This window comes from Erythrolamprus reginae, chromosome 2, assembly GCF_031021105.1.
Source record: "Erythrolamprus reginae isolate rEryReg1 chromosome 2, rEryReg1.hap1, whole genome shotgun sequence".
Lineage (NCBI taxonomy): Eukaryota > Metazoa > Chordata > Lepidosauria > Squamata > Dipsadidae > Erythrolamprus > Erythrolamprus reginae.
The window spans coordinates 210822335-210944230 of record NC_091951.1 but is presented as its reverse complement, the minus strand read 5'-3'; the positions used below and the strand labels follow the sequence as shown (position 1 = coordinate 210944230).

The window sequence follows — 121896 nt, the reverse complement described above, 5'->3', positions numbered from 1 at the left end:
CCAGGTCAGTTCTGGATTCCAGAGTTCAGCTGCAGCACAAGGAGCAGCCGATTTTTGTGCCCTGGACAGAAAGAGAGCAATGTCTTCTAAAGAGATTGTGCATGGAGACAGAAATCAGGGTCTGTGCATAAGCAGCATTTCCTGGTTTGGGAGTGTTCTTAACTTTGCCCAATAATTTTATTATACCTGTAGAAAATATTTTTGAAAAAGAAACCTATGGAAGTTGATGTGAGTAAAAGCAGTGGTTATATGATGAAGCATGCAGCTTTCCTTTTTGAAACTTTTGTCAGATTTCTGTCCTTTTGGTTTTTGGGATAGAGAGAGAATGTTGGTGCTGAAAGTCTACTAATACAATCAAGTTATTATAGCCCTCTACCCCATCCTCACCTCCCGCAAAAAAAAATAATGCAAAGGGGAAAAGGAAACAGAAAGAAAATGGGAATAAAGGAATTATCTCCATTTCCTGACTTTGATAGTTGGGACAAAATCACCTAAAATCTTTGGGACCTGAGACACAAAGTGTTGCTTCTGCACAAAAATCTGAAGGTCTTTCCAGGTAACTCCCCCCCAAAAAATACACAATGCCTAGTCTACACAGCTTCCCATTACTGTTGAGAAAATGTTGTGTAGGCAGACAGCTACTTTTTCTGGGCTTGTGTCCATGACACCCGGTTTGAAGAACCTGATTTTCCTCTGGTGTCCACCCCTCTACTGTTAATTATTTCCTTTTGTCATTTTTAAAAGTGTCTTATTTGTTGTGTGCTGCTCTATGAATCATGGGACACTGACCCACTCTATGTTGGTCTCAGATGTCCTACATATGAAAGACAAGTCAGCCCCACCTCTGAACTGCCCTATTTTTTACTAAGCTGGGTGGACCAAGAGAAAGATGCTGGTTTGGGGATGGGCCCTTTCAAAGTTGAACTAGAAAAGCCAACAGTCCTTGGCTATCCTGTCCCCACTCTGCAAACAACAGAGTATATAGCAATAAAAACACTCCTATCCTAATTCTGTGCATGGAGAGTGTGTCTCACACATCAGGTAATGCCTAAGATTTGCTAGCGATCTCTGTAGGTGTATAGTATCTTTGTTAATTGTTTGAAAAGGCCCACTGGAAGGAACAATTGGACCATGTGCAGCAATCACACTTAGTGGCTTCTTTGTTTTTCCCCTTTGGAAATTGTTATAGTGACTGTGTATGAAGTTCAAGAATCCCAGTAAAAATTTCCAGCAAGGTCTCTTTTCCTTTTTTATAAAAATAGATTTTTAAAATCTTTTTTTTTTAATTTTTGTTGGGTTTTCTTCTTTGTTTCAGTTTCACCTTTTAAAATTTATTATTTTCCCCTGGTTTGGTCACTTATTTGTTTTAAAAGAGAAAGGAAGACCTCAGCCATACTAACCATCTTCCATTTGCCCAAAATACCTTTCAATGTATTCAGTTATCAATGATCAAACTCTGGGGCCGATTTCATTCCCCTGTGCTTGGTTCTATAAATTCTTCATGAAATATCATTTTACAAGAAAAGAAAAACATTTCATCTTGGGGAAGAAAAAAAATAAAATGTTTAATTTACTGCCCCATAACGTCTCAAATAGCAAGTCCCTACTTCTGACCCGTAAGAAACTTATATAGTCCTTACAACCTGATTAGAAGCCATAAAGACTCTAGAAATCTTGATGCCAAATTCTTGGCTGCCCTTTTTTACATCACTCTGGCCAAACTTTCATTTCAATGTAAAGTAGTTAATAAATAAATAAGCAAATATTCAAAACCTGGTCAGCAAATTTTACAACATACGAGTGTAAAATGGTTCTTCTTTTCCCAGGGAATGAGTTTTCTCTGGAATCAAATAGGAAGTACCCTCTTTTCAGACATAAAAGGTTGGATTTATTTTCCCAAATATGGCATCATTCTAATTAGGGGCCAAGGGAAACAGCGGGATTAAGAACCTGTATCACTAACATAGACCAACAAATGAGATGAGTACAATCTCCTCCAACCACATTTGTTCTTTTCCTTTCTTTCTTTTTGCATCATAAGAGAACAAAGGTGGTGAGCTGAACCTTTTTAATTCCTCCCCCTCGGCTGGCTCAGAGTAACAGTCATGACCTTCTTGGATTTGTTAGTTCACAATGTTTTAACATGAAGGGGGCATTTCTATCACGCTTTACCAGGAATGTTTTTTCATCCTCCAGGGTCAGAAAAACTGTCCACCAAAGGAACCATATACAGGTGTGGAATTCATAGAGGGAAAGATATATGGACAACTGGAGAAAGCTTCAGACCTGGGCATGTATGTTAAGAAAGCCTTGAAAGAGAGAGGGGTCACCAAGCATAGAAACAAGAGAGGTATCCTATTCTGAGCAGATGTCACCCCTGCATGCTGTCAGAACAGGGTTTAATTTTCAAGAAGTGGCTGACAAGTTGCTGCATCCGTGCTTCCCACTGGACTGTCGGGCATGGGGAGAAGGAGGGGGAGGAGCCTCCTGCTTCCCAAAGATCACGGTGTCTGGCGGTTGAATATTCTGCAACATTGAGTCAATGAACATTTCCGTTCTTGTGGCGAGTTGGGGAAGAGAGCTGATTCCAGCACACTGTTGCTCCCCCCTCCCCCCATCTCTCTGGTGCATTTTCTCACTCATGCCTTGTGTTGCTTACTGGTCTTGAAGGAAACCTGGAGGATTCGGTCACCCAGTCGGTAACCATTGAGGCTGGCGATGGCCATGGCGGCTTCATCATAGTTGGTCATGGTGACAAAGCCAAAGCCTTTGCACTTGTTGGTGGTGAAGTCGCGGATTACTTTGACGTTGGTGACAGCTCCAAAGGGCCCAAAGAGCTGCCAGAGGACGCTCTCATCTGCCTCTGGAGAGAGGTTGTACACAAAGATGCACCAGCCAGCACTGGAGGCCCCGGTCAAATTGACTCCTGCCAGACTGGTCATGCTGTCGATCGTGATAGGAGAGAACCTGGAGATCAAGGAGAGAGGACTACTTTGGGTGTAAGGCTGGCATTCTGCCAGCATAAGTTCATTGCATCACAGAGAGGTTAGGGACAGTGGTGACAACCCCCAGCTGCTCCAAGTCTTTGGAGAGGGGCGGCATACAAATCTAATAAATTATTATTATTATTATTATTATTATTATTATTATTATTATTATTATTATTAAAAAGGGAGCAGTGCCCATTTTCATCTAGCATTCTTAGCTGAAAAGGGAACTCATCAGAGAGGCAATTTCTCTTAAGATTTTATCTATGCCAGGAAGCTGGCATAAATTGTATGATTCTATTTCCATAATTTTTATTTACCAAGGAAAATCTAGAAGCTAACATTTTTCAAATATATTTCTCCCTAACTTGGGTTAGTACTGCTTGCAAAATGGAAGAAATATTTATCTATTGGGTTTCCTCAGAGCTAAATAAACACACTAGCATATTATGAAAGGGTTTGTAATAAAGTGAATTGTAACCATCATTTTTGCAAGGATGGAAAGCTGATGTATTGTTTGCAAAATGAAGGTTTCCATAAATTATTTAAGATAAATTCAAGGTAACAGTATAGTTGCAATATAAGTTCCAAAACCAGATGGAGATATAGCAAACCTTATGACAGTGGCAGGGGACAGCCCACCACACATTTCTGTCCTGTCTTCCATCTACCACAATCCCCACTCCCCGCTAAAAAGTTCTTGAATAACTTGAATTAATTGATTAATTCAGATAAACCATCTCTATGAGGATTGTGCCAAGTCTATATACAGTTTCCTTGTCTGTGGCTTGTAGGGCTGGGTAAACATAACAACAGTGAGTTATTAAATAAACTATAGTTTTGGACAGTGTGCAAACCATTTCTATACCCAACTGAATCAACTTTGTTCTAGGTCCAGAATGTGGCTTGTAAGGATGGGCAAACATAGCCACTGTGGTTTATTAAATAAACCATAGTTTTACACATTGTGCAAACACCTTTCTGGATCACACTCAGCTGGATCAACTTTGTTCCAGATGCAGAATGTATCCCAATTGCATGCTTGCTAAGCCAAACATTTTAAACAGAAAGTGACTGATAGGGATAATGGCTCAGTGATGCTACTTCCTCAACCTAAACTAGCCAAGTAGGTGCCTGAGTCAGCATCAGTTTTCAGATTTAGCTGATTGCTGCTAAAGACCCAGGCACACTTACCAGAGGAAGCCCCATGCACCTCAGTGGGACTTATTTTTGAGTAAGCAGGCATCAGATACTGCTCTTATATCTTTGGGTTCAAAATTTGAACATGGATGCATGCTTTTATACCCTTGATAAAAATTATCCCTTATTATGGTCAGGTTGAGAGTCGATATGGATTGAATCAGGGCAGAGCTACACAATGGGCAGCTTTTCTTTGCCAAATCTGAGGATGCAGCTGAACATTGTCAGGAATCTCCATGGCAGATTGGAGCTCTCACGAAGGAAGCTAAGGCAGCAAATGTTTTAAATATCAGCTTAAAATGAAGAATATAGTCTGATACAATGAATATTTTTTAGTTTAAACACACAATGCTTTAGCACTGTTGAACATAATAACAGATGAACTGGATACGTGTCTGGACAGGAGACCCCTGACAGTTTCAGAAGCTATGCCAATTTTTCTATGGAAGAGACGGTTATCTGCGTAGATCTCATTGTTCAAACAAATAAAAAAACTTTTGGGTCTCAAAGGGTGCCCGTGAATTGAAAAACAAAATGGGTTATTGCTTTTCTGATATACTTTTAGAACAATCACTAGCTTCTGCCCCACAAGCAATGGAATTAAATGAAACCAAGAAGCACTCAACACAATGAAATCTAAGAAACACAGGACCAAAAATCATAAAGAACAGCCAGTCATCTGAGCAAACAGCCAGCCCTTCTCTCAAGCCAAACCCAAAACAGAACCAAAAGAACACATGAAAGACTATTGTGTGTCCTCAAGACACACACATTTGAATTCCACAGCCTAAGTCAGAAATTGGAGGGATTTTAGCTTTTCCTTTTCAATTCCCATCTTCACTGAAGAAAGTGTGGAAGGGTTATTGGGGTTTTTTGGTGATTAAAAAGAAAATATCAATATACAGGGAAAAAGCACTGGATCGAGCAACCAAATGTTGTCTATGTGATGATTTAAACATGGCTCAAACTGGGAAAGAAAATGGCCCTCCTCTATAGGAAAGTCTGCCCCCTCCAATTCTCAGTGTTGGGTCTGATCAATCACAACCCTCAGCTTCTTTTGGGTTTCTACAAAATGGAAGCATGGCTATGTTGGAGGGAGGCCTTGGCAAGGCAGAAAAGGAAGTTCTTGACTGGGGAGCAGGGTTTGCCCTGACCGATCACCTTTTAAAAATCCAGCCTTGTGCTGTAGGCCAAGGTGGGGAAGAGGAGGGGGCGAGGAGCGTAGGCTTTGGAAGGCTATTTACCTCTTGACGCCGTATGCCATGTTTAGCAAATTGTCGAGCCTGTGGGAGGAAGAGGAAGATGAGGAGAGGCCATTGTTAGTAGACAATCTCGTAACAAAAGGGTCCTGTGAGGTTATCTGCCCTGATTGTCAGTGCAGCAGAAAGGCAGCACATGGATTCTGTCACTAGCAGAAGTTGCCATTTAATGTGTGTGCACAACTGTATCCTGAAACCCTGGTGTCTTATAGTTTGGTTGGGAGAGGGGAATCCAAAAATAATAACAAGGATCAGGTGCTCTGCGTATTTTTACACATCTATTTTTTTCATGATGCTAGAAAGTGTAGGAAATGGGAGGCATTAAGTACTAATGGTCAGTGAAAGTTGTATTTCAAACATCACAATGAGGATGAGGATGCTTCTGACACTCATTCCTTTTAAAAACATGACACATAAAGAATAGAAGTGTACAATGCAAACATATTTATATTTTCATTTTGGCATCCCAGCCCCATTTTCACAGCGGACTTTCCTTTCCACATGGCGGCCCAGAGTTTATATAGTAACTCTCTTGACATGGGATGTACATACTGGCTCTGTAGTACAATAAGATTCCCATTATCCTGTAAGATCAAAAGGTTTTTCTTTCTTTGGCAATATATAACTGTGGGTGCTAGACAATATCTCAAAGTGTCTTGGTTGTTAGAGCTTTCACTGCCAAAATCAAAGAACTTAATCCTTCTCAGTTAATTTTCTTGAATTTCTAATTTCCCTGTGCCTATATTAACTCAAGCGTTCCTCACCTGTACTTGTATGTGTTTCTACAATTCTAGTTCTTCAAGGAACCTTGTGCAAAAAGGAAGATTTTAAAAGCTTCCTTTCACAAATTGTGCATTTAAAAAAAAATAGAAATATTTGCCTGCTTTGTACAATGTAGCATTTTTTTCTACTACAGATTTACAAGTATGTCTCAGAAATAAAGTCCTTTTAACTGGGGCATTTTGCTGCTTTCCAAGTGCAGCAGTTAATTATGTGATGGTAGAACTACAGTACATTGTCTAGACTCAAGTATTATTATGGCTTTATCCAAATACTGTAAAATTAATTAGCCAAGGCACGGGGAAAGGGAAAAGAAGCCCTTATGTTCAATGTTCTATGGGTTTGTATGGATTTTACACTATATGCCATGCAAAGACCATGCTTTTATATGTGACATTTATGTATGGGTAGAAATGCATGAGCAGCAAATTCAAATCAAGTGATCCTGAACTACCATTCAGTCCAGTCTTAATGCACAAACACAAGGCATACACAGCTCTTCATCAAACAGATTGGAAAAGTAACTAAATTCCTAGCAAATTCCTTTTTTCATGGATTTATATCTACTGAATATAGATTGTTTAGCAGATCTGGTAGAAAATAATTACTAGATCAAGTATTCTGATTTTGGGGGCAGATTTATATACAGGATTCCTGGATTCTATCTACCCATAACTATAATTTGAGACTACTGGAGATTATTTGATGGTCAGAGTATCATCTAAACAAAGAAAGAGGAAATACTAGGGCTGGTTTGCTATTTTTGTCTTCTGTCTCTACAAATCAGGCCAAATATAATGCAATGAAGCATTACATGCATTTTCAAAATAATTTGAACATGAATTGCAAGCTTTTTGACTCCCAGACAGACATGATGGTAATTTCATTGATAATATTAAACATAGACTATTTTACCTGAGAGCTAATCCCCAAATCCACTACACACAGGTTTAAAAGTACCCCATTGAAATAGGAGCAAGTGGCCTAGCATATTTTACAATTGTAAGCAGCTTCTTTTTTTGAGTCCTTCAATGAAGAATGTTAAATTAGCCATGTTATCACACAAAGCTAGTTGGCAAATAACTAGAAGACAAAGGATACAATTCAAAGAACACTTACTGACTTTGTCCAACATGACTAGTTTAAATGTTTTAAATGCTTTACAGTTTAGTCAGAAATAGCAGGACTGTAATAACTGCTTTGCCTTCATTTGACTTACAAGGAATTCCCTGAAATTTACATTTTTGGGACTGTTTTCTTCAGGAATTATCTCTCCCAGCTCCTGGATAGTAGACATTAGTGTCTGATCTCATTCACAGTGTGGGAAGTCAGTTGTCTGAGATGAATTCCTAACCCAGGATTTGGATCAATAAATTTCCACTGTGATATTTCTAACTAGATAGCTGTTTTACAAGTCAAGCGAAGATAATCAGGCAGGCAGCAAGCCCTAAAAGTATATTCATAACAATCAGCAGGATTTTAGAAATTTCAACTTTACCTCTGATGTAAAGATGATTATTATCAACAATAGATAAAAACAACAGACATCCTTTGGTTTTCTCTTCAACTAAGTCACAACTGATAACCAACTCTCAACTAGAATACCAAAGAATTAAATTATCTATGCTTTATAAAAGAATGGAAAAATGAGCTGCAACAAAAATGCATGGTGAGATAACATTGGGGGTTTTTTGTCTCTGTCTTGTGGTCTCTTAAGTCTGAAACACCAAAAACGCAATACAAAATCATTTACAGCTCCCAATAGATTGGGAGCAGAAAAGACTAAGCCCAAGCCAACCTCTTAGAAATAAATATCCTTGGATTTCATCTCACAATGCAATAATACGGTAATCTCTAGAAGCAGAAGGAAACACCTATAATGGCTCCCTGGGAAATACACACACACACACACACACACACACACACACACACACACATTTTTCTCAGTAAGAATAAGAAGCCTAAAAAACAAGTACTGTATAGTATTTTTTTTAAATTCAGAGGATAGAAATGCTCACTGTTTTAATTCTGTCCTCTTCTACAAGCCAGTATGCTACTTTTTACAGTCTTTTCTACCAAAATTGAGCATGCATAAATCATATCAAAATCTCTTATTCTTGGCAGTACTGCCTAGTATGGAATGCCTAATAAAATCCACCATCCATGCTGTCTTGACCTCCCTTCAATAGTTACATCAGCTAGCCACAGACAATACAATTTTATAAAGAGTCATCTGTAACATAAGAGCTCCCTGCTTCAGATCATTCCTGAGGAGGCCTCAAGTCTTGGCATTTAGTGCTGCAAACCTATACTGGTGGGCAGGAAATATGATAGACTCATACCTAAAAAGCTAATGTTATGCCACCAATATAGACTCAGTTGTTCAGCTGAGTCATAAAATGGGGCCATTAGCTGCTATAAATTGGAAGGATGAACAACTGCTGAGCCTTGGCGATACCATGGGTGATGAATAAAAATACCATATGAGTGCCACACAATGTTACATGAAAAGGGATAATCTCACATGATTATTTTTCCATAAAAGTATGGGAAAGGATATGTAAATCCATGTATCTTACACTACCAGAAATAAAAATTTAATATATCTACTTCTCCAGTTGTATTTTAAGTCATGATTACAAATGGAAAGGTAAACATCTGCATTATTTTTACATATAATGGGCAGCTTTTCTATACTTCTGTGTAAAGAAAACATATTATGTCTGAAAGAATCCTAGCACACATAATATGTGAGAAACACAGGAGAAAACATTGAATGTGAGCTATATACACAGATTTCAAGCTGCAAGCAAACATTCCAAAACAAAAGTTTACACCATTTTTGTTTTGATTATTCAAGTATCTTCCAAACTGATCATAGCATAGGCTAAAGAATTCTGCAGGGCAAAATCTATTTCTGTTTACCTATAGGGTGAAAAAGAATTCACAGGTAAATGTTTTCAGGAGCCTTGGATCTTTCTCCTTGATACATAGCATTGCCCAGGCCCCAGACTGTTTTTTTTTTAATGACACTCTAATTTTGGGAGAGGAATCTGGCAATATTCTAGGTTCAACATTAAAACTCAATCTCCAGTTACATTAGCAGAGTTAAAATACCAGAAATTCTTGGCTAGGACAATAGAGTCACTGCTACAAAAATTGCTAGGAGAAAGATATTACAGATATTAAAAAGCTGCTTGATCCAGAACTACCTGTTCTACTCTCTCCTTTATCAAAAGCAATTTTCAGATGTTTTTTCTACTTTTGGAATTTTTGTTCCAGCAAATTCCTCCTTGAAGCAGCTAAGGCAGCCAGAGGACTCCACAAAAAACAAATCTTTGCAGACTAATTAAAGCATAGAAAGAGTTTTGTCCTTTTTTTTACAAGAAAGAAAAAAATTCTCTCTTTTTGCACTGTTTTGTGGCCATCAGCTGTAAATATAAGGCTTTATAAAGAAAAGGAAGAAATCCAATGTATCTTAAGAAACAGTCTGCAGAACTGTTTTATCTGACCCAAGACCCATGGATTACTTTTTTCAAGAAACATTTTGTTAAGAAGCTACTGATATGATTTTGCCAAGAGACTGTAGAAGGAAACAGGTGTCTCCTGTTTTATTTGTTTGTTGACTAATGGTACCCAGATGTGACAGACTAAAGATAGACTAAAGATGAATGTCTCCAAGTATGGGATCTGAAAACTACATCTCCCTCAAGTAGAGAGACAATAGCTACAAGGCACTGCGTGAGGAGAAGACCTGACCACTCAGCCCTCCAACAGAGTAGAGGGCAACATGTCTCACCTGAATCGCTGAGTTTGGTGGTGCAAAGGCCCTGTGTACCGCCGGGCTGTGGTCTGATACAGGTGTGTGAGTAATGCTTGCCCTGTCTTCTGGCTGGGGTTATTGGCAAACTTGACTGTGATGGGCTCGCTAGCACCCAGCGGTTTCTGTCCATTCAGCCCCTTGATGGCTTCCTCAGCTTCTATCCTCTTGTCAAAGCGAATGAATCCCACGCCTCTAGACACACCTACAAATCGAGAAAAGGGGACATTAATGCTGATTACTGCATATTCTGATAGTTTACACCAGTGTTTCCCAACCTTTTTTGAGCCGCGGCACATTATTCATGTTTTCAAAATTCTGGGGAATACTGAAGGGGGGGGCGGGGGGGGGGGCTAAAGAAAAGTTTGGACAAAAAAAATATCTCTTCCTCCATTTCACTCTATTTCTCCCTCCCTCTTTCTCTCTCTTCCTTCCTTCCCTTCTTTCTCTCCATCCCTCTTTCTTTCTTTCTTCCTCTCTTTTTTGCTCTCTTTCTCTCTCCCTCCTTCCCTCCCCCTATGTCTTTCCCTCTCCCTCCTTCCCCCCTTTCTTTCTCTCTCTCTCTTGCTTTCTTTCCCTCTCTTTTTCTTGCTTTCTTTCTCTCATTCTCTCTCCCCTCCTTTTTCTCTCTCTCTCTTTCTCTCTCGTTCACCACGCCAGCAACAGAGAGAAAAAGAAAGAGCGAGAGAGAGCCGGAGAGAGAGTGGAGTGCGCAGCAGCCATCAGCCTCCTCGCCCTCCCAGACGTCCCCAGCGCCGGGCCTCGCGCCGCCTCCCGTTAACCCGGCCGAAAGCCACACAGTCCCGGACTCCCGGATCGCTCGCTTCTCCGGCCAGCGCGGCGCTTCCCTGGTCAGATGGCTTTGCTGACCGGAGAAGCGAGCGATCCGGGAGTCCGGGACTGTGTGGCTTTGCGCCATGAAGAGAAAACGGCAGCAGGGAAAAGTCGGCCGTTTTCTTTTCATGGCGCAAAGCCACACAGTCCCGGACTCCCGGATCGCTCGCTTCTCCAGCCAGCGCGGCGCTTTCCTGGGCAGATGGATTTGCTGACCGGAGAAGCGAGCGATCCGGGAGTCCGGGACTGTGTGGCTTTGCGCCATGAAGAGAAAACGGCAGCAGGGAAAAGTCGGCCGTTTTCTCTTCATGGCGCAAAGCCACACAGTCTCGGACTTCCAGATTGCTCTCCCCAAGGCAGGAGGCGGCGGCGGAGGAGAGTGGGCGGATCGGGCGGGCAATGGGGCAGGGCGGAGAAGCCAGGGGCACGTTTGGCCGGAGGCACCGTGGGGAGGCGGGGCAGGGAGGTGCGGCAGTAGGTGCCTCCGGCCAAACGCGCCCCTGGCTTCTCCGCCCTGACCCATTGCCCGCCCGAATTATAGAATGGCAGAGTTCTTTGCTTGTCACTGCAGAAGTAAGAGTGATCCATATATAACAGAAGGATACACATCAGCAGTAAAATATATACATTTGAGCACATGACAAACAGCATCATGCAAAGCAATTATACTTACAAATATATGCATAACTTTCAATGTGTAACATAGCTTGCTTTCTTATGGTGCCCCACTCCCTGCTTTAGTTCATCTCTCAACACTGGCACTAGTGTGGGGTAAAATCCCTGCTCTTATGTTACCTGTGACCTGATCCACAAGGATACGGGAGGTGATGATGCGTCCATACTGTGAGAAGAGCTGCTCCATCTCTTTCTGGCTCATGGTTTTGGGCAAGCCACTGACATAAAGATTGGCATCACGGATAGAAGCAGAGCTTGGACGTGCATAGGACACCTGGTGGGAAGAAGGTATAGTTACAAGAGCCATCAAGAAAGAAGCAAAGAACAATTTTCTGAATTCTATTCTTGCATCAAATGAAGTAACCTGCTATCACAAAACAAAACAAATACTTTCTTTGGAGGGGAGCCAAGATTCTTATTTATTGGTATATTTTTTTGACCTCTATTTCCCTTTTCTGCATCTCCTTTCTGTAAACTCTTAACTGTGGGCTCTATAGGGCAGACATCCTTTTTTCCATAAGCATTTGGGAAGAAAATGGCAATATCCCTGTGTATATTTAGAAGATAAGATGGTCTAATTACAAAATTAGAACCTGCCACACAGCAAAGGGCCAACCTGTAGCACCACCCCTCTTTCCATGGAACAAATTGGGCCCCAGGAAACTCTTTGAAAATAAAAGTGAGGAAAGGCTGCAACCGAGAGTTTGGTGTGCACACAGTGAGTAGGGATAGTAAAAAACCGGCACCCTTTTGGGCCAAAAAGCCAAGTGTTTACCATCAATCAATGTTATGTAATAAATGATGCCTATGCTGTATTCTCAAAACTCCAAATGAGCCTCAATTCCAGAAGATTAAAGATGTAGTTCTTTAAATCTTTAAAGGTGTAGTGGGGGGGGGGGAGTCAATTTGGTGGTGTAGTGAAAGTGTTGGCATAAAAGCCAGGAGACACTTAGTTCTAGTTCTGCCAATGGGGTGACTTTGGACCCATAATTTTCTCTCAGTCCAATCCATGTTGTCAGGTTCGCAGTGGGTTAGACATGATTGGGCATAGAGCTCTGCTCTGCCTTTAAGAGGAGTTTTTTCTCACACCCTGTGCTCCTCACCTTGATTGTTTTTGTCTGCAGTTTGAGTCCATTCAAGGTGTTGATTGCTTTGTCAGCATCATTGGAATCAACATAGTTGACAAAGCCGTAGCCTAAACTCTGCCCTGGGAGTGTAGAGAAAAAGAAAAAAATACAGTAAAGATGACGCTAAGCAAGAAATGGGAATAAATAATATTCTTTGACGAACCTACCCTGAACAAAAATAATCAGATAATAATATTTCAAAAAAGGCACAGAGACAGGATAAATTTCTCAGTTCAGGAGTTTGTGCATTGAATACAACATCCAATCTCTTAATGACAAAAGCAAACACTTATGCTGGACAATTCTCAAAATACAAAAATACATTAAAATAAAATTCTGATAAAACTTTTATCTCAAGAGAAAACTAATTTATTCTCTAAGAAATAACTGAAAGGGGACAAAAGGAATACTATAAATTGTGGGAGAATACAGTAAGCGGCTAGGTTCGTATAACATGTTTATTTATTCATTTATTTGATTTTTAATGCCGCCCTTCTCCTTAGACTCAGGGCAGCTTACAACTTGTTAGCAATAGCATTTTTAAACAGAGCCAGTATATTGCCCCCACAATCCGGGTCCTCATTTTACCCACCTCGGAAGGATGGAAGGCTGAGTCAACCTTGAGCCGGTGATGAGATTTGAACCGCTGATGTACAGTCAGCTTCAGTGGCCTGCGGTACAGCATTCTACCTGCTGCGCCATCCCGGCTCTTACCACTTCATTCAATATATTCAGTGTCTATTGTAATAATGTCACAATCACACAATGGGCCTCAATCAAGTTCAGATGTCTCTGATCTAAAATTTAATATTGCAGATGAGATAACAGGTTTGACGCAGTATCTGTGTGATGGCAGTGAATAGATTAGGTTTTTTCAGATGATTCAAAATTATTGTACTAGTATAGAAGAGATTGTATTGTACTTTGCTTCTTCCTCTCTATCACTTAGGTAAATTATATAACATTCCATTTTGCTTGGGAGCTAAGAATGGTGTCGGGAGTGGGAGGCACTGTTTTACGGTGGTTCTCCTCCTACCTCTCTAGTAAGTCGCAGTTGCAGTCGGTGTTGGTGGGGGGGTCAGAGGTCGACCTCTAGGTCTCTCCCTTGTGGGGTGCTTCAGGGGTTGGTCCTCTCCCCCCTGCTATTCAATATCTACATGAAACCGCTGGGTGAGATCATCCAAGGACATGGGGTGAGGTATCATCAGTATGCTGGTGATACCCAGTTATACATCTCCACCACATGTCCAGTCGGCGAAGCAATTGAAGTGATGTGCCAGTGCCTGGAGGCTGTTAGGTTCTGGATGGGTGTCAACAGGCTCAAACTCAACCCTGACAAGCCGGAGTGGTTGTGGGTTCTGCCTCCCAAGGACAATCCCATCTGTCCGTCCATTACCCTGGGGGGGGGGGGAATTGCTGACCCCCTCGGAGAGGGTTCGCAACTTGGACATCCTCCTTGATCCACAGCTAACTTTAGAACATCATCTTTCGGCTGTGGCGAGGAGGGCATTTGCACAGGTTCGCCTAGTGCACCAGTTGCGACTCTATTTGAACAGGAAGTCTTTTCTCTCAGTCACTCATGCCCTCATCACCTCGAGGTTCAACTACTGCAACGCTCTCTACATGGGACTACCTTTGAAGAGTGTTCGGAAACTTCAGATCATGCAGAACGCAGCCGTATGAGCAATCATGGGCTTGCCTAGATATGCCCATGTCTCATCAACACTCCGTGGCCTACATTGGTTGCCGATTAGTTTCCGGTCACAATTCAAAGTGTTTGTAATGATCTATAAAGCCCTACATGGCATCGGTCCAGAATATCTTTGGGACCATCTTCTGCCGCATGAATCCCCGCGGCCGAATAAATCCCACAGAGTCGGCCTTCTCCGGGTCCCATTGACTAAACAATGTTGCCTGGTGGGACCCAGGGGAAGAGCCTTCTCTGTGGCAGCACCGGCCCTCTGGAATCAACTCCCCCTGGAGATTAAAACTGCCCTCACCTTCCTCGCCTTTCGCAAGTCTCTGAAAACCCACCTATGTCGCCAGGTATGGGGTAACTGATGTATCCCCTTGCTAATAGGATTTATGTATGGTATGATTGGGTTGTGTCATTATTTTAATGATAAAGGTTTTAGACGAAGTTTTTAATTATTGGATTTGTTATATATTGTTTACTATTGTTGTGAGCCACCCTGAGTCCTTGGAGAGGGGCGGCATACAAATCTAATGTGCATATAAATCTTCAGTGGGGACTACCTGAATAAGTCATCTCCTATTTGTATATAACCATTCAGTCCCTCTCAAATAATGCTCTCTCCATGCTCTCTATAAAGAAACACAGAAGTATATATCAATGGTTAAGGGCCTACACTAGAGGCATCCTGCATTGACCTATATCAGTGATGGCGAACCTTTTTTGGTTCATGTGCGAAAAGGGTGTTTATGTGTGTGCTAGCAGGCACATCTATGCCCACACTCATTCCCTCCTCCCCATGTACAATCCCCACCAACAACACTGCCTCTGTGCATATGCATGATTCCTTGCTTTCCCCGCTCATGCACACAGGCCTCACGGAAACCTGGCATGGGGGAAAAAATAGGCAAACAGACAAACCAAACAGGTGTTTTGGAAAACAGATTGACTGCCTCCTCTCTGTGGCAGCCCCTCAAATATGATATCTAGATCTATCTATATAATATTTGAGGGGCTGCCACAGAGAGGAGGGGGTCTGTCTGTCTGTCTGTCTGTCTGTCTGTCTGTCTGTCTGTCTATCTATCTATCTATCTATCTATCTATCTATCTATCTATCTATCTATCTATCTATCTATCTATCTATCTATCTATCGTTGATAAAACAAGATTACTACTACAAGAAACATATTTCCAACAAAAATCTTCATTCAGAATGGGTGATTTCAGTACCACACAAAACCTGGTTGCTTTCAAATTCCATGGTACCTTTGGGGTTGATGAAGAAGATGCTGTTCTTTGTTTTGGGAAAAATTTTCATGGCACAAGCTGGCAATTTGGCATTTTTTTTAACTGACAGAAAATCATGGCAGTTGCCAACCACATAGCAAATATTGTGGAAGGAACCAATCTAGTGGTTCAATAAAAGCGACAGGTTGTGCAGGTTTTATAACAGAAGACTGCAATAATGAATGTCTTTTGATGAATCTAACAAAAACACAAATAGGCATCTCCAAATGTGAGACACAACGCTCTTATTGTGGAGCATACAAATATACACAGCATACAGTTGAATATACTAAGTGCTCACCAAGGAAAACACAGCCGTGTGAAGTTGCTCAATGAAGTTTCCCTAGGGGACAGAATGACTAGTAATCTTGTACTATTTTTTCCTGCAAAAAGTATTTTTGAGTTATGACATCAAGACACTGATGTCACAGCTCTGTCCCTCTGCTATTTCATATTGCCTATGTCCATTGACATGCAAATATTTAGGAGTGTAATATTCATTGTACCACACAAAGGGAATACAACATTTGAGGTAACTCTTATGGCACTTGAGTTCTGTTTTGTGTCAGAGAAAACACCCATTCTAGATGAAGATTTTTGTGACTGTTTCATGGAAATAATGGGAATATTATTTCAGGATTGCTCAGAAATACAACACATGCATTATTCAAACCTTTTAATTACATACAATATAGGCAAATCATTGGCAGTAAGTATATAAGTCACAAATATATTAGATGCAATGTGGGTCAATACATGTGGGTTGCCATATGCTATGAAAGAAGCTGAATTAAAAGAATATAATAAGTTAAACCCACAAACATTGATGCTATTAATATTTTCAAATAGGGTTTCCACAACTATTGTGGCATAAGTGAAGACTTGACATTCCTTGTCCTCCTGTAGTCTTGGGGATGCTGGACAAAATGGTAATCTGTAACACATAAATCTTTAAATCTTTCCTAACAGACAGGAAGCAATAGGAAAAATCACATCAGATACATGTATAATTAGCACACAGACACACACCCAAGGCTGTGTACTCTCACCACTTCTCTTCTCTCTATATACCAATGACTTCATCTCAAACGATCCATCTGTTAATCTACTGAAGTTTGCAGACGATACAACAGTATTTGGACTCATTCGAGACAATGGTGAATCTGCAGACAGGAGGTTGAACAACTAACCTTGCGGTGTGACCGAAACAATCTAGAACTGAATACACTCAAAACCATAGAAATCATGGTAGACTTTAGGAGAAACCCTTCCATCCATCCACCTCTCACAATACTAGACAACATACAGTAGTATCAACAGTAGAGACCTTTAAATTTCTAGGTTCTATCATATCTCAAGACCTAAAATGGTCACCTAACATCAAAAACATCATCAAAAAAGCACAACAAAGAATGTTCTTTCTGCGCCAACTTAGGAAGCTCAAATTGCCCAAGGAGCTGCTGATTCAATTCTACAGAGGAATCATTGAGTCTGTCATCTGCACCTCTATAACTGTCTGGTTTGGTTCTGCACCCAACAAGACCAGCACAGACTTCAGAGAATAATCAGAACTGCAGAAAAAACAATTGCTGCCAACTGTTTCTTCATTGCTTATTTGATCCCTATGACAATGATTAAGTGTTGTACCACATGATTCTTGACAAATGTATCTTTTTCTGTTATGTACACTGAGAGCATATGCACCAAGACAAATTCCTTGTGTGTCCAATCACACTGGGCCAATAAATAATTCTATTCTATTCTATTCTATTCTTTATTAAACTATGACTTATATTATTCACTTCAAACACTTTTCCTGATTACATGAGATAGCAGAAATGGCTGATTTTACTAACATGTCACATAATTTAACACTAGCTCCCAGTGTTTCTGATTCAAAAGTCACCGTGGAGCATCTAGGAATTCAGTATTCACTATTAGGATCTAGAGCAAGGCAATTTCCTGGTGGGTGGGAGCAATATAGCATCTTCTCTACCCACTGATACTAAATTATTTCAACATATACAAATAATAGTGTATATTAAAGCAACAGCTAAAATTCTAAAATTCTGTTTGCTAGTAAAATTTGTATTTTGGTTAAATATATTTTTAAAAATGCACACATTTGTTAAAATCTACAATAGGCAAATTGTACAATATTCTCAAAGCTTCTGCCTGAGTTTACTTACCTCTGATATTTCACTAGATATGAATATTGCAATTCAAGAGCTCAGCAGCATAGGCTTAGCTAAAAGGCCCAGTCTCTTTTCGACAATTAAATTGTTGTAGTTTAATTGTTCATATGAATGCCATCACCAGGAGTCAAGTGCAACTCAAAAGCATCTGTAATTCTGTATACAGAGACACTTTTTGTTGCTTGTTTATGCCAAATTAACCAAAATTGAAAAGTTCACATGCTGTATAGCCGTTTATTATTCAATAATTCCAAGCATTATATGACAGTTATTCTTTATTAATCCTAAGATTCACAACACTAAAAATACTAAAGTGAATAGTATTTGTCATATATATATATCACAGCAGAATCTTATACTAACTCTTAGTAATATTATCTCTTGAGCTAATAGCCAGTGGTTTATTTATTTATATTTATCACACTTGTTTGCCACCACCTCATCTAGAGATGACTCTGGGTGGTTTATAAACATTGCAAATGAAAAATTGAAGCAATAAATACTCAATAATAATAATAATGTATAATTTACAAAACAGGGAGGAAAGAATCAGGATGCACATAGGAAGAGTGGGCCTGATCTTAATCCATTAGCTACGTTCAGCATGATACACCCCCATTTGGACCCCAGGCCAACTGGCAGAGCCAAATCTTTGGACATTTGCAAAATGTCAGGAAGGTGGGTTCATATCTCTCCAGGTGAGGGCACTCTCTGCTGAAGTGGAAACTCACATTTTGACTTTAAGATAGTTAAAGTGAAAATGAGCTTGCCCTTTAAGAGCAATAGGATCTTGTACCAAAAATTTCAATTCCCCTCATGTATATATACAGCTTTCTTAGTCCATAGCCACACAGTGTACCAATGTAGGAGACAATCTTTAATTTAGACGTTTTCTGTATTCTTTATTGCAGGTAAAGTAAATATAAACATGTGTAGCAAATCAGAATGGAAGGGTCTCAAGCATAGCTGAGTATCCCACAACAATGATTCAGAGGTACTTGAGATCTGGCATTTCTTGGCTGTTCATCAAGATTCACACATCTTTTTTCTGGCTCATATATATTGATCTGGGAAATGAGATGGCTGCTTCAAGAGGCATTTAAAAGCAGACACATGTTTTCTTTTCATGCTCAGTATCTTGCAAACCCCCCCCCCCAACCCTCATATATTCTATCAACCACAAAAATCATAGTATTATAGCTGACTGTGTCTGATTCTGAAAGATGGTGTTGTATTGGATCTGATGTGTATTTAGACAGAAAATCATCAGGAAATCCCAGGATTAGGGGACAGCTAGCAGCTAAAAACTACCTGAAAGACAATGGCAACTACTTCCCCTATTATTAATGAGAAAATAACATGGATATATTCATGCACTCACCATCTAATAGTGCTTAGTATTATATTGCAGTCATATCTGTGACACAAATCATATTAATTTATTATGAGAAATAATTTAACAATTTCAACATGTTAGATATTGCTACAGTTCACTCCTTTCATATTATAGGGATCAGATGTCTAGTTTTCAGTATATGAAGAAATTTTAATTAAAATAGAAAATATTTTTATCTGATATGCATCAAGACCAAATAGGTATCATATCAGTAATGTGTAAATCCATTTCTTGAAACCTTTTGACTGAATGATTGCCTAAACCTAATCTCCTTTTCTCTGTAAATTGTAAATACAATTTGTATGCTTTGCAATAAAATTTTCTAGTCTTACAATGAAGCAGCTTATACATACTAAGCTTTTTTGTAATGACTAAGACCATTTTGAAATGATAAGTTATTTGGGTCTCTGATTTATGTTGACAAGCAATGAACTAATCCAGAATAATTAACTCAGTCTGGGCTGGTCCTGAGTCCAGGGAGTTGAATGGGGAACATTTTGGTCACATGCACCATCCATTTCTGTTCTGGCCTATGCATTCCATGACCAAAGCAACCTGGGAAAGATTCATAGATGGACAAAAAGGGCAATTAGGGCTAAGAAACTAAATTCTGAAAGTTTTCTGACAGAATAAGTATCAATAGAATGATTTGTCTCCAGAAATTGTGAATATTTCAACACTGGGAGTTTTTAAGAAGAGATTGCACAACTATTTGTCTGGAAAGTTATAGGGCAGGGGTATCAAACTCAAAACCTAGAGGCTGGATCTGGCCCATAGGGTGCTTAGGTCTGGCCCATGGGGCCGCCCTGGAAACAGTGAAAGCCTAAACCACAGTGTTTCTGCCAGTGAAGACAGAATTGCGAGGGCTAAAGGTGGCCCGTCTTTTGCTGGCAGAGGGTTGCAGGAGGCATAGCAGCCAAACACAAAGCTCGTGAGGGTTGCAGGTACTCCTGCAGAGCTCTGTTTTCTGTGGCAGAGGCCGTTGCAAGAGCTGTTTTCTGTGCAGGAGGCCGTTGCAGCTGAAAATGGAGCTCAGGGGCCTATTTTTACTGGACAAGTGCTCGGGCAGCCACAAGTCCCCTGATACAAGTGACATCAAGCTGGCCATGCCCACCTTGGCCCCCCAAAATCAAACACAAACCTGACGTAGCCCTCAATGAAATCGAGTTTGACATGATAAGTTATTTGGGTCTATAACCCAAATAACTTTATAGGGCAGTGCTCCTCAAATAATGGGGTGGACCTCCCTGGGGGGGGCACAGCATGATGTGGGTGGGGCATGACCCTGGGGAACATGCTTTTCTTTTGCCACAGGGAGTAGGGGTTTTTGCACTGAACAATAGCACACAGCACAATGCAGGAGATATGAAGTACGGATAACAAAGTGTTAAGAGACATCATGAAAAAATATTTAACAGGGATGAAAAGAAAGGAGGAAAGAGATAGAGATAATGAAACAAACGTAAGTCTTCTGAAAGCTAAGACCAGGATATATGATGAAGTGTATGTAGCGCTTGACTTCACTGTGACTACGGTGGAAGATAAGGAAAGACTGGTATGTTTACTGTGCCTAAAAATGTTGGCAGTAGACAGCATGAAGCTAAATAAATTAAGGCATCACTTAAACACATTACACCCCAATCACACTGATAGGTCGCTTGAGTTTTTTCAGTGAAAATGTGCCGAATATTGCAAACAATTGTCCCAGTGGAGAGTTGGGGTGAGGGAGAAATGTTTACTTCTTCCTAGGGGGTGTAACAGAAAACAATTGAGAAGGGTCTCCTGTTTGGCAGGCGCTTAGACTAGAAGACCACCAAGGTGGCTTTCAACCTTATTCTATATTCTATAAACTGATATTCAGCTGAATATTAGAAAAATTGTCTTGCCAGAAAGGACAATTTATTACAATCACTAAAAGACAAATGTAGTGTTTGGCAACTGAGCGTACATTCAAATTCGCACTCAGCTGCAACATTTGTGAGTAGATTTTGCTGTGAAACTGAATTTATAAAGACAAGATAGTATGAAAAAGTAGATAGGATTTTATTTGTTCTTAAATACAGTGGTACTTCGTGATACGAACCCCTCGCCATACGAACAATCTGAGATACGAACCCGGGGTTTGGAAATTTTTTGCCTCTTCTTATGAACTTTTTCCGTCTTATGAACCGGCCACAGCCGCCGAGAAGCCCCGCCACCCGGCTGTCGCTTTTTGAAACAGCCGGGTGCCTCTCGGCGTCCTCCCGAACCCGAACGCCAAACCCAAACTTTTGCCGAACTTCCGGGTTCGGAGTTCGAGAAGCCGCCGAGAAGCCCCGCCGCCCGGCTGTCGCCTTTTGGAACAGCCGGGGGGCTTCTCGGCGTTCTCCCGAATGCCGAACCCGGAAGTTCAGATTCAGGAGGATGCTGAGAAGCCCCGCCACCCGGCTGTTAGCTTTTCAAAAGAGCTGCGGAGCTGTCGGGCCGGTCAGGAGGCTGGAAAGGAGATGGGGAATCCCAATAGGGAATTCCATGGGCGGAGCTTTGACATCACAAAAACGTCCTAAGCAATACAAGGTGGATATTATGATTTTGACAGAAACACATAAAAGAAGGGGAGGAAGGGATAACTTGATTAATGATAGAAATTGGAAATGGGTGTTTGAGTCGAGAGGAACACAAAAAAGTCGAGGCACAGTGATTCTGATTCATCAGAGGGTTAATTTTGAAGAGGTGGGAATTCAGAAGGACAGAGAAGGAAGGTGGATATTTGTTAAAGGGAAAATAAATCAAAAGAAGCTGACATTAGCAGCAATTTATGCCCCAAATGTGAAAACAAAACAATTTATAATAAATACTAAGAAGAAGTTAGACAACTTTAAGGAGGGCTCAACCTTTTTGGCAGGAGATTTTAATATGCAATTAACAAATGGGACTGCAAATAGTAGGATGTTACATTTAAACAGACTTAATATGGTGGATCTACATGCAGATGTTTTAAACAGAGCTACATATTATTCAGCAAGATATCATACATTTAGCTGCATAGCTAAATGCATATTAATGAATTAATGAATAGGGGAGGCAATATACAAGTTAAAAAAGTAGACATTAAAAGTATATGGATATCAGATCATGCCCCACTATTGGCAGAATTGGAAATAGGTCAGGAACGAAATCAAAGAATTTGGAGATATAATGCAGTTGTAACTGCTAGGGAACAAGATAAAGAGAAATTGCAAACAGAGTTATCAGAATATTTTAGAATTAATGATGTGGGTGGTATTAAACAATCAATTGTATGGGATGCATGTAAGGCCTTCATGAGGGGACAATGTATATGTATGGAAGCAGATATTAGGAAGAGGTGGGGTAGATCAATGCAGCAAATGGCGAGATATCTGAAGAACAGGAAAGAAAAATCATGTATTTTAGCATTGAGGGACACTAGTGGAGTGGTTAGATATGGTAATGACCAGTTAGAGGAGATAATGAGGAAATATTATGAAGATTTGTATAAAGAGGAGCAAGTGAAGATAGGAGTCCTCAAGGTTGGGAAAATAGTAAGTGAAGAAGATAAACAAATTTTGAACGCAGAAATTACACAAGATGAAATTGCTAGAGTAATTAAAGGGTTAAAACAAGCCAAAGCACCGGGCCCAGATGGGTTTACAGGGGAATTCTATAAAACTTATGTGAATGTGTTGTTGCCGCATTTGGGGAAATTGTTTAATAATATATTGTTAAATCGTGATATCCCCCAGACATGGAAGCTTTCAGAAATTGTTACCATTCCGAAGATGGGTCGAGATTTAAGAGAGCCTGGGTCTTACCGTCCGATCAGTTTGGCAAATCAGGATTATAAAATATTTATGAAAATACTGGCAAATAGATTAGAAAATATTTTACCAAAAATAATTGAAGAGGATCAATATGGATTCGTGAAGGGAAGGAAAATAAGTGAACCAATTAGAAATGTAATGAATGTGATGCACCATGCTACCACTACTAAAAGGGAATTGGGAATTTTGAAATTAGATGTGTATAAAGTGTTCGATAAAGTTAACCATAGTTATTTATATAAATTATGTAATGAATTAAATATGGGGGGAAAATTTTGTGAAACTATAAAAGAGATTTATAAAGGAAGTGAAGCATATATAAGAGTGAATGGACAAAGAACGCAGAGTATTAAAATATTAAACGGCACCAAACAGGGATGCCCTTTGTCTCCAAAATTATTCGTAATAGCAATAGAGATCTTAGCTAATAAGATAAGACAAGATAACACTTGGGCAGGATATAGAATAGGGGAATTAGAAATGAAAATAAATTTATTTGCGGATGATGCAATTATATTTTATTATTATTTCTGTGCCGCCCAGTCCCAAAGGGACTGCCGCTCAGACACTATACTTTTCCGCCCACCCCAAAAAAAATTTAGAGAGAACACTGCCCGATAGTGCAGGAATTTTGGCAAAAAGTGAAAGAGGATATCAATAGAATGTTAAATATACAATGGACAATCGCTAAGAAAATGGCAGTACTAGTAAAAAGTAATGCGATGGGAGAATTTAGAGAAATAAAAAAAGCAGCAATAGAAAGCGCTCAGGCAGTAATAGTTTTGGGTTGGAAGGATGCGACAAAATGGACAATGCAAAATTGGTATAGGTACATGGTGGACCATATTCAATTTGAAATTATGGAAAAAAGGATAAATTTGGATAATGAAACTGAGTTGGGACAGCTGATGGGACGGTGGGACAAGGTAAGACGATATATGACGAGCAGAATCCGAGACCAAGCTACAAGAAATAAACTGGAATCACTCTATAAACAGATATATTGCTCTTGGGTTAAGTGGATTATACAAGAAATACCCCCAATTTGGTGGTGGGGAATGTGTGTATGTCGGGGTGGTGGGCACAATTCACAATTCACTACGCACTGTTTTATGTTGTGTGATTTTAAATTGTTAAAAATCAATTAAAATATTAATTAAAAAAAATAAAAATAAAAATAAAAACAAAAACGTCCTTCCTGGCCGGCCGAAACGTGGACTCCAGTAAAGTAAAAACGTACCAAATATACTGTTTACAAAGAATAATTTTATTCATACAAAGGCTATGATAGTTACTGCAAGTTAAATTGTGTTCTTACTTACTTACTTACTTACTTACTTACTTACTTACTTACTTACTTACTTACTTACTTACTTAGACTTCTATGGCACCCAATGTCGAAGGATTCAGGGTGGCTTACAAGAATATAAAATTTCGATATAAAATTACAAACAATAAAAAGAAGTCAAGAAAAAACAATCAAAAACAATTTGAAACCCCTCATAGTAGAATAACTCAACAACACACTTACATACCATTCATACAGAATCATATTCATACAGCTGGTCAAGCTAGTTGTTGATTTAGGACCCCCAAGCCTACTGGCATAGCCAGGTCTTCATGGCCTTATGAAAAGCCAGCAGGGTGGGAGCAGTACAGACATCAGGGGGAGGGGGAGTTGATTCCATAGAGCCAGGGCAGCAACAGAGAAGGCTCTCCCCCAAGGTCCCACCAATCTACATTGCTTGGCTGACGGGACCTGGAGGAGGCCAACTCTGTGTGCTCTAACTGGTGTCTGGGAGGTATGTGGCAACAGGCAGTCCCATAGATAATCTGGCCCTAAGCCATATAGGGCTTTATAGGTAATAACCAACACCGTGAATTGTACCCGGAGACTAATAGGCAGTCAGTGCAGCTAGTGGAGTATAGGTGTTATATAGGTGTACTGAAGTGCACCAATGATAAGTCGCATGGCTGCATTTTGGACAATTTGGAGTCTCTGAACACTCTTCAAGGGTAGCCCCATATAGAGTGCATCCTAATAATCAAGATGGGAGGTGGTGAGGGCCTGAGCGACTGTGTGTAGAGCCTCCTGGTCCAAATAGGGCCGCAGCTGGTACACCAGGTGAACCTGGGCAAAGGTCCCCCTGGCCACAACCGAGAGATGATGGTCAAGGTTCAGCTGTGGGTCCAGGAGGACACCCAGGTTGCGGACCCTATCTGAGCGGGTCAATGTTTCTCCCCCCAGCACAATGGACGGACAGGCAGATCAAATAGTCCTTAGGAGAAAATGCCCACAGCCACTCGGTTTTGTCTGGGTTGAGCTTGAGCCTGTTGGCCCCCATCCAGACCCTTACAGCTTCTAGCCACTGGCACATCACATCCACCGCTTTACTGAATTGGCATGGGGTAGAGATGTATAACTGGGTATCATCAGAGTACTGATGATACCTCATCCCATGATCTTGCCCAGCGGCTTCATATAGATGTTAAATAGTAGGCGGGAGAGGACAAACCCCTGTGGCATCCCACAAAGGAAAGGCTGAGGAGTGGACCTCTGCCCTCCCACTAACACTGACTGCAAATGATCAGGAGGAGAAGGAGAACCACTTTAAAATGGTGCCTCCCACTACCAATCCCTCCAACCGTCACAGAAGGATACCATGGTTGATGGTATCGAAGGCCGCTGAGAGGTCGAGGAGCACCAGGATAGTGGAATGTCCCCTATCCCGGGCCCGCCAGAGATCATCCACCAGCATGACCAAAGCGGTTTCTGTGCTGTGACTGGTCCTGAAACCAGACTGAAAGGAGTACAGATAATCAGTTTCATCCAATTATACATATTAAGGTAAAATTTTTCACATAGCTTTTTCTGAAGTGTTTAATCTGTGGACATTCTCGCTTGATGCTCCAACAATAGTCAGCCATCATATGTACATCCCATCTACCTTGATACTGTGCCTCCAGGACCTTCAAATCTTGGTGGAATCGCTCACCCTGCTCATCACTGACTGCACCAAGATTTTCCATGAAGTTAGCTAGATGGCTATGTAAAAATATAAGGTGTGGAGAAAAAACTTGATGTGGTAGAAGAAAACTAACTACAGTTTTGAAACCAGCATGCCCAATTAACTATTAAAAAGCTCAAAAATCAAACTCAACAGAAATTGTGTTGCAAATTGCTCCCCAGTGTAATATTTTATCTGGCTTTTTCTCCTGTTGACCTCATAGATATGTCAATATGGGTTTTGGACAATCACACAACTGGATTGCAAATGTATTCTTTCAGACTGTTATGGATTTCCTATTCTAGTCTACAACTTCAAGATTCCCTAGGAGTTTCCAACTCAAATACTAACCAAGCCTAGGGTAGTTTTCAAACCCAAAGTAGCTCAACTAAGTGCTGTCACCTGCTGTGACAAAATATTTAAAGATATTTCTTTATTTGTTTTACAAATAAGCAAATCATTAAAATGCTCTTTTGCTATGTAAATATAATGGTTTACTAAATTTGTATTTACTTCTTAAGGAATTCTAAGAGTAATATAAAATGTAGTCTGGATGCAAATACCTTGATATCTTCTATAATCCATAGTTTCATAGATGTATTCCATCTTACAATTTCTAAAATATTATATTAAATATATTTTCTAATACACACGTGCTTGTCTTTTCACCAGAAAACCACTGTATTTTCTCTACCACTGTTAATGTAGCTTGCCAGAAGGTAGAGGTAAATTTATGTATTTATTAAATTTATGTCATCTATTTTCAAAAGTGAATCTAATATTAGCAAAAAATCTCCCAAATCCTAAGAATTTACCAGCTGAGAGCCATTTATGTCCTCTATAACAATTCCAAAAATCTAGAGTAGCTCAATTCTAATCAAAATTATAGTTAGATCTTCTTCATCATAAATATGGGGGAAAGGAAAAGAAATCCTCAATCTGAGTACTTTATTGGCAGTTCTGTGTCAGAAGAGAAGGATTTGGGGTAATGATTTCTGACAGTCTCAAAATGGGTGAACAGTGCAGTCAGGTGGTAGGGAAAGCAAGTAAAATGCTTGGCTGCATAGCTAGAGGTATAACAAGCAGGGAGATTGTGATCCCGCTGTATAGAGCGCTGGTGAGACCACATTTGGGATACTGTGTTCAGTTCTGGAGACCTCACCTACAAAAAGATATTGATAAAATTGAACGGGTCCAAAGACAGGCTACAAGAATGGTGGAAGGTCTTAAGCATAAAATTTATCAGGAAAGACTTAATGAACTCAATCTGTATAGTCTGGAAGACAGAAGGAAAAGGGGGACATGATCGAAACATTTACATATGTTAAAGGGTTAAATTAGGTTCAGGAGAGGATTATTTTTAATAGGAAAGTGAACACAAGAACAAGGGGGCACAATCTGAGGTTAGTTGGGGGAAAGATCAGAAGCAACGTGAGAAAATATTATTTTACTGAAAGAGTAGTAGATGCTTGGAACAAACTTCCAGCAGACGTGGTTGGTAAATCCACAGTAACTGAATTTAAACATGCCTGGGATAAACATATATGCATCCTAAGATAAAATACAGGAAATAGTATAAAGGCAGACTAGATGGACCATCAAGTCTTTTTCCGCTGTCAATTTTCTATGTTTCTAATATAGTTTATATGCTAGTCTGCTCAATGAAAGTTTTTTCTTCTAACCCAGGGGTCCCCAAACTTGTAGACTTAATTTCCAGAATTCTCCAGCCAGCATAGCTGGCATAGCTGGCTGGAGAATTCTGGGAATTGAAGTCCACAAGTCTTAAAGTTAGAAGATCTCTATAAACCCATTCTTATACTTTCCAAAAGGAAGCAACATTTTCTACTACAGAATTAGTATTAGAAGTATTTTAATCTGGAGGTTTATGTACACCTTCGGCAACAGCCATTAATACTCTTCCTTGCATATTTTGTTAGTTTAAACCCATTAATTATCATATTTTAAAGAGTAACAATTCCATAAACATATTATAAGTTTACTATGTAACACAATACTTATTTTTCCTTATTTGTTGGTTTTTTATTTTCCTATGGAGAAAATGCTCATTAAATTAGGGGTTTCTTATCTCTTTCTAACTTTATGATGTTAGTTTGGAGGTAGAGTGATAGCAGCAGCATTTTTACAGTTGACAGTTAAGCTGTACCCAAGATATATTCCAACATAAAACACTACTGTACTGAGAAGTGTTCATGATCTTTAAAATAACCAATATGATGGAACTTGTTTTCCATAGCTACTGCACTGTGTGAATGCACTGTGACACAGAACACTTCTTCAGAACCCCACAGCTCTTTGAAATTTCCCAACACGTATGTATTTTCATTTTACTATTGGTTTTTTAGCCAGATTATCTTTCTATCTCATTTTTTTTCCTTTTTCATCCATACAGAAGACACGTACTGTCTTACCTGTAATTTTGTCTCGAACCAGTTTGCATGATTCAATCTCTCCAATGCTTCCAAACAGACTCTTGAATTCCTCTTGTGTCATGTTCTGGGGCAAATAGTTGACTATGAGGTTAGTTTTGGAATCATCGGTGGCGCCATTGGCACTGATCAGTGGCCCATTGGGGAGGGAACTGTTGCTTGTGGGGCCGTTGGACACCTGGGTCTCCATTGTGCTGATTATCTGCTGAAAACAAGAGGGAGGAGGGAAAAGTGTTACGGTTATGAAGGCTGGGAGGCAAACCCAGCAGCTTGTATGAAATTGTTTGTTTGCAATGTAAGGCTTATTGGAATGGATTAGGTTTATAATATATTTGTTTCAGTATTTTGGTTTCACAGAGGTTATATCACTGTAGTATATTTTTAAAAAAACTTATGTGAGTGACCATGATACAGACCTCTCAAGTAGATTTTATGCAATAATGTACAGAAACAAATGGAGAAGAAAGGGAGAAAAGAAATACTAGAAAAAAAGGAAGTGCAGGAAGGCGCACGATGGTCCCACTTCATTCACACTAGTCTACTATTTCTATGTGATACAGCTCCCAAACAATTAGTCCTACAGAAAAGCTGTGCTCAAGCAGAATAAATATTGCCTTCTGCTGAACAACTTTGCCTGAATTCCGAGACTAAGAAAAAGCATTGCTAATACCGACAGAGAAAATCAGTAGGATAGAGGAAGAAAAGTTGGGGAAACATCCTCAAACCATCTCTGCAGTTTCCCCAACATCTGCTATGTAGATATGTGCATGAAAATCACCAAGATTTGTATCTGACCTAAAGGAAATTTTAAACTATTCATTTAATGGTCACTATATTTTTCTATGGATAAACAAATTCCTTAAGCAAATATTACTTCAAGTGGTTGGTTATCATTTATTGATAGTGTATATGATGGAAGGGTGGTATAAATTCAGGACTTCACAATAATTACTGATCAATGCTTCTTTAGGCAATACCCCCACTCCTTTACAATGGTCCTATCCATTTCATTCCCTGGACATTTTTCTGATTGCTACAAAGCTTCTCTGCCAACCATCCACTTCTCTATGCTTTCCTGCAGGCTGCTCTTCTGTTAGCAAAATGCTGATTCACTCTTAAACTATTGATCATACCATTGATTCTGCCATTACACTCCAGCCTCAGGCCAAGAATGAATATCATCAAAGAAAAATGCATCACTAATTTCCTGGGCCTGCCAATAATCTCCTCACATAAATGGTTGAGGATAGGGCATTCTTTTCTGACTATATGGTATTTACTAGGCTTTGGAGATTTAATTTTGAACATAAAGATAATATTTATTTTGTTGAGTGTGGTTCCATATTTATTCTCTACTTCACAGAAATAAATAATGGTTCTAAAAACCATCATTCAAAAGCCATATTACACTCTAACATAAAAACTAACTAAGATTATGTTACAAAAAATACCAGAATGCTGCAATCAGACCAAATTGCAACTTTCTAAACAGTGGCATGTTTGGTAGAAAACCTTAGGAATTTATGTAAAGATATAAACTGTAAGGTGATTTAAATACAAAATGTATCTGAAATAATAACTTTTAAAAAATGACCAGTTTGGGTACAAGTCAAGATACACAAAGCCAGGGAACAGGGAAACAAATATGAATATAACAATATGAAGTCTGCAATTCTGTTCACATTTATTCAGAGGTTCTGACTGATGATTTATACATGTCTAATTTTATGCTTAATGCCTATTACTTTGCAAAGATTGTCAACAAATTTCATGGACCTATGTTAAGCTTACCAGTAGTAGCAGTTTCATACATCCTATAATTTATATACACAATTTGTACTTTATAGTTGTATTTGCTATACCAGGTCCAAGTGGACATCAGTTACATACAAACCTATGTTATCAGAAACATTACAATATATCCTGTCAATTCATTGCCCTGCCATTTTTTAATCTATGTTTTAAAAAAGGCAATTTAAGATGTTTCAAATTTTCAAGATTGTTGGGTGATTTATCTTTCAAGTTGGCTTCTTACTCCCAGTCTGCCACTCTCTTGAAGCTGGCATCAACACCAGTAAGTGCACCAGCTGTGGTTCTAATTGGGGAAAATAGCATCACCTTGATTTACTGATGTTTTGTTAACTTTCACATTAAGAGTAGTATATAAATTCAGAATGTCTTAATAGACTGGCAAATTTGTTTTCTTATATTTAATAAAGCTTATTATATTAGCCCTACTCTATTTTATAAGCAACAGTGAGTAAAACAATAGTTAATTAAGCACAAAAGCTTTAGGCCTCAAATACATATGGGAGGCTTACCAAAAAGCAAGAAGCAAATGCTCAGCCACTGTCTCTGAAGAAAAGCAAGGCTGGGCTGAACAGCATTTTTTTGTAATGATTCTCTGGTTATTTTGTTTAAAGTACTTGTTAGCCATCTTCAGTTCGTCCTGCATATGAAAGTTCTACCAGACAATGGATCTATTATGTTACCATCCGTGGTGATAAAAACCCATCTTCATTAGTGATTTCTTGCTGAACTGAAAACTAAAGGAATTTAAATTCCCAGGCTAGAGACCAGAGAACATCCTGGCTCAAATATCAAACATCCCACTAGCCATGCTTTAAAATGACCGGAATGAGCTTCAGAGAACCTTGGGCTTCCCTATCATTCCGCTCCCTCTTACAAGGCCCATTTTCTGCAAAAAAAAAATGAATGAAGCATGCCAGCCATAATTAAAATTAGCAATAGCTTACTAAATAATAAGCAGTAATTTAAAAACTGGGAGCCCTTGCTTCTGAATTTACTTCCAACTTTGCAACCATACTGGTGACAGAAAATGAAGGACAGCTCTGAAACCCAAAGTAAGACAATGCTCAGTGGTTCTTATGGCAAGTTCCTTAGAGAATCAATGCTAAATTGCCTTCCTTTCTAGTCTCTTGAAAAGACCCCTCAGTTGCAGACTGGAGTCCTTGAAATAAAAACTATATCCATTATGAAGTGCAGTACAGTGTTCCCTCGATTTTCATTCCGAGACCACCCGCGAAAGTCGAATTTCCGTGAAGTAGAGATGCAGAAGTAAATACACCATTTTTGGCTATGGACAGTATCACAAGCCATCCCTTAAGACTTTAAATCCCCTAAATTACCATTTCCCATTCCCTTAACAACCATTTACTCACCATTATTACTGGTACTCACCATTGAATAAGACACTTAGTGATCCTGATATTTATAAACATAATTATTTATTAACAATAATTATTTTTTTTGGTTATTTATTTGCAAAAATTATTAGTTTGGCGATGACATATGATGTCATCGGGCAGGAAAAACCGTGGTATAGAAAAAAACCCGCAAAGTATTTTTTAATTAATATTTTTTGAAAAACCATGGTATAGGCTATTCGCGAAGTTCGAACCTGCGAAAATCAAGGGAACACTGTATACCTTTTTTCAACTTGGCATTCAAGGAGCTGCTATTCTTCTGAATCTCCTTAAAAACTGCTAACTGAATCACATCCTCATGTCAGCACCCTCTTAACCAGTTAAGTCCAGGAGCTATATAGCTCAAGTTTTATTGTTTTTTTCTAGATATATGCCAAGGAAGAAACTTGGTTTTTTGTTATCACATAAGTTAAAAGTGGCAGACCAAGAACAATTGGGTTTACAATGCCAGCTTTTACAGAGTATTTCAAATAAAGAAAGTTCCCCCTTTTAAATGAAATTATTAAGTAAGTAATTTCTAGCTTATTTATCCACTTCAAGTGGTAGAAAGAAAGAAACAATGAACAGAATGCATGCACTGGGACAGAAAGACCAAATGCTCAAAATACTGGCTCATGCTGTTCCATGTGAATAGGTTCAGCATGATTGACTTCATGGCCAAAGAATCTAGACAACCTTGGCTAAACTTGGAAAATGCTAACCAAGGCAAAACATAGTTATTACTTAAATGGAGGGCACCACATCATCCTCAGAATGTAGGCTAGACTGGCAAATTAGAAAAAGCAAGCAATGCAAACTGTTTCATATTGCTGCCCTTAAAATTACATGTGAACATGTCCAAGTAATCACTATGATTCAAGACTGACTTGGAATTTTTCTTCTGTGTTTTAGAATACAGGGTTAGTTATTCTATTATAATCAGTAATTAAATGGTAGATCATCATAATCAAGCTTATCATAATCAAGAGTCCATGGAGAGGGGTGGCATATAAGTCCAATTAATAAAACAAAAGTAAAATAAATAAGATCACATTGCACATCTACTTATATAAGACTTATTTTCAAGTTCTATAATTTCTGTCAGTCTATGCTGCACCCACTAATTTATACCAGAATCTAAACTTTTCCAAATCACACTGAACACAATGGTATGTCAACTGCTCCTTAATACAGTAGAGGGAAATACTTTGTGCCTTCTCTGTGATGGTCCCTGCCCTATGTAATATCTTGACCCCAGAGGCTTGGCAGGCCTCCACCCTGTTAGCCTTCCATAAAGCTTTAAAGATCTGGCTTTTTCCTCCAAGCACTGGGAGTTATTTAGATGATGGCATGTTAACACAGATTGAATTTTTGTTTTTAATGTTTATTCTTCAACAGGTTGAGAGATTTTAAATGCTTTAATATGCCTTTTCATTTTTGATTGGGAGCTGTCCAGAGTTGATTGAAAGATGGGCAGATGTATACATGTTATCAATCAATAAAATAAAATAATCTAATACAATAATTTTCATAATCAGAATGGCAAAGATCATAAAGTCTGCATCTGTATTTAATATATGAGAGACTGATAGGAAGATAAAAGGTAAAATGGAAAGAAAATGGAGTTGAGCCTAGTAACTTCCTTGAAAACTGCAAATTCAGTACAACCTATTTGAACCAACATACATAGAGGTGAAAATACTAATAGTGATAGCACTATCAGTCTTTTGCTTGTTACCCCCTGTTACCTCAGAGATGGAAACAATTCCTTTTGAAGCTTTCAAGACAAGGATTTGTTCTACAGATAACAATGGGCCTGAATTAGCAGCAGTTACTCATTACGATGGATGCCCATCTATCCAAAAAGTCAATACTCCATCTTACGCTTGTGTGAAAGAGAGATTTGATAAATGTGTTAAGGAAAAGATTAAAGCAACTGAAAATGTGGATTTCTCTCATTTATATAATTAATACAAGGTTAAGAAGTCTTGTTCTTCATGGCATCTATCTTACCAGAAAGCAAAACTGGCAGAACAGATACATAGGTGCAGTTTCTTCAATTGGAATAGAAAATCAACGTGATGCAGTATAATATATTTTAATTAGAAACCAAATTCCTATTCATTTATGAAGGCCCCATGGCAATTGGTAGCAAATCACTAGCATCTAGCATCCTCTTTGAATTCCAAGAAAAAAGGAATTTGCAAATTAAATTATCAAAATGACAATCAGGACAGGTAATTTGCAAGGCTGAAACATGTTCTGAGTGACTTGAAATGAACTGTAGAATAAAAATGTAACAATGCAACAAAAACTCTCAAAGCCCTGGCAAGCCCACGCTGATGAAGCACCATAGTCCTAGTGACAAAATGCTATTTATAAATTACAATTAGACATCCAGGAAGAGTATGAGAACAATCCAGTGCACTGCACTGTGTACTATGTATTCCTTTTGGAGAAGATATCATGGTAGTGTATAATTGGTATAATGAGTCAAGATAGCTTGTCTGGAGAAAAGCAGGAAGATTGGCTGAAGCAGCCTTGGGGTGAGATCCCAGCATCCTGCTTGATCGCAGCAGTCACAAATAATGAAGCATTCAAAGTAGGAAGAAAGCCTTCCAAGGAAGAGGGAGAAGATCTGTAGAACACAGAGTTCTTGGAGGGAAAACAAATATTGTCATGCACTAAGAATCTGTCCCTGGGCAGGGGCGTGGAGACCTTAACAGTAGGGGATTCTATTATTATTTAAATGGAGTCCAAGGAAGATCAGGGTGAAAACCTTTGTAATTGTTTCTCCAGTATTCTCCAGTATATTAACAAACCACAAGGGTAACTGTGCACTCCACGGAAGACCCAGTTACATGACTGTATATTAATGTCTGCATGAAAATTCCAGGCACCACCACCACCACCACCACCACCACCACCACCACCAATAATAATAATAATAATAATAATAATAATAATAATAATAATAATAATGTGTTGTGAGCCACCCCGAGTCTGCGGAGAGGGGCGGCATACAAATCTAATAAATAAATAAATAAACAAATAAATAAATAAACAAATAAATAAATATTATTATTATTATTTATTAGACTTGTATGCCACCCCTCTCCAAAGACTTGGGGCGGTTCTAAACCAGAATGGGAGAGTTAGCATGCTTAATATTTGAAGAAAATATAAACACAGCAAGTGAAATGGAAATAAGCGAAATACTGTATAGGAATCCTTGGACAATAGAAAACAAGGCGATTGTTAAGTTTTCTTTAATTTGTTGAAAGAGAAAAGGGCTTAGTAACAGATGAGGTTATAGAGAAGCCCAATAATTAGGAGGGACTTAGATTGAGGAAAATACAGGTAATGCCTATTTACCATCTGTTTGCAAAAATTAGTGATAAGAAAATAACTTTAGGCAGTGTTCCCTCTAATTTTTTTGGGGGTGGGCGGAAAAGTATAGTGTCTGAGCGGCAGTCCCTTTGGGACTGGGCGGCACAGAAATAATAAATTAATAAATAAATAAACAAACAAACAAACAAAACCCCCACCCTGTTTTGCCTCAGAGAATTTCAAAATAAAATACTGTACTGTGTGTCTATAACAGTGAGCTCATAATAGGGCAACTCTATCAATATCAAAATGCCACTTAAATAGTTGAGCTAGTTTCAAACTAGATTTTGATTTTCGCTCTTCCTTACTCCCATTCTTTTTCTTTCTCTTTTCCTTCCTCTCTTTTTTCTATCTGTTTCTCTCTCTTCCTCTCTTCCTCTCTCTCCTTCCCTCTCACTCTTTCCCTCTCGGCTTCTGGGCAGGTTTGGAAAACTCTGAGTTGATGATGATTTTTAAGTGAGCGATTGCTCACTGCTCAGCTTAGAGGGAACTATGACTTTAGGACCAATCCTCATATATATACCCTTCATAAAGGAAAGCTAAAGTAAGAATATAAATATCATCACGTTTCACTTAATGACTGCTTTGCTTAATGACCAAGCTACTAGTGCAATTATCATTGTTAAACAAGGACTATCAGTATTGTAAACGAACACACAGTGCATGAACACTAGCAGTAGCTTCCAAGCATTTGTTAAAGTTACTCATCCAATGGAAACAAGTATTCCAATATCCTGTTCTTTTAAAGGTAATTGCCCTGCTTCCAGTCCTTATAGGTATTTAGGAGTCTGAGGAACAGGAAGAGGAAGGAATGTTGCAGACAAGTGGTAGGGATTAAACCAAAGGATATTTCTTGGTCAGTCTTGCCGTTTCAAGTTATGTGTCTTGTTTAGTGGTGGTCAGGTTTCCTTACCTTGGCCATGTCTCTGAGCACTGAACATCCTGTATTTCTGTGTACTCTCGGTAGGTTGCAGTTCTGAAATAAGACAGTACTGGTGGATAATGACTTGCTGGTAGCTCCACATTTGATTCTTTTCAAAACTCTATCTTTTTTTCTCTCTCAACATATTTCTTGTGACTGTTAACTATTTGCAACAAAACATTTGATGGTTCTGTGATCACTCCCCCATAAAGCACTCTTTTTGGATCATTTTGTCTGAGGAAAAGAAGTTGCCTAATAATTATGCACTCCTTGATATAGGGTGTTGATCTTCTTAGGCCACATTCTCCCTCATTATGCAAATACACATAACTTGATCTGCTTATATCCACTAAGCATTCAGATTTATACAGCTTGGATGTGGAAAATACGCATACAAATGATATGGTCAAAATACTCACTTGCCTAATAATTGTGCACACGGGGTATTTATTTACACCCCACTTTTATTATTTTTATAAATAACTCAAAGTGGCAAACATATCCAACACGTGTATCTCCTCGTTCTTTCCCCACAACACAATTCTGTGAGGTAAGTTGGGCTGAAAGAGTATGACTGGCCTAAGGTCACCCAGCTGGCTTTCAGGGCTACAGTGGAGCTTGAGCTCAGTCTCTTGCTTTCTAGCCTGGTCCTCAAGCACTAGATCAGACTGTATGAAGGTTATATAGCAGACTGTAAAAAAACAAGGTATTCAAGCCCATCTGCTCTAAAATTGTATAAGCTGTTGTGAAATTTATGATTCTTATGATCAGGCTGGACTTGAAAGAAGTGTGCCAAGGCCCCCAAAAGAGGTTTCATTTATTCATTCATCATATTTATATAACCACCTACCTCATAGACAAGTGATTCTTGGCAGCTTCATAAATATCCTTTACCACCAAAGGCACAAATCAATAAATCTTTCCTCCTATCAGCGATTGCCAGAAGAAAGGTAGCCCTTTAAGCAAAAGCTATAGTCTCTGTGTACACAATGAAAGAAAGACTGAAGATTGGATGATGCAGTCTGGGAGATGAAGGCTGATTTCAAATCATGGAAGGTTTCTTATGCCCCTGATGCATTTTAAACAATCCTCTTTCTTTGTGAATGCAGTCAGAACTCTAGTGGAGTCTGAAAAATAAGGTATAAAGCACCTATAAAAGTTACAAAATTCCTTTAAAAATACCATGCATCCCTTTTACATTTTTTCTAGACCAGAGATCCTCAACCTCTCTTCTTCATGGTGCTCTTTGTATTTTATATTTCCCAAATTCCACTGCAGCACCCCAGGGTACTGCTGTGAATTCACAAAAAAATCTGTTTATTAAATAGTTAAATATACTGCAGGTCCCCATGAGTTCACTGTTGTAACCCAGGATGCCTCAGTGTAAAATTTGAGGACCACGACTTTATAACATGCAAGGATAGGAATCAGCCAAGGACTGATGATCACAGTCACATTTTTTAGCTTGGCAAACAGTTTATGTTTGAAAAGCATGTTGCAGAACAGCCTTGACATGCTCAATATGGGCAGATGTGATTTTGGAAAAAATAAGCATATCATCCCAATAAATCACCACATCAAGGTGGTATTATGTTTACAGAAACAGTGGTGATGAGTAATGTGTTGTTTCCAAACACATTAGTCAAAACAGAATATTTTCTGGTAAAATAGAAGGACTAGCCAGTGGGAATGACATTTTAGCACCTATAAACAATGATCAGGGCACTTCAGGGATATAACAGAACTCCTTGATCAGTATGAATTTTAGAAGTATAATTCTGTAGTTCATCTATTCCCATGAAAATGAAAAAAATACAATTGTTAAAAACAATTACAAGCTGAGCAGAAAAAATTAATATAAAGTGTCCCTATTACCACAGCATAAAGAGGCAAAGCTAAGGCAGGTCAGTGTTGCTTTTCCATAATTGACAAGGAAGCTTTATTGGCTCCAAGCTGCATAGGCTCAACGCTAGGAAGGTTGCAGCAGGGGGAAATGTTTAGAGATAAAGCATAATATTCCTTCTTCCCATCCCCATCTGTTTCACTCTTCTACGAGGATTATCTGGAAAGTAAGGTTACAAGGCACATAGCTTCACAGGGGAAGTTGGTATTATTGTGTAGCCAGAAGCCAGCAGAAGAGAAGAAGCAATGCCAATAGTTAGTAGATCATCAACTGGCATTGTGGTGAAGGTTAGAGATGAGTGAAGTGTGTGCTGTAATACCCGACCTGAATGCTAAGGGCATGAATGCTGCTGCGATGGGTGCCCAAGATTTGTGTGCGCAATGGGTGCCCAAGATTTTTCTCACTGATTACTGAGATTTGAATTTTTTGGCTGAAGGAGAATGGGTATAGTGCCACTGCATTAATTGATGTTTGCTCTCTGGAGTATGGTGATAAGCCCAAGTTTCATCTCCTGAAACTATGCAGTTGAGAAAAGCCTCGCCTTCATTGTCAAAATGGTCAAGAAATACTCGGGTGGCACTGACTGTGAATTTTGTGTGCGTCAGTAAGCATCTTGGGCACCCATCGCAGCAGGATTCATGCCCTTAGCATTCAGATAGCATATTACAGCATGCACTTCGCACTTGGGAGAGAAATGGAATGAGGAGGCTCTTTTATAACCTTCACCACAACACCAGTCAATGATCTACTAACCACTGACACTGCTCATTCTCTTTCGCTGGCTTCCCACGAACATTCCCTGTGAGAGCTACATGCCTTGTAATCTAACTTTCCAGATAACCCTTGTAGCTTTCCATCTGAAGTCAATGCAACATTGAAATAGCTCCCTTAAAATTGTCTAATGTGCTCTGTTGCACTAGTTCATCTTGCAATTCAATGACAAAACTTTGCCCACTGATCAACTAAAAATGTATTTATTCCAGGCAATATTTGTTAAATCACGACTCTGGTGGTTGGTCAAACAATAATATTTATTGGGTCATCAGAACAGCAAACAATCACCAAGCAAGAATCTTCCGAATGAGGGCAACGGCTAATCCGTTGCCCTATTTATACTCTTAAAAACGGCGGGCTTTTTCCAACTGACAGTTATTTAACTTTCATGGCTATTTTCCAAATAGCCGCGTCTTAACCAATCAGTGAATTTCTTACGATATTTTTAAACGAACACAACACCCCTCCCTTTTTAGAAAAGATACTGATTACGTATTAATCCACGTAACATAGTCCTGCAAGCAGATTGGTGGCTTCACAGTTCTCTGAGACCTGCGCAGTTCATTTTCTTGGGAGCTGCCTGCCTGGACGGACGGCTAGTTTCTGACGGGCCTGTCTGCGATGTTGCAATGGGATCTCCGCCGGCCTCCAGGGGCAACAGGCAGCCATCGCTGGAGTCCTGAACTGGTTCGGGTAAGTCCTCTGTTGATTTTTCTATATTGGGTAAAATGTTTATGTTAGCTTTAATTCGCTTGCGTAGTTGGTCAATATGACGGTGCCAACTACGCCCATCTGTTAATAAAATTAAATATGTTTTTGAACCCGTTTTTTCCACTACTATTCCTTCTTTCCACTTGTCATTTGAGTCATAGTCTTTTGCATAAATTAAGTCCCCATTGCTAAATTGTCTTTCATTCTGTATTTTAATTTCTTTTTGTTCATTTTGGTAATTTGGGTGAATACGGTCTAGTTTGGAACGAAGATTCCTGCCCATTAGCAATTCTGCTGGGCTTTTGTGCGTTGAAGCTGATGGTGTTATGTGTTGAATGGTTAGAAATTCATCAATTTGTTGCTGCCAATCTCCTAGTGGTGCCTTGTTCAATGCTTCCTTTGTTGATCTAACCATTCGTTCTGCTTGTCCATTAGCTTGAGGAAAGTGAGGGGGAGTAAGTACATGTTTTATGCCTTGGTCTGCAAAAAATAACTCCATTTGTCGGGCTGTCAATTGAGGCCCGTTATCAGAAACCACAATATCCGGGATGCCATGTGTGGCAAACATTTTCCTTAAGGTTTTTATGGTTGCACTGGTAGTAGTAGATGCCATAAGTTCAAAGGATTGGCCCCTGATTGGTCCTGCAAAGTCAATATGTATCCTGGACCAGGGCCCTCTTGGTGTTGGCCACTCTGATGGTGTGGTCTTTGGTGGATTGGGCCTTGATTTCTGGCAGGGTACACAACCACCCACCCACAACTCTATGTCCTTGTCCAATCCAGGCCACCAGAGATGACTTCTGGCTATTGTTTTCATTTTAACTATTCCTGGGTGTCCTATATGCAACAGTTGTAAGGCTTGATTCTGTAATGCTTTTGGAATTACAACTCTGTCCCCCCATAAAATACAATCCTTTAATACATTAAGTTCCAGTTGTCTATTTTTAAAAGGCTGAAATTGTTCTGTTTGTTTTTCATTTGGCCAACCTTTTAATACCCATTGGATCTACCTGTGTTTGTTCAGCTATGTCTGATGCTGTCAATAAGGACTGTTTGTTTGTCTCAATTAAGAGAATACTAGAGGCTGGAGCAGGGTCAATAACTAGTTCTTTTTGCGGGCACCTACTCAGTGCATCGGCGTTACCTATGTCCTTCTCCCCCCTGTGGATTAAGGTATAATTGTAGCCAGCTAAAAAAATAGCCCATCTAGTCATGCGAGGGGAAAGAAAGGCGGGAGTCTGTTTATTTCCCGCCAAAATGCGAAGGAGAGGCTTGTGGTCCGTAATTAAAGTAAAAGAACGACCACAGAGATAATAATAGAATCTTTTGACACCAGCTACAGCTGCCAGTGCCTCCTTATCAAGTTGTGAATAGTTTCTCTCCGCTGAAGAAAGGGTTTTAGAATAGTATGCAATTGGGGCTTCTGTGCCGTCTGGGAAATTATGGCTAAGAACGGCGCCTATGCCGAAGGGCGAAGCATCGCATGTTAATGTTAGGGGCATGGCAATATTGTATTGAACCAAAACACTGTTGGATGAAAGTAAATTTTTTACTGCAAGAAAAGCGGCATGTTCTTTCGGTCCCCATGTCCAGGCAGTGTCTTTCTTTAGGAGATTATGGAGCGGCTCTGCTACCGTCGCTTTCTGTTTAAGAAAGACGGAATAAAAGTTAAGGAGTCCAAGGAAAGCCTGTAAGTCCGTTTTATTGGTGGGGGTTGGGGCGTTCTTTATGGCCTCAACTTTATCATTAGTGGGATGGATGCCAAATTTGTCTATGTTAAATTCTAAAAATTCAACATTGGGAACTGCCCAGGAACATTTGTCTGCCTTTAAATGGAGCCCTGTCTCTTTAAATTTCGTTAAAACAGTTCTGATTCGTTCCCAGAGTTCTGATTTTGATGTGGCCGAGATTAATACGTCATCGAAATATGGAACGACCCCGGGAATGTTATTTAATATGTGTTCCATGAGGCCTTGGAAGATTCCAGGGGCAGTAGAAACTCCAAATTGGAGTCTAGAGCATTTAAAGGCGCCCCTGTGAGTAACAATCATTTGGGATTCTGCGGTGTTTTGATCGACGGGGAGTTGCTGGTACGCCTGTGCAAGGTCCAATTTTGCAAAGATTGACCCATTTCCCAAGGTGTGCAGGAGTTGTTGCACGACCGGTATTGGATAAGCATTGTGTTGCAATGCTTTGTTGATTGTGGCTTTATAATCTGCACAAATTCTAATCGAGCCATCTGGTTTGATAGGGGTGACTATAGGCGTTTCCCATTTGGCGTGATCCGTTGGGATCAATATGCCCTGAGCTATCAGTTTATCCAATTGTTCATCTACTTTAGGCAAGAGTGGAATGGGAATTCTGAGGGGCTTTAATCGGATAGGAGAAACGTTTGGGTCTAGATTAAAAGAAATAGGACTGCCTGTATATTTACCTAATTCACTAGAAAAAACTTCAGGGAATTCCCTAAGTAAGTTGTTTGGGTCAAATGATTCACATACATTATTGACTCCTGAAATTGAAATGCCCAAAGGTTGTAACCATTTAAGTCCCAACAATGTGTGTCTAGGACCATCCACCACAATAAGAGGTAAAAGACCTCGAAATTTCTTAAACGTAATTGGTACATTTAAAGTTCCTAACACAGGAATTCTCCAACCTTGAAAATCACTCAAACCCGCATCCCAAGGTTTTAAATCGGCTTTTGTTACGCGGGGCAAGTAAAGATTAAGTTTTTGCCACGGCATAATTGAATGTCTCGAGCCCATGTCCAACTCCATTTCACAGGGAAGGTCGTTTAGGAAAAGGGAAACAATTAATTTGTTCTCCATGGCGGGAGAATTGAAGTTGACAGAAGAGGGGCAGTTACCTCTTTGGTTGAAAGAGCGCGAATCGTCGGCTGGTCGGGAAACGTTGCGAGAAAACGGAGGTCGTCTATTTCTCGGTGTAGAAAAAGATCTTGAGTTTTGTGGGTTTGTTGAGATGGGACACACAGCGTGGCAAACCTCTGCGATGTGTCCACGACGCTGGCAACGGCGACAGTAGGCATCCTTGAAATGGCAGCGGTAGCGTGGATGATTTCCATTGCAACCGGCACACTTGTCCTGGCGAGGTGGCTCTTTGGTGTCGCGGTCAGATGGTCTGCGGATTTGGAGGCAGGTATTATCTGGTGTGCTGGATTCCAGATGTTTGTCATCATTTGGGCAGCTGTGCCAATCGGAGTCGTCTGGAATGTGGTGGACGGTAGGCGTTGTGCGCTTGATTTCAGCTACAGAAGTTTCGGATATCTCGGACGCTTTTGCGGCTTTAAGAATGTCTTGGAGGGAAGCCTCTTCGTCCACTAGGTTTTTCTTCTGCAGCGTAATGTTGGTTAACCCAAAGATGAGGCGGTCAACCAGTTGTTCCTCAGGATCCTTAAATCTGCATTTTGGAAGAACGGCACGGAGGCGGGTGATGAAATCGTTGGTGGATTCCCCTTCCGATTGCCGCATCTGAGCGAATTGGTGACGGTGAACACGGACGGGAGTCGTGGGTTGATAATGTGGCAGTGAGCTTGGTTTGGAGGGTTGACCATGCGACGGTTTCCAATGTGTCTGGGTCAACGAGGGTTGAAGCCAAGCTGTAGATATCCTGACCACAATAGCTCAAAAATATGGCTTTTTTCCTTTTGTCCTCTGCGTCGTGCAGGTTGCTTGCTTTGAGAAAAAGTCTGAATTTGGACATATATGAAGTCCACAATTCTGACTCGGAATTGAAGAGAGGTGGCGGTGGCACCATGGCCGAGTTCATAGTTGCGTTCGCGGGAGTTCGACCTCCTCGACGCCACTGTTAAATCACGACTCCGGTGGTTGGTCAAACAATAATATTTATTGGGTCATCAGAACAGCAAACAATCACCAAGCAAGAATCTTCCTAATGAGGGCAACGGCTAATCCGTTGCCCTATTTATACTCTTAAAAACGGCGGGCTTTTTCCAACTGACAGTTATTTAACTTTCGCGGCTATTTTCCAAATAGCCACGTCTTAACCAATCAGTGAATTTCTTACGATATTTTTAAACGAACACAACAATATTTATTGACATACACTTGAAACTTTGATATGCATGTCTGCTAGTGGTGGGTTGCTACCAGTATGTCCTGGAGCTCCATTCTGGTAGCAGCCGCCAGATTGCGCAATTTGCACGCAACTGCTCTGGTGTCATCTTTGCCAATCTCTCTCTCTTTTTAAAATTGTTAGGCTTTTTTTGCTTCTTGTGCATGCACAGAAGCAAAATCTCGCAAGGGGACGCTTGCATGAGATTTTGGTGATTTTTTGCTTCTGCGCAAACCGAAATCACGTGCATGCGAGGTCCCTCATGAGATTTTGGTGCACTTTTACTTCCTGCACATGCGCGGAAGCAAAATCACGTAAAGCGATGGGGTGTGCATGCACAACCACCCAAATGAACAGGATGCGCACGCAGCACACTGGTATGCAGGTAAATGAAACCCGCCCCTGATATGTGTACGTACCCACACACACAAACAAACACACAGAGAGCTATTCTCCCCAAATGTGGTGTTAATCTCCTGATTAGCAGTAGTAGAGCCATCAAAGGCAGCACAGTTTCTGCATAAAATTACAATATTTATCCATCATGGGAACATTATGCATGAGAGGAATTTATCTATCTAGCAATTCCATCTGTACAGATCAAGAAAAACCAAACCTATTCAAGTAGGATCCACAGGAAACTCAACTGATATCAAGGGAACATATAACTCAAATAAAAGGATAAGTTGGCAAGGGAACCATCAAACCAGCTCGGAAAGTAAAATAACAGGTTGGCGGGGCACAAATGGCAAGAGGTACAAATCTGACAGTCCCTTGTGATTGCTGTTCTTGGCCAAATTCCTCTAGACAGGGAATTTTAGAAGGTGAAGTCCACATATCTTAAAGTTGCCAAGATTGGAGACCCTTGTGTTATATGCGTGATGGGAACGTATGGCATAGAGCCCTCTTTGTGGGCATGCCAGCCATTGCCCCAGCTCAACTCCACTATGCACATACCGCACCTCCAATCAGCCAGCTGGTCTTTGGGTCTCTGCCATGCATGTGTAGGGGCAGGCCTTACCGAATCTCTGCAAGTTCCACCCTCCCCACCCTCTATGGCACAAATGGAGGAGAAAGCTAGGATGCACTGGAGGGAAGAAATGCAAAGATCTGGAAAGGCACAGAAATGCAGGAGAAAGGTAGGATGCAGGGGGGGGGGGAAATGCAAAGATCTGGGAAGGCATAGAAGGCAGAAATGAAGAAAAAAGGTGGGACGCACTGGGAGGAAGAAATGCAAAGATCTGGGAAGGCACAGATGGCAAGAATGCAGGAAAGGAGGTCATACTTCACTTTCAGTGCACAATGCTCTCAAAGCACAGCTGCGCTTGAGGGGCATAGCAGGCAGTTCTCCCACCAGCCGGGATTGTGCGCCAAGCAAGCTGACCCTCCAGCTCACAGAGTCGGCAGAAGTTGCACATTTCAGTTCCCCAGAAGCAGCAATTTTGGCACACAGCAGGATTCTGAGGACCTTCATTCACTTCTGCACAGAGAGCTTATTACTGGTAGTGAGGGCCTACAGAGGGCAGAGGAATGCACGCCAGTTTTCTTTTCATGGCAACCGGCTTAAGAGCCCTGGGAGTGGGAGAAGAGAGAGAGATTCCTGTGCATGTCTTTTCACTAAGTTTAAACATGTGTCTCTCTGTGTATGGTGGGGAGTGGAGTTCTTCCTCAGAAGAGACATGGCAATTGCTGTATATTTTCAGGGCAGCGCAGAGACTCGGAAAGAGCTCCACTACTCTCCCCCCCCACACTTCTTACATTTACATTTAGCAAAAAGTTAAAAGTCATGCACAGGAATTAAGAGGATTTTTTTGCAATTCTAGCTATGTTTGGCACTCGTAACTAAGAGAGCCCAGCACTGCAGTTCCCTTGCTCCAAACAGCAGCCTCTGTTCATGTCAGAAAACTGGCAGCTGGATGGGTGGAGGCAAAGGACAGATGCAGAGTGACACGCTGCTTCCAGGCCAGGCCAGCCGGTGGGTGGGTGTGTAGGCAGCCCTCAGAGAAAAGTGCTGCACTGGGCGACACGTCTTCCAGTCATGGGCTGGATCCTGAGGAAGAAAGGAGGGCAACTGTGCAGCAGGTACCAAGAGGCTCCGCAGAAGCCAAGAGGCAGGCCCAAAAGGTGCGGTGAGGACTTTAATGGTTTTCTGCCTCACAGAAGCAGAGATGGGCAGGAGGCTCGAGACCTCACAGTACCCTAGTGCAGCAGTCTCCCTAGGGCCGCTCTCTTGCCTTCCCCTCCAAACCCGTGCCCCGTGTCCTCCTACCCCATTTGTGGTACTAGGAAGCTTTAGGAAGGCCTGCCAGGCCCACAATGGGGCAGGGGGGTGCGGTGTGCATGCACAGGAGTCGCATGTGCATGTGCAGGGGGCATGTACATATGCACGGAGATGAGGAGGGAATCACATGGGTGCTCCCTCTGCTTTCGGCACGCAACCGCAAAATGGTTAGTTATCACTGTGTTAGATCATTTGCATAAATACATTCCTAGTGTTCAAATAACACGCTATGATCTGTTAAAGCCATCAAAAATATATCTATGGAATTAGTTACAATGGTCTTGGCTAAAAACAGGAAACTAAGGGGCTTCCCTTATAATGTGAGTAGTCAAATATTGGGCAACAGAAAACATGATTATTATATTTTTTCATTTATCTATATTTTATCTCTTTTGATTACTAAAGTATTAACAAGTCTTTATTTTCACTTTAGCACTCAAGTTCTCTGTTAATTCACTAGAACAGTGAGTTCTTTTTTTTTTTAGTTAATAACCATTTGATGGATAAGGGTGACAGTTTATTTCCTGATAGCTGAGGAAAAGACAGATGTTTTAAATTACCAATGTTTTGCAAATTGTTACCATTTTCTCAGGTTCTGAGAAGCCTACAACACAACTGATTATAGTTATTTCTGTATAAAAGCATCACAAATAAGAAGAGTATATTGGGAGTAGTGTTGTTCCTTATAGCAAAAGCACTTAGGCTTATATACTATCCCATAGTGCAGTGTTTCCCAACCTTTTTTGAGCCACGGCACATTATTCATATTTTCAAAATCCTGGGGAACATTGAAAGGGGGGCGGGGGGGGGGGCTAAAGAAAAGTTTGGACAAAAAAACCTCTCTCTTCCTCCCTTTCGCTCTATTTCTCCCTCTTTCACTCTATTTCTCCCTTCCCTTCTTTCTCTCTCTCCATCCCTCTTTCTTTCTTCCTCTCTTTTTTGCTCCCTTTCTCTCTCCCTCCTTTCCTTCCTCTATGTCTTTCTCTCTCCCTTGCTCTCGCTCTCTCTTGCTATCTCTTTCTTGCTTTTTTCTCTCTTTCTTGCTCTCTCTCTCTCTCTTTCACTGTCTCTTGCTATATGTCTCTTTCTTTCTCTTTGCCTCTCTTGCTATCTCTTTCTTTCTCTCTCTTTCTCTCTTTCTCTCTCTGTCTCTCTTGCTATGTCTCTCTTTCTTTCTCTTTCTCTTTCTCTCTCCCTCTGCCTCTCTTGCTATGTCTCTCTTTCTCTCTCTCTCTCTCTGCCTCTCTTGCTGTCTCTCTTTCTCGCTCTGTCTCTCTTTCTCTGCCTCTCTTGCTATGTCTCTCTTTCTCTCTCTCTCTGCCTCTCTTATATGTCTCTCTTTCTTTCTCTCTCTCTCTCAGCTGACTGCAAGTGGGAGCCCTGACGGCGGCAGCTGGATGTGCTGCTGGACACCGTATATGCCAGGCCTGCAGCGCCAGCATGTACGACGTCCAGCAGCACATCCAACCGCCACCGTCAGGGCTCCCACTTGCAGTCAGCTGAGAGAGAGAGAGAGAGAGCTCCCTCTCACCACCGCCATCTCCCTGCGACTGCCTGCAGCCGCTGCAGCCCCCCCCCCCTCCCACCACCAGTGCCCTCCCGCCGGGCCACAAAGGACACTTGCCGCCGACGCCAGGGAAGCTCCAGTTGGGCGGGGCGCTGCCGGTGCCTCCGTCCTGGGGCTCCCACTCGCAGCTGTCCCCCGGCTCCTGCCTGATGCCATGGTTTCTGGCGCTCTCCTGCTGGGCCCCAAAGAAGGAATGTGGGAAAAAGGCACAAAGAATGAAGCTCTCCTTTCTGCCTTCCTTCTTTGGGGCCCAGCAGGAGAGCGCCGAAAACCGCGGCATCGAGCAGGAGCCAGGGGACAGCTGCGAGCGGGAGCTCCAGGTCGGCACCAGCAGCGCCCCACCCAGCTGGAGCTTCCCTAGAAGCTTTGCGGCACACCTGGCCGTGTCTCGCGGCACACCGGTGTGCCGCGGCACACCGGTTGGGAAACGCTGCCATAGTGCTTTACAGCACTCTTTAAGCGGTTTAGACTCAGCATATTGCCCCCAACAATCTGGGTCCACATTTTACTACCTCAGAAGGATGGAAGACTGAGTCAACCTTGAGTTGGTCAGAATCAAACTCCTGGCTGTGGGCAGAATCATCCTGCAATATTGCATTCTAACTACTGTACCAACATGGTTCTTAACAAAAAAGGGATAGAAATCCATTAGGTGTATGGTTTGTCTATGATTCATAGAATGAATCCTAATCTATAACTGTGTCAATGTATTGTAGGTAGATGCTTCCAAAGAAAGTTCAACATGGCCATTTTTGCCTTCAGAAAAACAAACTTCCAAAAATAACAGATTGTTGAAAAGAGGGTCCATTCTGTTCACAATATTTGGACATCCATTTATTTAAAATCTACGAGTCTACGGAGAGGAGCGGCATACAAATCTAATAAATAAATAAATAAATAAACAAATAAACAAACAAACAAACAAACAAAATATTAAGAAAAATGACAATAACAATTTAAAATATACAGATAGCCCTTGACTAATGACCAATTGCTTAATGACCTTTTAAAATTATGACAGAACTGAAATAAGTGCTGTATGGCCTTCAGAAGCACTTCTGGCCTTCATAAAGTGTTGTACCACCCCAATTTTGCTATCACATGACTGCATTTTGGATGCGTGGCTCCCTGCAATTATGTGACCTTATTTGGTTTTTGCTGATTTCCATGGTCACATGACCTCAGAGGATAGCAAAAAAATATCCATGTTTGGAGAATGGATACACACGTATGACCACAGTGTTCACTTAATGTCTGCAAATTTATTTAATGATTGCCACCAAAAAAAATCATAAAATCAAGTCCAGACACTTGAGTGCCTTGAATTACAGCCATAAAGACTTATGACCAAAACTTTGCTCCCCATTACAGTAGTAAGTTGAGAACTATCTGTACTTGAAAGAGGAAACTGGCCAGTGAAGTTGTTTCCATGTTCAACAATGGTTATCAGTATGGTAAAATAGCAGAAACACTGAATTTCTAATTTCTATTTCCACCTCTGAGAAGCCCATGTCTAAAGCTAGCTTTTGCAGAGGAAAACTAGGCAAATGAAAACAAATGTATATAATGAAATATAAAGTCAAACTCAACAGAATAAAACTAAATAAATGTTTGCATCCAGAACAGTATCTAATCCACAGATTTTAAATAAATTAAATATGAAATTTCAGGTCTCTTCATACAAATATGCAACTTCTTATTAATATCAGCATCTCTTTCAAAAGACTGGAGACTGAGAAGTGATAAAGGAAATTATGGGTCAGTGACCTTAACATTTGCTTCAAACAAAATAGCTGAAATTATAGTGGCATCTCTACTTAAGAATGCCTCTATTTACAAACTTTTCTAGATAAGAATTGGGTGTTCAAGATTTTTTTGCCTCTTCTCAAGAACCATTTTCTACTTACAAACCCGAGCTTCCGAAACTATAACCAGAAAAGGCAGGGAGAAGCCCCCGTGGGGCCTCTCTAGGAATCTCCTGGGAGGAAACAGGGCCCCCACCTTCCCTGTGGTTTCTCCAATCGTATATATTATTTGCTTTTACATTGATTCCTATGGAAAAAATTGCTTCTTCTTACAAACTTTTCTACTTAAGAACCTGGTCACGGAATGAATTAAGTTTATTTTTATTTTATTAATAGAGTTGAAAGGGACCGTTAGGTCATCGAGTCCAACCCCCTGCCTGAGCAGGAAACCCTACAGCACCCCAGCCAAATGGAAGTCCAATCTCCTCTTGAAGGTGTCCAGAGTTGGGGAGTTCACCACCTCCCCTGGCAGGCAGTTCCATTGGTTGATCGCTCTGACCGTCAGGAAGTTCTTCCTTATTTCCAGGTTGAATCTCTCCTTGGTCAGCTTCCAACCATTGTTCCTCGTCCGGCCCTCTGGTGCCCTGGGGAATAAAGAGACCCCCTCCTCACCGTGGCAAGCCCTCAAGTATCTGTAAACTGCTATCATGTCCCCTCTAGACCTTCTTTTTTCTAGGCTGTCCATGCCCAGTTCTCTCAATCTCTCTTCGTAAGTCTTGGTTTCGAGTCCCCTAATCATTTTGGTTGCTCTTTTTTGCACCTTCTCCAGAGTTTCGATGTCTTTTTTGTAGTGAGGTGACCAAAATTGGATGCAGTACTCCAGGTGGGGTCTGACCAGGGCATAGTAGAGTGATATTAATACTTCCCTGGTCTTGGAGCGTATTCCTCTGTTGATGCATCTTAGGATTGAGTTGGCTTTTTTGGCTGCTGCTGCACATTGCTGACTCATGTTTAGTTGATTGTCCACCAAGACTCCAAGATCTCTTTCGCAGTCACTACTGCTGAGTGGGGTATCTCCCAGGCTGTATGTATGTCTAGGGTTCTTTTTGCCGAGGTGGAGGACTCTGCATTTGTCGGTGTTGAACCTCATTTTGTTGGTATGGGCCCACTGTGATAGTCTGTCTAGGTCTTCTTGTACTCTGAGCCTGTCCTCAAGGGTGTTGGCTACCCCCGCCAGCTTGGTGTCATCTGCAAATTTTATTAGTTCCCCTTTTATTCCCTCGTCCAGGTCGTTGATGAAGATGTTAAAGAGTACAGGACCCAGGACAGAGCCCTGTGGTACTCCACTGTCTACTTTTTTCCATGTGGATTTGGTGCCGTTGAGGACAACTCGTTGGGTGCGGTTGGTAACAAACAGTTTGTAAGTAGAGATACCACTGCATAGAGAAAAGAGCCAGTTTGGTCTAGTAGTTAAGATTCCAGGCTAGAAACCAGGAGACTTTGAGTTCTAGTCCCACTTTAGAAGCATGAAAGGCAGTGATTGGGTGACTTTCGTTCATTCATTCTCTTAGCCCAATCTATCTCAAAGGGATATTATTATGGGGAAAATAAGAGAAGGGCATATTAGATATGTTCACTACCTTGATATATTTCAAAAAATAATAAAGGTAGAATTTAAAAATTCTTTTTTAAAACAACAAATTATTAAGAGCTATATGGTCTTTGTAAGGTAAATCTTGCCTTAATTATCATCTAGATTTTTTAGACATAACCAAGTAGATATGTGTGGACCAATAAATATTGTCTACTTGCATTTTGAAATAGATGGTTGATCAAGCCTATCAACTTTTCAGCTTGTAAGAGGGATCTTGGAGACCAAGTGGACAATCACTTAAATAAGAGCCAACAATGTGCAGTAGCAGTCAAAAAAGGCAGTTCAATCCTAGGCTAGTATTGCAACTGGTGTTTTAAAACTTGTAAGTGAACTATCTGGAATTAGAACAAATTAGTCAAGAGACTTTTTTCTTGATTATCCCAAATTATTCACAGTAATGAAATGCAACACATTGTGAAGATCTGCAAAAGGAGATCCAGGCTTGGTGAATATTGTTTAAAGGGGCAAGCAGAATTCAAAATAAACAAGTGTAAAGTTATGCATGTTGGCACAAAAAAATATAAAATGTTCATGAATGGGATCTAAGCCAGCAGTGATTGTCCACAAAAAGTGTTATTCTTTTAAAAAAAATCTATATATAATTTTTAAAAAAACACAGAAATTATAAACAGGCTATAAACTGAAAGAAAACGAAACTAAAAAGTTAGAGAGAAAGGAGAACTCTATAGAAGGATCTGGATACAGTTTCATATCTTCTCTTTTTCTTAGTTGTTAGCTTAGGTAGAGCTGCTGCCTGTTGTTCCTCTAAACTGTGTATTGTTCTCCCTAGCTATCCACAGGCTGGTATCACACAGCCTAATCTGATATCATCTTTAAGCTCTGGCTCAGCTTAGCCTTACTAAGCCCTTAATTGGGTTGATCCTCACTTTCTATCCTCTTTAGAGCTACCGAATGAGATTTGCCTTTCTTCCTTCTCCATTCTTGGCAACAAACATATGTTGATAGGGGAAAACATAGAGCTGAGAATTGGATTGTGATATGCACACTCCTAGGATTTATTCTCTACCCCCATCCATGGAGACCATCTGTCCTAGGTTGTAGGCCCCAGGAGTCTGCAGGCTTGGTTGCTATGGCAGCCATTCACAGGATGATGCTTAGGCAGTTTAAGATTCTACCCCTAATCTGGTAAAAGAGAGTGGGGGCCTATAAGGACCACAGGTGCAGCTGAAGCCGTGATTAGGAACTGAAACTTTATCTCTCTCATAGGACACTCTTGGGGAAAATGTTACAACTTATTCTCTCAATAAAGGAGAATATTTGTAGTTCAGGATTGAAATAAGGGGTCCTTGGTGCTCTCTGAGTTTGTTTTCTTGCAGCCGTTTCATTGCCAACAGCAAGTAACACCATCAGTGTTAGTAAGGACTGCTATTTGCTGTCAGTTTATATTCTGATGGCATGCCTGTCAGGGTTGGTGGGGGTGGTCTTAGAGATTCTTTGGAAAAGCAAATCACTTTAGTAGAGGATATATGTTTGATAAGTAGTTAACTCTAATTAATCTAGCAGAGAAGAGCAAATTACTTCAGTAAAAAGTGTATTTTAAGATAATAATAATAATAATTTAATAATAATTTATTGGATTTGTATGCCACCCCTCTCCGTAGACTCGGGGCGGCTAACAACAATAATAAAAACAACATGTACAATCCAATAATAAAAACAACTAAAAACCCCTATTATAAAATCAAACATATATACAAACATACCATGCATAACTTGTAATGGCCTAGGGGGAAGGGCTAATACTTTCTTACTTTAGATATTTACTCTGTGTTTTTTCCTGTATATGTTGTTTTTTATTGTATGTTGGAGAAAAATAAAGACAATTTTATACCAAAGAAATTCTTTGGTTGGGCTGTTTACTGTTAGCTTCTTTGACAGTTTTTTGGTTAGAATATTGTTTACTTGATTGTTGATCTGATGTTAACCTTGGAGTTAATCTATGCTGATCTGGATGGTGATTACTGGTGGAAAGGTACTTGGGTCATTTTGCTCCTTTTTGGCTGGTTGATGGTTTCTTTTGTATAATCTATAGATGTTGTTAATGTATATGTGTCATGGCTGAAGTTTGGCTTGCTTTGCAAACCCTGCTCACATCCAGACAAGAAGCAATGGGGGTGGAAGTGGGGAGAAAATAGATGGGAAATGGATGGGATGAAGTAATAGAATGTGCACCAACCTGGAGCCAAGCCAGTGTCCCAAGTTCACCTGTTGGGAAAGTCCACTAAATAAAGAGTCTGTTCCCAGAACAAACTAAATATAATTGATTGGAAGAAATAAAGTGACTATGGGAGAGCCAGGAGAAGGGGAAATGTTTAACTATGCTATTTGCGCACAAAAACATTAGAATTGAAGCGGGTGCTCAGACCGCTGGAGCACGGCTGAAAATGAAGACTGAGAAGCTGGAGCAATAACCCATGGCAGAACAGCAGAGAGATACTCCATTCTAGGGACTGAAGACCCAGTAGACAGTGGGAGTAGAGAAATTGCCAAGGTGTTCCTTCTCTTCCTGGCAGTCAAAATGGTGTGAAGGAGGTGATGGAAGGCTCAACAAGCACCCCATCAAGTGGAAACCTCTGGTCATCATCCCAAGCCTGATTATGGAGCTGTTAAGAAAGACATTCAGAGGGTATTGTGGCTTGCTAGCTGCCTGTGGGGAGGAATTTAAGCCAGTTCTGGAGTCTGGGAAAGGCTCTGATGGATGCTCTGTATCAGACGCAGAGATAGAGCCAGCCTGTCCAACATTTCCCAGCCGCCAGAGAGGCAGCTGCTGAGATAAGTGAGGAAGAAGAACAGCTGGGGCCTGTTCCAAATGCATGTATGCACAGAGCAGTTAAGAGAGGAGAACAATGTAGGACAAGGAGTCGACTCTGGAAGCAAAGCACCTGTGAACGTTGAATGGCCCCTCCCTGGCTGGGGAATAAATTGAAGGAAAGGGGAATGGTTGTCATAGGAGACAAGGGTTTGTATTTCTGAAGATGTTGTGCATGGTGTTTCATGAATCAAAGACAGCTTGCCAGAACTTAATTTGCAGCTTTTTGGCTGGGAGCTCATCGCCTTGCAATTTTCATAAGGAACTGATAAGGTCTGTTCCTGCATTTAACTCCTTGCAGGACTCTTGCTTGGACTTTTTGGTGGGTGAATGGCATTAATTCACAAGAGGTAAATAAAGAGGGGGGGGGGTTTGTGACCAGGAGTCTGTTTCTTGCTTCTATCAAGGCTGGGTGAGAACACAGGGATGGAGGTATGTATGTATGCATGCATGCATGCATGTATGCATGCATGCATGTATTTGACTTCCATGCTGCCCAATCCTGAAGGACTCGGTATGTGCAGTGATGGTGCCAGGTGATGTTACCAAAGAGCTGAGGACCATCTCCAACCGGCGGTGACTCTTGCTACTACTCCTCTTTCTCCCTAGCCAGTGGTCCCAACACTGGTAGGAGCTGTTGGCTGGGCCCTCTCCCATGGATTTTTCCTGGTCTGTGAGGAGCACCAGTTACCCACCTTCATGGATCGCTTCAACGAGTGACTGAACCGCTTAGCCCAGGCTTGGCACCACATGAAGCACTCTAGAGTGATATAATCACTCGGGTTCATGCTATCACCACTAACTTGAAGGAGATTGCCTTGGAATGGCTGGTGTTGTTGCATGATGAGGATGATCCAGAGTTAATCGGCCTCAACACTTTTATGACAGCACTTCAAATATCCCCTAGCAACCCGCCATGCAGTGACCCTTAGCCATACCTTGAAGCAGAGGAAGCAGTCAGTGACAGAGCATATCCAAGACTTCCATCAAATTGCCAGTCACCTGGGGGACTGGCAAGTTGACAAATAAGGAGCCTGTCCCAAGAGGTTCTGTGAACCCCGAGGGCATGGTATTGCATGGCCAGTAAGGTTGAGATCAATCTAATGGAGAGTTCATGGGACAAGAGTCACAGCTACCTCCCAGCTAAGAGGTGAGGAGCTCAAAGTGGGGAGAGAAGAGAAAGCCACAGTAGAGTCCTACTGGGTGCTATTGCTGTGATAAGGAGGGGCACCGGGTAGCCAAGTATCTCATGCAATGCCTAATGTTTGTCCCCCAGCCTCAGAGCCAACCAAAGAGAGTGGAAAAACCCACCAATAACAAAAAAGGGGACCCACATGGATCAAGTAGTTGTAGAGTTCACCCTCTATCCCGCAAGGAGGAAGAAACTTCAATCCCTATTAAAATGGATCCCATCATGTACAACAGTGACAGTGAAGGGGTCAATAGTAAATAACCCCATCATCCCCATGACTGTTAGGATCAAGATCAGGATCAAGATCACTGTGGCTTCTTTGGGTAGTAATGGGATCTTAATTACCCTATTGGACTCTAGGTGTAGTAAATGTCTAATCAGCCCCCGAGTTATGGAGAAGTTAGGGATGAGGCTGAGGAAGTTGAAAAACCCCATGATCTTTTCCCATGTAGATGAGTCAATAGTGGGCAAAACGTCAGTTACTTATCTGACTGAGCCTGTGAAGGTAAAGGGACTCATGTAGAAACCATTTGATTCATCATAGTCCCTGTAATGATCGAGGCTATGGTCTTAGGAGAAAGTGGAACCCCTTCATTAATTGGGATGGGAATGGACGGTGAATGTGGAGGAAACCAACCAATTGCAGGGCAATAGTAAATGTGTTAAAGAGCCACCATGAGCCTGCAATTAAGGAAGCAAAATTAGAAACTTTTGGAACCACTGATTACCAAGAAATATTGTGATTTGGTGGAGGTGTTCAGCAAGAGGGAATCCAATGTGCTCCTGCCCCATGTTCTGTACTATTCAAATTGTGCCCAGGGCCAAACTACCAAAGCTAAAGTTGTATTCAGTGATGCCCACAGAAATTGAGGAACTCCAAGCATTTGTGAATAAAAAGCTGGCCAGGGACTTTATTCACCTGGCGAAGTCATGAATGGCGGCCCCAGTACTCTTCAAAGAAAAAAAAGTTGTGTCCCTTAGGTTGTGCATAGACTATCATGGTTTAAACAGTATTTGCGTAGAGAACATGTACCCTCTCCCTTTGTTGAATGACATATTGGGACACCATGCAAAGAGAGGATACTTACAAAATTGGACTTAAGAGAGGCATATAACCAAGTGAGGATCAGGAAAGGTGATGAGTGGAAGGCAGCATTCAACTGCCCAATGGACTATGACCAGTTCTGAATGATGCCATTTGGACTGCATGGGGCCCCAGCCATTTTTATACAACTGATAACTTTGTGGTCTTGCATGAAGATCTGTATAAAGGAATCCTAGTATACATAGATGACATTTTCATCTATCCCATAACAATGAAGGAGCATATAAAACTGGTCAGGGCTATACTCGAGAAGCTGAAAAAGGTGCAAAACTATCCAAGTGTGACTTCCATAGGACCAAACTGGATTAACTGGGGTACAGGATTTCACAGGACAATATGGAAGTGGACCTTGAGAAAGTGCAGGCAATCTTACAGTGGAAAGCCCTTCGGAAGAGAAAACAATTGTAGAGTTTTCCCGGCTTTGTTAAGTTTACTGGCAGTTCATCTCTAAATTTGCCGAGATTACCCTGCCCATCACAAATTTACAAAAAGACAAAAGGGGCAACTAAACCTCAGTCAATGCTTAAATTGGTCACTGGAGTGCCAAGTGGCATTTGAGAAGTTAAAACACCTCTTCACTGTTGAGCTGGTTTTAAAAGACCCAACCCTGACAAGCCATTCATAATTCAAGTGGATTCCAGCAACGTGGCTGTGGGAGCAGTGCTTTTCCAGAAGAATGCAAAGCAGGGGATACAGGCTTACAAACTCTTAGACAGAGACCATGGAGTATCTGAGAGAAAGAAGCCTATGTGATCCACTTGGCCTTCCTCACATGGAGGCAGTTCCTTAAAGGCAGCAGAATTCCTTTCAATGTGTGGACTGACCATAAGAATTTGGAAGTGTTAACACCACCACCCCAAAAGCTATCCCATAAGCTAATTTGATGGGCTCAGTACTTCAATCAGTTTGATTTCACATGTTGCTATCTACCCAGGAGAGGGGGACTTTCTTGCAAACATCCTCTCCAGGATTCCACAGTACAACAGTGTCAGAGAAGTTATCAATTCTATCATCCCCTCCAAGCCAGCCCTCACGAGACAATGGGAGAGTTTTTATCCTCCTCCAGCTCCAGGAAAGCCATTGGAGCCTGGGGAGGGTGAAACACGAGCCTACTGGGCCCACTAGAAGTTGGGAAATAGGCCATTTCTGGGATCCAGAGGGCCTCTGGGGGAGGCGGAAACTGTTTTTGCCATCCCCAGGCATTGAATTATGAGTGGGCACTTGGGCACGCACAATAGCGTGTGCACACACTCTTTCGGCACCCAAGGGGAAAAAAGGTTCACCATCAATGTGTTAGGGTCTCCCCAAAGCATTAGCTCTGCCCACCATCCACAAACAAATGGAGCTTGTGAATGTTTGAATGTAATACCACAATAGTACAGTACTTCCAATGCTATGTGAACTATCAGCAAGACAATTGGGCTGAGCTTCTATCTTTTGCTGAAATAGTGTACAATTTGTACACAGCACTACTGATTTTACACCTTTCTGAGTAGTTACTAGTGCAGATTTTGTGCCCATGCTAGACCTTCCTCAGCAGACTTCTTCAATTGCATTATTAGTCGAATGGATCATCATGACAAAATACCTGATCTATTAGTAGCCACAAGAGAGACACAAAAGAGGCAGGCTGACAGGAAGAGAATGACCTAAAAGAAGTTTAAGATAGGAGTATTTGTTTACCAAATTTCTGCAGCTAGGGCAACCCTGCAAGAAACTAGGTCCCAAGTATGTAGGGCCCTTCCCCATCATCTGGGTCATAAAACCAGTGACTGTAGAATTTAAGCTGCCAAAGAACCTTAGAGATATCCATCCAATGTTTCATTGTAGCTTATTGAAGCCATTCCATAGTTTGTCGTTGTGGCCAAATGGTAAACTGCCTCTTCTCCCACATGAGTAGAAGGAGAAAAGCATTTTGAAGTTAAGGAGATCCTGGACTACTGAATTCACAAAGGGAAATTGCAATACTTTGTCCTGTGAAAGGGATTCCCTCTAGCAGAGACAGAATGGGTGGTAACAACAAATGTCCATGCCTCTAAATTCATATGCAAATTCCATGCCAAGTACCCAATTGAGTCTGGGGGATTTTAGATACATTTAGAAAAAGGTACAGGCTAATAATATATGTGTGTTTCAGGGATAATCTTTTGGAGGGGTGGCATGTCATGGCTGAAGCTGGGCTCACTTTGTAAACCCCACTCACAGCCAGACAAGAAGCAATTGTGGGGGAATGGGTTGGAATGCAAGGAAGGGAGTAATGGAATGCAAGCACACCAACTTGTAGCTGAGATATACCAAGGTCACCTATTGGGAAAGTCTGCTGGACAAAGAATCAGTTCCCAAAACAAACTGAATATAACTGGAGGAAATAAAATGATAATGGGAGGGCCACAAAAAAGAGGAATGTTTAACTATGCTATTTGTGCACAAAAACATTAGAATTGTATTTGTTACTTCCATGTCAATGTCAGCTCAATAAATTGTAGTCTTGACAACAGAAAAATGTCTCAGGACAATGTCTTTGTTTGCTGAATAAACTGTGCGGGATGATGGACACTGTGTTGATTGACTGCTAACTTGGGATTGCGCATGTGCTGAATTGAATTCTAGGTGCTCCACCTTGGGCTCCAGACTAATTTATTATGTAAAGGGAAATCTCTCCCTTAAAAATACTATAAATCCTTCTTGAAGAAGAACAGAAGGAAAAAGAATCCACAGACATCAAAGTGAATTTAAAGATTTACGGTTTTGAGCAAAGACGGAGATCCTTTCGCTATAACGAGGGAGTGATAAGTGAGTACAATAAATCTTAAAATGGCGGAGGGAGGGGCAGAATCAAGCTTAGCGAACATCGAAAAAAAGCTGGATAAATTGTTGGACATTTGTTCAGGATTTGAGCAGAGATTTATTACAGTGGAGTCAACAATTGAAAATCTGGCTTTGGAAGTTAAATTGATTAAAAAGGAGGCAGAGGTTTCTGCTGGAAAGATACAGAAAGTGGAAAAACAAGTGAAGGATTATGATGAATTAATTAAACAAATGAATTATAGAATCGTTAATCTGGAGGACCGTCAAAGGAGAAGAAATTTATGTCTGTGTGGGTTCAGATCAGATTTTGCTTCGGGTTCAAACTTAATTGAAGCAGTATCTGCTTAGATAAATAAGCAAGCTGGTGTTCAAGTGAGCTGTGATGATATATTACGTGTCCATTGGGCTGCTCCACACAGAAATAGGGGGCGGCAAAGAGACATTGTTATGGCTTTGGTCAGTGAAAAAAAAGCAGAGATTGTTTACAAGTCTTTGAAAAGTTCTGCCTGCCTTAAACAAGATGGAAATGAGATAAGAGTTCTGAGGGATCTCTCTTGGGAAACCTTGAGAGCGAGAGCTGCCTTACGCCCAATATCAAGCCGTTTATATCAAAGTGGAAAAAGGTTTACTTGGGGGTTTCCAGGTGCTATTTTGGTGTTCCAAGAAAATAAAAGGTACAGGGCACGTACACTGGAGGAGGGAAAGGCATTATTGGATCAATTGGGGATCAAGTTTGAAGAAGCTGGAGCACAAGGAACTATGGGTGATGCAAAAGAAGCAGAGGAAGGAGAAGATTTCTTTGATGGTGGGAGTACCCCAGACGAGGAGGAAAGATAAAGGAAAGAGCAGCTGAAGGAGTTAACTGGACAGGTGCAAGCGATTAGAAGAGAGCAGAGAAAAACATAAGCTCAGCATGAGACGAAAGCTAAAAAGTGACCTTGTTGGCTCTCCTTGTCTTTTTGATTTTTTTTCTTGAAGATGTTTTTGGATTCTTGCGTATCTGTTATTTGATGGGGGACGTTTAAGGGGGAAAAAAGGGTTAAAGAAGTTAAAGAAGGAATTATCTAAACGAGAAAGGAGGGTGGGAGGGGAATATTTCTCTTTTATTACAATTAAAAGTGGTTGAAAGAGGAGCTCAGTAGTGTGGGAACGCAATCAAGAGAATTGGACAAGGGTTTCTCTTGTCCTCCCCCCTTGGTGTGGGAGCACGGGGGGAGGCATGTTGGGGGGGGTGACAGGGGTAAGGAAAGGGGAAAAGTTAAACCAAGGGCAAAACAAGAGGGGAAAATGGTTATTTTGGTATATTATGATTGAGTGTAAGATAATGGTTTTAAATGTGAATGGTTTGGGATCAGATTTGAAACATTTTAGGATATGAAGGATGGCTAAGCAACATAAGGTGGATATTATGATTTTGACAGAAGCACATAAAAGATGGGGAGAAAGGGATAAATTGATTAATGATAGAAATTGGAAATGGGTGTATGAATCTAGAGGAACGCAAAATAGTAGAGGCAATTCATCAGAGGGTTCCTTTTGAAGAGGTTGGAGTTCAGAAAGACAGAGAAGGAAGGTGGATATTTGTTAAAGGGAAAATTAATCAAAAGATGTTGACATTAGCAGAAATTTATGTCCCAAATGTGAAAACAAAACAATTTATAATAAATACTAAGAGGAAGTTAGACAATTTTATGGAGGTCTCAACTATTTTGGCAGGAGATTTTAATATGCAATTAACAAATGGGACTGGAAACAGTAGGATGTTACATTTAAATAGACTTAATATGGTGGATCTTCATGCAGATATTTCAAACAGAAGTACATATTATTAAGCAAGATATCATATTTTGCTGCATAGATTATATATTAATGAATGGGGGGGCAATATACAAGTTTAAAAAGTAGATATTAAAAGTATTTGGTTATCAGATCATGCCCCACTATTGGCAGAATTGGAAATAGGTCAGGAACGCAATCAAAGAATTTGGAGATATAATGCAGTTGTAACTGCTAGTGAACAAGATAAAGATAAATTGCAAACAGAGTTATGTGAATATTTCAGAATTAATGATGTGGGTGGTATTAAACAATCAATTGTGTGGGATGCATGTAAGGCCTTTATGAGGGGACAATGTATATGTCTGGAAGAGGTGAGGTAGAGAAAGGGAAATGAAGATAAGGGAAATAGGTTTGATACAAGAACAGCTAAGATTAACTAAAAGTAGAGATTGGAATAGTTTATTAAAATTGAAAAAGAAACAATTGATGGTGTATGATGAGATCAAATGGAACAAGATGAGAATGATAATGCGACAAAAAATACTGAGCTGGGGGACAAAATCAATGCAGCAAATGGCCAGATATTTGAAGAAGAGGAAAGAAAAGTAATGTATTTTAGCATTGATAGACTCTAGTGGTTAGATATGGTAAAGAGCAGCTAGAGAAGATAATGGGGAAATATTATGAAGATTTGTATAAAGAGGAGCAGGTGAAGATAGGAGTCCTCAATGTTGGGAAAATAGTAAGTGAAGAAGATAAACAAATATTGAATGCAGAAATTATACAAGAAGAAATTGCTAGAGTAATTAAAGGGTTAAAATAAGCCAAAGCACCGGGCCTGAATTGGTTTACAGGGAAATTTTATAAAACCTATTTGAATGTATTGCTGCCACATTTGGGGAAACTGTTCAATAATATATTGTTAAATCGTGATATCCCGCAGACATGGAAGCTTTCAGAAATTGTTACTATTCTGAAGATGGGTTGAGACTTAAGAGAGCCTGGGTCCTACCGTCCTATCAGTTTGGCAAATCAAGATTATAAAATGAAAATATTGGCAAATAGACTAGAAAATATTTTACCAAAAATAATTGAAGAGGATCAATATGGATTCGTGAAGGGAAGGAAAATAAGTGAACCAATTAGAAATGTAATAAATGTGATGCACCATGCTACCATTACTAAAAGGAAATTGGGAGTTTTGAAATTAGATGTGTATAAAGCTTTTGATAAAGTTAACCATAGCTATTGATATAAATTATGTAAGGAACTAAATATGGGGGATAAATTTTGTGAAATTTGTGAAAGAGATTTATAAAGGGAATGAAGTGTATATAAGACTGAATGGACAAAGAACACAGAGAATTAAAATATTAAACGGCACCAAGCAGGGATGTCCTTTATCTCCAAAATTATTTGTAATAGCAATAGAGTTCTTAGCTAATAAGATAAGACAAGATATCACCTGGGCAGGGTATAGAATAGGGGAATTAGAAATGAAAATAAATTTATTTGCAGATGATGCAATTATATTGACCCAGACCCTGATGGAGATGATTAAAGGTATAAGAAATATTTTACAAGAGTTTAAACAGGAATTGGGACTGTTGGTTAATATGGAAAAATCAGAGATTATGTGTTTAAATACAGGTCTGAGAGAGCAGATAGAAATTAGGAAAGAATCAAGGTTGAAATTAGGACAAAAAAAATCAAATATTTGGGAATTTGGTTATTGAGAAACCCAGCAAAAACTGAGGAGGTGAATTATAGATTAATATGGAGGAAAATGTTAAAACAGATGAGGAGCTGGAAAGAGAAAAAGTTAAGGAGAATCTATAAAATAAGAGCTTTAAAAATGATGATAGTTCCCAAAATGATGTACCTATTTCAGGTGCTGTCAGCTGCCAACATTTAAGTTCAAAGAGTGGGATAAAAAACTTAATTACTGGATTGAAGAAGATAGGAGACCAAGAATAAGGAAAAAGTGGTTAATTGCGAACAGAAAACAGGGGCGATAGGGAGTTCCTTGTTTGGAGCTATATAGGGAAGCTTTTCAAATGGAAAGGTTAATGGAGTTGCAACTAGGTGAAAACAAATGGGTGAAATTGGAAAAACAGATAAACGGGATGAAGAATAAAGAATTAATTTTTATAAAGTGGAATAGGAGTGACTTGGGTAAATTAATAGGTCCCATGAAAGGGACTATGGAAATTTGGAAAAAATGGCAGGGGAAAATAGGATTATATAAATCTAAACTGTCATCACTTTATGTAATAAATAGAGATAATGAAACAAATTTGAATAGGGTTATAACAGAGTTGAAGGGAAGAGGGATAACCAAGATAGAACAGTTATATGAGAAGGATGGCAGGCCAAGTAGAAATCATATAGAATGGTGGATAGGTAAGAAAAGATGGCTACAAATAAATGCAATATGTAAATATCTTAATGAAAGGGAGAATAAAGAAGCAGTATTGAGGGAGAAGACAGGGTTAGAGAAAATAATACGAGAAAAAAGTGAGGATATAAAGGCGCAAGCAACCAATATATATAAGCTGAAATAACAATCAGACGGGGATACGATTCAAGGATTGACTAAATGGTGGCAAAATGAGACACAAGTAGAGGTACAAGAGATGGAAAATATAGTAGAAAATATAAGGAAAACTAAGAATACAAGAATTAGGGAAATGAGAAGGAAAATATTACATAAGTGGTATTATACTCCCGTTCAACTCGCACACTTTCAGCAGAAGGTTACGGGTAATTGTTGGCATGGCTGTCAAGATAAAGGAGTGTTTACGCATATGATTTGGGAATGCCCTATAGTACAGGAATTTTGGAAAAAAGTGCAAGAGGACATAAAAAGAATGTTAAATATACAATGGATAATCACATAGGAAATGGCAGTATTAGTTAAAAGCAATGCGATGGGAGAATTAAGAGAAATAAAACAAACAGCAATAGAAAGCGCTCAGGCGGTAATAGTTTTGAGTTGGAAGGATGCGACAAAATGGACAATGCAAAATTGATATAGGTACATGGTGGACCATATTCAATTTGAAATGATGGATAAAAGGATAAATTTGGATAATGAAACTGAATTGAAACAACTGATGGGACGGTGGGACAAAGTAAGAAGATATATGACGAGTAGAATCCGAGACCAAGCTACAAGAAATAAATTGGAATCACTCTATAATAAGTAGACAATTTGCTCTTGGATTAGTTATAGTGGGTTATATAAGAAACACCCCCGATATGGTGGTGGGATATGTGTGTGTGTCAGGGTGGTGGGCATTTTTTTGCACTATGCACTGTTTTATGTTGTGTGTATATTAACCTTGTTTAAAAATTCAATTAAAATATACTTAAAAAAAAAAGATTGATTGCTAACTTATCAGAGTGAAGGCTTCCAGAAACTCCCTGGTGCTTTTGGACTTGGCTTGGTCTAGGATGGTCACATTTTCCCAATTGAAACTATGGTTAAATCTGTCTAAATCAGTGGTTGGTTGCTACCAGTTCACATCAGTTCATGCAACTAGGTAGTGGAAATTTGACCAGGATTGCAGAACCGGTAGCGACTGCTGGCTGGCCATGTCCCAGAACCAGTCCCTGCTCAGATGCTCACCCTGCCTTGCCTTTGCCACATGCACCCCCGCCTCCTGCCTAAATAAAGGTAAGCATTCATGCTAGCATAACCCCCTCCCCACCAGCCAGTGCTTCCCAAAGCTGCCAATGTTGCAACTGGGGGAGTGGGGAGGGGAGCAGCTCAGCAAACTTGGGAGCCATGTGTTTACAAAGCTTGCTGAGCTGCCTTACCCTGTTCCCGCTACCACTGCCTTCTCCTGCTGCTGCCCTCTTTTTCTGCCATTGTCACCTCTCAGCCCAAGTGGAGTAGCTGTGTCTTCCCAAAGGGTCGTCTGCTGTCAGCCTTACCTTCAGAGATGCATGAAAGGTAAGGCAGACACTGGTGGCAGGGGAGGGAGACCCGCTGCACCCGCCGCCTTGGGGAGACATAGCAAGGCTCGCTCGTCTTTTGGGCCTTAGAGTGCTTTCTTTCTTCTCCCGCCACTTTCTTTCTTCTCCCACTCTGCTTTCTTTCTTCTCCCGCCACTTCTGTTCTGGAACTCACTGGAATCATTTCATATATCCCAGACCATGTGTGTGTGAGAGAGAGAGAGAGAGAAGAAAGAGAGAGAGAAGAAGAAAGAAAGAGACAAAGAAGGAAAGAGAAAGAAAGTGCTGTGCAGAGAGAAGCACCTAGGTTGAATGTTGAAGCTTAGAGGAAAGTGCTGCTCATGGGTGCTTAATTTTGCTGTGCTTCACAAAGCACTTTCCCAGAAAAAACAGTGAAAGAGAAAACATGTGGAGCTGGTCCACGTCCTCTCTGCTTGCTGATTCTCCCCTTTGCTGCATTTCCTGGGAAAGCGCTTTGCGCAGAACAGGGCAAGGTGACTTGACAAGCTTTGTAGCCACGTGGCTAGAAAGCTTTTTTTATTAGCTCTGTAACAGAAGTTTTCAAACTTAGCATCTCTAAGAGTTGTGGACTTCACTCCCAGAATTCTCCAGCCAACATAGATGGGAGTTGAATTCCTGGAGCTGAAGCCTACAAGTCTTAAAGTTGCCAAATCTGGGGACCCCTGCAACAAGGAAGAGCCAATTATTCATTTCAATTCATCTGTGGTTGGAACATCTGTGATGATAACATCTCTTTGTGCATTCAGAATTTGAAGATAGATAAATAATTTATATAACGATAATAAATTATGTAAAAACATTCCTTTCCTATAAATCATCATACTTAATAAGGATCTAAAGTTCTAAACCTCAACAATTTTCCTTAGAACTACCAAACATTTTTCTAGAAAAACTAATCAAATTATTATTTAAAACATAGTAGTCATTATTTCCAATGATGGGATTAATATAATTTCTGACTTTGCATTAATGCTTTAAAAAAACTAGCACAAAATATTTCAACTTTAGGTGTGCTGGCAATATAACAGGACATCCCTTTTTTATTAAAATATATTTAGTTTTTCCACAATCAGAATGACTTGCCATAAAATATGATACTTCCACTTAGAAAAGGGTAGAACATTTGGCAGTTCAAATCTCACTAGGCTCAAGGATGACACAATCTTCTATCCTTTTGAAGTAGGTAAAATGAGAACCCAAATCGTTGGGAACAATATGCTGACTCTGTTAAAGAGGGCTGTAAAGTGGTATATAAGTCTAAGTGCTATTGCTATGCAGTATCTTCTGCTGAGTCATTGGGTTACTTTCCATAAGACCAAATGAAAAAAAGAGTGTCCCTTTCAATAAATGTCAATGAAATTTACATAGAGATATATATAGCACCATATATATCAAGTCTATCCATTATTACAATATAAATTTGACAATTTTTCACCTGCAGAAATTTATTCTATCAGTATTTATTCATCTCCTATTTTAAAAAATAAGATTAACTTGAAGCTCATAAATGCTTAAATTTTTCTGGTAAATTTGTGAAAATGAAAATACTGTCCAGGTTATTGTATTTTTTTTACAAAGTGTTTTAAAATCTGAAGCCATTCATTTGTGGTAGGTGGAGTCTAGGGCTCATATAGGTTATTAAGAAAGAGAGGGACAGAGGGAAGGAAGGAAGGGGGAGAGAAAGAAAGAAAGAAAGAGAAAGAAAGAGGAAGAGACAAGAAAATAAGACAAAGAAAAAGGAAGGAGAGAGAGAGATAAGAAAGAGAAAAAGGGAAAGAAAAAGAAAGAAAGAGGAAGGAATGAAGTGAGGAAGAGAGACAAGAAAGAAAAAACATAGCATTAAATAGCATATTTGGCATGTTCAATAGTAGTAAATAAAGAAACAGGGTAATTGTTACCTCATTGAGGCCTTTGAGGCGAGGAGAGGACATGCACCTTAACCCTAACCCATGATGTGAATTGGCCACGCCAGTCCCACCCAGTCACATGACTGCCAAACCATTCCCACCCAGTCACATGACCATCAAGGCAGTCCCACCCAGCTACATGACCATCAAGCCACACCCACAAAATTAAGCCACACCTACATAGTAGTAGTAAAAAAAATTAGAACCCTCCCCTGATTACAAGCCATAACGAATGTTATACTTGGAGAAAATGTTATACAGTACTTAGAGAAAACAGGTATAAGATGTTTTACTTCTTATTACATTACTCCTGTTCTGTAATTACTGTTAAAATGGACAATTCATTCTCTAAACAAGGGCTGGAAATATTAATATCAGGTTGGGTCTTTGTTCCAAATTTGATGCAATACTGCAAACTCAATAATTTTGGGAAATTCTTTATAGTAGAATGAAATATTGTAAATCTAAAAGCTGCCTTTACCTTCCTACCTGCTATTTCTAAATTAAATGTTTCTCAGCTCTATAGTCCCACCAAGTATAGTGAACTGCTTTACAAGGATACTCTATGCTTCCTATTGGAAAGTATGCTTAGTTCCTTCTGCAGAAGAATCTATGCTAATTAAGCTCTGGGAGACTGCCTCAAAGTCCAAAATTAGCTCACATTTTAAAAGTAAATCTGACCCAGAATTTAATTCAATGAGGAAACCACTTTTAAATGATAACACAAGATACGGGGTTGTCTTTAAAGTCTTTAAATAGTCATGTAATTCTTAATCTCATTTTATGATTTACATTGTGTTGACAATTGCTTTTGATGCTCATATATGAGGATGTAAAATTCCATCCTGAAGAAATGCTTAAGTTTTGTTTTCTTGATTTATTTTTTTATTTATTCATTCATTCATTCATTCATTTTATTTCTATGCCACCCCTCTCTGAAGGGGCTTTTGTCTCCTTGAAAAGACTCACAAAAGTTCATTGTTCTAAATAAAAAAATGTAACCATATATGATAGGACTAATGTGTGTTGCTTTTTGATAGTTTGTAACCCACCATAGCTGACATAGGATTGGGAGGAGACAGTAGGGTATAGCAATGCAATCTGCTTCTGGAAAAAGTGTGGTTCTTCTTGTGAAGAATCCATCAGGTTTTGCAAATTGTTGATTTAGAGAGAATAAAACTTTGATCTTTTTATTCCTCTTGGGAAATATTTGAATTTCTACAAACATATATTTCCTGGATTTTAGGGGGATTTTTTTAAAAGTATAGAATAGAATTCTTTATTGGCCAAGTGTGATTGCACACACAAGGGATTTGTCTTTGGTGCATATGCTCTCAATGTACATAAAAGAGAATAGGCGTTGATTGCTTACCTGAACGCCTCTTCTCGTACGGTGAGCGGGTACAGCAGTCACCTGGGTTGCTCATGTCCAATCCGGTGGAACTGAGCCTAGTGTTAAAAAAGCTTGCTGGATCCGCCCCTTCCCAGAATTCGCGAATCCGTAGACTAGGCTCAGATGTGAAGCTCTTTAGTGTTCAACTCTCATTGTTAGAGGAAAGAAAGGTTATAGAAGGTATAGAAGACACATACAAGGGCGGGAAGTGACTGCTGTACCCGCTCACCATACGAGAAGAGGCGTTCAGGTAAGCAATCAACGCCTATTCTCCGTACTGAAGGAGCGGGTCCAGCAGTCACCTGGGACATACCCAATAGATTGGTCCCTAGGGTGGGATTAGATTGCTATCGTGAGAGATAACGGATTGGAGTACCCTTCTGCCGAAGGCAGCGTCCGCTGAGGCATAAGAATCAATCTTGTAGTGCCTGATGAAGGAATTTGGCGAGGCCCAAGTGGCTGCTTTGCAGACCTCCTCCAACGGAGCTTGAGTCGCCCAAGCGGCCGAAGTGGCTGCGCTCCTGGTGGAATGCGCTGTGATGTTCTTTGGAACTGAGAGGGAGGCCGACTCGTAGGCCTTAGAGATAGTCCCTCTGATCCAACGGCCTATCACTGTTGAAGACACTTTGGTACCCATGACTCTGGGGTGATAGGCTACAAAAAGTGCTTCCGACCTCTGAAAGGGTCCTGTGCGTTGGATATAGATCCTCAGCGCTCTAGTGAGGTCCAGGGTGTGCCATCTAATTGCCAGAGGATGGTCCCGTTGGAGGCAGAAGGAAGGTAAGACAATATCTTGGGTTCTGTGGAACATGGAACTGACCTTAGGTAAGAAGGTGGGGTCCAGTCGTAAGACTACCGTGTCCTGATGGAATTGGCAGAGGTCCTGCCTGATTGAGAGGGCTGCCAACTCCGAAATGCGTCGGGCAGAGGTAATTGCCACCAGGAATGCTACCTTAAAGGATAGGTACCTGAGGGACGCAGATTTTAGGGGTTCGTAGGGTGCCTGCGTGAGGGAATGGAGAACCCGTGGCAAATCCCAGGAAGGATATCTGTGGACCTTAGAAGGTCTGAGGTTGGCTATACCTTTGAGAAATTCCTGAACTTCTGGGAAGGAACGGAGAGGCTGTCTGCGAGGCCCTGCTAGGACAGAGGAAATGGCCGCCAGATGACGACGGATAGTACTGGTGGAAAGGCCTTGATGGAAACCTTGCATAAGGAAGGATATGATCCTGTGTATGGGAATGCACAGGGAAGAAAGACCTTCCTGTAGACACCACTGGTGAAACTTGGACCATGTATGGTCGTAGATCCGATTGGTCGATCCTCTTCTGGCCTTTAAGATGACCTCCACTGTGTCGGGGTCGTGTCCACGCAGTTCTAAGTCTCTCCTGATAATAGCCAGGCGGTGAGGTGGAACCACTCCGGGTCTGGATGGAATGAGGCCCCCTGCCGTAGCATATCCCCCAAAATGGGGAGTCGCCAGGGGTCCTGAACGGACAGCTGTTGGAGGTCCGCGAACCAGGGCCGGCGGGGCCAATGAGGGGCGATTAGGATTACTCGGGCCCTCTCGATGAGGACCTTGTGAATCACGTCCGGTAGAATTGGAATTGGAGGGAATGCGTACAGGAGTCCTGGAGGCCAGGGGCTCCTGAGGGCATTGGTTGCCTCTGCTCCCGGGGATGGGAACCTGGAGAAGAATCGAGGGAGTTGGGCATTCGCTTCGGTCGCAAAGAGATCCAGCACTGGGAGGCCGAATCTGAGGCTGATTTGATGGAACAGTTCTTGGTGGAGATTCCACTCTCCTGGGTCTATCGTTGCTCGAGAGAGCCAATCCGCCTGGACGTTGAGGCTCCCCAAGATGTGATCGGCTAGGAGCGACTGAAGATGTTTTTCCGCCCAAAGGCCTAACTTGAGGGCCTCCTTCATGAGAACCTTGGATCTTGTGCCTCCCTGTCTGCAGATGTGGCTTTTTGTGGCTATGTTGTCGGTGAGAATGAAAACATGCTGGTTGGGGATGCGAGGCTTGAACTGTTTTAGAGCTAGGGATACGGCTCTTAATTCTAGCCAATTGATTGGCCTGGAAGCTTCCTCCGGTGACCACGTGCCCTGGGCTATCATCCCCTGGGCATGGGCGCCCCATCCTGATAGGCTGGCATCTGTGGTGATGACGAATTGGTCCGGGCACCTGAAAGGTGATCCTTTGTCCATGGCCGGAGACATCCACCACTTGAGAGATCTGCAAACCATCGATGGAATGGCAATGCGACGACTTGAGTTGCTGAGCCCCGATCTCTGAAAGGGTAATAGAAGCCACTGTAGTTCCCTGGCGTGGAGACGAGCCCAGGGAATGATGCCTATGCACGACACCATTTTACCCAAAAGGGAGGACAAGGTGACTATGGAGACTGATTGCAGGGGTAAAATGCGAGAAATCAACTCCCCTATATTATGTTTCCTCTCAGGGGAGAGGAAAACTTGGGAGGATTCTGAATTAATGATAGATCCCAGGTGCAATATGGAAGTAGAAGGCTGGAGGTGGCTTTTGTCAAAATTAATGGAGAAGCCATGGTTCTGTAAAACTGACATGGTGACAGAAAGGTTTACCTTTACTTCCTCTAGGGAATTTCCATGAACTAAAATGTCATCTAAGTAACATAAAATGTGGATGGGCTTGGCCCGGATATAGGCCGCCAGGGACCCCAAAAGCTTTGTGAAGACTCTAGGGGCCGAGGAAAGACCAAATGGCATAGCCCTATACTGGAAGTGTCTGCCCTGGAAGGAGAAGCGTAAGAATTTTCTGTGGCATTTGGCAATGGGAATATGGAGGTAGGCCTCAGTGAGGTCTAAGGAGACCATGAAATCCCCCGGATGAATAGCGGCTAAGATGGATGACAAGGAATGCATCTTGAACTTTCTATATTTGATGAATAAATTCAGCCTTTTGAGATCCAAGATAGCTCTCCAACCTCCGGAGGTCTTAGGGACCATAAAGAGGATGGAGTAGAAGCCCCGGCCTCTCTGACCGGAGGGGACCGGCTGAATGGCTCTAATGGATAATAAATGGGAGATGGCTTCCTCCATTCGGCTACGAGCTGAGGAAGATCTGGGAGAGGGACAGGAAATAAAACGTTTAGGGGGAGAAGAAATGAACTCTAAAAGGAGACCTTTTTGTACTGTATCAATGACCCAGGGGTCCTTGGAAGATTGGCGCCAGCTAGAGGAGAAGTAAGCCAGGCGCCCCCCTATGGGGACCGAAGGGAAATTACCATCTAGGCTTTTTAGAAGCCCTGTTAGAGGACGCTCCTCTCTGGTAACGGTATCCTTTACCCCTGGAGTTCCTACCCTGGGAACGAAAACGAGGGGAATACTGACCTGGATTCCTCTGGTAAGTGGGCGCCTGATCTTGTTGGCGCCCCAGGCGACGAAAGGACTGCGTTTTGGTGGTCTTTTTGGTAGTCGGGCCCAATACTTTTTTCTTGTCCGTGGTTTCAGTTAGGAGTGGATCTAGGAGATCTCCAAATAGGAGATCGCGTTTTAATGGACCTAGAGCTAACTGCCACTTCTGACGTACTCCTGCCTGCCAGGGGCGAAGCCATAGGAGTCTTCTGGCCATTGTGGAGGCCGCAATAGACTTGGCTGCGAATCTGGTGGATTGCAGTGTGGCATCAGCCACGTATTGGGCGGACGCAAATACCTTGTTGAAGTCCTGTTGACCTCTTAAATCATCGGGAGGAATATGTTGTTGAAGTTGACGAAGCCATAGGAGCATGGCTCTAGAAAAAAAGGAAGCAGATGCGGAGCTTTTGATAGCCCAGGAATCTGCGGTGAACCCTCTCTTGAGCATCTGTTCAATCCGCTTGTCCTCTGGGCGGAGAACCTCCTCTGCTTCACCTGGAACTGCAGCCGCAGAGTGTAGGGTTTTGACAGGTTCATCAGATTTAGGGCAGGATAAGAGATCTTCATAGGAAGGGGATAATTTATACAATCTTTTGTCTTTGGTGGTGGGGTTAAGCCCCGATGCTGGAAACTCCCACTGCTTAAGCAAAGCATCTTTAAACAATTTTGGCATAGGGATTACCTCGTTATCCTCCTGTTCCTCTGTGAAGTAGGGTAAGTTCTCCTCCGGAGGGTCAGTGGATGTAGTGGCCTGCTTCTCTTGTGCCGCTAGCCCTGTGGAAACTCTAGCCTTGAGAAGGAGAGATTTGAACAATTGAGAGGGAAAAATAGTAACTGGAGAAGGAACCTTGATTTGGGATTCCTCATCGTCCGAGAGGCCTTGACATGGATCCTCATCCTCTTCCATATCCTGATCATATTCATCCTGAGAAGAATCTGATTCTTCCTGAATAGGAGCTCTGACAGCTGGAGGAGAATTCAAGGGACGGGGGGGGGGGGCGAGGAGGAGGAAGAGGTAAGGAGGGCACATTGATGGCAGAGAGCTTGGCATCAATGGCCTTGGACAACACAGAGAAAATAGATTGGAACTCTGGAGGGAGGCTAGAAATATCAGCAGGAGTGGCAGAAGAATCTCTGAAGGCCTGAGAGGTTCCTGGCTGGGAAGAATCTTCAACGATATCTGGTTCCTCTGGACCTAAGCCCCATAGGTTAGGTTGGGGTCTGTCTAGGTTTGGCTCATCCAGAGATAACACAGTGACACCAGAGAGAGGCAGGTTAGGAGCCTCTGGGGGGTCAGGACTGCTGAGCACTTGGGCCTGCACTTTCAAGCGTTTTGCTGATTTATCATGGATTTTTTGTAGGGCTTGGTCCCTTCTCTTCTCAGCCTTGGTGGTTTTGATCAAGGGGTGGGCTCTTGAAGAAGAGGGGGCCGAGGCCTGGGGGATACTGGTTATCTCATCACCTGTAGGCCTGGCCTCTCTGGGACCCTGTGTGGTGCCTCTCCTGGGAAAGGAAGCCATAGTCTGACAATCTACAGAAGACAAGGCTTGAGCCAAAAGAAATCTGATTTAGGGGGGAGAAGAATTCCAAGCTTTCCCAAGAGGAATGGGATCCTGCTCCTAGGCCTCGGAGCTGCTGCGACTTGAGGGCAATCTGGGCAAACCCAGAGTTCGTGTCCCCAAATACAGCGTGGCCAGCCTCCCTAAACTTCAATTAAAGTAACCAAGGCACCCTGGTTGGAGGCCTGGCCGGTGGAGAATTAAGCCTGAGCGTCTCAAAGCCCACTCCAGGATCCAAGCGGCGGACTGAAGCACCAACGGCTGGCAGGAGGCCAACACGAGAGTACTAAATTACAGGGCGCGAAGGCCTTCGCGCCAAAAACGAAACCGCTCTGTAAAAGTTTTAAAGGAAACGGTCGACTAAGTCCAGGAGACTGAGAGGGAAGCGTCTCACACCGCGGGAGGTAAAGCCCTTTAAAAGTAATAAATATATATATATATAGACTTGCCTAATGACCTCCAGGCCGAAGGATTGCTAAATAATCCAAAACGGCAGCAGGAATAGCCAGCGGCGAGGGAAAGCCGCGGGAGGCTAAACCGCTACTTCTCCCCTGAGAGAAAGCCGAGCCGCAAATGGCTGGCGCTAATTAGGCAAGTCCCGAAAATTCAATAGAAGGATTTCTTACCTTTTTTGGAAGGATAGAACGAAGGGAAGGTGTTAGTGTTGAACGAGCTATTCACAAACGTTCCGCTGGATGCGAGAACTGAGCGAATTCTGGGAAGGGGCGGATCCAGCAAGCCTTTTTAACACTAGGCTCAGTTCCACCGGATTGGACATGAGCAACCCAGGTGACTGCTGGACCCGCTCCTTCAGTACGGAGAAAGAAATATTTGTCAAGAATCATGAGGTACAACATTTAATGATTGTCATAGGGATCAAATAAGCAATGAGGAAACAATCAAAATTAATAAAAATATTAAGGATAAAGCAACAAGTTATAGTCATATAGTCATAAGTTGGAGGAAATGGGTGATTGGAATGGTGAGAAAAACTAATAGCAATAGTGCAGACTTAGTAAATAGTTTGACAGTGTTGAGAGAATTATTTGTTTAGCAGAGTAATGGCATTTGGGAAAAAACTGTTCTTGTGTCTAGTTGTCTTGGTGTGCAGTGCTCTGTAGTGATGTTTTGAGGGTAGGAATTGAAACAGTTTATGTCCAGGGTCAGTAAATATTTTCACGGCCCTCTTTTTGACTTGTGCAGTATACAGGTCCTTAATGAAAGGCAGGTTGGCAGCAATTGGTTTTTCTGCAGTTCTGATTATCTTCTGAAGTCTGTGTTGGTCTTTTTAGGTTGCAGAGGTGCAGATGACAGACTCAATGATTCCTCTATAAAACTGTATCAGCAGCTCCTTGGGCAGTTTGAGCTTTCTGAGTTGGTGCAGAAAGAAAATTATTTGTTGTGGTTTTTTTAATGACTTTTTGGTGTTAGGTGACCATTTTAGGTCTTGAGATGATAGAACCTAGAAATTTGAAGGTCTCTACTGTTGATATGGTGTTGTCTAGCATTGTGAGAGGTGAGAGGATGGGAGGATTTCTCCTAAAGTCTATCACCATTTCTACGGTTTTGAGTGTGTTCAGTTCTAAATTGTTCTGGTCGCACCACGAGGCTAGTTGTTCAACCTCCCGTCTGTATGCGGTTTTATTGTTGTCACAAATGAGACCAATCACTGTTGTATCATCTGCAAACTTCAGTAGTTTAACAGATGGATCGTTTGAGATGCAGTCATTGGTGTATAGAGAGAAGTGGTGAGAGTACACAGCCTTGGCGTGGGGGTGGGGCTGTGCTAATTGTACAGGTATCTGGTGGGATTTTGCCTAGCTTCAACTGTTGCTTCTTGTCAGTTAGCAAGCTTGTGATCCACTTACAAGTGTGTTCAGGTACTGCTAGCTGATTTAATTTAATTAAAATAATGTCCAGTGTGATGGTGTTGAATGCTGAACTAAAGTCTACAAAAAGGACCCTAGCATAGGTCTTTGGAAGTTCAAGATGCTGTAGGATGGAATGCAGAGCCATATTAACAGTAAATATTGTTTTAAAACAATATATTCAATTACTTAAACTATATTAAGGAAATATTGCCTTTTTAAAGTTAATTCCATGATACTTGAAAATAAATGTAAGATTATGCTATTGTGAATTACATTATACAAGTAGTCCTTGAGTTACAACAGTTTGTTTGTTTGTTTTTTGTTTGTTTGTTTATTTACTTACTTACTTACTTACATATTTATTTATTTATTTATTTGACTTATATGCCGCCCCTGTCCGTGGACTCGTTCACTTAATGACTGTTCAGATTTACAACAATAAAAAAGAAATGAAAAGAGTGTAAATTAATCAGAAATAAAATAATAGAACAATAAAATAAACAATGAGAATGCATCAAATTGACAACAAAATGATGGATAGGGCAGAGAGTAGAGATCAACAGGGAGGTGGAGTCTGCCATCAATCCAGCAGCCACTTCCAACATGGAACTCCCCTATTTTGTGCCAAGACCAACTTGCAGAGCCAAATCTTCTGCTCTTGGGGACAGATAGGAGAGTGGGGGACACATCTTACTGGCCCCAACCCTGGGGCTGCAGCCCATTAATGGACCATGTGCACATGTATGCCAGCCTGCTGCTCACGTAGTCTGGATCCCCTCTCCCCCTCTGCCATGCCTCCAAGTTGCAAAGTTTGCGGGCTGCTGCCCTGAGGGTAGGATCTTCCAAAGGTGGGATTCTACATCAAAAGAGGTTATTCATCTAGATCCTGGTAGTTGAAGTTATTTGACCAACAGTAGTTGCTCTCTGCTAGCATAAGTAGGACAGGATTGAGATGGTTCATTACGTAGCCTAGACCAGTGATGAGGAACCTTTTTTTCCTCAGGTTCTGAAAGCATGTGTGCATATGCTAGCATGCATATGCAAGTGCCCACACCCATAGTTCAATGCCTGGGGATGGTGCAAATGGCCTCCCCGCTTCTCCCGGGAGAAACAGTCCATTTCCCAACCTCTGGTCGGCCAGGTAGGCCTGCTTTTTGCCCTCCCCAGGGTCCAGAGGCAAAAATGCCCCCCACTTCTCTGGAGACTCTCCAGAAAATAAGCCCTAAAGTATCTTTGGACGCAAAATTTAATAGAAAACCTTATCTTATTTTGGAGAAAACATGGTAGAATAATAATAACGGTGTGAATAAATTATAAAATGAACAATTGGCGCGCCACTTAAACACCATTGGCATTGATAAATTCACCGCTAGCCAATTACAAAAAGTGGTTTTACTCAGAACAGCTTACATCCTGTGGACGATATCCCTAATACCGTCAAAGATCCATATCTGCCTAGTCCAGTCCTTAGGTAGACAAAAATGCCAAATCCAGTCTGAACAGCTGGATGAATGTGTGACAAACTAAATGAATAAGAAACAATAACAAACAGTAAAAGAAAAAATGGGTGAGATGGGACTTCTCCACAAAATTAGATCACAATAGTGAGGTGTGTGTGTGTGTTATACTAAGCAAGTGTTGTGGAACAGCCATGACTGTCTTCTACTATGGCAAAAATAGTCACTTTATCCACCCTTGTTCTGGATCACAAGAATTATGTGCTCCATCCAGATTGTTCACTGTGTGTGTATCAGAAGGCTCTGCAAAGCCAAGGTCACATGCCTGCAAGGGAAAGAGTGCAGTGGCTCAGGCACTGCATTCGCTCTTCCTCCTGCTGTGTCATGCACAGACAGATGTACCCAGCCACTTGCTCAATGTGACTCTGGCATGTGCCCTACTTGTTCAGTCACTGAAAAAAGAAAGGAAAAGAACAGATTTATTGTATCTCATCTTTATCAACCCCTGAATTTGAGGTTATTGATAACATTCTCCATCGGGTATGGCAGTAGAACCCGTCTTCTGTCATTTTAGAAAGGGAAGAAATCCAGTTCCTAACAGACACTTGCATAGCCCCCTCTCCCCCCCCCCCCACTCCATACAGCAATGGCTGGACAGCCTTCTTCTTCCAGGAAAGCAGAAAGATGCCCTACAGCCCAAGCATCAATGTTCCCTATCTTGCCTATCCTTTTGCACAACTCCAGAAATCTTGAATGAGATTTCATCTCTGGAGCAGAAATGAAAATATAATAAATAAAAAATATAATATTTTATGAGACATAAAATATAAAGGTTTAACAACGTGCACAAAACTACAGAGCACCAGCCATCACTCTACTGTTACCTTTATTTCCTTCCCTCTCCCCAAATGGAGACAAGCACGGCACGCTAAACAATGCCTGCCTAGCCAACCCTTCAGGACAATGAAGCATTGAGTGCCCAGGCGACAGCAGGCCCAAGGACTGCCAGCCACCGAAAGTTGCTATTCTTACATGCATCCGACACGCCCACGCCAACAATGACACACACAGCTTCCTCCTCTTCAGAAGGGGCAACTGCAGAGGGGGCAGGGAGGAGGAGGCGGAAATGTGTACTTTTTCAGATCCTGGAGGACTGTGCCATAAGGCTAGACTGGGAAAGAATGCAAGGTTTTCTTTCTTATTGGGTTTAGGTATTACATATTTATGGACTGTTATTTCTGTAGCCACCCTACTGACCACATGACTCAGGTGTACATACATGATCAATAATAATGAATCAATAAAAACCACATAATAAAACAAAATAGCAATAGCACTTAGGCTTATATACCACTCCATAGTGCTTTACAGCACTTTCTGGACAGTTTATAGTATATTGCCCCAACAATCTGGCTCCTCATTTTGCTGATCTCCTCAGAAGGATGAAAGGTTGAGTCAATCTTGAGCTCCGTCAGGATTGAACTCCAGGTTGTGGGCAGAGTTTGCCTGCAATATTGCACTAGGCCACATAATAAACAGGAAATAAATAGAAAAATATAATAAACAAGCACTTGAGTGCTGGGAGGAAATTTCGCCCAGTAGGTCATATCACTCCCATACCCAATGCCTAAGGGGAGGGTGGAGACGAAATGAGTCTTCAATGCCTTCTAAAAAAAATTCTATTCTATTCTATTCTATTCTATTCTATTCTAAAAGACATACAGTAGTTAGGCTAATTGAATCTCAGGTGGATGCTGTCACAAAGAGGTCAAAGAGCAATAGGAACAGGAAACAGCCTCCTGAATCCTGCCCAACTGACACTGACTAAGTAACAGGACCCAAATGCCAATGATGTCAGATCTTGCTGGTCAGACAGATGGGATAGGGGGTAGACAGTCTCACAAGTATCCAACCCCTGCACCATTTATAGATAAACATCAGCACCCAAGAATTATAGTTAAAACACAATGGTCAGTAGTCCTGCTGCAAGGGCAGAGGTGTTACTTGGGTATACCAATGTGCATGATCCCATTTTGCCCTATACCACACCCCCTATTTCACTCATCTTTTGCAGAGCACTTGCAGCTTCCCATGTAGAAGTGACCATGAACAAGGCTTCCTGGCTCAGGAAAGTGCACATTTGGAATACCAAGTGAATCTATTCAAAGCCCCCCACCATGCTGGAACCTGGGTCTTGAGCAGGAGCCATGAGTCCAGGACTCTAGGAGGATTCAACTCAGTCTGGGGAGTGCCACTCCACCCAGAGATGAAATATCATCTTTTTTTTTAATATTTTGTATTGATTTTTAACAATTTAACATCACACAACATAAAACAGTGCGTAGTGAATTATGCCCACCACCCCGACATACACACATTCCCCACCACCAAATTGGGGGTATTTCTTGTACAATCCACTTAACCCAAGAGCAATATATCTGTTTACATATTATAGAGTGATTCCAATTTATTTGTTGTAGCTTGGTCTCGGATTCTGCTCGTCATATATCATCTTACCTTGTCCCACCGTCCCATCAGCTGCCTGAGCACTTTCTATTGCTGCTTTTTTTATTTCTCTAAATTCTCCCATCGCATTACTTTTTACTAGTACTGCCATTTCCTTAGTGATTGTCCATTGTATATTTAACATTCTATTGATATCCTCTTTTTGCCAAAATTCCTGCACTATCGGGCATTCCCAAAACATATGCATAAACACTCCTTTGTCTTGACAACCATGCCAACAATTCCCCCTGACATTCTGCTGAAAATGTGCAAATTGAACGGGAGTGAAATACCACTTATGTAATATTTTCCTTCTCATTTCCCTGATTCTATTTTTAATTTTCCTTATATCTTCTACTATATTTTCCATTTCTTGTACCTCTACTAATATCTCATTTTGCCACCATTTAGTCAATCCATCAATCGTGTCCCCATCTGACTGCACTAGCAATTTGTATATATTAGTTGCTTGCGCCTTTATCCCCTCACTTTTTTCTCTTATTATTTTCTCTAACCCTGTCTCCTCCCTCCATAATACTTCTTTATTCTCCCTTTCATTTAAATATTTACATATTGCATTTATTTGTAGCCACCTTCCCTCACCTAACCACCATTCTATACGATTTCTACTTGGCCTGCCATCCTTCTCGTATAACTGTTCTATCTTAGTTATCCCTCTTCCCTTCAACTCTCCTATAACCCTATTTAAGTTAATTTTGTTTTCTCTATTTATTACATAAAGCGATGACAGTTTAGATTTATATAATCCTATTTTCCCCTGCCATTTTTTCCAAATTTCCATAGTCCCTTTCATTGGGCCTATTAATTTACCTATATCACTCCTATTCCACTTTCTAAAAATTAATTCTCTATTGTTCATCCCGTTTATCTGTTTTTCCAATTTCGCCCATTTATTTTCACCTAATTGCAATTCCATTAACCTTTCCATTTGAAAAGCTTCCCTATACAGCTCCAAACATGGAACTCCCCATCCCCCCTCTTTTTCATTCGCAATTAACCACTTTCTTCTTATTCTTGGTCTCTTGTCTTCTTCAATCCAACAATTTAGTTTTTTGTCCCACTCTTTAACCTTACATACCAATAGCCCCACCGACAGCACCTGAAATAGGTACATCATCTTGGGAGCTATCATCATTTTTAAAGCTCTTATTTTAGAGAGTCTCCTTAGCTTTTTATCTTTCCAGCTCCTCATCTGTTTCAACATTTTTCTCCATATTAATCTATAATTAATCTCTTCAATTTTCGCTGGGTTTTTCAATAACCAAATTCCCAAATATTTTATTTTTTTAAGTTCTAATTTCAACCCTGATTCTTTCCTAATTTCTATCTGTTCTCTCGGATCTATATTTAAACACATAATCTCTGATTTTTCCATATTAACCGACAGTCCCGATTCCTGCTTAAACTCTTGTAAAATATTTATTATACCTTTAATCATCTCCATCGGGGTCTGGGTCAATATAATTGCATCATCTGCAAATAAATTTATTTTCATTTCTAATTCCCCTATTCTATATCCTGCCCAAGTGTTATCTTGCCTTATCTTATTAGCTAAGATCTCTATTGCTATTACGAATAATTTTGGAGACAAAGGGCATCCCTGCTTGGTGCCGTTTAATATTTTAATACTCTGCGTTCTTTGTCCATTCACTCTTATATATGCTTCATTTCCTTTATAAATCTCTTTTATAGTTTCACAAAAATTTCCCCCCATATTTAATTCGTTACATAATTTATATAAATAACTATGGTTAACTTTATCGAATGCTTTATAAACATCTAATTTCAAAATTCCCAATTTCCTTTTAGTAGCGGTAGCATGGTGCATCACATTCATTACATTTCTAATTGGTTCACTTATTTTCCTTCCCTTCACGAATCCATATTGATCCTCTTCAATTATTTTTGGTAAAATATTTTCTAATCTATTTGCCGGTATTTTCATAAATATTTTATAATCCTGATTTGCCAAACTGATCGGACGGTAAGACCCAGGCTCTCTTAAATCTCGACCTATCTTTGGAATGGTAACAATTTCTGAAAGCTTCCATGTCTGCGGGATATCACGATTTAACAATATATTATTAAACAATTTCCCCAAATGCGGAAACAACACATTCACATAAGTTTTATAGAATTCCCCTGTAAACCCATCTGGGCCCGGTGCTGTGGCTTGTTTTAACCCTTTAATTACTCTAGCAATTTCATCTTGTGTAATTTCTGCATTCAAAATTTGTTTATCTTCTTCACTTACTATTTTCCCAACCTTGAGGACTCCTATCTTCACTTGCTCCTCTTTATACAAATCTTCATAATATTTCCTCATTATCTCCTCTAACTGGTCATTACCATATCTAACCACTCCACTAGTGTCCCTCAATGCTAAAATACATGATTTTTCTTTCCTCTTCTTCAGATATCTCGCCATTTGCTGCATTGATCTTGTCCCCCAACTCTGTATTTTTTGTCGCATCGTCATTCTCATCTTGCTCCATTTAATCTCATCATACACCATCAACTGTTTCTTTTTCAATTTCAATAAACTATTCCAATCTCTACTTTTCGTTAATCTTAACTGCTCTTGTATCAAATCTATTTCCCTTATCTTCCTTTCCCTCTCTCTACCCCACCTCTTCCTAATATCTGCTTCCATACATATACATTGTCCCCTCATGAAGGCCTTACATGCATCCCATACAATTGATTGTTTAATACCACCCACATCATTAATTCTAAAATATTCTGATAACTCTGTTTGCAATTTCTCTTTATCTTGTTCCCTAGCAGTTACAACTGCATTATATCTCCAAATTCTTTGATTACATTCCTGACCTATTTCCAATTCTGCCAATAGTGGGGCATGATCTGATATCCATATACTTTAAATGTCTACTTTTTTAACTTGTATATTGCCTCCCCTATTCATTAATATGTAGTCTATGCATCTAAATGTATGATATCTTGCTGAATAATATGTAGCTCTGTTTAAAATATCTGCATGAAGATCCACCATATTAAGTCTGTTTAAATGTAACATCCTGCTATTTGCAGTCCCATTTGTTAATTGCATATTAAAATCTCCTGCCAAAAAAGTTGAGCCCTCCGTAAAGTTGTCTATCTTCTTCTTAGTATTTATTATAAATTGTTTTGTTTTCACATTTGGGACATAAATTGCTGCTAATGTCAGCTTCTTTTGATTTATTTTCCCTTTAACAAATATCCACCTTCCTTCTCTGTCTTTCTGAATTCCCACCTCTTCAAAATTAACCCTCTGATGAATCAGAATCGCTGTTATCCCTTCCTCCCCTTCTTTTATGTGTTTCTGTCAAAATCATAATATCCACCTTGTATTGCTTAGCCATCCTTAATATCCTAAAACGTTTCAAATCCGATCCCAAACCATTCACATTTAAAACCATTATCTTACACTCCGTCATAATATACCAAAATCACCCTTTTCCCCTCTTGTTTTGCCCTTGGTTTATTTTCCCCCCTTTCTTTACCACTATTACCCCCCCCAACGTGCCTCCCCCTGTGCTCCCCCCACTGAGAGGGGAGAAGACAAGAAAAAACCTTGCCCATACATGAGGCCCATTATCTGGATTGCGTTCCCACTCAACTAGCTCCTCTTTCAACCCTTTTTAATTTTATTAAAGAGAAATTTTCTCCCCCCCCTTTCTCCTTTAAATAATTCCTTCTTTAATTTTAAATTCTTAAACCACCTTTTTCTCCCCCTTAGACTTCCCCCACTGAATGACAGATATACAGGAATCCCAAGGCATCTCCAAGAAAAATAATAATAACAATAATAGTAATAGTAATAATTCTTTTCCTCCCCCCCCCCCCCACAACAAGACAACAGACCAAACACCATCACTTTCTGGCTCTCTTCTCATGCAGAGCCCGTGTTTTTCTCTGCTCCTTTCTGATGGCCTCCACCTGCCCGCTTAACTCCTTCAGCTGCTCTTCCCTTCGTCTTTCCTCCTCATCTGGGGTACTCCGACTGTCAAAAGCCTCTTCTCCTTCATATGCTAGTGCTCCAGTTTCATCAAACTTAATCCCCAGTTGATCCAATAAAGCCTTTCCCTCCTCCAATGAACGTGCTCTGTACATTTTATTGTCCTGGAACACCAAGATGGCCACTGGGTAGCCCCAGCTAAATCTGGTTCCACTTTGATATAGCCGGCTTGCAATTGGTTTCAACACAGCTCTCGCTCTCAGGGTTTCCCAGGAAAGATCCCTCAGAACCCTTATCTCATTTCCGTCTTGTTTAAGGCTCGTAGAAGTCTTCAAAGTTTTATAAATCATCTCTGCTTTTTTTCACTGAGGAAAGCGACGATCACATCTCTCTGCCTCCCGTCTCTTCTGGGGGCTGCCCAGTGAACTCGCAACAACTCCTCCAAGCTGACATGCATGTCTGTCTGTTTATTTAACCAAGCACAGACTGCTTCTGTTAACTTTAAATCAGAGGCCGAATCCATTCTGAACCCCCGTAAACGCAAATTCCTCCTTCTCTGTCTGTCCTCTAAATTTGCGATTCTATCATTTATTTGTCTTATTTTTCCATCGTAATCCATCACTTGTTTCTCAACTTTCAGTATCTTTCCAGCAGAGGATTCATCCTCCTTTTTAATTTGCTTTACTTCTGAATCCAGCTGTTCCAGATGAAATATCATCTGGTCTCAATTGTGGGGACAAAAACCCAGAGCCATTCCATCTTGCCATGATTATGTTGGTTGATTCCTCCCCATCCATACCTTAAGCCAACACTTGTCCAGATAGATAGGTGGAGATATATGACTGAGTATGATCAGTATACCCTGCTAGTGATACCACAGGTCACCACACTGATACTGTGCTAGTGATGTCTTCCCCCAGCTATTTCATATAGATGTTGAAGAGGAGAAGCGAAAGGTTTGAGCTCCTGGGGTGCTCCGCATGACAGAAGCTCCAGGTCAATCTCTCCCCTTCCACCAACACTAATTGGAGCCAGCCATGGAGGAAGGAGGAGAACCATCCTAACACAGTGCCTCCCATTCCCAACCCCTCAAGCAGATCCAGAAGGATACCATGTTTGATGGTGCAGAGAAGAGAAACACAGATCTGATGATAAAAAGTTTGGAGGCCAAATCATATAATGAATGGGTAAGGGAACTAGATATGTCTACCGCCGGCAAACTGTGGCACGCAGAGCCATATTTGAGGGAAAGAGAGGCATTGCCCTATGTCAGCTCCAGCGCACACATTTCCAAACTTCCAGTTAGGCTGTTGGGTCCATTTTTTTTCCATCCACAGGCTCTGGAGGCTTTCCTGATATCTGGGGAAGGCAAAAATGACTCTCTCCTGCCCACCCTTCAGAAAGCCGAAAATCAGCTGGAATCCGTTTTTCACCATCCACAGGTTCCAGAGGCTTCAGTGTGCGCATGTGTGCATGTGCAGAGGGAGGCAGCGGTGGGGTAGTGGTTCTGTGCACATGCACATGCACGGGGGTGGGGGTGGGGAGTTAGGGCATTGCATTATGGGTGTGGGCATGCATGGGCCCTTTTGGCACTTGAGCAAAAAAAGGTTCGCCATTGCTGGTTTACCATATCAAAGAAAGGATTAGGGGAGACATGTCTTCCAATACTGAATGCCCAGGCAACAGAGAAGGAGAGTTCACTTATTCTCCAAAACACATGAGGGAAGGATAAGAAGCAATGAGTGGAAACTTCTTAAAGATTGATCCAACCTAGAACCACTGTAAGGACATATTTTCTGACAGTAAGAGCAATTAATGAGGAACAGTTTGCTTTCTGAAGTTGTGAGTGTTCCATCACTGGAGATTTTTTTAAAAATCAGCCATTTGTCTAAGAAAGTAAAAGATCTCCTGCTTTGAACTGGAGATTGGACTAGAACAGTGTTTTTCAACCAGTGTGCCGTGGCACACTAGTGTGCCGTGAGACATGGTCAGGTGTGCCGCGAAGCTCAGAGAGAAAGAAAGCAAGAGAGAGAGAAAGAAAGAGAAAGAAAGAGAGAGAGAAAGCAAGAGAGAGAAAGAGCGAGAGAGAGAGAGAAAGAGAACAAGAGAGAGAAAAAAAGCAAGAGAGAGAAAGAGAACAAGAGAAAGAAAGAAAGAGAAAGAGAAAGAAAGCAAGAGAGAGAGAGGGAGGGAAGGAGAGAGAGAGAAAGACATAGAGGGAGGTGAGAAGGGAGAGAGAAAGAGAGCAAAAAAGAGGAAGGAAGGAAGAGAAAGAGGGAGAGAGAAATAGAACGAAAGGGAGGAAGAGAGAATTTTTTTGTCCAAACTTTTTTTAGCGCCCCCCCTCAATGTGCCCCAGGGTTTCGAAAATGTAAAAAATGTGCCGCGGCTCAAAAAAGGTTGAAAATCACTGGACTAGAAGATCTCCAAGCTCCCTTCCAGTCCTATGATTCTATGACAGTATTAAAAACTGCTGAGAGATCCAGGAGGGCCAGAATAATTGCATCAACAACAACCCCCTTTCCCCCCCAGGCCTTCAAAGTTCACCAACAAGTGCAAATCATGCTGTTACATTGCTGTGTCCTAGTCTGAACCTGCATGCTCTCACATTTGTGAACTGGTAGGGAAGGTAAGTGAATCCCACCCATGTGTGTGTGTGTGTGTGTATGCATGCACGCACGCACGCATGTATGTATGTATGTATGTTTTTTCCTGTTGAATCACCCTGGTATACACAAATATGGGAGGAAGTAAATCCCAGGAAGGTTATGGCTAGCTGATGAGAGCTTGAAATAGATCTATACTAGTCTCTCTTCATTTTCATAATCAGCAAAAATATGTTACACATATAGAACATAGTTTGTCAGCTATAAAAATTATTGCTTTGGATATGGCCACTGGAGGGGCCAAGGAGCAAAAAGGAAGCAGTATGCTCCCTCACATACAGTGACCCCTCGATTTTCGCAATCTCGATCTTCGCGAAACGCTATATCGCGATTTTTCAAAAAATAATAAATTAAAAATACGTGCGCGGTTTTTTATCTACACCACGGTTTTTCCCGCCCGATGACGTCACACGTCATCACCAAACTGACGTCTGTCATTGCTGGTTGGCCGAAATCTCGGTCAAGTGGGGCGAATCGGGTGGGCGGGGGATAGCGGCGAGGAGCCCGGAGGCGCTGGGGGGGGTGGCCGGCATGAAAAACAACCATTGCCAGCCTCCGAACTTTCGTCGCTCCACCATCTGCGCATGCGCGGCCATGGAAAAAGGGCACACATGCGCAGATGGTGTTTTTACTTCCGCACCGCTATATCGCGAAAAATCGATTATCGCGAGGGGTCTTGGAACGGAACCCTCGCGATAATCGAGGGATCACTGTATTTCGGTATACCAGGGTGATTTGATAGGAAATAAAACAAACATAACTCTTCCCTGGTACAAACTGAGACAAGGAGGAGATCCTGTGGCCTAGAGGTTAAAGCTAATGCCTTACAAGCAGACTGCCCAGGTTCAAACCCAGGAAGGATATGGCTAACTGATGAGAACAAAATAGCTTGAAATAGATCTATATTAGTCTCCCTCCATTTTCACTATCAGCAAAAATATGTTACAATGTTTGTGTGTGTGTGTGTGTGAGAGAGGGGGGGGGGTATTTTTGCTGATAATGAAAATGAAGGGAGTTTAGTATAGATCTATTTCAAGCTATTTAGCTCTCATCAGCTAGCCATACCCTTACTGGGATTTGAACCTTGATGGCCTTCCTAAAAGGCAGTAGCTTTAACCTCTAAACCAGGCTCTCCTCCTGTATCAACTTGTACCAGGGAAGCATTAGATACGTTTTTTTCTGTTGAATATTTTGCAAAACTAGGATGCGCAGAGGGTTTGGGAAACCTGCAGAGTGTTCCTGGGGGTTTGGGAGAGCAAAAACACTCCTATTTTTATAAAAACCAAGTCTGCTTTTCACCTCCCAACCCCCCCCCCCCACACACACATCAGCATCGTATTTTTCCCTTCCCAGCTCCCAGGAGCACTGAGGGCCTCCCAAAGCTTCTGCATGCCCCCCCCTTTTCCCTGAAAAACGGGCCTGTTTTTGGCAAAAATGGGATGCATGGGACGGGGTTTGGGGAACCCCAAAATGGCTGTATTTGGTGTATAAGACACACCAACATTTCCACCATCTTTTGGGAGGGGGGAGTGCAGCTTATACTCTGAAAAATACGGTATATAAAATATGTGTGTATATGAGGCAAACGGGATGTGACTGTTTAGCATCCCTTTAAAATAGAGAATTCCATAGTACATACTTGGGACAGGTGGTATGATTGGATAATTTTTTTAAAAAATACCTAAAACTTTAATACTGTATACACATTCAAAAGAAAATGGCAAAAAAGGAAAAACAGACAAAACTGTTGCTAAACACAACCACTGATCTCTACAGAACCATTAACCCCCAGTTAAATACAATCCAAGGAAAGAAGTACAAAGAGACAGAAACAAGGTAATTTAAGAAGAACAGTATATAACCAAATCGGGAAATGAAATGGAAGAAAACATGGAGAGGCTGTAAATAAACAGCTGGCATTTATGTTATTCATAAGAAGTTCTGATACCAATGTAAAATATATTATAAAGCAGTATGCTTTATTATGTTATGCTGTTTGTATATTTTCAGTTTTTTTCTTTGTGTGTGTTTATGTTTTCCTTTTGTTGTTTTAAATGTAAATAACTAATAAAGATATTTAAAATAAAATAAAATCTTCAAACTGTTCTTGTCTCCCTCAGATATTGTCCTTGACCCAAGTCTAAGCTGTAGAAGGGGTGAACTATTCTGATTGATCCTATCATTAAGAGGTCCAGATACAGCTAACCATTAAAGCAATGGGAGGGGCAAAGACCTTATAAGGTTCACCTTTGAAAAACTCATCATCTAACTAAACAGGAGGGCTCAAAGAAAGAAACTGAGTCACAACTTTGGAAATGACAAACTGAGTACCGTATAAGGTTTATCATGTACAGATGACAATTAAAATTACATACAGTCCTTAACTTATTCTTCAATTCAATTCAATTTATTAGATTTGTATGCCGCCCCTCTCCGAAGACTCGGGGCGACTCAATCAAATTTCAAAAATTCCCTGGAAGGACAACTTTCAGGTCTTCCTCCATTGAGAATTATTTTGTCTGAGTGAAAGTTACCATAGTGCTATTGCAGTGATGGCAAGCCTTTTTTCCCCCCAGGTGCTGAAAGAGTGTGGGGGTGTGCTATCACACATCTGTGAATGCCCGCACACATAATTCAATGCCTGGGGAGGGTGAAAACAACTTCCCCCATTCTCTGGAGGCCCTCTGGAGGCAAAAAACGGCCTGTTTCCCAACTTCTGGTGGGCCCAGTAAGCTCATGTTTTGTACTCCCCAGGCTCCAAAGGCTTTCCTGGAGCTGGGGAAGGGTAAAACACACTCCCCCATCCCCCTAGAGCAGTGGTTCTCAACCCAGGGGTTGGGACCCCTTTGGAGGTCGAATGACCGTTTCACAGGGGTCGCCTAAGACCAGGGAGAAGACAAATTTCCCATGATGTTAAGAACTAAAGCTTCTATTCTGGCACCTTGGAACATATTTTTACAATCCGACCAATCATGCGTTTACAGTGGGGGTGTCCCTCTGACCTTCCTGCCAATCAGCTTAAAGCTCTGTTGGGAGAATTGGCACTAGACGTATGGTTGGGGGGGTCACCACAACATGAGGAACTGTATTAAGGGGTCACAGCATTAGAAAGGTTGAGAACCACTGGCCTAGAGGCTCCCTAGAAGCCAAAAATGTCCTCCCAGAGCCTCTGTGGGAGCCAAAAATCAGCTGGCTGGCACACACATGCATGTTGGAACCGAGCTAGGGCAACAGCTCATGTGCCAACAGATATGGTTCTGTGTGCCACCTGTGGCAGCCGTGCCATAGGTTCACCATCACTGTGCTATTGGGTCCTAGGTCCTGCAGTATCCTTCCTTTGCCATGCTCAGCAAACCATGCCCACACAATTGGTAGGGAAAAATTTGAATTTAACCCCTGATTTGAGCGCAAGGGTTTTATCTCTGGGACCTATTACAGGGGCAGTAGCATGGTCTCTTAGGTCTAATTCTATCAATTATTAGATTCTTTAGATCTAATTCAGAACTTCAAGACTCACTAACAGCAAAATAAGTCATATGCCTACAAGTAGGTTTGCACATCAATTTTAGTAAGTCGCTAAAGGCAAAAGAGAGGAAAAAGGTATTTAAGCATGGGGTTGTAGCTTCCTCATATCATTTGCAATTGCAGTAGAAATCCAATCTTTGCTTAAAATTGTGTACTAACTCCTTTTATTGCAAATACAATCATAAAGTATTACAGTTTTGTGTCATCTTAAAGTTTAATCAGCTTATTGTGGCACTAGCTTTCATGGATCAATATAGTACCTCTTTCATTTGAATTATGCAATCCTTTATCGTTGTGACCAAAATGGATCTTGTCTGATGCAGGAAAGCATATGCCTCATTCAATCTATTAATATTTAAAGGTACCACAAGATTTTGTTGCTTTTTTCCCGCTTAGGATTCAACATTGTCATTTGCAGTTACATAGGCAGAATCTAGTAAAATAAACATCAGGAATCCAAAGGACTGAGCAACTCTTCCAGTGGCCTGCAGTGACTGCATGCATCACAATTTTCTAGGTTTCCACGCTTGAGTCTTCCAGAAATGTATCAAAATATATCAATTCCAAACACCAAAACCCTATATACAGATTTAAAATAAGCCAGGTTGACTTGATCAACGTAATTTGTTGCATTCAAAGAAGTTGGATTTCTTTAGAATTTGAATATTCCAGTACAGGAAAAAGTGGATGATCTACAAATATTTTAAAAATTAAGGGGAGAAGCACCAAGTGAAGTTGATATAAGCTTGATTTTTCCTATTTTATGCTATTTTTTGCTCTCTTTCTGCCCTTTTATTTATTACTTAGATTTGTATGCCGCCCCTCTCCGAAGACTCGGGGCGGCTTTGTACTTTGCATACCCCAAATTAGAATGTATGTATAAAATATGAACAGTCATGACTGAAAACTAAAGTCAACTAGTGGCCCCAGAACTAAACATTCCTCTTCCCCTACCTTTAAAACCTTTACAAGCAAGCAATTCAGATATTTGGCCAGAGGAAAAGAGGGTGGCAGAAAGGGAATAATAATAATTAATAATAATAATAACAATAACAACAACAACAACAATAACAATAATAATAAATCAATAAAATAATTTTAAAAAACCAATAATATTTGTAGCTCAGGGTTGAAATGAGTGGTCCTTGGTGCTCTCTGCACATGTTAGTTTCTTTTCAGAGATTACATTACCCAAACTAGGAAACATCATCAGTGCCAGCAAGGACCCCCCCCCCACACACACAAAGAGAAATAAAATATTGGAGTGTGATCTTGCTCACAGCTAGTTCTAGCTCAGCATCACCACCAGGCAGCTTTGAGTAATGGGAATGTGCCTACAGTCTCCTCCTTTGCCCCTGTAGACAGCTCCTGTGGACAGAATGCCCTTATTAAACCTTCATTTCATTTCCAGTTACTCAATATATGAAGTCTGGATACACCACATTAAGCAGCAAGCAAGAGAGCACCACAGAGTCCCAGGAACAACAGACCAGTCCAGGAGAGCAATTCAAATGCCAGAAGAAGCTAAAGCATTACAGGCTGCCATTAAAGCAAAAAAGTGGAGCTCTGCAAGTTTAAGAGATTATAAAGCAATATGCTGGCAAAGACGGAATACAGCAAAATGTAGTCCTTCACAGAGCATTTACTAAAATGCTTTAGAATGCCACGCAATTGGAAGGCCTCCTGGTTCAGAACAGAAGTCATTATAGGTAATGATACTTTGCATAGAAACGATGTTAGAAATGAAGCATTACCCTTCAGTAAAGTAAGCCAAGTCCCCCATATTGCTATAGAAATTATAGAACTGATGTCTTTGGAAGAACTAAAGTAGGCCAAAACACCATTGGCACAGTCTCTAAGCCAGTGATGGCGAATCTTCTCTCCCTCGGGTGCCGAAAGCATATGCAACCATAATTTAATGCCCAATGCACCCTGTTCCCTCCGCATGTATATGCAACTCCCCTTGTACTGCCCCATCCCCATGCCTGTGTGCACAGGGCCCCCTCCCCCATTTTCAGTGGGCCTGTTTTTTTGCTTCCCCCCCCCCCTGACTTCAAAGGCTTTCATGCAGCATGGGGTAGGCGAAAATGGACTCCTCTGCCTGCCTCAGAGGCCAGAAATTGCCCATTCCCTGACTTCCGGTAGGTCCGTTTTTCACCCTCCCAAGGTTTCTTGGAGCATGGGGAGGGTGAAAATACCCTCAACCCTCCCTCAGAAGGCTGAAAATGCCCTCCCAGAGCCTCTTCCCAAGCTGAAAATCAGTACACATATGCACACTGGAGCTGAACTAGAGCAATGGTTCATGTGCCAGCAGACAGGGCACCTGTGCCATAGGTTCGCCATTATGGCTCTAAACCTCTTCCAAAATTACTACCAACTATAATTTTAACATATTGCAAAGGACATACATAGGAAATAATCACACATCAACTTGATGAGAATATAATTAGATCAAGACTTAATGCAAAATTAAAATATGAATGTAAATAACATTTAGTTTTGAGCAAATCTCTCCTCCTTTTACAAATGCAGTTTCAGCTATGCCATTTATAAATATTATAATTCAGTGTTTTTTTTAAAAAAATGTGCATCTTTCCTTTTCTTGTAGACCAGTGTATACTAGACCCTATTATACAACCTACTGACTTCCTTGCAACCATGGTCTAAGATCTGGAATAACAAGCAATCATCAAAAACTGTTCCTGCCAAGATACATTATTTGTGCAATCAATCACTCCCAAATCATCCACCAAAACCCATTCTTCTAAATAAGGGATGCATAACCTTTTTGTAACCAGTTGCTGCACTTACTATTTTGGAGAAAACTGAGGGGGTGGATTCATGTCACACCTGTGGGTAGGACTTGAGTTTTCTTTCTTTTTTAATAGTGACATGTTTGTTTAAAGCTTAGACTACAGTTTTCATCTGCTTCTCTGATGACAGCAAGAAACTGGGCCATCACAGTTTCCAGCAATTGCAGCCAGAAGTATTCCAAAGGTACTGCAGGCTGCTCATCCTGCCCTAAAAGGTCAGCTGGAAATAATGTGAAAGATGTATATTCACACTGTGGGGCAACAACAACAACAACAAAACACAGTAGAAAATCCAACAAGAACTAGCTCCCAAGCCAGGTCATTGATTTTCTAGAAATTTAGTTTCTACTTCTAAGGAGTAATGCTCTCTTCTCAATGACAGTTTTCTCCAACATCTTCAAAATTTCCAGCTAGATTTCAGAAAGGGAAGAGATAAGGGTTAACTTTTCTCCAATGTAATGTATCCGCTGCTGTGACTAGATATTTCTGAATTTATTTATTTATTTATTAGATTTGTATGCCACCCTTCTCCAAACACTCGGAGAATGGTTGTGGAAAATCATACGTATACAATTATGTATACAATTTATGAGCATATCAATTCAAAATAAATTGCTCCATTTGTTACAGTATACATGCTAAAAGCTGTAATTGACCCAGGTACAAGAATTATTTGAAATGTGGAAATATCAATTTAGGGTGAGAAAGCTTCTCAGAAGACTTAAGGAGTATAATCAATAGGCATAATCCATAAGAAACAAATGATGGAAAATAGCATACACTTTCAAGGGGGAAACTCAAAGACGCACACCTATCATTCTAAATTAAGCATACTAGAAACAGAGCTCATCATAATGTGCCTCCAGGGACATTCTTCAGCTTTATCTGTGAGACAGCCAAATGAATCCTGGAGCTGACCTCAACAAATACCATGTGGTTCTGTTGGGTCTTTTCTACTCCCCAGAGGCCACCCCACCTCCCAGGAGAATATGCCAGAAGCTGGAGACTTATACCAGAACAAGTAAAAACAGTCATTTTTGCCCAGCACTTTTCAGAATACTAAGAGAGCGGTCAAAGTACTGATGGAATTCATAATGCAGTCCTATGCCTCTGCACTTTCACTTGTTCTGCTAGCTTAACTGCATCTTCCACTAAGGACTTACAACAGTGGCTCTCAACCTTTCTAGTGCCATGACCCCTTAATATAGTTCCTCATGTTGTGATGACCCCCAACCATAAGTCTAGCACCAGTTCTCCCAACAGAGCTTTAAGTTGATTGGCAGGAAGGTCAGAGGGATACCCCCACTGTAAACACCTGATTGGTCGGATTGTAAAAATATGTTCCAAGGCGCCAAAATAGAAGCTTTAGTTCCTAACACCAGGGGAAATTTGTCTTTTCCCATGGTCTTAGGCGACCCCTGTGAAACAGTTGTTCAACCCCCAAAGGGGTCCCAACCCCCAGGTTGAGAACCACTGACTCACAAGGATTGCAGTCCAGTTTCAATTTGCTCACAATAAGCAAAGTTTTTCTCCCCAATCCCAATGCAGCATTGTTGTTTTACTCTGCAGGATTATCATTCATTCATTATTTTAGACAAATGTCTGCACTCAAGGTTTCCTACAAAATGCTGCTCGCTGACCTGGGGCAGGGTTCTGTAAACAACATGTTTAAATGTTGCTTTGGAGGGTTTTTTGGTGGGGGCAGGGAGAAGCATTGTTTTCTTTATTAAATTTATATACCACTTATCATATTATCCAAAGATATGAGGAATGCCAGGAGGAGATGGAATATTTTATTCATTATTTATTTATTTATTGGATTTGTAAGCTGCCCCTCTCCGAGGACTCGGGGCTGCTCACAACATATATAAAAACATAGTAGTACATCTAATCCAATTAATATAATTTAAAAACCCTAAAAATCCTAAAATAATTTAAAACATTCATTATCATTCACTCCATAAAACACACTAAAAAACACTCGTTGGTCAGGGGGAAAGATCTAATGACCTGAGGCCTGGCGACAAAGATGAGTCTTTAAACTTTTTCAGAAGACAAGGAGGGTGGGAGCAGTGCGAATCTCTGGGGGGGGGAGCTGATTCCAGAGGGCCAGGGCTCACACAGAGAAGGCTTTTCCCCAAGGTCCTCCCAGCCGACATTGTCTAAATAGGGCCGCAACTGGTGCACCAGGCGGACCTGGGCAAACGCCCCCCTCGCCACAGCCGAAAGATTATGTGGATTGAGGAGGACACCCAAGTTGCGGACCCTCTCTGTGAGAGTCCAAGTGATAAGTTTTCCAAATAGTACAGTGTGTGAAAGCTTTCTGCTCCTTCAGTTATTTTGTAAAGCCAGATAGTGCAGAAGGGATGGGGGGGGATAAGGGAAAAAGATTTCAGCAGCTGGCACTGAAGTCACAACTATTTTAATTAACTATTTTGAATGAAAATTTCAATTTGATCAAGAAATTCACGTAAGTAGTTTCTGGATGCTCAAATGAAAGTTTGCTAGGAGTTGCCATTAGTTTTGAAGACTAAGAATCTTTTGACAATGTCCTCTTTAAAAAAGGTTCAAGGTGTCACACCAGGAAAAGAAATCAGATTTTTTAAGCAACAAGAGTCACACCCCTTTAAGTCCTTGTTGATAGACACATCTTAAGCAATAGTAAGTTATTGATCATTTTTGGTTCTCTTTAGATCATTGTAGGGGTGGGTAGGAAGTAGCATGCTGCTAGAAATTAGATGAGTAAGTGTAGCATTCCCCCCCCCCCCCGAGAAGCTCCAGCCTCAACCACACCTATAGGTAAAGCCTGACAGTTGTTTGGTCCCACCCACCCCAAGCTGTGCATATTAACTAATGGGACCCAAGAGTCCTACTTCCCATTCCTTTTGTCTTGAAGAATAGAAGGAACTCCAAAGGTCCAATTTCCTGTTACCAAGTTCATTTTAAAGCTGGGGGCTAAGCTTGTAACTTCCCACTCAAACCCAGTAAATATATCTTTCCTGTAACTAATGCACACATACTTTGGAAGCTAAAAGAGGACATTGATGAACCCAGTATATTTTTTTACCAGAAGATCCCAGCTGCCTCCTGCGGCAGCTTCCTATCAAAAACATTTCCCTCATTTTCATGCTCCTGTTTCGCATCTTGAATGATGCAAAACTTGTCTGACAGTCTCATAGTAAAACCAACTGGTATTTTCCTCCAAAAATTGGGTTTAAGTGAGATACAGGAAGATAGATGTAGAATGGGTGGGGGGAGGGAAACTAGGATTAAAGCGACATATCTAACTGGGAGAAGGGAAATATATTGACACGCAAGCCTTCATTCCCAAAGAACCATGTATTAAAAGATGACTGGTAATACCTTTTCAAACTTATATTAAATAGGCATAAGCTTTTGTGAGCTGCTGCTCTCTCCATTAAATCAAATGGAGTCTAAAACTGATGCTTTAAAAAAAAAATTGTTAGCCCAAATAGGTGCTGCTAATTTCCGCCTGTTTTTTGGTTACCATAGATTAACTTGGTTTTCTTCCTACAAAATGTATTGGAGACCATTTAAAACATTTAAATGCTGTTCAGTATGGATGCCACATTCTCTGTCATCCATGTTTCTTATCACAGCACTAGCAAGCTCAGTGAGTAAAACCTGTCAGCTCAGTTTCATTCAACCATATAACAATGTCCCTGTTAGAATCCAAGCAGAATTATTTTGTTTGATGGACTATACAGTATATTGCCTCTGTCCAGAGTCAAATTCAACCCAATCTCAATTCATTTTTTTGCAAAATGGAAAGCAGCTCTCCCAGCTTGTTAGGAGGATCAGCTCACTACTGTGAGGATGTCTACGTTAAATTTCAGATAAGTAATTTAATTGCTGTTACAATGGTAAAGAAAGATACAGCATCTTATAGACTAAACTGAATGTTACTCTGTAATTTTTCTACCTCAAATGTTATCTGTGATCTGCACTACTTCATCTGAATTTCAACTTGTCTGAAATGGTATAACCTGCTTGCACAGCCGGATGGACTAGATGACTTCTAAGATCCCTTCCAGTTCTATTTAGATTGAGGTTAGGTAAATCAAAGCAGTTCAATGAGGCCATTTCAAGTCACCCCTTAGTGATTCTATCAGCCCCATTTGGGAAGAAAATAACCTGCTTCTCTCTACCTGTGTTGATGCAGCATCACTCAAGTCATTGTTTCTCACCTCTTTACAACTTAATAGCACTGCAAGAGATTAAAAAAATCTGGGTTTTCCCTGCCAGTGAGAGAGATGGGGACCTACAATAATGAATGGAATAAACTACCTGCCCCCTTCTGCTAAATCAAAGCAACTGTACAGCAAAGACACTCCCCCCCTCCACGTTGCCTGCAAAAGCCCCACAGTCCTCCCTGCTCCAGCACACACCCCATCCTTCTGCTTGCAACTTGAAGAATCCAGTTTCCTCTCCATCTCTGGCTCACCAGCTCTCTACTGCATTGCTGACCCTTTGGCTTTTCTCTCTACTTCCCTCTTCTGCGGCTCTTGCAGAAAAGAGAACCCACATCCACGTTTAGACACCCCCACGGAACCCCCCTTTTTCTTAGCAAGCCCTATTTCCAAAGGGTGGGGTATTCAATGCAGCAAGGAAGGGGGGGACAACACCCAGAGGAATTGCGACAAGGTCAATGTGGCTTTGTGTCAAAAGGGTCCGTTTCTCTCTTGCCTTAAGGATTCACCTTGCCTCTTGTAAAGGGGAGAAATGTGGCGGTGTTGCATCCACCCAGCCTGCCAGGCTTCCCTCTTGTACCCCCCAAAGCCATTCAGATCTTGCCACCTGCCCTCCACGGCTCCTAACATCACCACGAAACGCTCCGGGTTTTCCTCCATCTCAGATCGACACATTTCTTCCTTCCCACCCCTTCTTTCACCTCTCCATCCCTCCCCCCCCTCTTCACACCCAAGGGATGAGCATTTGCAATAGTTCAGTGCAAGGAGAATGGGCGCGGAGGAGGCACTTCGACCTCTCCCCTAGGCTGCTGCCAGCTCCTATTGTTTGGTTGTAATGCTCCCGTCGGCAGACTCGCTCTAGTTTGTGGGGTGGGGCTGACGAAACGGGACTATCTACGCTAAGCAGAAACGGCGGGGGAGGGGGCTTCGCAAAGGAAGAGAGCTGGCATTTGCAAGCACACCGCGACATGCAACGCGCTCGAGAGGGAGCATCGCCTCCTTCTCCACTCTCCTCTTTTTCACGGGAGGGTAGGGGCGGCGGCAGCGTAGTGATGCGGATTCTAGATCGAGGCACGTTGCAATGGGATCGATCCCGGCAGCCTCTTTTTCCATTCTCCGTTATCTCAACTCCGAGGCTCTTTCTTTCGCGTCCCGCCCCCGCTCCAATGCGCTGAAGGTGTCGGCCGTTAGCCTTTGAAGATACGCGTCGGTGAGCGAGACTGGAAAAGCCCCCCCCAGCCCCGTCCAGCCCCCCACTTCCGCGGGCATCCGCCTCTCTGTCAAGGCGCTCCGATCCCGCCTCACCTGCAGGATCCCGACGTGCGCAAGGCACAAGCGGTTGCCCGCCGGGGATGTTGCGGACAGCCCAAGGCGAATCAGGTGCACAAAATGACCCTTCGAAGCTCTGCGGAAATGCGCAGCCGGTTGGGGCCAGGTCTCCTTTGGGCACCCCTCCCAAAGAGACCCTCCCCCAAAGATCTCGGCTGTCTTTCTCCCCCCTCCCCCTCAAAACACGCAGAGACGGGAGGAGAGACACACCCTAGTCCGAATTTTACGCCGCCTGGTTAGGCGTCAATGGGGGGCCCTGCTGCTCTGGTGGGGGGGGGGAGATGTCCTTTCCCTTTCCTTCCGGAATGACCTCGACCACAATGGATGGAGAAGTGAACGGATGGGTTATCTGATCCGCATAGCCATCCCTCCTCCCCCGTCGAGTCGCCTTAGAATGGAAGAGCGGTCGTTCCAGCTCGCCTTCGCGCGCCATCAGTTCCACCAGGATCCGCACTCGCCCTTCCCAACCCGCGCGACGCAGCCCGGCTCAGGTGTGGGTGTGAATCCCCCAAGCACATCTGCGCCTTTCATCGCGGGTGGGGGGGATTTATGCTGTGCCTCTCAAAGGCCACCTCGCCTAAACACAGGGAGAGGACGCGAATCCGCTCGCCCTTTCCGCCCCACCCGCCCGAGATCTCTCTATCCACCCCGCCCTTTCCAGGCCAAGAGCCCCCGAGTCGAGAAGGGACCCCCACCTACTCCTCACCGAAGGCATACACAGGAATGAGGGAAACGCGAAATACCTACAGTGACCATGCTGGGGGAGCTCCGGGGTCCAGCCGGGCGGCGGCGGCTCCTCGGAGGACGCGGGCTGCCGTACGATCGGGCTTCTTCGTCCTCCCCGGGTGGGGCGGGTCCGAACGGATTGGTTCCGCGTGCGGGAGGGGTCGCTCTGCCTTCCCGATCGATGGTGATCTGGACCCCCCTCCCCAGCTGCAGTGGCGCATACAAAAGGGGGGTCCGCCCGTGCGGAGGGAAGAAAGAGAATAAAAAATGGTTGCGCGGTAACGGGAAGAAAGCCGCTCTTGACCAAACCAATTCCCTTCTTGGGGTAAAGGGAGGGAGGGAGGGAGGGGAGGAGAGGAAGGAATGAAGGAAGGAATTGAAGCGAAAGAGGAAAATCGCAGGCGTCAAAGCGGGATTTAGGAAAGCGTGGCAAATATCTGGAAAGAGACAAAAAGAATGAAACGCGAGAGGGGAGAGAAAAGAAGAAACAGATTTGGGTGGATTTTGAAAGGGGGAAATGTAAAGGAGAAGGAACAGAGTAAAAAAACAACAACAACGGAGGAGGGATAAACGCAGGCGACCGACCCGCGAAGGCGCACACAATGCTCCTTTAAACGCCCTTGACTATTTACACCCGGAGATCTTGATGGGGGGGAGGGGGATGGGCGGGTGCTCTTCCTCCCAGGCCCCCTCGAGGCCTGTCTTAGGCTCAGGCAAGGCGCTAGTCCGTGGGGGGGCGCGGCAGCTGGGCTCGTCTCATGCCCCCCCCCAGCCTTTTTGTGTGTCCCCCCCCCCGTCTACCGGGCCAGAAGCTTTCATGAACCCCGCACTCATTGGTTGGTGGATCCAATCCATCGCGCAGCCGCGCCCCTCCTCGCTTCTTTAGAACCCTGCACCTCGCTGAGGAGAAGCCGGCAGGGGAGGGTTATGCTCCGGAGAGTCGACCCCCCCGCCCGGCCGACCACGGCCCTTCTTCTCTCCCTCATCTTCCGATGCCCCGCGTGTCTTTAGAGGAGAGCCTTCGGGTGGGTGTTGGGCGCGTTAGCATTGCGGGAAGGAGACCGAACAAGCAAGACGCCATTTAAGAGGAAGGCAAGGCGGGAGGGAAGCTTGTGCCCCAGAAAGCGGGGTGGGGGTGTCGGGGGGGGGGTGCGGGGAAAAGGACTCCCAATAGGGTCCCGGCAAGCCTCGAAGGAGAAGCTGGAGCCCCATTCAGAGAAGGCAGCAAGTGCGGCCATGAATTGCCCTTCGGCGTCCATTGCAAAGAGCGCCAAGGATGCTCGGCGTGGCGAGCGGGGCTGCAAAAAGGAACGGCGCCGAGCCTGCCTGCAAAGCAGACCGAAGGCGACTTCGGGGCGCGTTTCCGAGCCCGCCTCCCGCTCTTCCCCTGACGGCGTGGCGTTCTCGTGGAGGCACAAAGGCCGCCCTCGCGGAGGGGCTCGCTCAGTTACCCCGAGAGAGACTTCACGTGATGGGGGCGCCCTACCGCCAGGTCCTTGTTTTCCTTTTCTTCCTTTCATTAAAGAGGACCGAGAAGCAAAGGTAGCCATTCGGTTGTGAGCAAATGCTACACCACTCCAGGGGTGAAGAAGAATCAAAGGTGCCCTTCCGATTGAATTGGATCTCACGGTTTTTAAGACAGGTTCTCATAGTGAGCGGCACAGCAAAACTAGTCATCTGTCACATTCTTGCATTTGGATTCAACAAGGGTCTAACTATTTACAGAGCGAGGCATTGCTGCTTTGTCGCTGAACCAACCCTCCTGCTACCTTGTGGCATTATAATTTCCATTGAAGTTTACTTGCCTGCGGGGATTTTTGTAGCCCTTCTTGGAGATTTGGGGGGGGGGTGTTAAACCAACGAGGGCGGGCTGTTCTGCTGCTTTCTGGGAAAATGGACACAGGAAAGAGCCATGTGGCCTTGCTTAGCTGGAGCGTTTGCTATGGTATTTGAACATATGAGACATCTCTGTTAACTCACACAACTCATTGAATTTGAACTTACAAAAACTGTGAAAGTTGCAAGACACATTTTATCTTGCAATAGAAAAGCCTTAGCTTAAAAAAAAACAATATTGCCCCCCTTTCATTTGGCTTTAAATGTAATATTAACTGAATTGCAGAACGGTACTCTAATTAAACATAGGCATCTGGCATCTCAGAAACCTGCAGGTAGACTTAGTTTCAGGGCCTGTGGGTTCCCAATGCATTGCTTCTTGCAATTGAAGTCAATGAGACAGGCATAAGAATAACTGTAGAATTGAAGTTAGACTTGTTGAGGCAATACTTACTTCAAACTGGCCAAAGGTTTTACTTAGTGTTATCTTTTGAATTTTACTTAAAGTCATGTTGTGTTAATCAAATTTGCTTCTAGGTAAGTGTAAGATTGTAGAGTGGCTTCAAATCTGTCCTTCCCTCCATCTCTTATCCTTTTCTCCTTTATAAAAGAGCTATTTTGGTTATGATCTGGAGCCCTTATAGTGCTATAGTACCAATGCAACACAGAGAACTTGAGAATTTGAGCCAAATCTTTTATAGTAAGAGCTCAATTTCTTTATGGAAAAAGCTGGTGCAGATTTCTTGTAGAGTTTAAAGTAGAATCCACCAATTTAATTTTGACTCTTATGACAATGTAACATATTCAGGCTCTTTTTGTGGCAACAGTATTGGTTTATCATAAGCAAACTTCTTCCAGGATGTTCTTTCAACTGTCTAGTCTAGCAAACTGTCCTGGCTCTTGCTAGTGGTGTCCTCTTCAAGGACTAACCAGGTCTAAATTTGATCCCCCCCCCAAAAAAAAAATTAGTCAAGGTCAATAAAATACTAGAATATTAAATACCTGAAGTCATGTCCTTATGGGCTTCAGTATTTGTTGATGTTGTATCTTGATGATACATTTATGGTCTGTAGGATACATTTATATTGTGGAACCTCTTCTTAAATTATATATATCTTCTGAAATTTATTTCCTTATAGATCTTTGAATCATATTAATCATATTAGTCTCTCTTTCATAATTTAACCTGGTTCCAATGGTATCCAAAAGATGCTTGTCATGATCACCAAATTGAACTCTGGGCTGAAAAATAGAAACCCATCACCTAAAACCATAGAGGTCATTGGGACTGGAGTGAATAAAAGTTACTTTGGTTTTGATCTTATATTATCACTTAAACTTTCCCTTTTTTCTGACCTCAAACTGAAGTTTTGTCTACTTTTTTACTCCAGAATAAAAACTGTTCCACAGAAGAGCAGGCCTACTATGATTCAAAGGATCTGACTTGTCACACATCCCCACAAATATTAGGAATGGGACTAATTTGAGCAGTATTTTATGGAAAATAGTCCATCATTAAATCTGAAATACCAGTCAAATCACACACACACTCACAAACCTAACCCGCTCTGCTACTTCTAAGATATATCTGGAATTCTTCCACATACGTACTCCATATGCAGCAAGATTTTGCTGCTTCCACTGATAGTAGTGAATACATTTTTTCAGCTGAGTGACTTACTTAGTGAGTGGCTATCATTTATATAGCATTTCTTAAGTACTTTTTGCAGTCATCTCCATTTTTCCATATTCTATAAGACAATGAATATTTCTGTTTCCCATTTACAAACAGAATAACTGGAGCTGAAGAGAGATCTGCAGAGGCCAAGGACATGATTCAGTAGCTGAATTAGGATTTAAATGAGGTTTTCCATCAAGACTGCTATAACATGCTAATTCATACTTTTTCCTTAAGCTTGTTTAGTTTAATCTCACCAAGAGAGTACTGAACTGGGATTGAAGGCTCAATACAGCAGCAGCAAAAGACATGTATTCTTTCTTGGTAGTTGCATTTTCTCACACACAAGTACACCTCTTGCCAAACTCAGATCAGAACCCAGGAGTGTTGTTCTACCAGCAACAATGCCTCAGTTCTCTGGAGACATTTTGTTTTCAGGTGCTCTCCCTCCCTCCCTCCCCTGCTTCCAGAAAGTCTCCTTAGAGGTGTATTTGCCTGGTTTTTTATTCCCTCCCACCTTGCTGTGCAACACTGAGTAGCCTGTTTACGAGGGATACTGCCCATGGCTTTCAGAAAACCAGCATCCATTTCTCCCTTTGGCTTCCCTGTGTGGCATTTCTCCACTGAGATCAAGAGGGCTCACCCACACCCCTTCCTGATCCCTCAATACCTGCTTGCCCCATAAATCTCTATGCAAAGTAGCCAGTGAAAAGGACCCCTCACACACACACAACTGCCAGGGATTTCTATCCATCTGATGCCCACACCTGAGTTTCTCTCTACTAGGAGGAGAAACAACACTCGGCATTCTGAAACAGACACAGTTTCTGGTTGCCTCTCCTGGCCACTGGCCCTGGTTTCAAGTGGGTGGGAACATAAGGAGTAAAACAATATTGGTTTAAGGAATGCTAGGCATGGCCCCTACCTCATTTGCACACAGGAAATATCGGTCTGGATCTTGTGAACATCTGCTCATTTTCAGTAACGTTTCCATTTCTAATGGAGAGGAAGAGAGCAAGAGAAGAGAGGAGTGGAGAGGATCATGGTTAGTCCCAGGGGGGAGAGAAAGAGAGAGACACGCATGCATAACTAGGTAACGGTTTGGTATCCACATCCGGTGAATTACAGCTATGCTGGGCCTATTCCGCGGGGAAGATCTGCAAGCCAGGCAGATTACACTGCAAAGGAGAGGAACCAAAACTGATCACGTCCACGGAATCCGTCCTTCTCAGAGAGTTACTCCCACATCTGCTCAAAGTGGGAATTTAAACCAGGACCTCATCCTCTAAGAGGGAGTTCCAAGAGGAAATGGGATGACAACAATCCTAGACCATCTACCAAGTCATCACAGCCAGCCAGGCTGGAGAAAATCCATGTCAGCTTCAAGCACAGGATGGCAATAGCTGCCAAGATGCAGCTGCTCCTGGAGTGAGGACCTGGCAGTCATTTTAACAATCTGAACAATTCGGGAGCAGAAGGGAATTTCACAGTTGGGGTGCAGTCATTTTGATCCAAAGGGCTGGGAGTAATGAAGTATGTGAGTGGAAAGGGGATGGCGCATTTCTTGCAGCCAAGACAAACCCTACCATTTAAGGGGGACTCTTACAGGTTTCTGCAGTGGACTGTCCAACCATAGAATGATACCTCATGAAGCCAATGAGCAATTCACAAAAAACTGCAGGTTTTTTTAATATAGATGATGCTTTGTATGTTGAAGTTCTCATTCCTAATCTCTAGTCAACCAGGATCTCAGTTAAGGCAATTTAGGAAGAAGTCTCCTTTCTAGAAACCTCCAAGGAGACACAGAAAACTCTGTGGCTATATGATGGTTAAGTATCCAATATAGAAGGCAGTTTCATACAATCAGATTTAACAACACCAGACATTCTCAGTGATTTTTGAATTTGGACCCCATATGATTCATCACAAATATCTCCCAGAATTTAGGTATACCAGAGAAAAAGTGGTTTGCTTTTGGGATTGAATGCTGCTCCCATACTTTCCCCCAGCAGGGGGAGGACTTCTCTTCCTGGATCACCATGCAAAGCTTTGGCTTCACTTGTTCCAGCCTCTAACTTTCCTTCTCAGAATAACAAACTAGGAAACTCCCCTCTTAGAATAAAACTAAATAAAGTATTCCCATTTATGTAGCCTTATGGTTTTTATTAATGTTGATGATTTCCTGATTGCTTATTTATACCCTATGACAATAATTAAGTGTTGACCTTACGATTCTTGGCAAACATATCTTTTATGTACACTGAGAGCATATTTACCAAAGACAAATTCCTTCTGTGTCCAATCACACTTGGTCAATAAAGAATTCTGTTCTGTTCTGTTCTACAAATGTTTAAAATAGGAAATCCGTATTTGGGCTGGCTGCTCCTTTCTCATTTGCTGTTTATGGGAAAAGAGGCCAGGTTGGAGATAACATTTCCAGTTTACCAGAGATTTTTGCCCTTTGCACTAGTCACATGATGGCAAACCTATGGCACAGGTGCCACTGGTGGCACACAGAGCCATATCTGAGGACACACAAGACATTGTTATATGTCAGCTTCAGTGCTCCAGCTGATTTTTGGCATTCTGGAGGGTGGAGGAGGCCGTTTTCACTCTCCCCAGGGTTCAGGAAAAATGAACTTCAAAAACGAACTTCCAGTAGGCTTCTTGGCCCCAGGCTTCAGGAATGCCCCCAGAGCCTATGGATGGTGAAAAAAGGTCCAACAAGCCTACCGGAAGTCCAGAGGCTTCACTGAGGGCTGTGAGCATGCACGTGTGGGGGCAGTTGTGCATTAATGTGCAGGGGGAGGGCATTGCATTATGGGTGTAGGCACACACGTGTGCCCTTTTGACACCAGAGCAAAAAAAGGTTCACCATCACTAGGCCTTGCTTTCTGCTCTTGGACACCTATTTCCCAAATTGGACAACTGGATTTGGTCATCTTCTTAAATGTAAAATGGTTCAACTCGGAGGTGGGTTCTTCCTGATGCAGTCTGCTGTGCCTGCACCGGTAGTGGGGGCCCACTGGTTATGTCATGAAGATGTCACCATCATGCCCTCCCATCTCAGGAAATGACTTGAGCCCTTGCCATAGTGCAGCTCTCCCTCCCGTTGTTCCCATTCCGCACCTCAGACAGCTCAGGTAAACTGATTCCCTCCCTTCTTTGCTGAAAGGTGAAGACAGAGAACAGCTCCCCCCCCCCCGTGTGCCTCTCGGCCACCTCCTCTCGGCCGTGGGCTGCCCCATTAAGGGCGGGGAAGGGGTGGGAGCAGTGATGGGCTGCCAAAAATTTTACTGTCACACTGTAGGTGTGGCTTGTTTTGTGGGTGTGATGGGGTAGGAGTGGCTTGCTAGTCATGTGACCAGACGGGAATGGCTTGACAATCATATAACTGGGGGTGGCTTAAAGGTCATGTGACTGAGTGGGAGTGGCTTACTGACCAAGATAGGTTTTCAAATAGATGCTTGGATTCTTTTTCAGGTGATTAAGTCACATTATTTTAATAGCCACGAAAAGGACAAATGATAGACAGCATTATTTGTTGAGGAAGAAAATAACATTTTAAGATTTTGTACTGAACCCACAAGATTAGGCAAGGAGTTCAATTTTCTTTAATTGCTATAAAAGTTCAGTTTTAGGTAATGATTAAAATGATTAAAGCCTTTATGGGTAAAACATTCTATTTAATTATTTCGTATTTTAAAAGTAATTAAGGATGATACTGAGGTACTAGAGAAGGAAAGACAATAAAAAACTATCAAGTATTCAATAAATAGTGCACAAACTTACTATCCCCATTGTATCCCCCCCCGGTGGGGGGCAGGAGCCCATTTCTGAGTGGGGGCAGCGTGACATCTCCACAGGGACAAGCCTGGAGCCCACCACAAGCGAGTCCAGAGTATTCTCTCATACTGGGCTCATTAAAGGTGGGGAAGGGGTGGGAGGAGCCAGATGGTGGTGGCCAATGCTGGGGGTGAAGAGGGGAACTCAGGAGCAGCTGGAGAAGTGGGGGGACATTGTCCAACCACTAATGCAGCCCCTCACAGCAGGAGCAGCAAGACCGTGGTGGCAGTTCTTCTAGGACAGTGTTTCCCAACCTTTTTTGAGCCGCGGCACATTATTCATATTTTCAAAATTCTGGGGAACACTGAGGGGCGGGGCGGGGGCCCTAAAGAAAAATTTGGACAAAAAAAAATCTCTTCCTCCATTTCACTCTATTTCTCCCTCCCTCTTTCTCTCTCTTCCTTCCTTCCCTTCTTTCTCTCCATCCCTCTTTCTTTCTTTCTTCCTCTCTTTTTTGCTCTCTTTCTCTCTCCCTCCTTCCCTCCCTCTATGTCTTTCCCTCTCCCTCCTTCCCCCCTCTCTTTCTCTCTCTCTCTTGCTTTTCTTCCCTCTCTCTTGCTGTCTTTCTCTCATTCTCTCTCCCCTCCTTTTTCTCTCTCTCTCTTTCTCTCTCGTTCACCACGCCGGCAACAGAGAGAAAAAGAAAGACAGAGAGCCGGAAAGAGAGTGGAGGGAGAGAGCCGGCGGCCGTTGTCTTCGCCTCGGCCCGCTGGCTCTGCAGATAAGAGGCAGCAGCCATCAGCCCCCTCGCCCTCCCAGATGTCGCCAGCGCCCAGCCACGCGCCGCCTCCCGTTAGCCCGGCTGACTTTTCCCTGCTGCCATTTTCTCTTCATGGCGCAAAGCCACAGTCCCGGACTCCCGGATCGCTTGCTTCTCCAGCCAGCAAGCCGGCTGCCCGGAAAAGCATCACACTTTTGCAATGCGCGGCGCTTTCCTGGGCAGATGGCTTTGCTGACTGGAGAAGCGAGCGATCCGGGAGTCCGGGACTGTGTGGCTTTGCGCCATGAAGAGAAAACGGCTCGGGCAGCAGGGAAAAGTCGGCCGTTTTCTCTTCATGGCACAAAGCCACACAGTCCCGGACTCCCGGATTACTCGCCCCAAGGCAGGAAGCGCCGGCGGAGGAGAGAGGGCAGATCGTGCCCCAAGACAGGAGGTGGCGGCGGCAGCGGAGGAGAGGGGGCGAATCGCGCCCCAAGGCAGAAGGCGGCGGCGGAGGAGAGGGGGCAGCTTACGGGGAACGGTGCTCGCAGCTGTCCCCCGGCTACTGCAAGATGCCGCTGTTTCCAGCGCTTTCCTGCTGGGCCCCAAAGAAGGAAGGTGGGAAAAAGGAGGCATGAATAATGAAGCTCTCCTTTTTCCCGCCTTCCTTCTTTGGGGCCCAGCAGGAGAGCGCCGGAAAAAGCTGCATCGGGCAGTAGCCGGGGGACAGCTGCGAGTGGGAGCTCCAGGTCCGAGGCACCGGCGGTCCGGCACCGGCAGCGCCCCGCCCAGCTGGAGCTTCCCTAGGCTTCGCGGCACACCTGGCCGTGTCTCGCGGCACACTAGTGTGCCGCGGCACACCGGTTGGGAAACGCTGTTCTAGGAGACTCTGGCTATCTCTGTTCCCCCCATGTCACAGCCCAAGTAGCTCCAAATACATGGCGATGATCCAAGACACCGCACACATTCGGACTCTTCTTGGGCTGCCGAGGAAGAGATGGCAGGAGCCTCCTCTTCTGTGAGCCCAGGCCCTGCCTGAACCATCTCCAGAAAGCCAAACATATCGGTGCCCTTGCATGAACACCAGAGGCGCCTTGGAATTTTCCTCTGGGGGACATCTGATTAACCTCAGCCAAGGATTTCTGGACTGGGGAGAACAGCGTGTCTGCTTGGGGGGGGGGAAGGGGACTGTGCGTGGCTTTCCCCAAACTCTCTATGTGGAGAAGGACAGAAACTGAGAGGAGGAAAGAGTCGAGTCCCTTCTTGTCTGGTTTCGTCTTGTCTTGAACAGATCAGAGGGTAGACGAAGCATTTCCCCCTTAGAACTGGGACATTGCTGCTGATTCCTTGTAATAATGCCTTTTGCTAAACACTGGGCTGGCCACTCCCACTTGGTCACATGACCACCAAGCCACACCAACAAAATAAGTCACACCCACAGTGTGGTAGTAAAAATATTTAGGAACCCACCACTGGTTCAACTGCCTAGTTACTTTCCCTAAGTAACAATGAAACCAATCTATTGGTTTCTTGCCAAAAAAGCCCTCGACTCATGATGAGGACCCTTATAAGCAAACCTTTTTATAGTGAGCTACTGGCCTTTCTCAGCCTGGCAGATGCTGGTCGGCCAGATTGAGAAAATCTAGTTTATTAAGTCGGCTGTAATTTGGGAACACAGTAAATTTGGACATACCAAAGTCAATTCTGAGAACAAGATCTGCTTTTGCTTAGGCTAAAAAGCCCAGATTAGGGTAGAAATGTAACAATGTTTTGGTGGATAGCTTGTGACCAACTTTGTTTTGTTAGTTGGCATCCATATCCCCATATCCATATTTCTGTAGAAAGTTAGCACTCATCCCTCTCCTAGAAGAATGAAATGTTCTAGGAAATATTAAAAAGACAGAATATTATACTTCCCTGGATGAGAAAAGGAGAAACTTGCTCTTGGAAAGCAGCCTCCACCTTTGTTAATAGCCCCAGAAAAATTGGACCATGAAGACAAAAGGGCTTAAGTTCCAGAGTGATAAGATGAGCCCTCACTCAAGATCTAAACCAGGACAAAGCCATTAAGCCATAATAGTAATTGCCCAACATCCTTTCAGAACACATGCCTCTTGATTACATGACCCAGCATAGTTCAACCCAGCTTGATTTAGAAAACCTACAAAAGCTATGACCCCTACAACAGCCAATAGCTTGCCATAGGAACAGGAAACTCAAATTCAAAGTCAAGAGAGGGTATAAAACTCTCTCTCTCTCCTCTCTCTTGTGTGCTCATTTGATCAGAACCAAAAAACCTATGTGGTCCTGTCCACCATTAAACCATCTTTCCAAACAGCCTACATGTTTCCAGTGTCTTTCTCCCCACTTGGAACTGAACCCAGATGGTCATTTCTTTCAAACTTCAATGCCAGATTTGCACCACTTGTGGACTGCATGCAATCCCATAATTTTAAGAGATCCCTCCAGAATGGCTGTCCACCTATGCTTTCTTTACATTGACAATTTCAGTTTAAAAAAAATTACTGTATTAATCTAACTTCAACTGTCCTAAAACATCCCACTGACAACTCCCTAAATCAAAAGAAGGAGACTAATGCTTCTCTACTGCTGGTGCAATTTATCCTGAAAATTCATGTGTTTCTGCTGCATCCCCTCACCTGCCCCTTTTAATTTCTGTTTTATGTAAACTCTTGGTTAGCTGTCTGTTTCCTGTCTCTCAGATGAGTTGACAACATTCCCACTTTGATCTTCCATCATTTCACACATATAAAACATGCTCAGTGTGTCTGCTTTCTATATTCCTTCCTTAAACTCCTCTACTTTTCACTTTTGTGCTGACATATTTCTGCTACCATGTTTTTGACCCGTCTTTATTGGATTTTACTCAGATACTATTTTAATATGCCTTTAAATTTTGCTTTGGAGAATTCCCTCTGTCCATCCTACTGGTGCACATGAACCCACTAGCCTTGCCTTGCTTATCTGAACTTGGGAGAAGAAAGTCATCCTTCACTTGATGTTGGGCTGAAAGCCCATATGTGCAAATAATATTTCATTAGGCTTCTCCTAACTCTATCCCTGCGGGACATCCTGTGTGATATAATGGAACCAGAAGTGTAAATAGAAATGGCACTCATGACAATAATTAAAGGCAATAATTTAATAATAATAATTTTTTAGATTTGTATCTTTTATATCTTTGTATTTTTTGTATTTTTTGTATCTTTGTATTTTTTAGATTTGCACAAAATGTGTGTCACAAGGGTCTGTTCTGGGTCCTATTCTTTTTAATATGTTTGTGAGTGACATAGGGGAAGGTCTGGTAGGGAAGGTTTGCCTATTTGCCGATGACTCTAAAGTGTGCAATAGGGTTGATATTCCTGGAGGGGTCTGTAATATGGTAAATGATTTAGCTTTACTAGATAAATGGTCAAAGCAATGGAAACTGCAGTTTAATGTTTCCAAATGTAAAATAATGCACTTGGGGAAAAGGAATCCTCAATCTGAGTATTGCATTGGCAGTTCTGTGTTAGCAAAAACTTCAGAAGAGAAGGATTTAGGGGTAGCGATTTCTGACAGTCTCAAAATGGGTGAGCAGTGTGGTCGGGCGGTAGGAAAAGCAAGTAGGTTGCTTGGCTGCATAGCTAGAGGTATAACAAGCAGGAAGAGGGAGATTGTGATCCCCTTATATAGAGCGGTGGTGAGACCACATTTGGAGTACTGTGTTCAGTTCTGGAGACCTCACCTACAAAAAGATATTGACAAAATTGAACGGGTCCAAAGACAGGCTACAAGAATGGTGGAAGGTCTTAAGTATAAAATGTATCAGGAAAGACTTAATGAACTCAATCTGTATAGTCTGGAAGACAGAAGGAAAAGGGGGGACATGATTGAAACATTTAAATATGTTAAAGGGTTAAATAGGGTTCAGGAGGGAAGTGTTTTTAATAGGAAAGTGAACACAAGAACAAGGGGACACAATCTGAAGTTAGTTGGGGGAAAGATCAAAGGCAACATGAGAAAATATTATTTTACTGAAAGAGTAGTAGATCCTTGGAACAAACTTCCAGCAGACGTGGTTGGTAAATCCACAGTAACCGAATTTAAACATGCCTGGGATAAACATATATCCATTGTAAGATAAAATACAGGAAATAGTATAAGGGCAGACTAGATGGACCATGAGGTCTTTTTCTGCCGTCAGACTTCTATGTTTCTATGTTTCTATGCATGCCGCGCCTTTCCGAAGACTCAGAGCGGCTCACAACAAACAATATACAGTGTACAAATCCAATGTTTAAAAAACAGTTTTAAAACCCCCCTTATAATAAAAAGCAATCATACAACCCAAACAAACCATACATAAACCATAATAGCTAAGGGGTATATCAATTTCCCCATGCCTGGCGACAATGGGTTGGGAAGTGTTGTGAGTGCTCCTTATCCACCTCAGGTCATGTCAGATTCTGAGGATGATGAGCAAGACACCTGGTCAACCTTAGAATTGGGACTGTGCCTTAAGCTGCCTGTAGCTTTCTGCTAACTAGATAGAACTGTAGCAGGGAGAGCCACATAACATTTATCACAGAACCCATGATGAGGGGAATGGGGTAATAAGTTAGTTTTGATGATATTCCAGGGACGGAGAGACCATTAATCCTAGGCATGGCATGGCTTCTGGAGTGGAACCCTTATGTCAACTGGAAAAGCAAATTCTAAAGTTCAGAGAAACAGTAGGGAGCCCTCAAAAGAGACCCTGGCCAACCCCACCTCACTTACTCTACTGAGGGAGGAATACATGGCAGATGTCCACCAGATTCTTGCATCCTCCAGGAATATTGGGACAAGAGAGATATTCAGCAAAAAGAGGTCAAATGAGCTCCCCCCTCACCAACCAATGGACTTCTCCATTGAGATCCTCCCAGAGTCAAAACTATCCAAACCAAAATTCTACTCAATGCCCCCAAAAGAGTTTGTAGTTTTCACAGATAAAAACTTTAAAAGGGGTTTGATCCAATGTGCTAAGCTCTGGTGCTTTTTAGGAAAAAGAAAGGTGCTTGGACTATTGAGGAATGAACACCATTGTGACAAAGATGTTTATCATCTTCTGTTAATGAAGGACATATTAGTCCATTTGGTTAAAGGGAAGATTTCCCACTAAATTGGACTTACTGGAAGCCTATCAAGTAGGAAACTGAATTTAACTGTCCTCTGGGATGTTTCCAGTTCCAGGTTCTCCCCTTTTTCTCCAGTGCTCTTTTTCTCCAGGACTCCCTGCTGGGTTGTTGTTTTTTAATTATTATTATTATTATTATTATTATTATTATTATTATTATTATTATTATTGTTTAGATTTGTATGCCGCCCCTCTCCGTAGACTGATAAACAAAGTTTAAAATCTCCATCCATGTTCACTTACTCTCAAAACATTTAATTTACGGCATACAAATCCAATAAATAAATAAATAAATAAATAAATAAATAAATTTCTGCTTTGAGAATTTTAGGTTTTCTTTGATTTACACTGCTCACAAGCCATGTTCCAATTATGTTTGTCACAGAAGGAACTCCATGTTCAGTACAGGCAGTACTAGTAATCAAATTTCCTTGCAACCTAGTTTGATCATCTCATCTAAATTTACTTGTGAAAATAACTTTATTTAGCAGGCAGAGGAATATTTTCTAAATTGCCTGTCTCATTATTTGGCATTCAGATTTATACACGTGTAACAGTCACAGTAACAGTGTTGGAAGGGACCTTGAAGGTCATCCAGTCCAATCCCCAGCTCACACTGGAGACCTATACTAGGGATTGAAACCACCAAACTACTTACCTTTCTGATCAACCAACTCAGTGTCTTAGCCACTGAGCCATTTTGTCAGGTACATGAGCCATCCATGTACAGTTTCTTTGTCAAATTACTGGAATGATTCATCATTACCATTTTTCTGGATTTGATTTGGAGTTCTCCTAATTATTCATTTCCATCTATCTTACAGAACCACCTGGCATTTAACCAGCAAAGCTAAACCATAACTATCTAAGTTCATCGGAGATATATTATTATTATTATTATTATTATTATTATTATTATTATTATTATTATTATTATTATTATTAGAGTTGAAAGGGACCCTACAGGTCATCAAGTTCAACCCTCTGCTTGAGCAGGAAATCCTACAGCACCCCAGCCAAATGGCAGTCCAATCTCCTCTTGAAAATGTCCAAAGTTGGGGAGTTCACAATCTCCGCTGGCAGGCCGCTCCACTGGTTGATCGCTCTCACTGTCAGGAAATTCTTCCTTATCTCCAGATTGAATCTTTCCTTGGTCAGCTTCCAACCGTTGTTCCTCGTCCGGCCCTCTGGTGCCCTGGAAAATAGTGTGTCTCCCTCCCTCCCTCCGTGGCAACCCCTCAAGTACTACCATGTCCCCCCTAGCCCTTCTTTTTACTAGACTATCCATTCCCAGTTCCAGCAACCTTTCCTCGTATGGCCTGGTCTCTAGTCCCCTTAGCATTTTAGTTGCTCTTTTCTGCACCCTTTCCAGAGTCTCTATATCTCTTTTGAAGTGTGGTGACCAGACTGGATTCAATACTCCAGGTGCAGTCTGACCAGGGCCGTATAGAGTGATATTATTACCTCTCTGGTCTTGGAGTGCATCCCCCTGTTCATGCAGCTTAGGATTGTGTTGGCCTTTTTAGCCGCTGCTGCACATTGCTGGGCCATGTTTAGCTGGTTATCCACCAAGACTCCAAGATCCCTTTCACAGTCACTTATGGTGAGTGTGGTTTCGCCTAATTTGTATGCATGTTTTGGGTTGGGTTTTTTTTGCCTAGGTGCAGGATTTTACTCTTCTCTACATTGAACTTCATTTTGTTCATTTCAGCCCACTGTACAAGTCTCTCTAGATCTTTCTGTATCCTGTGCCTATCCTCTGGGGTGCTGGCCACTCCTGCCAGCTTGGTGTCATCTGCAAATTTAATTAATTCCCCCTCTATTCCCTGGTCTAGGTCGTTGATAAATATGTTAAAGAGTACTGGGCCTAGGACTGATCCCTGTGGTACCCCGCTGCCTACCTCTTTCCATGTGGAATTAGTCCCATTGAGGGCTACTCGCTGGGTGCAATTAGTCAGCCAGTTTTCAATCCATCTTGTTGTGTTACTGTCGATCCCACTCTTCTTTACTTTGGAGAGTAGAAAATTGTGGTCCACCTTGTCAAATGCTTTGCTAAAGTCTAAGTATATTATGTTTGCTGCGTTTCTCTGGTCAATTGATTTGGTCATAGTGTCGAAGAATGAAATGAGGTTGGTTTGGAATGATTTGTTTCTGACGAATCCATGTTGGCTGGTGGTTATTACGTTGTTCGATTCAAGGTAGTGGCAGATCTGTTTCTTGATTATCTTTTCCAATATTTTCCCAGGAATAGACGTTAGGCTGATCGGCCTGTAGTTTCCTGGGTCTATTTTTTGCCTTTTTTGTAAATAGGGACCATGTCGGCTCGTTTCCAATCATCTGGTAGGTCTCCTGTGGTCCAGGATTTTTGAAATATGTGGTACAGAGGTTCAGTGATGACATCGGCAAGCTCCTTTAGGACTCTGGGGTGCAGGCCATCTGGTCCTGGTGATTTGTACTCATTCAGTTCCAATAGGTGGTCTCTTACTGTATTTCTATTAAAGTAGTATTTTGTTCCAATTTTGATTTCTGCAGCTGTGATGCAAGCTAGTTGTTTTGTTGTTTCTTTGTGCGTGAAAACTGATGCAAACTGATGCTTTCTCTTTATTGTCCGTTACTTCTGTGCTGTCTCTTCTTACTAGTGGACCGACTGCTTCCTTGATTTTTTGGGGGGTGTTTATGTGTTGGAAGAAGCTTTTTTTATTGTCTTGGACCTTTGTTGCTAGTAACCCTAGTTCATACTGGGCTTTTGCTGTCCTGATTTTTTCTTTGCAGATTCTGGCTGTTTGTTGGTAATCTGCCTTGGTTATGTGCCCTTCTTTCCATTTTTTATATCTGTCTTTTTTTTCATTCAGTTTGTTTGTTAGGTCCTTGTGTAGCCAAGCTGGTTTCTTTTTGGATTTTGGGTGTTTCTTTTTCATCGGGATAGCATTGTTTTAGGCTTTTGTGATCGTGGTTTTTAAGATTTCCCAAGCTTCTTGTGGGGTTTTGCCTTTTAGGACTGTTGTCCAAGGGATCACTCTCAAGTTTTCTCTAAGTTTATTGAAGTCTGCTTTTTTAAAATCTGGGATTTTGGTATTGTTGGGTCTAGTTGATTGGGTTGATATTGAGCTTTCTAGCTTTTGAGCAATCTATAAGCATAACCTCTACAAAATATTTTACCATTGGCATTTACCCCCAGCGAGATTGTCCAAAATGTTCCCAAACCATTCACCCAAATGTTGGAGATGAGGTTATAAAAGGATACATTTTACCATATATACTAGGCCTGTTCCACAGCTAGAAAGTATTGGCAAAAAATAAGGAAATGGCTGAAAGAAATTACTGAACAAAAGATTGAAATGAAGCCGGAACTACTTTTATTAGATATTTTAGAGGCAAAAATGGGTTAAAAATTCAAACATATAGTATTACATATATACCAACTGCAACTAGAATAATTTTTGCTCAGAATTGGAAACAGTCTAATATTCTTTCAGAGGCAATAATTATAAGAAAGATACTTGAATGTGCAGAGATGGATAGGTTGACTATGGAGTTGAAAGAGAGAGAAGAATCAGAGCATTATCAAGTTTGGAGTTGATAGTATACTTGGCTAGAGAACAGGAAGATAATTACCATATAAGAATTATAGAATACTGATGCTATGGAAAAATTAGTATTGTATAATATAGAATAGTCAATCATAGAAATAGAATTTATGTAAATACGGAAATGCTGCAATGAGTGAAAATTTGTGTTTTGTTCTTTAATGTTGAAAATGTTTAACAAAAACTTTTTTTGCTGTTTTCCTAGTTCCTAATATTTTAATTACTACTTATATTTCCTTTTAATCTGGAGAACCCAACTATTAAAATTCACTCTTCCATAGAAACACAGAAGAAAAGTCTGTAGGATTTTTTTCTTGTTACACAGAACCAATTTCAGCACCAGAGACAGTTCTCTCCCCTCCTCTCTCTATATAATATAATATTATATTATTATTATCACACACACACACCACAATACTACTACTACTACTATTATCATCATCATCATCATCATCATCATCATCATCATCAATTTGATTTTTCATGTAATATGATGATCGCTTAAGAATAGGCATTCAACTGCTACAGAATTCAGTGCTCTGTTTGGATGTCATTTATATAGTGAACACCCCCAAATCTATTGTAACTATGCAATCATAATTAAGTCACACACACATTGTTGGAAATTCCAGAATTTTGACTCTCATAATTTTTCCTAAATAAATAATAGGGATTTTTTAAAATAAAAAAACCCTTTAAAGTTTTTTTTATTTTTAAAAAAACAAACACACATACAAATAATGCATTTTTTCTGAACAGAGTATTGGCCGAGTCAAAACACTTATACAGCTTATAACATCTCCAAACACATTTTATACTTTTAAATTTCTGTCATAAAATTCTTTCTCTGTATTTTTTAAATTTTTCCTCCTCTTTCTTTTTTAATATATAAACAATATTACTATTTGCCCTAACCTCAAATGTTTCTTATTCCTTTTTTTCAAATTTAAGCCCTATCACATACAGTATTTTCTTTAAATTGATTTTTCAAATCTCCTTCAAGGAGATTTTTCAAATCTCCTTCAATTATCCAAATTCATTATAATAATAATACTATACCATCCAATTTTGCTCTTCAGCATTTTTTCAATTTATTTTCAAAAACAGTACATTTCTTTATATTTGCTTCTCACACCTGCTTCTTCAACTATCAAACATAATTTTCTAAACAATAAACATATTACGTTCACAAATATTAATCCACCTCAAATCTCCTTCAATAATCCAAATTATTTATAACAGTATAATACTGTCTAATTTGCTCTTCAAACGTAATTTTATAAACCATAATCAACATATTATACTCACAAATATTAATCCATATATAAATATGGACTGTAGTCCATATGACTATAGATATTACTTTGGGTAAATTCATTTGTTACAATCCTAAATATTAAAATTCAAACAATTATAAGTATATGGCACATTTTCTTTCCACCTTTCCATTCCATTCATCATAACAACTTATTCAAATATTGCAATTACACACCTTAATCATTTCTTTTGGTCCCGCCTGCACTTTACCTCTTAATTTTTTCCCCTCACCCTCCCATTCTCTTATCTTCCTCCCCCTTTTCTTCTTCTTTTTATAATTAATATGTCTTTTCTTCTGTTTCATTTCTCTAGCATTTAAGTCTGTGACTTGTCTAATTTGCCTAAATCCCATCTGATCTCTCTTTTTCCTTTTTCCTCTTTTTATTTCTCCACTGATAATCCCAGTGTCATTTTTAAAAAAATGTGCCTAGCCTCTTCACCCTTTCCCCCCCTTCCCTTTTTCTGTAATTATAGTGTAATTATTAATCCTTTTCCATTTTCTTCTCTTTATTGGCTTCTTTTTGCTCCCAATGTCATAATCAATATTTTTGTCTTCAATATTAATTTCTTACTTCTCTTTCATGGTTTCTCTGTCCACTTGGATATATTCTGAGACAATTTCTGGTTCATCAGACTTGCATCATTTTTATCATTTCTTTCAATTCAAATTTTAGTGATACATGCATCACTTTAATAATTTCAATTAATTCCTGTGACATTTTGTTGGTTGCCCAATGTTTTTACTTCAGTTTAAGATTTTGTTAATCCACCTTCTTTGATTGCCAAATGCAAACAGTTTGTAAGAAAACAAACTCTCCTTAAAACTTCATTTAAAAAAAAATTGTATTTTTTTTCTCCACATTTATCTCGTAACAACACATACACCGTAAAAGATACATCCATAAAGTACATTTCTGAGCTTATTTTAACTTCAAATCTTACTGTTATTAGTCAGTCTGTTCCTATCTTCTCCCTTCACTCCGTTCTTTCTCTCCCCATTTCTACTTCCCTCTCCTCTCCACTTCTTCTCTCCCCCCTTTTCCTACTTTCTCTTTCAAGCCCTTCCCTGAGTGAGTTAATGCTATTCTATTAGATATTATATATAACAGACTGACAACATATTTCTCTGCTTCTCTAATTTTATCTACATTGTTATTATACTTCTAATTTCTTAACCACATACTCATACTATTAAACCTATATTTTGGGTATATGTCAATTAACTAATGCTGTTTCCTTGTCTAATTTCATCATCTGTGTTATTCATGTTATTTTCACATTTTCTTCCCTTTTCTTTTATTCATACCAATTTAATCTCTATCTATATTCTTCCTCTAACCATTCATAAAATTTTGTCCCTACTTTATAGTGTTACTGTTGTGGTTAGCTCTGGCCCAGCTCCTACCCCAAGGACTGTGGATGTGGGGGAGACATCCACATGCTGCAGGCCTGTTTTGCCCCCGGTGGAATCTGCTGATGAAGGTTCCTCTGACCAAGAAGACATGAGTAATAGGGAGGAGGAGAGTGTGGCAGACAGCTCAGAAGGAGATCAATTCTCTAGCTCCTCCTTGGATTCAGAACAAGAGTTAATGATACAGCCACGCATGCGGAGACAGATGCATAGGCAACAACAACTGAGAGATTATTATCAAAGAAAATGAGGCCACCTGTGGTTGGGTGGGGCTGTGGTAATTAGTGAGGCTGCTGTAAATAGCAGCCTGTGGGTTTGGCCGTTGTGGAGGATTATCTGATCATTGTGTTTCATGCCTGCTTTGCTGAATTTGATCTTTATGTGCTGATTTTCCCCCGCTTTGAAACTAAACCAGAGCAAAGTGTGTTTCACTTTGTGAAAGAATAAGGACTGTGAATTGCCTCACAGCTGCAAGCTAAGTATCACAGAACTGTTAAGGGACTTGTACAAATTACCAATTTGTTTGGAGACAAGTGCTCTTTGTTATACAAAAAGAGTGCTTCGTTTATTTGCATTTTTCGGTATAAAGAACATTGTTTTGAATTTTCAAACATATGTGTGTCTGAAATTGTATCTGTGCATTTTTGGGAGGATTCTACCAGAGAGCTCGACAGAACAGTTACAAATTTTCTTTATCTTTAATTTTCATTGTTAATATATTCGTCTCTGCATATTTTCCTCAATGCTTCTCCTTCACTCAGTATTGTATTTAATTTCCATTTTTGGGCATATGCTATTCAAGCAGCTATCACCACATTCATAGTTAAATATGTTTCTTCTTTATTGAATTCTAGTGGATATTTGAGTATAAACACCAAATTGTCAGCAAATGCTTGTAATTTGTTTTCCTCTTTTTAAATTGTTGATCCATTTTTGATAGTTGAATTCAGTTTGTAGGAAAACAAACCCTCCTTAAAACTTCTTATGGCTTGCAAGTCAAGGGCTTAAAAAGCTGTTTTTCAGCTTACAAATTGTTTGTTGTAATTCTTTTTTCTCACCATTAGATGTTTCTCTCCAATCCAAAATTCTGATTAACAAGGTAACAAATACTCAATTTCCATGTTAAATCCTTGTTAGAAATATTTAAAAAATTAGTTATTTCGAGTCTTTTTACACAATTGCTTATTTTTGGATTTCTTCTTTAAATACTTTAGTTATCTCTCTCCCTGTTTTGGGTTGGTGCTTAAACTTCTGCTTTGTTCATCTAACTCCATTAACTCCCCATGCCAATTAACCATTGTTTTCATGCCGGGAACAGCTTTTACATTTTTAAAAAGAGTTTTTAAAAAAGTCTGTGAGTTGGCCAATCACTCACCCAGTACCAGTTCTCCATTCAAATCACTGCTCCTGCACAAAACTTATTCCAGTTGACCCAGCTTGATGATGGCTTCTTTCCCCGCTGCCAGATCGAAGAATTTTCCTCCAATATCTGAGGATCATGCCTATTCCTCTTGGTCTTCCGAGGTGCCTCTCCTTCTTCCCTGTCCTTATAGGATGGATCTGACCTAAAGGCACCCCTCACCCATAGTGGTTTGTCTGGATTTTTGCTGGATTATTTCCAGACTGTTGTACCTCAACACTTCCAGTTGAATCCCCCAATAAATTTTAATTTTATAGCATACATTTCCATATTCTGATAGATTTCAGATGTTCTAATTAAAACCTCTATTTTTCTTCTTTGTCTTGTATAATTTATTTTTATTTATTTATTTATTTTGTCCAATACACAATGAGAGTTTTAGTGGGTATATATATATACACATAGTAAAATACATGATGAAGGTTATAGAGGAGATACTCATAGTAAAATATATCCATGAAAGAATAGAAAAGAAGATATAGTAATAGAACATATCAATGAAAGAATAGAAGAAGAGATATAGGAATAGAAGAAAGGTATAGGAGATATAGGAGAGCAATACGACAGGGGAGGGAAGGCACTCTAGTGCACTTTTTTTTTTTAAATAAATTTTTATTGATTTTTAAAAGTTTACATAAAACAAACATATAACAATGCACAGTGCATGTGCCCATCACCTAACAACAACACACACCCCATCACCCCCACCACCCATACAAGAGGATTCAAAAAAATTTAATTGTTTATCTATTATTCCTTGGCTCTATCTTGATCAAGTATTATTAAAAGAGTGATTGCAATTTATTTTTCGTATTTACATCACAGATTCTACTTAACATATAATATTTTACCTTGTTCCATCGCACCATCAGCTTCTCCAATTTATTCTTATCAAAATTATTTAATCTTATTTCCACAATTTCAAAATGTATGTGATCCACCATATACCAGTACCAATTTTGTAGTGTCCATTTTGTAGAATCTTTCCATCCTAATACCATCACCGCTTGAGCACTTTCCAATGCTGCGGTTTTAATTTCCTTAAATTCTCCTAGTTCTCTATATTTGATTAAAATTGCTATTTCTTTTGTAATAATCCAATTAATGTTTAACATTTTATTAATTTCATTCTGGACTACATTCCAGAATTTCTGAATTTCTGCACACTCCCAAATCATATGCATCAAAATCCATTTTTTCTGGCATCCGTGCCAACATATGCCCTTCTCTTTCCCCTGGAAGTGTGCAATTTGTACAGGTGTATAGTACCATTTATGTAAGATTTTTCTTCTCATCTCTCTAACTCTTGTATTTTTAATCTTGTATATATTTTCTATTATTTCTTTCATTTCTCTTTCATCTATTTGTAAATCATCCTGCCAACATCTTGTTAAACTTTTTGTTACTTCTTCTTCCATTTGCAATAGCATTCTATATATACTACCGGCTTGTGCTTTACTTTCATTTGTCTTTTGCTCTCCGCAAAATCTTTGGGGAAACCTCTCAAACGAAGATTAGATCGGCGCTGTCTGTCTTCCAGATTTATGATGCGAAGTTCCTGGCGAGATTTTCCCACCTCCAGTTTCCCAATTCTTTGATCTTGTGTTTTGGATTGTTCTTTCAATTCTGTCATTCCAGTTCCCAATGCAGATAAATCTTTTTTCATTTCTTGGAGCAGTTTCCCCATGTCAGCAAAGCCTTTAAGTAGCGAATCCATCTTTCCCTCCAACTCCTCGGTAGACGCCATCTTCTCTTTGTTCTCGCTTCTTCACACAGGCACGTTAAAAGCAGTCACTTGCTTCAATTTTTAACTCCTTCTAATAAAGTTTTTCCAGAGCTTGTTCAGTTCGCTCTCCTCTCAATCCACTTTCACCAAGCTAGAGAGGTTGTTAAGGGTTAACTTTTACTTTTACTTTTCCACATCTGGGAGCCTTCTTTCGGAGCGTTCAGCTATACCAACGCATGCGCAGAACCCCCTAGTGCACTTGTACTCGCCCCTTACTTACCTCTTAGGAATCTGGATAGGTCAACCGTAGATAATCTTAGGGTAAAGTGTTGGGGGTTTGGGGATGACACTATGGAGTCCAGTAATGAGTTCCACGCTTCAACAACTCGGTTACTGAAGTCATATTTTTTACAGTCAAGTTTGGAGCGGTTAATATTAAGTTTAAATCTGTTGTGTGCTCTTGTGTTGTTGTGGTTAAAGCTGAAGTAGTCGCCGACAGGCAGGATGTTGCAGCATATGATCTTGTGGGCAATACTTAGATCTTGTTTAAGGCATCTTAGTTCTAGGCTTTCTAGGCCCAGGATTGAAAGTCTAGTCTCGTAGGGTATCCTATTTTGAGTGGAGGAATGAAAGGCTCTTCTGGTGAAGTATCTTTGGACATTTTCAAGGGTGTTAATGTCTGAGATGCGATATGGGTTCCAAACAGATGAGCTGTATTCGAGGATGGGTCTGGCAAAAGTCTTGTAAGCTCTTGTAAGCAGTGTGAGATTGCCAGAGCAGAAGCTACGTAGGATAGGTTTACAACTCTTGAAGTCTTCTTGGCTATGTTGTTGCAGTGGGCTTTGGCACTTAAATCTTTGTAATGGTACAAGTTTCTCCAGAAAGATACTGGAACAAGACAATGAAGTCTTCCTTCTGAGATTGGAACAGCCCCATTCCTCATTCCAATTATACAGAATATATATATATTCATAATTCACAGGAATTTGCTTCATTTTAGCTGCAATTTTTAGTGCATGGGTAACACTGAGCTTGGTAAACTTCTGAGTACATAAGATATACTGTTAATATTCTTATTCCTAGTTCCAATAGCTTTTCATTTAATTGTATATAATTGTGTATAATTTAAATATCTCACTTTCAAATTTAAAAATATATTAATAAAATTTTAGATTAAAGAATCAGATATGATATCTGATATAAAGATAGGAAAGGCCTTCATTGCATAATGTACTCATTTGAATATGGAGGTTTTCATAGTAATGAGATCAATGGGTCTGACTCACAATCAGTTGTTCAGTACCTTGTATAAGATGCATCAAATGAAATACAAAAATTGATATATTTTGCTGTTAAACATGTGGTGTAGAAAATCCTTTCAACAGGT

At 41.4% G+C, this 121896-nt stretch overlaps 1 protein-coding gene across 7 annotated transcripts; it reads right to left on the bottom strand.

The window, feature by feature from the left end:
- Positions 1-1374: 1374 nt before the first annotated feature.
- Positions 1375-102696, bottom strand: ELAVL3 (ELAV like RNA binding protein 3). 7 transcript variants are annotated; one of them, XM_070741715.1, is made up of 7 exons: positions 102662-102696; positions 28512-28734; positions 12659-12762; positions 11676-11829; positions 10026-10251; positions 5432-5470; positions 1375-2988 (listed from the first exon to the last, which is right to left on the bottom strand). In XM_070741715.1, the coding sequence occupies exons 2-7, from the start codon at positions 28717-28719 to the stop codon at positions 2640-2642; spliced, it is 1080 nt and encodes a 359-aa protein (XP_070597816.1). In that variant the 5' UTR covers positions 28720-28734; positions 102662-102696; the 3' UTR covers positions 1375-2639. The 7 variants fall into 7 exon arrangements, with proteins under 7 accessions (XP_070597816.1, XP_070597810.1, XP_070597811.1 ...); XM_070741709.1 differs by lacking the exon at positions 102662-102696 and adding an exon at positions 102249-102431; XM_070741710.1 differs by lacking the exon at positions 102662-102696 and adding an exon at positions 102249-102362 and having other exon boundaries at positions 1375-2967.
- Positions 102697-121896: the final 19200 nt, after the last annotated feature.

Excerpts from the sequence above, each read along its gene's own strand:
- ELAVL3 (XM_070741709.1), bottom strand. The coding sequence starts at position 102,410 with ATGCATGCGTGTCTCTCTCTTTCTCTCCCCCCTGGGACTAACCATGAT. Across the intron at positions 11,830-12,658 it reads TGCAGACAAAAACAATCAAG|GTGTCCTATGCACGTCCAAG; the intron begins GTGAGGAGCACA and ends TCTTCCCACCAG. Across the intron at positions 2,989-5,431 it reads ATGGCATACGGCGTCAAGAG|TCCTCTCTCCTTGATCTCCA; the intron begins GTAAATAGCCTT and ends CACCCAAAGTAG.